This window comes from Podarcis melisellensis (assembly GCF_964234715.1).
Source record: "Podarcis melisellensis genome assembly, chromosome: 2".
NCBI lineage: Eukaryota > Metazoa > Chordata > Lepidosauria > Squamata > Lacertidae > Podarcis > Podarcis melisellensis.
Genome location: NC_138529.1, coordinates 97150303 through 97294481, shown reverse-complemented (window position 1 = coordinate 97294481; position 144179 = coordinate 97150303). Strand labels below are relative to the sequence as shown.

The window sequence follows — 144179 nt, the reverse complement described above, 5'->3', positions numbered from 1 at the left end:
ACAAAAAAACAACAACAAACAAACCCTTTTGTGTGTGTGTATTTTGCACAACTCAAACATTTGCCACATTGTGTTGTTCCTTTATCGTTTTTGCACTTGAAATCCTGAGACTTGACCCATGGGCTTAAAAAATAATAATATTGTGCTTTTTATTTTATTTTAGTTTAGTTTAGTTTAGTTTAGTTTAGTTTAGTTTAGTTGGTTTAGTTTAGTTTAGTTTACACCTCTAACCTATCTTGAGTCTGAGGGATATGGCAAGAACCATGCAACATTGAACAAACAAGGTTCCTTCTTTCCACCCTAGGCCCCAGACAGGCTTTAAGAATGGCCTTCAGAATTTGAATAAACTTCAGTTAAGGAAGTTACAGTTAATCCTTTCCCTCAAATACTTCCTCTAAAGCCTCAAGGGTGCATTTGCACAGGGGCTTATTCTCCACTGGGGCTGCCCACTTGCAACCTTGAACAGGAGCTGGAAATGCATGCAAAATCCATCCATTTCACATTGTATACACTTTCTGAGCCAGTACAGAAAACACAGCTGGCCTTCAAAATTTGTACTTCTAATTTTGTAATGTTGTTCTCCCTACCCCCCCTGCAAAAATGCATACACAGAAGCAAATATTTGAGAACTGTGTGCACAAACATGCATACTAAAAAAATGCTTTATATTATGGAAAATTGCTTGTGAAAATGTTTTGGTAGGAAAAAATACATACTAAAATGAATGTGTAAAAAGAAATTCACAAGCACGTGAATTTTCACGCAGGTTTTTTTAAAATAAAAAACCCCACAACAACCACAAACTGATGAGAAAATGGAGCGAAATGAATCTGAGATTGGAAAAATAAGGAACCAAAACTGATGCATTTATCTATGCCTAAGAGGCACACACCACACTGCAACAATTACGTGGCAGACTCCATTTGTAATGAAACAACAGCATTGGTTGCTTTCAGTTGGCAAGTAATTTTTTTGGGGGGGGCATAGTTCCAATTTTGTGCCTGTCTGATTCACAGTAGCAATTCAGGACTTACTCTGCAATGAAACCTTCAGCTTCCATTTTAAAAATGGAGCTAACATTGCCCCCTCCCCCTTAAGCTATTTTACAGCCACAGTGTTTATATGAGAGTGTGAGGGAGATAAATGACAAAACAGAGATGTGTGTTAAATGTCATTGAGCTGAAGAGCCAAGCATGTCAAGCGAGCCTGCTACGGAACTGCGATACTCAGGACGAAGCAGCACTTAAAGCATAAACTTTGTGGTGCATTCCCTCCCCCCCCAAAAAAACAAAACAAACACTTACAGTAGGGACGGAATCCAAGACTCGTTGGAGTTGATGGGGTCAGACTGTAAAACAAGAATGAGCAAGCAGTGACTCAGGCACAGAAACACATTGACCACCGTGCAGCTGACAGCATTATGGAAACGGAAAGGACATAGCTAAAGGGAAACAAAAGGACGAGCCATAAAATCATCATCAGGAGGAAAATCTCCCTTCTGCTGTTTTGCAAACAGTCTTTTTCTTTTTTTTCCTTTTTTCACTGTGCGCCAAGTTAAAAGTTCGTACAGCGAGTAGCGCTGGCATTAAATCCAGCTAAGCATGGTGACCTTTTTTTGCTATTTGTTTGTTTTAAAAGAAGCAGAAGATTTGGGACAGACCAAAGAAAGTACTTCGTCATGCGGTCCATAGTTAAACTACGGAATTTGCTCCCACAATATGTAGCGATGGTCGCCATCTTGGACGGCTTTAGACAGATTAATGGAGAGTAATTTACTGCTATTGGTGGCTGCTAAACCCTGGTGGGGTTCTACCCTCACTGTTGGAGGCAGTGCGCTTCTGCGAACCAGCTGAAGTGTAAGATGACAAGGATTTTACAACTGCAAGGCCGGCCCTCCTGTTAGGCAAAGTGGAGTGGCTACCTCAGGTAGCTGATTTTGAGCATCATAAAAGGGAAGCAAATGGTTTGTTACTTTTTTTAATAAAAAAAGCATTATATTTTTATAGGAGGGCTGTTGGAGAGGTGCTTTTAGTATCTTCCTCTTTAGGTGTCAACACAACAAGGCTGGCCTTAGCTCCTATTACAGATGGGCGAATTGGTCCATTTTGGCTTCTCATTTTTCCAGTCTAGAGTTCTCTGCATTTCTACACTTTCTTAGAGAGACCCTCACAAGAATGTGACAACATTTTAGTACACATTTCTCCTAATATACACATTTTTGTATGCCATTTCAACTTCATTTCTGCAAACAACTTCCACTAATACAATGTCATTTTACCTGTGTTAAAATGGATTTTTGATGTTTTAATTATTTTATCACTTGTTTGTTTGTTGCCCTGGGCTACTTTGGGAGGAGGGGGAGGGATATGCATTTTAATAATAATGCATATTATTTTCACTGTTATATGCATTTTAATGCACACTTTCTTCTAATATACTGCTTATAGATTTTCAAATGATCAGACGGTATCTAAATGGTTTTAAATAAACAAACAAACAAATTTTTGCCTACATCTGTTGGCTGGAGGACTGCAATAAAAATTCGGAGATGTGGAAATTTTGAAAGACTGCTGCATTTTGGAAAGCTTGAATTAGATAGTTCTGCACAAAAATGTGAACCAAACCAAATTTCTCCAACATCCCTTGTAGCATGTGGAAAGGATGAGCATGCAGGACTGTACTCCATACACTGCTGCTGGCCATGCCACCCTCTGCCATCTCCTGGAAACCACCAGAAAAGTGGAAATGGTCAGGGGTGAAGCTGTTGCAGGGATGAACTGCTGCTACCCAGTTCTTTCTTCCTTCCTTCCTTCCTTCCTTCCTTCCTGCCTGCCTGCCTGCCTGCCTGCCTGCCTGCCCCCAAAGATTCTGGAAACCTCCACCTGTCCTCCTGGCCTGATCTAGTAGACTACTGTAACCTCAAAGTAAAAATTATATGCTGTTGTTGTTTAGTCGTGTCCGACTCTTCGTGACCCCATGGACCAGAGCACGCCAGGCACTCCTGTCTTCCACTGCCTCCCACAGTTTGGTCAAACTCATGCTGGTAGCTTCAAGAACACTGTCCAAGCATCTCGTCCTCTGTCGTTCCCTTCTCCTTGTGCCCTCCATCTTTCCCAACATCAGGGTCTTTTCCAGGGAGTCTTCTCTTCTCCTGAGGTGGCCAAAGTATTGGAGCCTCAGCTTCAGGATCTGTCCTTCCAGTGAGCACTCAGGGCTGGTTTCCTTCAGAATGGATAGCTTTGATCTTCTTGCAGTCCATGGGACTCTCAAGAGTCTCCTCCAGCACCATAATTCAAAAGCACCAATTCTTCGGCGATCAGCCTTCTTTATGGTATATAGTCTGTTGTAATAAATGGCAGGTTGTTTGATTGTCATATATAGAATGGGGCTCTAATACAGAATTCGATGGGTGCTGTCAAATCTGTGCATGTTATCTATCTGCCTGTTTGTAAAAACAGAACGTTTTTACTAGCTGGGCAACCCATCTAAACCAAGTGAAATGTTATGCAAGCACAAAGTTCTTTTGGAATCTGTGGGTATTAAATATGTCTGGCTAGGTATGGGAGTCAGACTATATGGGCCTCAGAAACCAACTAAGTGGCGGCAAAGTGCCCTGTAGCGTTTGGTAGGGGTGGACCTGCAGGATTTTCTGAAATACACACTGTGCCCAGCTAACAGGTCAGCAAAACAGCTTTGATTTTGTTCCTCTTCTGCAAAGCCCTCTGTTGAGAGATGGATAAAGGCTTCTTTTCTTCCCAGTTGCATTACATCTGAAATCCCAATCTGGCCTTTGGTAACAGGATATTAGTAGCTTCGTTGCCTCTGAAATGGAGGAATGCCGCTGCTGTTAATTCCATGTATGGTGATCAGTTGCAGTGCAGGTGTCTGATTTTCATTAAAATTGCAAATTGGACTGAATGCTTGATCTGATAACAAAGACATCATTGAAACCATGTGTCTTCCTTCAGAAACAGCGCAGGGGGGGGGGGGTAAAACAAAGGGCCCTCCAGTGTGCGTCCCCTTGTGCGTGTACACGGTGGAGAACGCGCCTTAATACTTTGGTCATGGGTGAATAAATAGCTTCTAAGGAATGCAAGGCCCAGACAATCTCACTGCTGCTTTGGAAACAGTCTTTTGAGAGGAATAAGAGCTATGCTACATTTCTAGTTACTTGGTCAAGGAAGAGTGGAGCGAAAAGAGGAGCACATTCTCCGGTGAAATCCCATTCAACAAAGGATGCATTCAGCTACATGCTTGTGTTCGCTATGGGCAAAGCAGGACATGACGTGGCAGATGTGTGCGTTAAACAGGATCTTCTACTTTTTCTTTTCTTTCTTTCTTTTACAAAAAAATTGTATTGGGACTACAGTGCCTGCAAAGGGAAAGTTTAACATTTTCCACTTGCAGCGTATTCCTGATTTAACTCACTGCTTTCTGAAACTGCTATTTGTAGGGTGACTAGCAAAACGCTTCTTTAAAAAAAGCAGGTCTGCATCATCCAAAAAGAAAGCAGAAGAGGAGACCAATTTGCATAAAATTTGCATATTTCTAGATGGAAATTTAGAAATAATTAGTATAATTTAAATAGAAATAATAGATCTCACTGTCGTGGAGGAGACACCAAGTCTGCTCGCCAGCTGCTGCTAACTGTTGATAGGCAACTTCAAAGCCCAGCCTTTTCTCCCTCTATCTTTAAACCAGACTTGGACTCTTAACTTCAGGGTTATGGGTTAGAAGCCCACATTGGGCAGAAGATTCCTGCATTGCAGGGGGTTGGACTAGATGCCCTTCTCAGTCCCTTCCAACTCTACAATTCTATGGTTCCATATATTGTTTAGCCCTATGACTCAGTTCTCTAAGCTGCATGGGAGGTCATTTGTTTATATATATACAATAGTATTCAACTATTTCATAATAGGTACCAAAGTGATTAACAACAACCATACATATATACAATAAAAAACATGTCAATATTTAAAATCAGAGGTCACCAACTATTACAGAAAGATGTTTTCTCAACAACCTGCATAAGGTTGGCAACATAGAAAAGTTTCCAGCAGACATTTAAAGGTTAAAACCGGGAGGTGCCTGCTGAATCTCTATTGGCAGAGTATTCCACAGGACTGGACCAATGGTATTACAGACTTGGTTTGTCAGATGAGCCTCACCAATTTGGGGGATCTCAGTGATCAAGCTGATCAGGCAGTCCCTGGGGTACTTAAGCTATTGAGAGCTTTGTAAATTTATACAAAGGCATTGAACCTGTCTCGGTAATAGATGTGGAGCCAGGGGATTCATTCCACACCACTCCACGTTTCTTAGAATTACACAGGTAATGCCAATGGTTGCATCTACATTGCTGATTTCTGTTTCTACATAGTGTCAGACTGGCCTCAGAAGCTGACATATACCCTGATCTTTCCAACCTCCAATATGCAGGGCTCAGAATGGCCCAGGATATGGAATGTTTGGAAGCATTCTGACTCTCTAGCTCCAAACACAGTAATCATGATTAGGCACAGCAACTAGTGAATCCACAAATGTGAGCATATATGTACATTTGGTTTTTATCTTCACATTGAGTACTCCAGTTTCCTGCACCAAAACAGAGGTTGCTGTTTAGAAATATCAACCTGGCTCTAAAAAGTTTAGTAAAATAAAAAAGTAGGTTGGCAGCTGGGAGCTTCTGTAGCGCAAAAAAAGAAGAAGAAAAAAGAGCGAGAGAAAGCCTGAAGGTGAAACCCGAATACAGTGTGGATCTGGCATGTATCACCAGTGGAGACCATGGACATCTTGCGGAAATAATTCACAAAAGATTTCAGTGGAAGTTCCTTCAAAATAAATGTGGCTTAATAGCTTGCATACCATTTGAGAAATAGGAACAACAGATCACCAAACCAAAAACGAGGAGATAGAAGAAATGATGTGTTCCCCAGCTCATCTGGACTTTGGATTGCACTTTGTATGAGTAGTAGGAGTTACATATTCTTTACTTTCTTTCTCACTGAGGGAATTAAATAAGATAATAGGCAACAGTGGTTTTCCAGCTCTGTTTCTGTTGAATACCAATTCAGTAGGGGAATTACTCCACCTTGTCTGGAGGCCTGTGGCGCCTTGCTTTCTGTCTGAATTAAAAGGGTGACTAGATATGGCTGGGTACTGTAACTTGCGTGCCAGCAAAGGTTTTGAAGAGTTGCTATATTTTGACCAGGAAAAAAGGAGCAGATAGCTGTGTTCTATTAATTATGAGTTTGTGCTTAAGAAGGTTGTCCTGAGCAGGACCCGCTAGTTGAGGACATGGGAAGAGGGGAAGGAAAGAGGCGGAAGAAACACGTCAACTGGATGTTATGAATAAAGCTCTTCTTAAGTATTATTAGAACCTATAGACAAAGGGGTAAATATAACAGGTGCAATGCTGAATATGTGTTAACCATGGTTAAGAGACACTGGATGTGGACCTTATTCACTCATCTCTAACAATGATTTAGTGCAGGGACCACCAACCCTTTTGGGGGCCAGTGGGCATATTTGAAATTCTCTGAATGTGCTGTGGGCTCCAGTCACAAAATGGTTTCCCTGAAGGCATGACATAACACAAAATGGCTAAGTGATCTTTATTGAGTTTCTGGACTCCCCCTCCCCTCAAATCGTCCTGGGGAGTTTAAAGATGGGGCTTGAAGCTCCCCCTCCTCTATGTCAAAATATTTCTGTCTCTTGAACCTATAACATAAAGATGTCAGTGGAACCTTTTAAAAAAAAATCATGATATTTAAGAAATCATGCAACGGATGCTTTCTCCATAGGGTTCAAGCACAGAATGTTAAGCATGAATGCTGTTATCTGTGTACAAATGAACTAGTTTTTCATGGTACTTGGGTTCCCCAAGGATGGATCCTAGATATCTCCTCTGGTGGGGAGATAAGCACTTGATTGCCATGCCTGGAAAAACTTCTCTTGAACTTGAAAGTGAATAAATGAGCCAGGAAGAAGTTGGGAGATGCTGGATTCTAAAGGAAGGGTGCACAACAAATGCATATCCTTGAGGGTTGCTTTCACATATTTCAAAAAAAGCTGTATCACCATTGTAATCACACAAAACATTTTAAAACTTGTCTTTTTGACCCATTCTCAGAAGTGGGTCAACTGCTGCTCTCCAGAGCTTTGTGACCCTCCTCCTCCTCCTTTCTACTTGTTCCCCTGCCTGCTCTGAATATGCCAACAATGGCAAAGCAAAGACGGACTCCTCTACTTCCACTGTGTTTCCCCCCTCTTTGGGTGGTTCTGTGGACTAGGCTGAGAGGGCTGGGGAATTAAGTGGACAGTGGGGCCTTGGAGCAGAGGACAGGGGGCAAAGATAGGGGGGAGTTCACAGAAGGCACCTTGCCCAAATGTCCCACTCCAAAACAAACTGGATCCAGCATCTGGACGAGAACATCTGACACCATTGTTAAGGCATCTGCACTGGCTGTTGACTACTTAGCCAGGTTCAAGGCCTGTATACTACTTAGTCCAGGGTACTGCAGGGTTGCCCAAATATCCCAGCTCGATCACCGAGATAATCTGCAGGAGCATCGTTGATCGTCCCTGGAGTTCATAGAATCACAGCATTCTAACAACAAGTAGAAAAAGAGCCTTGGCCCAGTCCTCTGGAATGCCCTGCCAATAGGGCTCCTTCTTTGCCAACTATTAAATGCCTGCTGAGAACTTTTAGGCCTGCCCTACAAATGGTGAAAATTTCCACAAATGTGGGGCGTATGGGAAGGTGTCAGCTTCCTTGCAGGCCTTTTTAAGGTTTTTAAGCCAGAACTTATATTAGACAATCCTTGTTAGCAGGATTGGCTTGGTTCAATTTCCAAAATGCCCACCTTTATTAGAACCAGAGGTCTGAAATAATTCACATGTCTTCCTTTTCATGAGACCCGTTGTGTGATTCCAACCACCTCTTCATTTCACCTGCCCCTGGTGTGGGAGTAAATTGCTGTTGTGACAGAGAAGTGTGTGTGTGTGTGTGTGTGTGTGTGTGTGTAGGGGAAGTTGCAGGTGGGAGGCATGAGGGAAGCAGGTTCTGATCAGCTATTGTGATGGAGTAGCAAAATTTCACGCATGAAAGCCAAAAACACACACAAGATAAACAGGATTTGGTGAGAGATTGCATGTGACACTGGCCATAGTACTGAGGAATATAACTGCATAACACCATGAAGGGCAGTGAGAGAATCTAGCACAGCTGCTCACTGTTAATGGGCAAGCCAATAGGAACAACTTTCTGCTACCAACTAGAAGGAATTTACACTTTTAAGTTCCCTCTTTCCTTCTGAGCAATCAGACAAATGTTCTGTTCCTTCCCAAACATTCTGAACCCTGTTCACCTGCTGAACAACCTCAGAAGCCACTGACAAATAAACACTTTACCATTCCCCCCACCCCTAAGTAATGCCTCCTGATTTATGGCTGGTGTTTATTAAATCTAATCTAAATGAAACCTGCCAGGATCGTTCTATCTGCACTGTGCTTTGCTCCCCTCCCCACCCCTGTGATAAGCGTACGTAGCATGGAAATCTGATTTAGAACAAGATTACAGACGCATAATCTCATTAACAATGACAAGCCCCATTGGCCCTTTCCCCTCCTTCTGTAGCCATCGCTCCTCCAGCTCTTCAGGAGTCGTGGAACTATCACGGCTGTGACGATGAATTGAGAATCGCAGTGAAGCTTCAGCTCTGATGTGACCTTCCACAGGCCTGTTTTGGGGAAGGTATCCGGTGGACTTTGTACAAGTGGAAAAGCTTCAACAGAGTGATTCGAGTTAAGTTGCTCAAAGGGCTCCATTTTGAAAAATGAATGCGGGAAAGGAACCAAGAAAAAATGACCAGTAACACATGTCTCTGAAATACTGGAATGGCCAGGTGCAGATAAGAAGAATACACCTTGCAAAGGGCCTGGATTCTTTCAGAAACCTTTATGCCTCATACTTGTATGCGGTGTTTTTTATTATTAAAAAAAAGTTTAGAGGTACTTTCATATTGACTCAAGAAAATCACCATTTTATAGCTCCAATCGGGAAAAATAAATACAGTAAATGGACAAAAGCACAAAGATTCACAAAATGTTTATGGGTACGCATCCCCCCAGAAAAAAGCACTGCTTGTATGATTAGCTACTCTGGCAGTTTCCATTAAACAAGGAGCTCTATTGGACTATTCAGCTAACCATGCTGATCTGGTAACATGAAGCAGCTCTCTCTGTGTATATACAGTACCTGTAACCCTCCTGATGTTACTGGACTACAACTCTCATCGTTGTTGGCCATTGGCCATGGTGGCTGGGGCTGATGGGAGCTGGAGTCCAATAATACCCTGATGCACAAACTCCTGCTTATCCCACCTTTGCTACAGTAGTGGCCTTACATTAAAATCTAGTCACCCACCTAGCTTTCCCCTCTCAGCTTAGGATACAACCATAGGTGAACTAATTGCTGGCAGTAGGCTTTGGACACTGAAGGTCCATGTGAGCATAGTGTTCAGCCATTGGGTCAGGTTATTTAATCAGTTGTTATTAAATCACCATTGATGAACACGGCACTTTACAAAGAAACAGCTGTGACAGATTTCTACCCTACGGAGGGGTAAATCTGCCCATTTCCTTTTTTACTCATTTTCCCACTCTGGAGTTCAATTCTCCATGTGTTCCATATCAGCTAGCAATTCTTTCAAACAAACGATTCCTTGTGGGAATTGACATTTTAGTGTGAATTCCCTCCATTGCACACATAATTCTATGCAATTTTGCCTAATACAGACACTTTTTCAAAGCAATTTTCTCTTGTGTCATGCATTTTTCCACAATATATGCATTTTCTCTTGTGTCATGCGTTGTCTTCCACAATATATGCATTTTATGCACCCATTATCCTATTATACGCAAAAAAAAATTGCACATTACTTGGTCGGAGAACTGCATTGAAAATTTCAAAGAAGTGCCATTTCGAAGGATGGCTGTGTTTCAGTTCACGTATTGTTTCAGAGAATACTGATTGGGCAGGTTTGGGTGTAATAAATGAGACAGTGAATTGAATCTATCCCACATCCCTACTCTACCCCAAGGAATCAGCGGAGTGGGGTTGGGGAATGGAGTCATGGATAGGCAGAAAAAGAATATGTGGTTATCTTACGTACTTTTGCGTAGTTACAGTAAGTCATAAGGACTAGGGAGATAATCCAAAGGCTCATTGTGTGATATGCTGGGCTCTGATTTAACTGCATCATGTATTGGGATAGTCAGAGGCAATCTTGTTGTGTTCCCATCAGCTGAAGCCCATGGATTCCATCTGCCTTACTTCCTGGGGAAAGTGCCCCCCATACACCGTCCTCAGGAAGCACGTCAAGTGGCAATCTGGACCAAATTGACAACTGGCAGCTATGTGATGACTTCATCAATGCAGAAATCAGAATTGGAAGAATCTTTATTTGCATCAGCCACTACCCATAGCAATAACAGAAAACGAACTGAAGATGGATGTAATAACTTAACTACCCTAAATACATCTTGGAGGTTTACACCAGGAATCAAATAATAGATCTTATTCTAATTGCCTCCGCTATTATTATTTTTTGCAGTTTTTGCTGTCACCTGGTTATCTTGATCTGCTAGAAGAAAGGACACAGTAGCAATGGTTGAGAGACCTGGTATGGATCAAATCTTTATAAAGAGTGCAAGCTAGAAGCACATGAGCCACTGACTCAATACTGCCATCTCCACATGGACACAACCGTTCTTTCCAGCGGAATTTTTTGAAATTGACCCTTAAGTACAGATGAAGGCAGTATATTTAATCTTGCATAAGTGAAAGCACATTTGTAATTTTGAACTGTTAAATTTTGCAAATAGGGTGCCAATGTGTCAAAATGACTAGGTGGAAAAAAATCACACCATGGACAAAATTTCCTTATCGTGGCCAAATTGTTCTGTTACTCGATATCATATAGGTGCTGTCTAATTAAATTACTGTATTTTTCCATGTATAAGATGCCCCCTATTTTTGGGAACTCCAAATAAAAAAAAAACACCCCTCAGCACTACCAGTGTATAAGACGAGCCCCAATTTAAAACCTAATTTTTTGGTTAAAAAAACCCTAGTCTTATACACGGAAAAACATGGTATTTGCTTTACTGAAGTCCAGCATCACTGGAAACTTTCCAATATATGCATTCAGTGTGAAGCCTTGAATGCTCAATGCGTCCCGGAGTTTGATAATCTCATCACAGCAGATTTGGGGGTTATCTGCAACACCGAACACATGCTTGGTTTTGTGGCCACAGATCTTTAAAAGTTGTCTGAAGCCACTTTGAAAGTGTTCCATTTAGAACATGTCAATATGATGCAGATGTACTGGGCACTTTGATCAAAAGAGGGGCCCGTAACCCCTGCAAAAAAATATGCTATAAAGTCCAGGATGAAGTCCAGCTCCCCACAAAGTTTCCTACGGCAGTGTAAGAGCAAGGGTGTCTCGATACGCACGCTGCAGAAGTTTCAGCAAAAATGAGAAAGGCATCAATTTTAAGTTGCATGCTGGTTTATGGATATGCGAATTGCAAACAATACTCCTGGGTAAGTTATCTAAAAGTTAGCTAAACACTCTGGTGCCACCTACTGGACAAAAAGCACAACAATGTTTTCCAGACTTTCCAGCATTTACAGGCATTCATTAGAGCAGGACACATTGCAGATGTGTCTATTAGAGTAATAGACACATTGCAGAATAAGAAAATTGCAGAGCCAATCGGACACTCCCGCTGATGCGTTTGCACCACGCCAACTAACAGTTTCTTTTGTGTGTGTATGTGTGTAAAGCTAGCTCTAAATGTCTTGGTCTTCAGAGGACATCTGAACTCTTCATTCTAAAAGCAGCTCCTTGGCAGGGTGGGTATGAATTGTTCTGGTCATTTGGGTCACTGGGCCCCACACTGAATCTAGATAGGGAATGTTAAGATGTCTGCTGCTTCCTCCTGTTATTTCCCAATCTACGAATGTTCTCAAAGATATCAAACATCTAGAATTGTCCCTTCCAAAGTAATCTGTGTCTGAAAAGATTGTGCTGAGCACCCCCAGCACCTGAGAAAGAGGGAGCAAAACACAACGTACGCAGAGAGACTTGCTTTATCAGTGATTTGATAAGGCTTAGCAAAGAGAAGGAGGCTATTGTGTGTTCTCAAATGCTCGCACATGTTTAATTTTAAGGTTGCACTTCAGTTTTGTCCAAGGTTATCTTGGATAACACAGGTGTAAAGAAGGGCCATTTCAGTCTTTCCTCAGATATGCAGAAAGAGAGAGAAAAAACTCCAGATATGAGATATTTTAACTTAGTTGACAGGTTGATAGAACAGAACTTAAATCTACCAATCTCTTGCAGAATGATGAATCGCCACGCCAAATAATACATGTGATTTGTAAGCACCTACATGGGAGGGGAGGGGAGGGAAGTGTTCTCCCTTGTGCTTCAGGTTTTTGTTTATTTATTTGTTAGTGGGTTAAATTTATGTCCCACCTTCCCACAGCTGGCAGCGAGAATACAAATAAAACACAACAAAAGAGGAATACAAGACAGAGCAAAACAAACACACAGAGAGATGTAAAAACAAGGTAAGGAAAGCATCGATAAAAACCATCAAATTAGCATCAATTATTACAACACCTGTTTGTGATCTTAGGGGCCAAAGGCCTTTCTAAATAAATAATGACATATTTGCCTGTCTGTGGAAGGTTCGTCATAAAGGCCTACATCTGCGGCCAGCTCACAACTCATACTGTCAGTGGCCATCTACCTCTGAATCCCAGTTGTTGAGAATTGTGGGTGGGGGGAGTTGTGCTCAAGCCCTGCTTGCAGGCTTTCCATCAACATCTGATTGGCCACTGTGAGAACACAATGCTACACGGGACTTTGGCTTGATCCCTCAGTAGAGTTCTTCTCCTTCCTTTCTTACTGATTCCACACATAACAGCTCTCAGGGGTTCCTCAGGGAGACAAAATTCTTTGAAAGGCTGGTTATTTACCAGTATGTCCCCAGTGTTGTAACCACAGTATTGTGTGTGCTATCTCAGTTTAATAGGACAATGTTGAGGCAGGACTGATTTGCCCAGGGAGCCCCAGAACGTGTCCCAGCCTCCTCTGTACTGCACAAGCATTATGCACGGGAAAGGCGCAACTCCCTTTGACTAAAAAAAGGAAAAGAATGACTGTTTGGCGAGTGTTGATAACATTGGCTCCTGCTATGAGTTATTTTTTTAAAAAAGAACCACAGCAAATACTCTCGCAGCATCATGACCTTAACCTTGAATCTACCCAAGAACATGATTTTAAACACGGAGAGCCTTGGCTTCTCTCTGCCCCAGAGCTGAATCATGAAATGGCAGTCAACATTTACTCCCTTTCTTGGTTTAAGCAGGAGTGAGGGCATGATGTGTTAAGCTCCTTCTGCAGACAACCATGCTCAATGTGTGGATTTCAGAGGAAGCAGGTGCGATGTTGAGGGGAGGCGAAACTATTGTGCAGCGCCACTTCTGCTTCAACTCAGAAATGGCCTACATGCAAGTAATGCAGAAACAGGACTACTGTTTGTGATTAGGCAAGGGATTACAAAACTGCTACCAAGCATCAGGCTTCCGGCAAGGCTTTCGGTGTAGCCCCACACATATTTCTATGAAAGAATTGGGTGCTATCAGAGACCGCTGTGAGAGGTGTCTTTAACTAGTTATGGAGGAGTCATAGCTTAGGGATCTGAAAATCCATATCTCTATCTGTGATTTTTAAACATTGAGATCTGAGTTGCTCTGTGTCCTTGATTCAATCTGTGTTTCAGTTTCCTAAGTGTTCTGTTTAAAACAAAGCTCTGAGTTCTCATTCACTATACAGTGGTACCTCGGTTTAAGAACAGTCCGGTTTACGAACGTTTTGGTTTACAAACGCCTCAAAACCAGAAGTAGTGTCTTGGTTTGAGAACTTTACCTCGGTCTAATAACGGAATCTGAATGGTGGGAGGACACCGGTGGCGGGAGGCCTCATTAGGGAAAGTGTGCCTCTGTTTAAGAACGGTTTTGGTTTAAGAACGGACTTCTGGAATGGATTAAGTTCATAAACCGAGGTACCACTGTAATGGGGAATCTAAAAAATGGCTATAACTCTCCCTCCTTTTGGCCAAAGTCAATGACATTTTACAGGCACAGGAACTCTTTCAGGCACTTACCCAGGATTCATCTTTCCTTTTGGAATGAGGCACAGCGGAGACTGCTGAGTCTTTATGATATATGGTTTATTTACTCATATAGACAGCCTTAGCCTATGATGGAGGGGTTCACAGCATTAACAACCTAAAGGGGTCTTGCTTCTCCCATATCCGCAGCCTATGGAATCAAAAAGAAATCAAACACTGTGTTCTGACTCTCACTCCAGTTTGCTGCTTTTCCTCTAGGTCACATCACTTCTAACTCTAAACTCTGGCTTTGTCTTTCTAACTATCTGCAAGCTGGGGGAGAGGACCCACACATCTGGCATCTCACACAGAGCTCTTTTCCTTTGTTCCCCTTAATAGCCTATCACTCAGGCTATCACCTCAAGACAGGAAGCTAGCCTGAATTATATTTTAATACTTGCTGGATCCAAGAGTTAGAAGGCTCTCACATATAGCCTACTTCTCCCCACCCCCAACCTCATAACAGTGCATTACGGTTAGGACCCATTGCCTCAAAATGAGGCATGCTTAGTTATGCAGCAATCAATTCTTCTGCCTGCAAATAATCATGTGAATATTCCTTAGATTATCCACATAAAGGGTGAAATGTTCCCCTTTATACAGATCTATCTGGAACAGGAGATTGTCTGAAATTTGATTGATTGATTAATTGATAGATAAGATAGATGATTAGATAGATAGATAAACTATTGTTATGACATTGTATTCACAGAATATTCTGCTCTTTCCTAGCTTCAGATAAAAGACAGATCTGTCAAACAACACTCTTCCAATTAAATAAATGAGTCAGGAAAGTGAATGACTCTTGGGGCACAAGGCAATTGGTGCCAGTTTGGTATGTGCATGCCCAGTTCTGTCTCCATTTGGTGTCTATAACTCCACAGCTGTTTGTACTCTCAGGGCAAAATGACAACCCAAGTCCAGAGGTTGCTGTGGCTTCCAGAAAGATGACAGTTTTAAACAATTTGTTCCTAATTGAAAAAGGTCACATGAGGCAAGCTTTACAGAAGTTTACATAACAAAGCACAATTCTGTTCAATAAAATGATTAATTTCTGTCATTACACATCAAACAAAAAGCACTTACAAAACATTATTGTCTCTGCTCACATTGCGTGGCAAGAGGGCTTCCCGAGTTTCATTTTCAGTCACTGCCTCTTTTGACAGAGACTTAATTCTCTGGCATTAATTCAGGCTCAGGAATTTGTGAATGAGAAGCGAGTAGGCTGGCTTCTAAAGCGCGAGATATGTTGCACAAGCATTGTGGCAGGAAAAAGACAACAGCTCTTTAGAAGGCTCGGAGGGCTTTCGGGAGGACCAAGGCTGCAGAGAGAAAAATGCCCGAGGCGGACAAAGAGGCTATTGTCTGCCCTTTCATGAGATAACAGGCCATTGTGAAAATGATGGATTGCGGTTCTCGGGCCCTGTGGCCATATCCAGAATAGTAGGTTGTGAATGTACTTGCAGGATTGCCCAGGCTGTGGTGGGATAAACCATCTCAGTCTAAAATGTGTCTTGTCTCCACCTGAACAGCATGGCTGTGGCTGGCCCAGTGGCATGGACACACCTTGGCTTCTTGTGCTGCAGGCGAAGAAGCACTTAGTATGGACTACGTATCTGGAAAACCAGATAATGATCTGCTGTCCTGCATAAACCAGGAAGGCATCCCTGCATGCTGATCTTCAGCCATGTGTGCTAGCAGAGTTAGATGTGCTGAATGGCACATCCAGACCTGGCCGAGCCTTCTCGTTGCCAAATGTGGAAAAGCTAAGTTCCTAACTCCATTGAATAGCCCCTTCTTTCTAGAAACTCCTGAATCTTCCCCCTTTCCCCATTGCTTTTCCCCTGGCATGCCTTCTCTTCTGGGGCTAACAGGGCAGGGAAGTTTGCACACAAACCAAGCTATAGAATGGAAGAGTGGCAATAAGTATTTTGAAAAAGTAAATGTGGGATTATAAAAAATAATAATTTAAATTGTCTAGTAGCACCTTAGAGACCAACTAAGTTTGTTCTGGGTATAAGCTTTCGTGTGCATGCACACTTCAGATACACTGAAACAGAAGTCACCAGACCCTTATATATAGTGGGAGGGTGGGGGTGGGGTTTTCCTCAGGAGGGTAGTAGGAGATGGGTGATTGACTCAATGGGTGTGGTAAACCTGTTGACAAATGTTAACGACTGCAATTAGTCCTACAGGAAAAAGCAAAGGATAGTATGCAGATGATTAGCACATGTAATGAGACAGGAATCCAATATCTCTCCAGGTCTCTCCATAGTTTTCAGTTTAGTGATAAGTTGTAATTCAGCAACTTCTCTTTCAAGTCTCTTTCTGAAATTCTTTTGTATTAAGACGGCTGCTTTGAGATCCTGTATTGAATATCCTGGGAGACTGAAGTGTTCTCCTACTGGCTTCTCTGTCTTGTGATTCCTGATGTCAGATTTATATCCATTTATCCTTTGGCATAGGGTTTGGCCTGTTTGTCCAATATAGAGAGCTGAAGGGCCCTGCTGGTATTTGATGGCATACACAATGTTAGAAGATGAGCAATTAAATAGGCCTGAGATGGTATGTTTGATGTTGTTGGGGCCAGTGATGGGTGGATGTGGCAGCAAAGATGGCATGTGGGTTTATTGTAGGCTCTGGTACCAGTGTCACTGGACAATTTTTTTAAATTTTTTTATATATTTCGACTCCTTCAGACCTACCTGAATCTAAATGTGTGATTGTGACTATTTGAACCATACAGTTGGAAGAGAACTCTTCCAACCCTCTGATCAAAGCCACATCCCTGACAGATGGACAACTTGAATACCTCCAGAGAAGGAATGCTGACCACCCCTGAGATAGTCCGATCTGCCTTACTGTTAGGGAGCTTCTCCCGATGCTAATTGAAAAGCTGCTTCCCTGAAATGTCCACCCATTGTTTCTAGTCCTGCCCTCTGGAGCAACAGAGAACAAGCCTGTTCCATCTTCTGCATGATGGCCCTTCAGCTATCTGAAGGGCAGCTCTCATGCCTCCTCTTAATCTTAATGTGACGTTTAAAATGTGACTTCCAAGGTGCAGCCTAAGATTCAAGACAGGTCAGGGTCTCAGCCCTGTGATTTCTCAGCTCATAGATTTCGCAGAATTGTAGAGTAGGAAGGGACCCATCTAGGGGGCATCTAGTCCAACCCCTTCAACGCAGGATCACAGCTCATGTTTCAGTGCACTTTTTCTCTGGCTGCTCTCTTCTCCCTTTCCTCTCCCAACTGTCCCCTTGGCACTTTTCCTTTGGGAATTCTACCTGCAGTTCTCTTCCCTGGACTGTGGCACCTTTGGCTTCAGTGATGGCAGATGGTGCATTTGGATGAAGGTGGCCGATGGTTGATTAGAGCAGTGTTTCCCAAACGTTTTTGGGCAACGGCACACCTGTTTACTGAAAAAAAATCTCGCGGCACACCACCATTAAAGCCCCGCCCCGTGACGTCAGCGCGCAGCGTCACGCCGGGAGGGACGCACAAAAGTGAAAGTTTTTTCCCTCCCCCTTGCTGGGGAACCTCCAAGCTTTGGGGGTGGGAGGAGGCAGCAGAGCGAGGGACTGAGGGACGGCGGCAACTGAGGCGGCGGCGGCTGAGGCAGAGCTGGGAAGGGGGTTTCCAGGGGACACGGCAGCTCCTCGAAAGGCTTCTCTCAGCTGCGCTCAATCCGCCTCGGAGAGGATTTCCCCTCCGGTCCCATGCGTTCGTTTGGGGCATCGCTCCGGCTGCTCCCTCTCCCGCCGCGCAGGAGCGATGCCTCTCTCTGGCTCTCCCTCCGCGCAGGCTGAGGGAGGGAGGGAGGGGCGCGTGTGACCCGTCTCTGCTGGGAGACCAAACCCAGCGAGGCAGAGTCGCGCGGAGGCGCCCAGGCAGCGCTGCCGGCTGCGAGGAGGAGCGCCAGGCAGCAGCAGGAGGCGCGGCCTCTCCTCGCCGCCGCCGCCCCGCCTCTCGCCGCCCGACTCGCCCGCCTCCCTCCAGGCATCTCGCGGCACACGAGGCAACGTCTCACGGCACACTCGTGTGCCGCGGAACACCGGTTGGGAAACACTGGATTAGAGAGCAGAAAGCAGATTGAGGAGCAGGCCTATCACAGGCATCTATCATCTACGTTTCCACCCAGCACAGATGGACAGATAGATCATTTGTGTTGCAGTTATGAAACCCTAAAAACACACCAATGTTCCATTCTGCTCCAGAATCCTCAGGCTGTTTACAGTATCTCTCTTCTTAATGGCTCGGCTGGGAAGCCGTCAAAACAAGTCATTAAACTGTTGGATTTAATGCCATTGCAGGGGTTGTATTTGAAAGCCACATCATGGTTAAAGAGAGGGAGAGAGTGAGATTGTATACAAGTGTATTGTGATAAGAAAAACACTCAACTGTGCCACATTATCAAAATGGGCAACACAATACATTTTGACTCATTAAAATGAAGTAGGTGTGCATTGCCTTTGAAGTTCCTGAAGAGCAACTATTCTCGATAAGAGAGGCTCATTAAACTTTCGGGAAGCTGTTTGCGAACACAGGGTGCTAATCTACAGAAGATAAGGAGTGTAACCTTTCACTAAGGGCCTTTAAAAAAACCACACACAACCCACCTTGTCTCAAGCTTTCTCCTGTATTTCATCAAAGGCTTGATGAGGTGGTGGTGGTGGTGGGGTGCTGTCTAATCTGTTAAAGAGACCAATCTAATCTGTCATTATTAAACACTTTTATGGAGGAAAATGCTTGCAACACTATCCATCTCGCTATCTCAGAACATGGAAGCAGACAGAAAAAAATCTCCCCCGAAATGGCTAACAGTAAGCAATCTGTTTTCCTAACTACACAGTTTAGCTTGTGGTGCAAGAGGACGCAAGTAGAATAAATACAATTAATACCGCTCAGATTTCTTGCTGGAGGTGTGGAAGTTGTCAAGGAAATGTTGACGTGAATATTGTGTGGGGAGAAGGGAGCTGAATGATAATGCGGCCAGCTTCCCTTGCCTTTGTAACTTTCAAAGTCAGTCTTTGGAATGTGGCTGTTCCTCACCAGGTGGAGCAGCTGGAGGTGCATGCTGAACGTGTAGTTGACATTGGGTGCCATGGGAATCCTAGACCGAAGAAGCTCCCCTGGCTCCCAGTTGTGAGCAACTGGGCTTATTTTTTTTTTAGGGGCCCCAGTGCAGCTCCACCAGCTGGAGCAGCTGGCAAAGCTGTGCTTGTGAAAGACTTCCATCTGTCCCTAGGCATGTTTCTAAGGCCATATCTGCCTAATATCAGTTTTATACTGCTTTGCTGTCATGGATTCTTCCCCCAAAGAATCTTGAGAAACTGCAATTTGAAGAGGCACTGTGAGTTCTGTTAAAGATCATTCCTTTCCCTTACCTGCCCAGACAAGGATCCTTACTGGGCTCCCAGGGAAAAAGAGAACGACTATTAGATCATTGTAAGCCTGTAGGGTAGACATCCAACAGGGACATTTCTTCAGCATGAGAAAGGGCAAGTGTTCAGGTTTAGGGACAGAGTCATGTAACAGATGTGTGCTTTATACTGGAGGAGTAGCAATTGGCTGGGGTCCTCCTGTTATTTATGAAGCAGCCTATGGTTGTCATTAGTGTATGCGTACTATACAAATTAATACACGGGACATTCAATAAAGCTGTCCATACATTGCAAGCTAGGGACTGCATAAGCATTCTGCTAAACTCAGAAGGGCAAAAAGGTAGGTCATATGGAATTGAGATAGCGCAGTTTCAGATAATGAAGGTGAAAATAAACACCAGGGATTGTGCTGCACATTACAATGGAATAAAGGTGCCGGAATGCTTATTTATTCATTTCGGGTCGGGGGGAGGAACCCTGTTTAATACCATTCCAAATAACCTTAACCTGAAATGAATTAACATACAGATTGTGGTTAGGTTACATATATATCATGTCCTATCAGCACCCCCAGTGGATGGAAGGACTTTAAGAAAATGAGGCTTAAAGAAAGATTTGTGGGCTCCCCTCTTCCCAAAGCATTCCCACATAAATTCCAAATGAGACCATATTTTCTGAATGCAGTAATTTCACTGCCGTTTCAACCAACCAATTAATTTTAGAAATAGAGGTATTTAGCCTTAGGGAATTCTTATCAGTGCTGCTATATTTATTAACTGTTCAACTGACACCCTGAGGGGATTTGTGGAGTGGGGGAAGCAGCGGTTCTCCTAAGATTATTACAAGGCACTGTTTTTATTTATTTTTTTATTTATTAAAAGCGGAGCGAAAATTGCGCAGGATATGAAAGATTTTACTAATCTGCAGTCAGTCGACTAGCTGCTGTTTATATTCTGGGGAAATCACACCCAGGGCCTTTTTATGCTTGTGTTACCGTGTGTTATCTATGGCAAGGACTCTACATCTTGTTTTTGAAACGGGGAAATATTTGAATTGTATTATCACGCAGAAGAGTCCTTGGGAGGCTGTTACCATGAAAAGTGCAGCAAAGGAACGTAAACCAAAGCAGGAATCATTAGTATTATCACTATTACATCTAAGCCACCCATCATCAGAGCCAGGGCAGGTTACAACAATATAGAAACAGAATCTATCTATCATCTATCTATCCATCCATCTATCTATCTATCTATCTATCTATCTATCTATCTATCTATCTATCATCTATCTATCTATCTATCATCTATCTATCTATCTATCATCTATCTATCTATCTATCATCATCTATCTATCTATCTATCATCTCGGTTAGTTAGAACATGATAACACCAAGGTTGCAGGTTCAATCCCTGTATGAGACAGTTGCTGGGGGTTGGACTAGATCAGGCACCCCCAAACTCAGCCCTCCAGATGATTTGGGACTACAGTTCCCATCACCCCTGACCACTGGTCCTGTTAGCTAGGGATGATGGAAGTTGGAGTCCCAAAACATCTGGAGGGCCAAATTTGGGGGTGCCTGGACTAGATAATCCAGATCCCTTCCAACTCTATGATTCTATTTCTAGGATACACACATACACACACCTATACCTAAGGTAAAACACCAGGGTAAGGAGGTGTGCCTTCAACACACAACAGAAACTGAAAACGCCAGACAGATCTAGGAGTCTTGGTTGACCACAAACTTGACATGAGCCAACAGTGTGACGCAGCAGCTAAAAAAGCCAATGCAATTCTGGGCTGCATCAATAGGAGTATAGCATCTAGATCAAGGGAAGTAATAGTGCCACTGTGTTCTGCTCTGGTCAGACCTCACCTGGAGTACTGTGTCCAGTTCTGGGCACCACAGTTCAAGAAGGACACTGACAAACTGGAACGTGTCCAGAGGAGGGCAACCAAAATGGTCAAAGGCCTGGAAACGATGCCTTATGAGGAACGGCTAAGGGACCTGGGCATGTTTAGCCTGGAGAAGAGGAGGTTAAGGGGTGATATGATAGCCATGTTCAAATATATAAAAGGATGTCACATAGAGGAGGGAGAAAGGTTGTTTTCTGTTGCTCCAGAGAAGCGGACACGGAGCAATGGATCCAAACTACAAGAAAGAAGATTCCACCTAAACATTAGGAAGAACTTCCTGACAGTAAGAGCTGTTCGACAGTGGAATTTGCTGCCAAGGAGTGTGGTGGAGTCTCCTTCTTTGGAGGTCTTTAAGCAGAGGCTTGACAACCATATGTCAGGAGTGCTCTGATGGTGTTTCCTGCTTGGCAGGGGGTTGGACTCGATGGCCCTTGTGGTCTCTTCCAACTCTATGATTCTATGATTCTATGATTCTAAGACTGTGTTCATGGGAAACAATCTTACACAGCCACGAGCGATCACCAAAGAAGAAGAAATATCACTTATGCAGAGGTGTTCTCTCTATTATCTAAGGACAGAACTTCCACCTTCTACTCCAATGCATTATAAACTTTTTCCCTAGAGGCATATAATACACCTGAGGATATCCTGGAAGACATGACTTTGGTGCCACGGGAGACAAAGTTCTGGACCAGGCAGACCTTTGGTCTAATCCGTTATGGTGGTGATTCTTATGCTTCACTCAAACTTGAATGCAGGAACATAGGGAGATGTCAGACCATTGATCCCTCTATTGTCTACACTGACTGGGAGTAGCTGTTTTGCATTTCAAGCAGGGGCCATTCCCAGCGCTACCTGAAGATGCTGTGGATTGAACCCGGTACCCTGTGTGTGCAAAGCAAGTGCTGTATCACTAAACCCTTCCCTTCCTGACCTCCCTTTACTTGCACTTCTCCAAGCACAGGACTCTTATTAACTATATAAAGTACAGTCATACTGTCTGTTTAGAACAGGGGTGGGGGACCATTTTTCAGCCTGAGAGCGAGACAGAGGAGTGGCCCAACCTCCATGGAGTAGTTTTGATAAGCGGGCATTGGATGTGGGGTTGGTGAGCATGGGTGAGCATGGGCTAGCCCTAATCATGCCTGTAGCTAGAGGTTCTCCACCTCTGGTTTAGATCACACTTACATATGCACATGTGTGTGTACATGTGGCACTTACTGATACAGCAACTCGACATTTATAAATATTCCTTTCGTAATGTGAGAGCATTGCCCTCTAGTGTTTAGTTGGAGCTGTAACAGGCCTGTTGAGTTTAAACTCTCCAGAAAAGGTGACTAGGATAATAACTGTCTTTTCCCCTAGTTCCTTTCTAAACTGCCAGCATCACACACAAAGATACACCTTACCAGCTTCCCATGCATTCATATGAACTTAGAGCAATCCCAGCTGCCCTTTCAGGTTCTTCTAGGCTACCACTGCACACAAGCACTTGTGTGTGTTGATGAAACAAAACAAAAAACAATATCAAGGCAATGTTGTGCATTGGTAGTCTGGAGAGAGAGGAGAGAGGAGAGAGAGAAATATGTGACTAGAAGAAAGGTACCGAAAGCTGCAAAACACACACCAATTCCAGAATTAATTTCAGAAACTTCCCACACTGGAGTTGTCCTGATCCATGCTGATATCCACCACCAATGAAAGCAAGGTAGGCCCAGGATTCTGCAGCAGATACAAAGGCCAGGCCCTTGTACAAGAACCAAGATGCTGATTCAGGACCACAGTCAGCAACCAAGTAGGTGAGACAGAAAAGCAAGTTGCCATCTCAAGCGGATCTTGGGAGTAACTTGGAATAAGTTTTATCCGCCAGGCTAGGTGGTCAAAGCAAAAGACCGACCTGCTGAGTGCTGTGCCTGGCTATTTAAAGGGCTGGTGCCCGCCCTGCCCCAGCTGTTGGCTTCTTCTAGCCAGCATAGTTTTAAGTTTCATGGGCTTGTTTGGCAAAAACTCCTCCAGTCTTTTTCTGATCCTCCAAGGTGTGTGTGTGATCTACTTGTTGGAGTCTGGTTGCCGGAACTCTTAGGGGTGCCAGCTGATTCACATGGGATGCATCAAGGAGTAGAGCCATCTCTTCCTTCTCAAACCTACTGTTGTAGAAGGACCCTTTCCAGGTTGGGGCCATGGCAGAAGCCGATCTGCCCACACTAACAAAGCTCACTGGGTGACCTTGGGTCAGCCACTTTCTGTATCTGCTAGCTTAAAATGCTGAGAAGAACTATGGACACTTCTCCAAATTCCTTAGAGGAAGGGCAATATTTATATTTGTGTATGTAATGAAGGGGTGTATGGGCTGTTAGAACCTCTCGTGGGGGACACGTTTTTCTTCTTCTGGGGTAGCTTGCCTGCTTTTGGTCCTTACTCTGCCCTCACCTGTAGCTGCTAGAAGCTGTCAGCATGAGACAGCGGCCACACCCCAGTAAATGCCTTTGATTGGCTAAACCAGGTGAGGGTATCCGATAGGTCTCAATCCCTCAGGACTTCCCCTGCATGTGAAGACAGGCTCTGGAGGATTAAGCAGACGAGACCAATAGTGGGTCCAATGGTCAAGAAGGCAGTTTTTGCACGTGCTGTAGAGGGAAGTGAGGGGCAGGTGGGGCTCCTCAACTTGGGAAGGTAGCTTATCTAGAAGAAGAAAAATTCTGACCCTAAACCTTCTCTGCCTTGCAGGATATCTTTGGGAGAAGAAAAGCCTCACAAATCCAAAGTGGAGTGCCCAAGACAGCTGGATGGCATTTGGTATGTCTCCTTCCGGCAACTCCTGCAGCCAAGCTGGTGCCAAATGTATCGCTTGGTTTTCCTTTGGACCACAACTGTGAAGCCGAGAGGGGCTGTCGGCTGAACAGCCCAGAACCTCCATACACACTGCCCAGGCTTGCATCCCAGAGAGGTCGCTTCAGTGCTGCTAATGCATCAAAACAACAGTTGTTGTTGTTGTTTAGTCATTTAGTCGTGTCCGACTCTTCGTGACCCATGAACCAGAGCATGCCAGGCACTCCTGTCTTCCACTGCCTCCCGCAGTTTGGTCAAACTCATGCTGGTAGCTTCGAGAACACTGTCCAACCATCTCGTCTTCTGTCATCCTCTTCTCCTTGTGCCCTCCATCTTTCCCAGCATCAGGGTCTTTTCCAGGGAGTCTTCTCTTCTCATGAGGTGGCCAAAGTATTGGAGCCTCAGCTTCACGATCTGTCCTTCCAGTGAGCACTCAGGGCTGATTTTCTTAAGAATGGAGAGGTTTGATCTTCTTGCAGTCCATGGGACTCTCAAGAGTCTCCTCCAGCACCATAATTCAAAAGCATCAATTCTTCGGTGATCAGCCTTCTTTATGGTCCAGCTCTCACTTCCATACATCACTACTGGGAAAACCATAGCTTTAACTATACGGACCTTTGTTGGCAAGGTGATGTCTCTGCTTTTTAAGATGCTGTCTAGGTTTGTCATTGCTTTTCTCTCAAGAAGCAGGCGTCTTTTAATTTCGCGACTCTCCAGAGGTTTTGCCTCCCCCTTGGTTGTGCCCTTCACTGTCTCTTGAGACAGGCGGATGCCAACAATATGTAATGAGATAATGGTATGGCATAGTGCCAATGGGGGAGGGAAACTGTTCTTGTGGGAACGAAATAACAAATGAATGATTCGTTCTGCAAGGAAGCCTGGAATCGTATTGTTCCAAGGGAACAACATTTTTCCAGCAGTGTCTTACTTAGTCGTCTTAATGGATGCTGGCATTGTGAGCACCGGAGGCAGGGCCTTGCCGCTGCTATTATCTTAACATCTGGACACTTGATTTGCCCTGCAGTCTAGATTTACAAAGGGCTGCATCCAAATTGGCATCAGGCCCTGATCTGTTTTGTGACTTTCAATTGCCATTGTTCAGGTTGGTTGGGATCTGTGGCCAAAATAAAATGGAATCAAATATCTGCGGCAGCTAATCACATTCAATTCAGTTGTATGACGGCAGCTTAGAAAAGGAATGTGTGCCCGAAGCAATAAGATATTGAAACAGATGAACAAACCTATTGTAGGCAAACCATAAATGGCCTGCAAAATAGTAGCCTGCAATGTTTACCCATTTTCCTCTATTTGATCTTGGCAATTGTGTCTTCTTATTTGCCTGCTTTTCAGGGGCAGGCAGTGTGACTGAACTGAATAAATTTATTGCAAGTGCCAGAATAAAGTTGGGGTTCTGTAAAATAAAGCTTCAACTGCAAAATGGCAATTGCCTCTTAACTGAAGGGTTGGTGTTTCTGGGAAATGGATAACAATGAGGTACAAGGCTGCCAACAAACAACAACGTCAGAACCATCTGCTCCAAGTTTTTGGGCTGTTCAGGTATTTGCTAGTCACCTACAATATTTAGGCCACAAAGTGCCACAAGGGAAACCATGTGTGTGTGTGTAGGACCATAGCTCAGTGGCAGAGCACCTGCCTTGCGCCCAAAAAGTCCCAGGTTCAATCCCTAGTGTCTCCAGGTAGGGCTGGCAAATGCTCCTGCCTAAATTCCTGGAAAACCATGGCTGGGCAGCCTGTAGACAATACTAAGCAGGATGGACCAATCATTTGACTCAGTATTTGACTGTATGTGTGTGCAAGTGTGTGTGCATGTCTGCCTGCATGTGTGCATGCCCAAAATTCTATATTTTGGCATGTGTGCATGCCCAAAATTCTATATTTCCTCTGATGATCAAGAGGAAGAGTATTAACTCTATCTTGGACCCAGTTCCCAGAACTATCCTATTTTGTATTTCATCACACTGTACTCCCCAATATCATTAACCTTTTTACCAACACAAGTTGGCATTTGGTTGTTTGTTTGTTAAATGTGTGCCGCTCCCTCTAGTTGAAAAAACCCAACAAATCTCGAGTGAAAGTACAAACTGGACGTACAACTGTATATTTTTATATTTGAATTCACACAAACCACAGTCCAGGCTGACCTTCTGTATCAAGAGGCTTCTGTAGCCTGGAGCTAGGAGTGAACGTCTGACAGCCAAGGCTGAGCAGATGGAGAATGAGATCAGGCTGAGATCAGGCAAATAGCAGCTCTGAACCAAGGTTTGCCTGTTCTATGACTGGAAGCTCAAACCACGGTGTAGGATGCTTTATTTGGTTAGCACAAACCATGGTTTTGCATTATACCTAAACTGAGCCATTGCTTGACTCTCTGCCTTGGGGGAAAAACCACCCTCTTGTTCTGAAGCACTGGATGTGCTTTGCTTAGACCTGCTCCCTCCCTCCCTCCCTCCCTGAACGATTATCAATTTCTCGCCTCAGTGTAAAGAAGGTCAGGTGTGAGCGAATAATAGTCTTTGAATTCAGCCTTGCTACAGGCACCATGCAGAAATGATTTATTGTCTCCTACGCCCCTTAAAAAGGATGTCTGACAATTGATAATGTAATGGAACAGTAATTAAGCATAAAGGAGGCTACTAAACAATTGATTGCCACTGTCAGGAAAGCATGATTAAATTAGATGCTTGGAGAGCTGAATCTGCCCACCTACAAATTAATGATTAGTAATTAAAGTTACAGGCCATGGCCGGACTCCTGCTGGTACTTCAGTTAGGAAACAAACACAGGGAGTTGCTTAGGCTGATTGTTTTCAATAGCATGTCTGTGCCCAATTTTTGCTGGCCAGTACTGGGGTGACCAAGTGCTTTGAGGATTTGGCTCTGCAAAAACTGTCCTTGCTCCCAGCTCAGCAATTTTTCAGAAAACCGCCATATAAGCAACTCTGAGTAACCTAGGGGAAGGATGCATAGCAGTACAATAAAGTACACTGAGATAATCTTTTGGGGCCCTTCTTCGTGTGCCTCCTCCTCGAGAGGTCTGGAGCGTCGCAACACAAGAACGGGCCTTCTCTGCAGTGGCTCCCCATCTGTGGAATGCTCTCCTCATTGTTCCCTTTTAACCAGGCCTTTGGTTGATTTGATTGACATCCTATCAGGGCCATCTTTAGCATATGCACCACCAGGATGCAAATTTAGTTTAGTCACCCTGGGAGGGGGAAGCCAAACTTTTTTTAGGGAGAGCAAACTCAAAGGTTTTTTTGGGGGGTGGGAATCGCTCACCTGTAACGACAACACAGCAGAAAAAACTGCTTTTGTTTCCTGACTCGTTGGGAATATTTGATGCTACGGAGTTGTTGTTTTCATTTTGATTATGTATTTTGTGGTTTTATAGTCTGGTTTTATTCTGTGAACCACCCTGAGACCTGAGGGGAATAGGGTGGTATATAAATAATAACAGTTCTTTCCCCCCTAAATAAATGTTATGGAGTACTCTCATTTGACTCAAGAAAATCACCATTTTATAGTTCAAACTGGGGAAAATAAATACAGTAAATGGACAAATGGACAAAGATTCACAAAATGTTTAGGGGTATGTGTCCCCCTGCACCCCCCAGAAAAAGGCACTGAATAATAAAAAAATAATAATAGTAAATAGTCATGAATTTGCCATCTTTAAAGAAAGTACGAAGTTGTGAGGGAAGTTGCATATAGACTGTACCAACCCAGGATGACTCTGTGATTTGATTGTGGTTTTTCCTCCACCTGGTTGCATAAGGATGCTGTCAGCAGTGGCCAGTGTTCATTGGCACTGGTAGGGCAGAAGGCCAGGGAGACGGCCAGCAAGCGATGACATTGCCTGTCAGATTCTTCCTCCTTGGAGCCAGTGTTGCCCTTCTAGCACTCAGCAGGGAGGAGGATGGGGACAAAACTTGAATTAGTTGGCTCCAATGGGCATCAGCCATCACAGTTTATTGAGCATTCATTCTGATTTGTTTGTTGGGAAGTTAGGCAATGTTTTATTAAGCACAATTTACAGTGCATTTTCCTTGCCCTTTGCTTATCACAGAAAGTCTCCTTGTGTGTGTTTATTTTTATTGTGTATTTTGTGTTTTCATTTTTTACTTTTATATTGTGAACCGCCTTGTGATCTTCAGATGAAGGGTGGTATACAAATTTAATAAATTAATAAAATATAATAAATTAATTGATTCCGAATAGTTTGAAGGAGTGTGTTCTTTCCCCCCCCTGTCCTGGACCTGTGTGTCCTAGAGGAGTTAAATCATTCAAAGATGACAGAGAGAATCTGTGATTTAAATTCGACCTAAGAAATGTCAGGATTCTAATCATTAATGAGCAAAGGAATGCAATTAAGGGATGAATTATGTACCCAAGTGATATATTAAGTTTGATGACAATCAATTGGGGAGGGTCATATATTGGAATGGCTGAGAATTATGTTAATATTGGATTAAAGATCTAATGAGGAAATTAAAACAAGAATGGCTGTTGAAGAGCAACTATTCCAGATTTGTCTGGTTGAGAAAAATAACAAATTCATGGAAGCCTGACCTAGATTCATAAGATGTTATGTATGGCTGAAATTTCTGTATGGATAGACATGAAAGAGGCAATAAAAATGGACTTGAGGCAGATGAAATGTGTATGTTTTTTAGTTTGGGGCATGTGCTCTCAATTGGTAAAATTAGGTAACAATTTTGGATCAAGTGCAGGCTGATTATATATATTTTCATGGGTTTGCGGGAGGGAAGGATCCCCTAAAATTCCTGGATGCCAGATGTTAGATTTAAAATGCAGGCTAAACCAGGAAATCGCCTGTGGGGGGAGAGGGCCATCAAGGTGTAATTATGGGGCAGTGACCAGCCATTGACCCTCTGCCCCAGCTCTGGTTAAATAGCAGAGCTAGGAGGAGGAAAATTACAGGAGGCATGATTCAGCAACAGGAAAGCGTTCTTTTAAAAGTGAGGCTTGGGATAGTGGGGGATAAGTGGGGGCGAGCAGACAGATGGAGAAGAGTGGCTTGGGTTCTTGAGAAGAAGACAGGAAGTGGGAAGAACACTTGCTAGAGGAGGCTGCACCAATAAGCCAGGGGCTATAACTGGCTTCTGCTTTGGACATGAGCTGGCGAAAGCTGTGAGAGAAGCAACAATGCTCTTGGGATGTAATGTTCTGCATCCCCCTCCACTGAAGCCTTCCAGGTGTAAATATGTGTAAAATAAACCATATTTCTTAGACACTAGTATCCACTGTGCCTAGATAGATAGATCAACAGACAGAGAGACAGAAAGACAGACAGATAGACAGACTGGTACATAAGAGGTATGTGCAATTTTTTTTGACATCTAATGAGATCTGGAAAACAAGGGAAGGCAAGGTTGACTGAGTAGTTCTGATGGATCGGCTCAGTCCATTTGGCTCAGTCATGGCAGTCCTGGATTACTGTTTACCTCATTAAACAAACAGGTGGGCATATTACAGATTACTGAATATGTGCTTTGGAATTGCTATGTGAGAAGGCATGTGGTCCCATGAATAGGATTCCAATATGAGCTCAACTCTCAATGCTCAAGTCTTTTGTACTGGCTGAAGGAGATAAAAGACTGACTGTACAACTGGGTAACACTTAAGTAGTTACGAATTGTGACATAAGTAGCTACCTCGGATATTAGGAGTCGTGCTGTTGCTACAGCAAATGTGAGACTTCACATTTGTCTGCCAAGGAGCTGCCAGACTAAGTTCAAGGTGCTAGCTTTGGTGTATAAAGGCCCTGTGCTTGGTATTAGGATACGTGAAATTTCCTATCCCCCCTTATATACCTATTCGACCACTGTGCTCTATAGGTGAGGGCCTCCTGTGGAAGCCATCTTATCAGAATGTCCTTTCCACACAACGTAAGAATTGGGCCTTTCGTATTGCGGCACCTGCCCTTTGGAATTTCTTTCCCTTTAATATTTAGACAGGTGCCACCTTCATTGTCTTTGGCAAGTACCAAAAACCTTCCTTTTTCAACAAGACTTTAAAGTTACCATCTTTCCCAATCTGCATCAGTACTGGAATTGTTGTTCAGATGTCATTTAGATGTTTTTAAATATGTTTTTATGGCTTCATCACTTTTTTGGCTGCTCTGCCCTCCTTTAGAAGGGCAAGGTATCAAATAAAGTAAGAAAGAAAGCAGGTAAGTAAATCTCCTTTCTCCAGTGGCACCTTAGAGACAATCTTCCCTTTACATTTCATCCATTTCCAATGGGCCATGAATGTGTCGTGAAGAACCAACAGAGAGAACAAGCAGTGATTACTGCTCAATTCCCCACTTTTGTGCATTTCTCTAATGGAAACCCGTGAACACAAGGGCACCATTCTCAACTGATGCCAGGAACATTATTTTGGGAGCCAGTGTGGTGTAGTGGTTAAGAGCGGTAGTCTCCTAATCTGGGGAACCGGGTTCGCGACTCCGCTCCTCCACATGCAGCTGCTGGGTGACCTTGGGCTAGTCACACTTCTTTGAAGTCTCTCAGCCCCACTCACCTCACAGAGTGTTTGTTGTGGGGGAGGAAGGGAAAGGAGAATGTTAGCCGCTTGGAGACTCCTGAAGGGGAGTGAAAGGCGGGATATCAAATCCAAACTCTTCTTCTTCTTCTTCTACTCACAGCATACGATGTCCTGTCAGAAACAACGAATCAAAGAGGCAATGCCTTAATCAGCAGATGGATTTTGAATACACAACAAGAGATGTTTCTGAAGGTTGATATGCACACACCCAATAAGAAAGTGGGTGTGGGTGGGAATGTATTTTATGATGATGCTCCAAGAAATATGAATCGCATCAAAAATGAGAAGCCACAATAGTTGTCTTTTGAGTAGATCCAAAACATGCCGTAGTGATTAAATGGCAGTGTGACTTTTCGGGCCAAATTTATTTAAACCCAGTCAGTGTGGGAAGTCAGCAACAAAACGTAATAGCCATGGATTTATGAAAGATGCTAGATCAATTTAAATCCTCAAAGGCGAGCTGTCTGACAGAATTATTTGCTGTTTTCATTGAAGCAAATGTTTCCCAAATAATCTGGCTGGCAGGGGTTCATGTGAAGATCACCCACTTCCAGCACCCCAACCCGTTTTGCACAGTGAAACTAGTACAGACAGCTCTTCGCTAGCAAACATACAAAGAACGCCTTTCTAAACATGTGGTTGACTCTTAATTTCCCCCAGTCCTCTGGCAGATCAACATGTTCATTGGAAACACTGACACAGCCCTGAGCGTTTAAATGTTTAAAGCTGCCGCAGGATCCTTGGTTGCTTTTTCCTGTGACAGACCAACATGGCTACCCCTTCAGCATTCGCAAGATGGTAAGTGCCGGCGTTGTCGTTTGTCAGGATGTCACAGGAGCCCTCCCCGGCATACGTTCAGAGCAGACAGTGCCGTAATTACCCCCATACTTTCTCTAAACTAGCATCTGGCACAGGCCACTTTCGCTGACAAAATACAGGATTGGACAGGATCACGGAGACATTGGTCTGACCCCTCCAGATCTGGTCAATGTGAGCAGCTGGAACAGAGCAGCCCAACAGCTTTAAGAGAGACCCATGCCAGAGAGAAGCCTACTCAATGTGCTATAAATACATTTGCCATCTCCCAGGAGCTTGACGCGAGCCATTTGTCAGCGGAAAAGTCACATGGGCTTCCTGTTGTCGCACTTCATCCTCCCCCCTTTTGTCAAAGCGATAATTCCTTCTTGTTTGAGACTGCAGCTCGGCATTCGCCAGGTGTAGGGTCTTTCTGCAATAAACATTGGTACTGACAGCTGCTGCGCCAGGTTTCTAATTTCCAGCCAAGCTGGCTTGGGGTATAAGATGCCAGATGAAATTAAGCATCTTTTTCTGATGATGAGGCTCTGCACCACCATCGCAATGCCCCCTCCGCAATGACCTATCTCAGGAAGGGTAATATTGGAGGCTGCTTTCGCTCCAAGGAATTAGCACGAGAAAAGAGCAAGCCAACACATCTATTGACTGGCGAGGACGGGTTGGCTTGATTGGTAGAAGTGCGATGCAACATCGCTGTCAAAAAGCAGCATAGCCTGTGATTAAAGAGTGGCCGCAAGAGGATTAACCATATGTGATTTATTTAATAGAGAAGCCACTCTTGTTTTCTAGGGGACACAGTTAGATCTGTCCCTGACTACTTCTGACATAATTTCAATTTACTACACCCGTCCACTTTCCATCCCTGTTGGAAGGAACAGCAACAATAATAATTACATACAAAATTTGTATTTCATCATTCCTGTGAGGATCTCGGGATGGCGTACATAGGATTGCTCCATTCCACTTTCATGACTATCTTGCCTTGTAGCTTAAAGTTGAGAGGTGGGGCCTGGCTCAAGGTCAGCTAGTGAGCTTCATGCAGAGCAGGGATTCGATCCCTCTTTGATTCACTCTTCACTATACCAGACTGGCTTTCCAGAAGGATCTGTTGGACGTTGTGGGATTAGGTCTGGTAAATCACATGATCTAGATATCTGCTAGCCACATTTTTTTTTTTTTTACTTAACTTATATGGCTGTCCTTACAATAGTTTACTCATACAGTGGTACCTCGGTTTACATACGCTTCAGGTTACATGCGTTTCAGGTTACAGACTCCGCTAACCCAGAAATAGTACCTCGGGTTAAGAACTTTGCTTCAGGATGAGAACGGAAATCGTACTCCGGTGGCATGGCGGCAGCAGGAGACCCCATTAGCTAAAGTGGTGCTTCAGGTTAAGAACAATTTCAGGTTAAGAACAGACCTCCAGAACGAATTAAATACTTAACCCGAGGTACCACTGTACATCCACACAGAAATGCTATGGAGTGCAGTCTAAATCTAAATCTTTTCCTCATATGGGAGTTGCTCCAGCGCCTTGATCATTTTATTTGCCTTTCTCTCCATGGTTTCTAGTTCTACAATATCCTTTTTGAGAGGCATCCACCAGAAATATACACAGTACTCCAAGTATGGCTGCACTATAGATCTGCATGAGGGCACTGCAGTATTATCGGGACATAAAGATGTCTGTCTTGGCTGGATCCTGCAATCACTGTTCACCTTAGACCATTTTCCTCCGAGTATGAGACGACCCAACCCCATTTCCTGCATTGTTCTTCTCTGGAATAGACATCCCCCCCCCCGATCAGCTTTTCTGTCATATTTGGAGCACAAGAGGGCACCCTCTCACCTTCACTATCTTTCTATCATCGAAAACCCAAACACGAGCATTGTTTAAGGAATATTGCTTCCCGTTTTGAACCAAATATCACTGACGTGGATTTTGCATTAGATCATGCTTGAATTTCCAGTGCCTTGGGCTTAAGGTACTGCACATGTGGCCGAGTTATGTGAACATCTGGATATTTATGAGATTGGCAGGCAGTCTATTCTACTATTAACACCTGCATAATATGTTCGGTTCTGGAGCTTTGGTAAAATGTTTATGCTTGACACAATTGCCACTAACCCCTAATGCTTCTGACATTGAAGGCTGCAGATGGTGTCCTCTAACGCATGCCAGGCTGAAACCTGCTCCCTAGAACTCCATTTATCTGCAGAGACAAAACGCTTGCTGTTTGCCCTACATTTTGCTTGATGTCACGTTCCGAATCACTTCGTTTTGTTAGCCTGCATATCATTGTTTGAAAGGAAGCTGGAATAAATCCAAGCAGTTTTTATCCCACCCAATTTCCTGCTCCTGGTATTTTAGCTTTTTTATTATTTTAAAAAAGGGCCATATTCTTATGGTCACAGGACTTAGCAAACAATAGTTTGTGTACAGCCTCTAGTACACAGGCCTTAAAACCTGAGTTGCTAGGCTTCTGGGGATTAAGATACTTGTGTGTGAAGCGTTCATTGGTCAGGGACTGTAGCAACGCAATGTGTTTCAGCTTTGTCCTCGAGTACGTCTGATTGAGTTGGCTTGTACGCTGCAAAGGCACAATTTCAGTTACATAGCTTAACAGCAAACTTTTCCTCTTACCAAGATTGTCCCCTCGAGCTATTGGTTGAGCCGCTCTGACATCATGGAATGTGTGTATGTGCCCTTCTTGGGTCTGACAAGGCTCCATTTCATAACTTTCTTGCATTTTGGCAAGGAAACCAGCAACCTAAGCAGGTTTGCCCCCTTCACAACTGGCTTTAGGGGCATGGATTTTGTACTCGTCTATTTGTGCCCGAGTATCAACAGTATCTCAATATGTTTTGAAAAGGGCCCTGTAGTGGTTTTCTGCAGATTGCAGACCAGATAATTTGGTGCACTGGCAACCAATTCCAATTCCAACCCCACTCCTACCCCCTCCCCAAATCTCTTCTATGGAAGCTTTGGCTTGGAGATAGTTGGGCAAAACAGGTGACTGAAAAACAGTTCCAGGGCATGAGAAAAGCCCTTCCCCAAAGAAATCTCAACAGCTTGAAAATGAGCCTCAGGAACATGGCTTTCATCTGCCAGGCTATTTAAAAAGAGCCAACCTCATACTTCCTTTAACTTTCCTTGTCATTGTCCGGCATAAACTGCAAATCTCTGGATGCAAATCTCCCTGTCAAAGGTTCAGGCAGACACCTGATCAAAGGTCATCCTCTCTTTTGTGTTTCTATTTGATACTGACATTTCTATTTCATTTTTTAAGTGCCATGGTCAGTTAGAGGAACTGCATTTTGATGGAGAATTACTGATGTGCTTCATGTCTTCTCCAGGAAGGTGTGTGTGTGTGTGTGTGTTTCTGCTCATCTTCTCCCATCTCCCTGCCTCTTTTCATATCTTATGGGTGTTTTAAATTGAATGTGTTTTCATTTTTAATGGAGTAGTTAAATTAGCTTTGAAAGTGCAGCAGCTCAGTGCTTCTGAAGATTGCCTGCTTATTAACTGAAGCTCGGTTTACTACGAGACGATACCCTGGGAACTGATAAAATAATTATCATTATTTTATTTGTGGCTTCATTTCATTCTTAACTCTCAGGCAGCTTGCGGGATGTGAAAGGGCCAGAGAGACAGGATATTCAGTAAAACGGGATGGGGGCGTGCAGGGGGAAGGTTGGAATACAATGCGCTGCTAAGTGAAGGTTCTGTCAATGCCAGGGTTTTTTTCTTGCACAATGGAAACTTCCTCTTGCACAAAGAGGAGAGATGAAACATTAAAGCAGGGATGGAGGGCTTTTGGCCCCTGCTGGGGACGATGGGAGTTGTACCTCCAGGTATAGGACGGTATATAAATTCAATTAAAAATAACCACCACCACCTCTGGAGAGCCCAAGACCTCCCACCTAACATTAAATCGTGGGGTGTTATGTTTGACAACCTGAGAGGACACTTTTCATTGTGAGTGATACATACTAGCCCTATTCAGGTTATTGCCAGAGGGAAGAAGCAACACAAGTACAATGAGGTCCTGTGTATATAAAGTCACAGGACATTTGTGTTGAAAATGAAGGGAAGCCTCAGTGGCCTGTGATCAGCTTCATGGATGATTTCAACAAAACTGACCTTCCAATGTGACAGAAAAGCACGTCTGGGAAGAAAAGGATAGAAGAATATTTGTTCCTGCAGCAGCAAAGAGCCTGCATGCTTTGTGATTTTGCTCATCTATCGATCAGCTGGGATTAAATTCACATGTAGGCAGATGGGATTGTAGCATTTGTTAAGATTTACATTAAAAAAAAGATGGGAAGGAAATAGCAGCTTGCAGTAGCCAACACATGGCAGTTCTAAAGCTACCCTGTGGGGAAAACACATCAGGAACATGCTTTCATCTGGTCAGGAAAAAACAGTAAGTGATGCATGCCGGTTTTCATTCATTCTGTGCCTGAGTGTGCCTCTGTTTTGAAGCTGGAGGAGAAGATGGAGAAACACTTTCTCATCCAACTGCCAACACTTTGGGCTCTTTTGAACACAAGCTCCCAGAAGATGGCAGCAGAGCACTTTTCATTCAAACTCACCTTGATGCGTAGGGAATAGGATATTACAAATGCTGGAATGTTTTCCTTCTAAAACCATCAAGGTTTCCCCAAACAACTTCCAACACATCTCTGATTTCTCACTTTAAAAATATAATTATGCAAAGTCATTGTGGCATCTAAAAAAAACGCTGATACTTTTTCTTTTGCAAACTGCCCAGAGAAATAAAATATAAATACAACAAAAGAAACAAACAAATGTGAAAGAAACAAACCTTAAATCTCGAATTATGCCTATTACTGAGATTTAAACAAAATAAACACACTTTCATCATTTTTAATTGATTTGCCTAATTTATTTCAAGTCCAGAAACTTGAGCTTCTTGGCTGAGGAGTCAAGATCTCTCACTGTAGAACTGACCTAGAGATGAGGGAAGATAGCCAATTCAGTTTGCATTTAAAGGAACACCTTCATAATTTGCCCTTTTCAAAAAAACGAGAGAGCTGAAATGCAGCCATCCTTTGACATTCACACATCTCTGAAATTTGCAAAGCAGTTGTCCTGGGCATCAGGGGTGGGGATCCATTAGAACTCCAGGTGTTGCTGAACAACAATTCCCATCAGCCCCAACAAGCATGGCCAATGGCAAGGGATGAAGGGAGTTGCAGTTCAACAACATCTGGAAGGCCAAAGGATCCTCACGCAATGTAGTTAATAGTGTAGATAACACTGAACTAGATGGACCAATGGTCCATCTCAGTATAAGGTAACTTCCTATTTTTCTATGGAATAGACAGTGTGTTTTACTGTTGCCTTCTATGGCTCTCTATCTTCTTTCAAGCATGGGTGTCGTTCTGAGGGAGGAAGGGGCACCCCTCCCCTGCATTTCAAACCACAGTTATTTCATCAGGAGCACATCTATCACTAGTTAGATCATTGGTTCTATAGGCAGAGGGCCACTTTTCATATAACTTTTTTTTTTAGGTGTACACCTGAAACGTTTTATGCACGCAGCTAGAAATCTTAACATGTAAATGTGAAAAACTCGTGAGAACATACAGATTCTACAGGGATGCTGAGCTTGTCAGGCATCCCAAACTGACCAAGCTCTATGTTCAGGTTTGCTGCTGTGTAACGTGTGAAATGGGCCTGAACAGCTATGGACATTGACAGGTAAATTGGCCCAGGTGAACGCACATTCCTTTGCTTTCCTGTGCTTGTCTTCCTGTGCTGATAACGTTGCTGCAGTTACAGTAAGGTGTAAGAAGAAGAAAAATGATCACAATAAACATATGCTCTTAAAATATGCATTCCCACAACACATATTTAAATTTATAGTCAAGTAGCAAGGCTTTGGACCTTGCAAAATGTTACATCCTACCCTCCCAAGGTTTGGACCATATTTTCTGCGTCAGTCACCCCAATCCTATTTTAAGGCTGGTCACCTCTAAGACTAGAGGTGATCTTGCCAATGTTTGTCATACTCAGAAGAGATCCACTGATGTTAATGAACTTCAGTGACTTACCCATTCATTTCAATAGGTCTACTCTGAATATGACTTAAGTTGGCTATCACCTTATATGTCTCTGGCCTGTCTGACACCTTACATACTGTTAGTAGCAAACAATGCTATTGGGGGGGAGGGGAAACAATAATGGCGGTGGTAAAATCTATTGTCTTACTGTTCCAGCAAGGATGGTCTCAAGGGGGAGCAATTTAAAGATAAAATCCAATCCAGGGAATTCCCATAAAGGATATTTAATTTGGCTGGCAATGTTATGAAAGATTGGCAGGCCGGTATGTTATGTGCTGGTGGATAAAATATTGCTCCATTGTATTCCTTTCAAACCAAATCAGCAGGAGAAACTTACCTTCAGTCTCTTGTCAGCAATTCATTGACTGGCTTCTATTACCATTTTGATTCTGCTTTTCATGGCGTTTATGACACTCCCTAAATATTTATTAGCTTTCACACTGATTATAGGAGTCAGTCAATTTTACCTGTTACTTACTGGGCCAGTTCAAAAACCATTAGCATTGGAGGCATGAGCAAAATGCAATAAAGATTCTCATGGTAGATTGCAAAGACAGCCTAACCCTAACACTTAAAAATGCAGTTGAGTACAAAGAGCACCAAATGGGTAATTCTGCACTTTAAATAAATAGGTGTGTGTGTGTGTGTGTGTTTAAGTATAGGCCCCTGCAGGAGCTGGAAGCCTGTGTGATGGGGACCACACCTTGCGTGGAAGCAAAGATGGGTTATTGGTTTGTTTTCGTTCGTGAATTCTGTGTACTCATTTGGGGTTTTTTTGGGTGAACCACCCTGTGAACTCTGGTTGAAGGGTGGTATACAAATTTACAGAAGAAGAAGGAGGAGGAGGAGAAGGAGAAGGAGAAGGAGAAGAAGAAATGCTTACACGCTCCATGCAGAGGCATTGGAAGGCAGGACAATGAAGCTGGGAGCAGACCCAGCAGGTCCTTTCTATACATAGCAGGGGTCATAATAGAAAGGCCCCTGATTTCACAACCTATGGGAAATTAAGAATGGCATGATATAATCTGCGTGTGTGCTTGCTGGGAACCATCAACTTTCCTTTCTCTGCTGGCCACATATCCAGGGTACAGGTTCTGATGACCTGTCTCTATTGTATGTACCAGCAGAGGCACTATTGTGTTGCACAGGTAGTCTGCGTGACTTGTGAAGAGCTGAGTGGACATACCCATTGTGGTGCACATCTAGGGCTAGTCCACATGCCACACATTTCCTATGGGGGTCATTCCATGCCAAATCATCTGGTTTAATACACAACCATGCTCTCATGTCTCAGATTTTCTTCAAAAAAAAAAAATATGTGTGTAGATACTTATGAGATAACCTCAAATTAATTTTTTTTTGGTCCAAAATTGGGTGCAGGAGAATTTTTTTTAAATTTCAATTTTTGCACAATTTAGGCTAATGCAATTTCTGCGTCTGTTTAGAGAAAACCTCCTGTTCTGCTTATTCTTCAACCAATTGGGCTTATTTTGGTATCAAAATAAAGCTAATTTTGGTCTCTTTCAAAATAAGGTATAAAAATGGTATGAAGTGCCACAGAAAAGGGTCACTGACTATTCAAAGTGAATTTTAGTCATGTTCTACCTTGGTATGTTCGATAGGCCATAGCGCGCAAACCACAACTAACACATGTATCATACTTTTTTTTGTAGAATGGGCAAACCATGTACTTGTTATGTTTTAAAAACAAGAAGGGTGGTTTTTGTAGTTATAAAATATTTTTTAAAAATTAAGTTTTGTTAATTATTTAATAAAAACAAAAGAAAGACAAAAGAAATTTTGCAAATTTGCAGTGCAAATTTCTTGCTATAAGGCCTCTGTGAGCAGAGAAAAATCAGAGTACAGCATTAGAAAGTACAAATAAAATACTGGTGTTTCAAGCCATTTGAACATAAAAATGAGTGCTCTTCCCATATGTGAAACTGTACACACCATCTCCTACATGGAAGCAATATCCACATTAGCTATCATCTCTCTCTATTTGATCTCACTGGCCAGCAAAACTGCCCTGTCGCTTATGCACTAACACAGGTCTGCTTCTCACATGACAATTCTGTTGATGATACCAATCCTTACATATGAGTTTGCTGGATATTCTCTGGGCGTGTGAGAATCATTTGTTCCAGAAACAAAGAAGTTTCAAGAAGCAGCAGAAGGGCTGAGATTGTTTTGTCTACGCAAGGACATTTTCTGTGGGAACTGTTCTTTGGACATGTGCAGCATGACAGGAAGTGCTGATAACAATAGTTCTGTGTAAGTTGTTGTGAGTCTCTTGCTTGAGCCATACAGTGAGAGAAGTAGAGAGAGAGTCTTGGACTCTTGTTGGACTCTAAGCAGGCATTGACCATGGCAGTGGTGAATGTCTGTACATATTTGCTACCCATATGCTTTTATGCCTGTCAAGTAAACCTCTACACTTGACTGAATCTTGACAGCATCCATGAGTGTTTCTTGCCTTACACACGGGGTTGTGTGTACCTTCAACCCCGAAGAAGCTTCCAAGGAAGGAGCTGCGCTGAGATGTAACTCTGCTGAGTATGGATACTAGGACACACGTGCAGCAAATGTGATGCAGGACCCAATCCTTTTAAATCACCCATTAGACGTTGATGGATTGATCCAACAGAGTTTAACATGTTATCAGTAATGTACAGACGGACACATGCTACAAGTGCCTGGAAGCCAATCCCAACTGCTGAGAGAAATGATACAAGCCTAGACACACGTGTTGCAAAGCACATGTGCCTCCGTGCATGACTCACAAAATTGTGACATTTGCCACAGTTCCCAGTGGTGGCGGTGGGATGGCATTTTGCCACCGAGTCACATGGAGCAAACAGCCCAGCAAAGCCACTCAAAAAACCAATGAGACTGATTAAACACGTCTTAGCCGACTGGGTTATCTATAAAATTTTCATTAAAATCTCAAGTGTTAAATTTATTTCCTTGCTTTGTCACAGTTTTCTTTAGTCGGTAGCAATAATTACGACATTACGACATTAGAGATTAAATGAACCTCATATGCTACATCTTTGGGGCCTCCTAGGAGACTCGGAAAAGTGATTTAGGGAAAGTGAAGTTGCTGTTGCTCCTAATCGAGTTACAGTAATTGTCACCTATAATTTTGGCTTGGCTGTTGTGTGTTTAATCAGAAGCTTTACCAAGGGATCCTTTGCCACAGCGCTCCCCCTTATCACCACATGCACACACACGCACATTCCCTTTTTCAAGAACGAGCCCCATTCAAAAGAAGCAAATCCTCACTTGCTGTCCTGCCGATAAGCTGGCTTTCCCTCCAATTTAAAGACAGGGAAGTAAGATGTGGGCAGTCCAAAGGCTAAACTCACTTAGTGGTTTCCAGCAGATCATAATCTAGAGCGACAGCGGAGGGTTTTCAGTGCCCAAATATCATCTCAGAATTGACAGGCAAAATGCGGAAGGGCAGCACAGGTTGTTTAAAGAGCCATACAATGAGCGGAACTTTGTGCCCTGCTGGGGTGCTTGTCATGAGACAATCATATTCTGATAACCGCTTTTCTGTGTATGAGAACAACCTGCTTTAATTGCAGAAATGGAGATTTTGTCCTGCTCAGACCAAGAAGCTGATTTAGCTGTGAGGGCTTTTATAAGGCTTGGTGTGTCCTGGTTGGCCTGTGAGGTCAACTGACTGCATTCATGGCAGAAGAATGGTATGGAATGGAATATGTTGCTGAAGCTCCCATCATCCCTGACCAGTGGCCATGCTGGCTGGCGCTGATGCGAGTTGGAGTCCCACAACATCTGGAAGGCCACAGGTTAGGCACCTCTGTGCTAAGGACCAGGCTGGGAGGCTCTGCTCCTTGGTGCCTTATGCAACCCTATAACTGAGCGTGGTGGAGATAGTGAGTCTTGAAGTTGGCATTCGGTTCTATCCCCCATTATCAACTTTTAACGCTCCTCGCTTTCTTCATCTGAAACACAAAGAGCATCTTCAGTGCTGAACTTGTGCTACAACTGTACGAATCAAAGCAAGTGCCAATTAGAGCAGGATTGGAGCTGCTTGTTGGAGGCCAAGTGATCCTAGGTTTACAGGAGTAAAGAGAATTGAAAATCCATGTGGGGGGACCCTTGCATGTCTCTCTCCCCACTTCAGCTCTAACTGGAATCTGTGTATTTGCACCAGGTTTGAAGCTTCAATCATATGCAAAATAACCGAAAAGAAACAATAACCTGCCCTTGAATAATTCATGCTATTTGTGAGACACTTTAAAAGCTTCCCTCTTAAATCGCAGATTAGCATTTTTGTTGCTTTCCTAATCAAAGGGTGTTTTTTAAAACAATTCCCAGTGCTTCTAAGATGTATTTCCACTATTTTGACTCTGGGTTCGGTTTTTGTCTCTTTTTTCTCCCCCTTTGTGGTTTGATTTGGCCTTTGGAAAAAGCCTCATCGCTTGTTCTGAAGCCCACAAAGTTCAAGAGCTTTCTGCTAAATGGTGAGTGCTTAAAAACACACACACACAAAAACACCCACCAAGGAAGATATTCCCCAATTTGTAAAGAGTCCTTTTAAACTATGTGATTGAGTTTCCGTTATAGGATTTAGGCTGCAATCCAAGGCACACTTATTTCGGTGTATGTTTCAGTGAACTCAGCAGGGCCTACTTCTGAGTAGAACATAAGAAGTGGTTCCTGGATCAGGCCAGTGGTCCATCTAGGACAGCATCCGCTTCTCACTGATGCCTATGGGAAGTGCACAAACAGGATCTGAGCAGAAGAGAGCCTCCCTGCCTCCTGTGTGTTCCAGCAACTGCTATCCAGAAGCATTGCTGCCTCCAACTGTGGCAGCAGAGAACAGCCATCATGGCTAGTAGCCATAGATAGCCTTATCCTCCATGAATAAGTCTGATCCTCTTTCAAACCCATCCAAAGGCAGATCTACACTCATGGTTTAGAACGTTAAAAATGTAGTTAAAATGTGACATTAGAGGGCACTGCAGAGCAGCAAGCCACTGGCAAAGGGAAACTGCAGTAAACATTATAGAACATTATATCTAAGTAAAAGGTAAAGGACCCCTGGATGGTTAAGTCCAGTCAAAGGCGACTATGGATTTGTGGCGCTCATCTTGCTTTCAGGCCGAGAGAGCCGGCATTTGTCCACAGACAACTTCCCGGGTCATGTGGCCAGCATGACTAAACCGCTTCTGGCACAACAGAACACCATGATGGAAACCAGACAGAAACACTGTTTACCTTCCCACCACAGTGCTACCTATTTATCTACTTGCCCTGGCGTGCTTTCGAACTGCTAGGTTGGCAGGAGCTGGGGAAGAGCAACGGGAGCTCACCCCATCACAAGAATTCGAACCGCCGACCTTCTGATCGGCAAGCCCAAGAGGCTCAGTGGTTTAGACCACAGTGCCACCTGCTAATAATGTTATCTAAGAACTAATAACGTTTAAAAATCAATGTGGATCCAGCCCAAGTTGGTGGGCATCAATGTCCCTTCTGGAAGCGAATGCCATAGTTTAACTATGCACTGTTTGAAGAAGTACTTTGTCCTGAATCTTCATTGTTCAGCTTCATTGGACGGCCCTAAGTTTTAGTGCTATTAGATGCAGGTGGAGGGCACTTTTCTCAATCCATTATCTTCATACCATGTGTGGGTATATACATCTAGCACTCATTTCGGTGCCAATTGCTTCCAGAAAAAAATCGGTTTGTGACCTTGCTAACCCAGAAAATCGTAAGAGTAAAGTGACCAAATTTGGGGTGGTATACCAGCACACAGTTATTTCCTGCCATTTTCATGGTAGAATCATGGGGGAATAGAAGTACCATTGTCCAATGATGTTCGTTGTTGACATTTGCTATTGTGTCAAACCATGCCCGCCACTGTGAATGAAATTTAGCCTGATGTGCTGGTATCATCAGTCAAAAAGCCACATGGTGCAAGAGGTACTGCAGCGTGAAAGGAATGTTAGACAACAGGGCAGAAGCCCAAGTGTTATCATCAGGGAAATGAATGCAATATTCCCCATGTCTGAATGCACCCTCAGGCACTGAAAAAGTGCACTTTCAGTGACTATATTGCTGCTCATCGTATCTCATAGCAAACACTATACGAAATGTCAGAATAATGTTTTTTCCCCAGTCCAATAGTTTCTTTAGGCCAAAACATCAGACACAGCCAAAGAGCTTTCTAGCTCAGGGCATGATCCGAACAGAGGTTTCGTCTTCTGGGGCATGTGGTGGACAGTGAGCTGAATCTGCAGGTGTTTGGTCAACCAAGTCTGAGCCACTGCTGCATGAAGGCCATGATGCCAACTGAGCCGGGAGATTACAGACAGAATAATTTTTTTACATTACAACCCTATACTAGAAACTTTGAAGCAAGTCCCACTGTTTTCAACTGGGGTTTACTTTGTGAGAAGCATGCTTCTCAGCCTTAAAATCTTAATAGCTGAAAAATTACAAGGTGAAAGATCCTTAACAAAAACCACATTTTTTTTAAGTTGTTCAAGATTTTTGGTTCTCCTTTCTAAAAAAGGAAAACACAGAAAACACAGCCTGTTGGCTGTCAACATTTAGTGGGAGGGATTCAGTTGCATATGATTAAAATGAATTAATATACTCTGTTGCTCTGGCACAACAAATCCTCCCTCCCCTCCAATTACAGTTGTTTTAGGATTACTGGGAACATCCCTTCTACGTAATGCCAATGATTCATTCTACAACTATGTGCCTTTATGACGACACTGAAAAATACATTTAACGTGCTTTAATCCTCCCTTCTTGCTTTTCTACATTCTGTTTCGGGAGTTTTCTGTTCTTCTTTTAAATTCTCTGTCGACTCATTTGAAAAGCAGTAAAAATTATTTGAAAAGAAATTACATTTTGCCAGGCCTCACAATCAAACTCAAGCCGTTTCTTCCAGGGCTACAGAGCCTGGAGCTCTCCACATGTTGCTGGAGAACTTCCATTATTCCTGATCACTGGCCGTCTGGGTTGGGAATGATGGACGGGCTACAGGTTCCTCACCCCTGATATCTACTCTCAGTGGCACTATTTACCACAAAAGATCACGACCTACACAGAGGGCCCTTTTCAGTAATTTCAAGAATGGCAAAAAGGCCAGATGTAATGGACCTGCTTTGTTCTCTTCCCACAGAAAGAGGATTTGATTGAAAATGAAAGTACGGCATGCCTGTCAGTATAATCCTATATAGCAAGCAAGGGTTGTTGACGATAAGAGGGTACCAACACCAGTGCCATGAACAACATGACAGCATCACATTAAGGATGGGGGAATCTGTCATTAGGGAGGGGGAAGGGCCAGGGCCATAGCTCAGCGGTAGAGCATCTGCCTTGCAAGCAGGAGGTCCCAGGTTCCCAGGTTCAATCCCCAGCATCTCCAGTAGGGTTGGGAGAAACTCCTGCCTGAAATCCTGCAGAGCTGCTGCCAATCAGAGTAGACAATACTGAGCTAGATGGACCGGAGGTCTGACTCAGTATAAAGTAGCTTCCTACGTTGCTATGGGATGCAGGTGGCGCTGTGGGTTAAACCACAGAGGCTAGGACTTGCCAATCAGAAGGTCGGCGGTTCGAATCCCTGCAACGGGGTGAGCTCCCATTGCTCGGTCCCTGCTCCTGCCAACCTAGCAGTTCGAAAGCACGTCAACGTGCAAGCAGATAAATAGGTACCGTTCCGGCAGGAAGGTAAATGGCATTTCCGTGTGCTGTTCTGGTTTGCCAGAAGTGGCTTAGACATGCTGGCCACATGACCCGGAAGCTGTACGCCGGCTCCCTCGGCCAATAAAGCGAGATGAGCGCCGCAACCCCAGAGTCGGCCACGACTGGACCTAATGGTCAGGGGTCCCTTTACCTTTATGTTGCTATATTGATTTCAGTTTCTCTCAGTTTTGAGTTTTTATAATCTGAAATTCAGTTTTCCACATCCCATTTTATGCTTTATTTATTTTCAAAGTCCGCATGAAAGTTCATCCGCATTTTTGCATGAATTTCTCCCAATACACACATTTTTGCAAAGCAATTTCCCGTAAGGCAATGCATTTTTAAACATGATTCTCATGAATATATGCACACACTGCCCTAGCATATGCATTTTTGTACACATTACTTGACTGGAGAGCTACACTGCAACATTCAGAGAATTGCCCAGAATGCACTGTTTCAGAAATTGCAAATTAGGTAGGTTTGTCTTTAGATGCAAACTGAGCTGTATTTGTCCCCCACCTCTGTGTCACATACAACTCAGCTATTATCTCTTTATCTCTTTAGGCTATAAAATAAAGGTCAGACGGAAAGGGTTGAGTGCCGAGCAGTCTGTGTAGTCCTCTGTCCTGCTCCATCTCTCTGCTAAGGCTGTGGAAAAACCTTCCCCTTTGGCTCTTCCCCCAAAAGATGAAAACCCAGCTGTGAGTAGTTGTTCTTGCTGAAACAAGCATTCTTATCAAGGATGACTAGCCTGTGATCTTCCATTAACTCAAGGAGGGCAAATTCTACTGACCTCATTAGGAAGGACACAACCCAACCTTGTTGCATTAGGGATTTCTCCTGCATGAGAAGACAGGCCCTGGCAGACTGAGCAGACGAGACCAACAGTGGGTCCAATGGTCAAGAAGGTGGTTTCTGCATGTGCTGCAGAGGGAAGTGAGGGGCAGATGGGGTTTGTCAGCCTGGGAAGGTAGCCCATCTACCATCTAGGAGAAGGAAAACTCTGGTCCAAAACTCTGCTGCCTTGCATGTTATCTTCGGGAGAAGAAAAGGCTAAAGAGTAAACCTCACACAAATCCAGAGTGGAGTCTCAAAGAGAGTTGGATGGCGCCTTGTACGCCTCCCTCTGACAACCCCTGCAACCAAGCTGATGCCAAACAGCTGTCCTTTGCTGTCCTTTGCTGTTCTGCTGTCCTTTGGACCACATCACCGAGGCTGTCTGGGAAGCCCAGGACCTCCACACACACTGCCCAGGCTTGCACTTCGGTGCTGCTAAGGCAGCCATTTGACTTCACTGCCAGAGGCTGACTTCATTGTCTCTTGAGACAGACAGATGCCAACAACATTGGAAGGACCGTAGCTCAGTGCAGGAGCACACAGAAGATGCCTGGTCCAACTCCATAGGTAGTGCTGGGAAAGACTCTTGCTTGAAATGCTGGACAGCTGCTGCCAGTCAGGGCAGACTAGATGGGCCAGTGGAGGCTGGTTCTTGAGGGTACAGTTGGTGCTGCCCCACCACCCTCTGTCTGCCCTTAGCCAGCCCCCATCCGCCTGCCTTCTTACAACCCGTCAGCAAGAAGCTCTGCCTACCTTTGACTCTCCACCTACTGCTGGCCTCCTTGCCTTCTGCCCTACCAGTCTCAATAGGCACCAGCCTCCACTGAGCGTAAGGCAGCTTACCCAGCAGGGTGGGGGAATTACTGACTGGCAATTCCAGCCAGCGACAGCATTGTTCAAAACTCTTCTGTTAGAACTGCAGCTCATTCTGCCTTCGCAGCTCGCCCAATGACAATCTGCTGCTCACACACTGACAGGCTGCTGAAATGACAGCTCAGGATTTCACACGCGGGTGCACCGTAGTCACAGGGGAGTTCCTTTTTTTTATTCCCGTTCCACTATTAGGTTTCAAACTTCCCCACTGAGTGGATATCCTCAAGCCATGCTAGGTATGCTTAGTTATGCATTGAACTTACAGAGTGGAACTAATCCAGCAATTCGGCTTCAGATACAGAACAAAGGGAAATAAGCCCAGAATCAGGTGAATGTTCAAGGCTTTGCAAAGCAAAGGCGAAACAGAGTTCTAACCACACACACTTTGCCTATCTGCAAGCAGCTCAGCTAACAGGGTAGGTGATGGTGATCAGGACTGTGCCACAACGGTCCTATGTTCAATTTGGTGCCCTTTCTAAATGTTAGGAACCTTTCCCTCTGTAGCTACTATATATTTTGGAAATAGGTTTGTCTGTCTGTCAGTCTGTTCTTGTCCACCTCTTGAGATATTGTCATCTAGCTTAGCAAAACACCTCCCAAGGTCGCAGCAGCAGATGTTGACGTTTGGATGCCGGGCACCATTTTGAATCAATATGGTGGACCAAAACATGACTTTGGTTTGACATTGCCTTGCTTTTGGCGTGATAGGTCCAAACTGGTACATCACACTGGTCCAAACTGGTACACAATATTTTATGGTTTCTGCAAATGCCCAGGCAGAGCTGCGGACTCCCTGCTGATTTAATAATACAACAGAATTGCCTAAAAGATGAGATGGAAACCTTCTCCAGGCATTATCAATACAGGGAAAGAAACACATGTGGGGGGCAGCAGCAAGGGTGACTGTGGTAACTCTACCTCATGCCTTTTTATTATTATTTACTGAAATTATTTATATGCCGCCTAACTACAATAGCCTCTGAGCAGTCTATTGAGATATGAGACAAAAAATAAAAAAATAAGTTAAAACTTTAAAATCGAACTCCCTGGAATAATAATTTTATGTCTTTCGTAGGCACCAGAAGTGCAACCAGAAGGGGGCCTGTCTGAGCTCAGCTAGAAGGGAGATCCCTTAAATTGAGCCCCCAAACCTAAACACATGGCTCCTGGTGGATCCAAACCATCAATCCCAACCATGACTGCCTTGAAGACTTCAGTGATTGGGCAGGGATATTTCTGTTTGTTAGGGGCTCCCCGTGTGGTTTGGAACCCTGCTAAGAAAGACTGCCTGCTTCACCCAAACACCTGGCCTAAGTTGGAAGGCAATGGAAGCACCTCCCTCTCACTCCAGCTCACATGTTGCCTTCCTCACACCTTGAACAGAGTATGCTTGTTGTGGAGGATGAATCTGCACATGTATATAAAAGTGTTAAGGTCTGTTTATTTATATGCCACTTTTGCACAGCGAACTCTGCCCAAAGCAGGTCACATCAGGAGAACAGGAAGATACCTTACAGCGATGTCCAGGGGTCCCTCCCATCTATTCCCAATCCATATCTCTTTCCTTACCCGTAAATCCTTTTCCCCCTGTTTCCCCATTAATCTGCATGAAAATTGCACACAATAGTCCATATTTAATACAAATTTAAAACATGCTTTTCTAAGTGTCCTCACTCTCTCATTATTATTATTATTATTTTACACATTGTATTTTTTTGTGGGTGGCTGAAAAATCCACTTGAACATCTGGGAAGTGTGACAGTCCTGGAAAATTAGACATTAATCTGGGAGGTGCGGATCAGATCAGCTGGAATTCGCCAAGATAAAGTTCTTCTAACATCAAGGTGCTGGTGTCTTTGGAGGAGAGCTGTGCTACTTTTTCCCTGTCCAGGAGTACCCCGTGGAAAGTTCCATAATACAAGCATAAATCCTTGCACTGACAGGATGCATTATTTTGATAATGCCCTGAGTTTCTATTCCCCATAGCTTCAGTGGGAGAGAAAAAAATACTTTAAACCTTAAAATATATGCAGCTTTTAGAGAACCTGCGCTTGTAGCATCCCTGCCCATTCCCCCTAATTAAAGATAAATATACAATTGTTTTCTCATTGTACAATCTGCAGTGCCTTTGAAGCAGCAGAACCAGTCTGACCGCACACACAAGTCAAGGAGGCTGTCTACAGAAGAAAGCACACCCATATTTAGTCTCCTTTCAAATCAAGTCTGAAATCCATTTTGAAGATAATCCTTTCCAGATTGTACAAAACCTGGGTTTTATTCTTAGCGCTAAAATAGCACGGTTTCGGAGGTCGCATTTGCTCATTTGGGTGGCTCCTTCTTTAAACTAGTGGTGGAAATGCATAAAACCAATGAAAGTGCACATAAAGGAAATGTAGACCCTATAAAATAAACAATGCCTCTTCTTCTTCATCACCACAGCATCATCTGAAGGATATGGGCACCGTGTTAAAAAATTGCCTGCTGAATGCAATCCCTATGACATAATCAATAATCACATAAAATGTCTTGGCAAAAGCTATTTCAATAACTTCATCAGCTGGCTTTTTGATGCCCTACTGATCCAAATTCAACCCCTGTGGGAAACCCTAGGAGTTGAGCCAGACATGGATTTGGCTAGAGGCACTGGAATAAAATGGAATGAGGAAATAAAGTAATTTAATTGCTTTGGCTTTCCAGCTCAGGAGATCTGTATTTAAGCCATAACCAAGGCACTCATTTTCCCCCTCTGTGGATTCCCCACTGCAAATGCAGAGCAAATATCTTGTCAGTCTGTACTGCAGTCTATGGTGCTGCTATTTTTAGAAAATGTTGCTTGGCTTGACTTATGGCTAGTAGTGACTGGTGTGTAAAATTGGCTCTTTCAGATCAGCTTGCCCCAGCATGTCACTGGATTCTAGGGCTTGTCCAAATGACCTGTTTATTGAGCATTCATCCTGATTTGCTTGCACAAAGCTTACACGGATGTTAGATGATATCCAGTTTTTTTATTGAGCGTTCATTCTAATTTGTTTGTGGGAGTTATATAGCCATGAGCATTGATCTTGATCTGTTTGCAGGGTGTTTATGCATCTTCCCATAAAATATTCATTCATCCCACACTCTTCAGTGCCTTTCCTAACTGCAAAAAGTTCTTTTAAAAAGTGGATTTGTTCTAGGATGACAGAGCACTTTAATCCACTTTAATTGTGCAATGCTAAATTTCCAGCATGCCCTTGAATATCCTCCTGAAAATAGTGGCAGCCTGGAAACACACCTAATTTTCTAGAATTGGAAAGTCATTTTTTCACAGGTTCATTTTGGACCACAGATCTGCGCCAGAGAATATGCACCTCTGATGCAATTCAACAAAACCTAGAAACATCTCCCTGTAAAGCTAGCTTATTTCCAGATGCTTCAATTTTCCCTAGGATATGTTGGCATGGGTTGGTTTTCGTCATTTTCACAGGTCTGCCAAAAAACACACCAAACAAAGAAACAAAAACAAATGTGTGTGAGAAAATGATGGCAAAAACAATTTTGCTGAATTCTAACAACTCCTGCAGATAAATCAGTGAGAATTACACTGCAATCCTGGGCACATTCACTTGGTAGTAGAGCCCACTGTTGTTCAGTGTTAAGTATGCACTGTTCATGTTCTTCCTTTCCTCTGTCTTCTGAATGGTCTTCCACTCATGTGTCTCAAAAGCTTCTACTTTGGAATCAGTGACTTCATTTTGCATTTAAGTCTCAAGTGGCAGATTTGTGAAGGCGCTCAGTTGTGTGAAGCATCAGAAAGAGGTGGTGATACAATGAAAGCTGCTTATCTTCTCCTTTGATCCAAGGGAAAGGGGGGGAAACGACAGAGATGGGAGCAGGCCAGGCCATTCAACTAAAGGCTACAATTACTATAGCAACCTATGATGGGTGATGAGGGGCTGTGGTAGTGGAATGTAGGGTCGTCTTGTTAGAGGCGTGGGGTGGGAAGGATATCTGCCAAATAAGAAATGAATTTTTGATTCCAGCACAACGCAACTACTGAGAATTTCTAACCATGCTTGATCAGCCACCACCCACACTGACAGCAAAGTGCATCAGCAAATGGAAATGAAATTCCTTGATTCAGCATCTGACCTCTTAGCACCCACGTGCCACTTTAAAAATTCATCAATGCACTCCTTGGAGATTCTTCTTGAAAGGAAGATTGCCAAACATGAGATTTGCACTTCTTCACACTTGTCAGATCCACCTTGCTGGGTCATTGGCTGTGAGCTTATATGTCAGACTTGTCCATTTGCCCTCTTTTTAAAAAATTAATATCAGTGGAAATGGTAAGTCTCTGATCTCTTGGGCAGACCTTGTCATGTGAAGCTAGCAAGGCAGGAGTGCTGTTGTGCCCTTCACTTTCTTAGCAGTCATACCTAGCTAGGATGTGTCCGTAATGCAGCATTAATGCGCATGTGGGTCCCACAGATTCCATTTTTTTCTGTGTGCGCTTTTGTCCATGTAAAAGCACTTTTCATTCTATACTTCCGAAATCTATTTCACTGCTTCCCATCCACTAGTGGGCAGTGCTTGACGGGATGGATGGATCTGTGCAGCACAGTCTTATCCCCTTCCCTCTGTGATTCCTTCCTTGCCTTTCAATCAATGTCAACCAGACAATGATGATCACCGGAAACCAAAATAGTTAAGAGTGATCAATTAAACAAGGCAGGGTTGGTGGTAGGTAGCGCAAGCATCCTGGCATTGGCAAGATGACACATGTAAGAGAATACGATTAAAAGTGAAAATTTTATTTAAGCCACAATTGTCCGATAAATTGAAATTCAAGGAGAAACTCCAGCAGGAAGTGAACGAATTACCATTTATGGGGCAATTAAGTAAAGTTACCTGCAGGTTGAATCGAGATTACAGTTTTAACAAAATAAAAATAAAAAATAGCACATGTTAATTAGTGTATCAGTTCCAGGATTTGTCATCACCAATGCTGTGGCCCTTGCTAACTGATCACTGTAATTATTTAGCATCGCTGCCTGTTTTTTTGCACTTCATTTCCTTCTGAACTTGCTCCTCTGTGTTCCCACCCACCAGAACACCATATGTGTGTCTTCTTGCACATTCAGGATTACTTCATGTGCTGGATGAAATGGACTGTGGTTCATGAAAGCTTATGCCATAATAAATCTGCTTGTCTTGAGGGTGCCACATGAATATTTGTTTTTGCTGCAACAGACTAACATGGCTAACCTTTTGGAAACTGTTCTTTTTAAACAAGCGTTTGATGTTTAATTGATTCTCTGTGTGGGCTGGTTGATGGTTCTTAGATGTAGCCAGCTTATTACGAATGTTACATCATTTTTTAAAAGTCCATCTATTTGATGCACTTACGGCTTTTATTAAGTTACTTTTTATGACTGCAAGCAGCTTTGAAGACAGGGGGACAGAAAAGTTGTCATATACACAGCCAAATCCAAATATATTTCCAAGTCAGGCTGCTTCTATGGGAAATGAGTAGAGCTGTAAAAAAAGCAAACCACGGCCACGTCCATGTCAGCAGTGTTATACCACTTTAAACAGCCACGGCTTCCTCCAAAGAAATCTGGGAGCTGTAGTGTGTTAAGGATGCTGAGATTTGTTAGGTGATCCCTATTCCCAGCACAGAACTACACAGGGCTAGCCCACCCATGAGGTTTAACAATCATGCTCTCTTCCTAAGGAACTCTGGGAACTGTAGCTCCGTGGGAACAACTCTCAGCACCCCTAAGAAACTATACTTCCCAGGATCCTTTGGGACTGTCTACTGCCTTAAATGTATGGTGTGGGTATGGCCCATCACTAATAATAATAATAATAATAATAATAATAATTTTTTTATTTATACCCCGCCCTCCCCAGCCAAGGCCAGGCTCAGAGCGGCTTACAAGCAATAATAAAAACAAGATGAATGATTACAACTTAAGGAGTGGCGCAACGACATTTCCCTCCCTAGTGCCACCCTCTGTCCCCGACCAGAGATAAAAGAGCACAACCAGTTACGGGCTATGCCCTGTATCCCCACGTCTGCGAGGCGGTGGTCCAGAAGATCATGATCGACCATGTCAAAGGCTGCTGAAAAATCTAAAAGGATCAACAGTCCTGACCCGCCTCGATCCAGTTGTCTACGGAGATCATCTGTTAGGGCAACCAGAGCCGTCTCCGTCCCAAAACCAGGACGGAAACCGGACTGAAATGGATCTAATGCCGATGTTTCCTCCAGAAACCTACCAAGCTGCTCAGCAACCGCTCTCTTAATTACCTTACTCAGGTAAGGAAGATTTGAAAATGGGCGGTAATTGGATAGGTCTAAGGGATCTAATGAAGTTTTCTTTAAGAGTGGACACACCACTGCTTCCTTCAGTTCCCCCTGGGAATGTCCCTGTGTCAAGGGACAAATTGATAATTTCAACCAGGGGGGTCCGCACAACATCTGGACACTCCCTAATCAGCCAAAACGGGCACGGATCAAGGAGGCAGGAGGCCAACTTGGAGGAATCTATCCACAACAGTAGGGAGTATCCGATCGAAATGGTCCAACACTGGACCTGAAGTCAGTTGAGGGGCCTCCAGTTCAGTCACTGTATCTAAATTGGCAGGGAGGTCATGGCGGAGCAACAGGACTTTTCTCCTGCCTTATGGGGCAGGGATGCAGCCAAATCAGTTCTGTTGCATTGAACATTACATTACACATTGCAGTACATTACATTAGACAAAAGGGTATGTCTCACCTAATTCAATACAAGGATCCAACCATGAGTCTGGAATCAGATTATAAAAACATAAGAGGATTCCTGCTGCATCAGACCAAAGGCTCCAAGGATTTCTGCACCCTGTTCTTATGGAAGCTCGTGGGAAGACTGAAAGGAGGATATAATGGAATGCCAAATGGCATATTTTAACCTGTTTGGAATTCAGTGGGAATGTGAACTTGCCGAAGCAGGAGATTCCAGCAACAAAGATTAAGGCCACCAAGGTTTATTATCATTAAGAAGCTTGTCCTTCTATTTGATGGTATTTTCTGAATGTTTTTCGCCTGCATCTGTGCTGAAAACTGGAGTATGTATATAAAATTTGGATCATGTTTTTCTTTTCTTTTCAAAAAGCACGACATTGGCCTCTTAATATTTAAAAAGGACATGCAAAATATGATCCAGATGTCACTGGCTTATGGCCATTTTATCCTGCCATTTTAGATTTGGAAAACTTTATTTGACTAGGAACAAAAGCTAAATCCCACTGCTCATTTCCATAAAACGCCTGAGCTTAGAGGATATGAAAGGATTCCACCCAAAAGGATTTGAAAGAATTCTGCCCAAAGAGGAGTTCAAGAGCCTTGGTATAAAGAACTACTCACAGGGTTTAAGGTAAAGGGATGTGCCAGGATTTTGATAAGAGGGGAATCATATGAAGTGAGATGATTTTTCAAATTGCTAATTACCATCTATGTGGAGGACTGCGGCCCTGGATAAAGGCATAGTATTTGGAACATGATGTGTCTAGGGTCACAAAATGCTGCTTTTTATTTTTATTTTGGTGGGGGGTGGAATGGCACTGAAGGGTTGGAAAACAACCCTGCTGTGCAGGAATAGTTTCAAATAATCACCAAATTATTCTTTCACAGTAGAATCATAGAATTGCAGAGTTGGGAGGGACCCCAAGGGTCATCTAGTCCAACTCCTGCAATGCAGGAATCAAAAGCATCCATGACAGATGGCCATGGAAACTCTGATAAAACCTCCAATGGAGAGTCTACTACCTCCCAAGGGAGTCCATTCCACTGCTGAACAGCTCTCCACTGTCTGAAAGTTCTTCCTGATGTTTAGTCAGAACCTCCTTTCTTGTGACTGAAGCCACTGGTTTGAATCCTACCCTCCGGAGCAGGAGGAAACAAGCTTGTTCCATTTTCCATGTGACAGCCCTTTGGATATTTGAAAATGGCTATCATATCTCCTCTCAGTTTGACTCTTTTCCAGGCTAGACATACCCAGCTCTCTTGACTGCAAATGGTATTAGTTATGAGGATGTGGTGGTGTGGTCTTAGAGAACAAAATTTACACATCTTGAGGTCACGCACATGTGTGCGAGTGTGAGTTGGAACATGTGGTTGGGGGTGGGCTGTCTTCCCAAAACAACAAATGGTTCCAATAAAAAATGCCCCTCCTGTTAAGGACGGGGCTTCTTTTCCTTGACATTAGCAGCACTGTTGCCCATCAGGGGTTCTTGTTTCCAACAGCTTGCCTCAGCGAGATCAAATCCAGTGGGCAGCATGTGGTAATCAGAAATGGCAACCTGGCTATCTGCCCCATTAATTACCCCCTGCCATTCTTTGGTCGATTCTGATGTGACATGCTTTGCGCTCAGTGTGAAAAGATTAATTTGCTTTCAAGGGCAACTGCCCCCCAGTGATCTCTCTTCTTTGCTTTTCCCTGATCAAGTTAACAGCCAATAATGAACAGCATCAACTCAAGGATTCTTCAAGAAACACACACACATAAAACACCCTCACCAAAGTGTTGTACAGAGCGAGTCCTTAAATATGAAGCTGGCTAATTAAATCTATGTATCAGTGTATTTAATTACTGTAGTGCTGCTTAATGGACACATCTCCTAAAGATAGCGTTGCTGCAGTAAATGACACACTTCATCTGCTTTTGAAAGATTGAACAATGGCAAATTATTCAAGGCTTCTTTCTGCTGTTCTTCTTCTCGACAGCGTAAAGGGTGAGGCATATCAGGCTTTGGGGCTGGCTGAGATCTGTCAAATATTGCTATTGAGGTTGCAGTTCAGCCACATTCACTATTAGAATGAGCAGTGATGTGGTGTCCTATACTGGCTGGGAGGATGGTGTTCTGTGTGGAGGTGATGTTGTGAGGACTCCCATGTTATAGAACACCTCCTGGTGAAAGCAGCTGTCACTGTGATGATTAGACCCTGCAGAGCTGGTGAGCCAGTTACGACAGTCTGCCTTAAAGATCCACAAATAAATGTGGATCGTGCAAATAAATAATATTTGATGTACACTTCTGTTAAGGCCACCATTCTGTGCGCTAGAGCAGGATTGGAGCCGTTCTCTGTCAAATGTATACTGTCACTTACAATGTATTTTATTTAGGCTTATGTTTTTAAATATGCTGCAAGTCACTTGGAGACCTGTATGGAACAAGCAACTAACAAGCCTAAATAACAACAGGAATAATAATAATGAAATAAACTTCTTGAAACCAAGTTCTTCCACCTGTTGATATCTGAGAGGCTCAATGAATGCGGGAGTGAATTATGTGCTTTGTGCTGACTTCCCTTGACTGGCCTCAGGGCATGGTCTTGGAAAGATTCCAATTCAATTTTAGCTTGTCCTGGATCCTTACAGTGCCAGAAAGGTAAGGTGCTAGTAAATATTAGCATCTAGCACATCATGGCTATGTTTCCTGAGGCAGCAGCTGAGGACCCCTGAAAGAACCCCCTTGGCAGAAATAGTTCTCTGCTTCTGCCAGCAGTAAAGATATCCCAAGCTCAGCAAACCAACAAACAAAGAATTTGACCATATCATCATGATTGTTGGCTTGAGACCGTAACAGTAAGTCTTGGGTATCAAAGCAGTGCCAAGGTTAGTTTTGTTTGACAATCTAAAAAAGATCCAACCTCCTCCTAGGATAGAGATGAAATAGAGACACTTGTCTAAGGTAAGGTTACCAGATGTTTTTCAAAAAATCTAGGGACACTTTTTTTAAGAGAGACAAAAAAGTTATTTGAAAAAGTTATTTTTTAAAAAAATAAGAAATAATCTCTTCTGTGATCTCCTCTGTCATGTGGCCTTCCTCTGGGCCCCAGCCTGCTCTCATTCCCTACTAATAAATCTACAGCACTTAAAATATCAATCTGGGGACATTCCAGGGACAGATTTGTAAATCCGGGGACTTTCCCTGGGAAACGGGGACGTCTGGTAACCATAGTCTAAGGCAGTGTTTCCCAACCGGTGTTCCGCGGCACACTAGTGTGCCGCGAGATGTTGCCTGGTGTGCCGCGAGCGAGTCCAAAAAAGGTTGGGAAACACTGGTTTCTCTTTCAAAAAGGAAACGTGGGTTAAAGCGGCGACGCCGCCTCCCACTCACTTTCCTGCTCTGGCTTCCCTAACAGTTTTCCGAGTTGCGTCACTGGATCCAGCCCCCTTTTCCACATGTGACACGGGGCTGGAGGGAGGGAAAGAGGGCTTTACGTCGCGCACAAAGGCAGCCTCCTAGAAGCGCTCTGGGCCGGCGCCGTTTCACCGAAGGCGCCGGAGGACCCCCACCCTCAGCTCCTTCAGAAAGGAAGCCCCGCCCCTCGGCTCCCTACGCCGCCAGGCAGCTCAGCTGACTGACGAGGACGTTCTGCGGCGGCGGCCGCTGCACAACCACCGCAGTTGCTGGCAGCGTCCGCAGCGCAATAAGTAACAGCGCCTGGTGCTGCCAACTCTTTCTCTCTCTCTCCCGCCCCGCCCCCAAGCTCTCGCGCGCCCCGCGTCAACATCGCCGCGCGCAGCTTCCCGAGCTTGAGGCCAGCCGCTGCACGCACGCGCCGGCTCGTAATCGGCTCCGGTTGTTGCCTTTCTCCGCCGAGGTCGGTGGACCCCGAGCCTAGGCTTCCTTCCCGCACCCCGCTTTCCGAAGACCGCACACCAGTTGGGCCAGTACATATTCCCCTCCTGTGACTGGAGCGGAATAGCCCTTTCTCTTCTTCCCCAACCCTTGTCGTTGGAGGAGTCCCTCAGTCCCTCGCTTTGCTGCCTCCTCCCCCCCCCACCCCCAAAGCTTGGAGGTTCCCCGGCAAGGGGGAGGGAAAAAAATTGAAAGTTACACTTTCGTGCGTCCCTCCCGGCGTGACGCTGCGCGCTGACGTCACGGGGCTGTAATGGTGGTGTGCCTCGAGATTTTTTTCATCAAACAAGTGTGCCTTTGCCCAAAAAAGGTTGGGAAACACTGGTCTAAGGGAACTGTTAGTTGCAAAGTGAAACAAACGGATGCCATTATTTAAATCATGTAGGCAATATTAGGGTGGAGCGCCTCCCAGACTTATAAGCTAGCTGCCATCCTGCCAACATTATTTATTTTGTACATGTTTGTTTATTACTAGATTCCTTACCAGCACTGCATCATGAGGTCCCAGGGCGGGTTACATGATGTCATAGGAAGCTCGGTACAGCATGGTGGCAGAGACAATCTTGCTCTCCTGCTGCCATTGGCTGCCTTGAGCCTCCCTCTCCCCATCTCAGAAAGCAGCAGTAACCACAGTGTTGGGAAGCCGAGAGGCCAACCGAGCCCCACTTGCACTGCCCCACTGCCCTCTACTGCCTCTATTTTAAGGACATTCTGGTCCAAGCCCAGTTTAAGGTGTGATAGGAATTTTATGGTCTTATATGGCAATGTTCATAACCGCACGTACAGAGATTGGCACAGGAAGGCCAACCTGGAACCATTTTGATTCCTAAACTGAGCAAATGTTTTCTCTGCAAGGTCAAACTGGAAAAGCCTCCCCATTGTCTTTTCTTTCACAGGTCCTGTCTTGGGGGTATGTCTGTGTTTGAATAAGTATTTATCACTACAAAAGACTGGCCAGGCTACCAATATTCTCTGGTTGGCCTCTGTTGTTTTCTCCTACCATATACTCTATATGGGCTCTTGGATACCCCATAAGGGAAAAGGGCATATTTTTATTTACAACAAAGGATAAGGAAGTTAAGAAAGGAGTGTCAAGCCTTTGAAGCTGCTTATCAAAAATTTGCATTAGGACAGCAGCCTCAACAAGCACACAGGTCATCTGGCCAGTCTTCCCCACTATGATAAGCTGCATTTTATTTATGTTTATAGTATTTATTTCTTAATTTGCATCCTTCCTCTAAATTAGCACATGGATTTTCAATGCAAGTCTCTGCCCTTCTTTGTCCACTTTTATTTTGCAGCCGTATAAAGAGGCCACCCTAGCCATTGATGATAGATGGCCCTACAGAGTGAGGTGGAGATAAAAAATCTAGTTGGTGGTTATAATTCCCCGCCCCATCCCCTTGCATCCAAGTCAGAAGCGTTACAAAGGAAATCTACCGTGAGAAGAAAAGTTTCCTTTCTGAAAGACAAGATTAAATTATCCATATCTGTATTAGACAACACTCACCATTTCATTGCTTCATTTTGCACACTAATCCAGCCAGCCTCTGCAGCAGGAGATAGGAAACAGTGAGGGCTTCAGGGAAGCAGGACCCGCCGGCTGAGAAGGACAAATATCCAAAAATGTCATTTGCTACAAGGTAGGAGTTGTAGGTATTCTTCCTCCACTTTCATTTTTATACAGCGCTGGTCAATTTCACAGCCCATAGCAATGCTGAATGGGGAAATTGGAAACCAGCAGAATCGATTTGCAGAAGTGAGGTTCTATTTTCTTTTACAGCTCTCTCATCAGAGTTGCTATCATTCCCGTGTTATGTGGTATTATTATCGAAAAGAAGCCTGGGCATTGCTGATAATTGCTAAGAGAGGCTGAAGCCGTCCTCTTAAAGTAAAAATGGGACCACATTGCCACACTCCCCAAAGGTGCTGGTTCTGAATGTTTCTTTAGGTTGTCAATAATACATTGGAAGGGTCAGTGCTTAAGGTTCTCACATCAGGAGCCTGTCTGATACTGGCACGCACCTGGAAGCCTCTCCTGCTAAAAATGGAGGTGTGCTAATAATGGAGTTACCCAAGAACTAGGGCAAGGCACTCTACAGATGTGGAAGGGCGTCCCATCTTTGGCATTCTTTCATGTGCTAGATTTAAGCATTTATTTTTAAAAATGTGTTAGTGATATTTCTGTTGGACATGAACTGAAGGCAATGTACAATTAACAGCAAGTTTTTTAAAAATAGTTTTGAATAAATAAAACAAAAGAGAAACAAAAATATAGCTAAATGAGCATAGAAAGCATGCTGCTTTCTCACCAAATGCTTCTGGGAAGCCCATCATCAAGAGCATGAATGCGCCAGACATCTCTCCCACCCCCATGTTGCCGGCTAGCAACCAATCCTCCTTGCGGGGTCAGCAAATCTCCCCCCACCTGCCCCAGTCAAAGTACAGAATACCAGATGAGTTATTCTAGTGTTTTTACATGAGTAGAATGTGTGCTTTTATTTAAAATGCATCTCTGGGTTATTTGTGGGGCATAGGAATTTGTTCATTTTTTTCTTCAAAATATAGTCTGGCCCCCCCCACAAGGTTAAAGGGACAGTGGACCGGCCCCCTGCTGAAAAAGTCTGCTGATCCCTATCCTAAGATGTCGACCCAATGTTAACACAGTAGGGTGCTGGCTCAAAAAGAGGCATTTTCTACTGTTGTTTCTGTACCTACCTCTGCCATATGTGAAGTAGCAAACACCAATCACTTCAGATGTCTTGTGAAGATATACCTTTTTGCCCAGACTTTTCTTAACCCATAAGACTGTACCCTGCTTTATGTGTTTACATCTTCTGATTCTGTGTTTTATTTGTATTTATTTGCTGTGGGTTAAACCACAGAGCCTAGGGCTTGCCGATCAGAAGGTCGGCGGTTCAAATCCCCGCGACGGGGTGAGCTCCCGTTGCTCGGTCCCTGCTCCTGCCCACCTAGCAGTTCGAAAGCATGTCAAAGTGCAAGTAAATAGGTACCACTCCAGCGGGAAGGTAAACGGCATTTCCGTGCACTGCTCTGGTGCGCCAGGAGCGGCTTAATCATGCTGGCCACATGACCCGGAAGCTGTACGCCGGCTCCCTCGGCCAATAAAGCGAGATGAGCGCCGCAACCCCAGAGTCGTCCGCGACTGGACCTAATGGTCAGGGGTCCCTTTACCTTTTTATATGGCTATTTTAATGGGTTTTGGTTGTGTTTTTGTTCTTTTAATACTGTGATGATATATTGTTTGTTTTTTAGACTGTACTCCACTTAGAGATTTTGGAAACGTTAAGCAGTTTATAAATGCTTTAAAATAACTAAACTTATTTACAGCTGCTATACACAACAAAAGCAGGATGAAAAGAAAAAAAGAAGACCTCGAACATTTGTGGTATGAAAAGCTATAGGATTTCAGCAGGAAGTTACAGGACATGCACCAATTGGAAATGAAATGATCCTGAAGCTTTTGCAGAGCACAAATCATCATGGAAGAACAGTAAAAATTATGCCTGAAGGGGCCCTGAGACACACTGTTTATTGTTGAAATAAAATTATATTTTATTTATATCTGAAAGTTTCAAAGCACAGTCGATCATCACAGCATCCCTGATCTTGTGAAACTGAAATACAGTGGCTATCTCAAGGCCACATGCAGCTGAAACCTATGCATGCTTATCTGGAAGAAAATTCTACTGTGTTGTGTTGAATAGGGCTTATTCTCAGGTAAGCATGCAGGTCAGTCCTAATAATTTTCATGCGTGAGCTGAGATCTAGAAAAGGGAGCCTTTTGGACTCAGTTTTATTTTTATGTATTTATTTTACAAAATGTATATTTAACTTGACTGGTTCGTTGTTGTTTTTTAAGAAAGCCTCAAAGCCGTTTACAAAAAGAACAGAACATCTTAAAAAAAAAAGTTAAAAACGGATATTTAAACACACACAAAACTAATTAAAATCAACGGATATGCTAAAAACCAGTTTAAAATGCAGGTCAACATCACATATGTCTGGATTGGCTTGCCTAAACCAAAGTGTTTTTAGGATCACAGAATTGTAGAGTTGGAAGGTACCCTGAGGATCATCCAGTCCAACCCGCTGCAATGCAGGAATGTGCCACTGTCCCATGGGGGATTGAACCTGCAACCTTGGCATTACCAGCACTACGCTCTGACTGAAGTGCTGAAAGCATGCAGCGAAGGTGCCTGCCTGATGTCAAACAGAACCAAATCCTCAAAGGACGAGTAGGATGCAGCACCTGCAGCAGTTACGTAAAACGTTGTGACAGCTATTACGCTAAAGGAAAAAGAGCACTGCATTGAAAACAATCCCTGTTTTCTTCTAGGACTCTTGCTGCACTCAACTCACAAGCAGAAATTATTAATTAATCAATTAATTAATTATATCCCACCCATCTGGCTGGGTTTCCCCAGCCACTCTGGCCGGCTTCCAACAAAATATTAAAAACAGAATAAAACACCACACATTAAAAACTTCCCTAAACAGGGCTGCCTTCAGATGTCTTCTGAACGTCAGATAGTTGTTTATTTCTTTGACATCTGATGGGTGGGTGTTCCACAGGGCGGGTGTCACTACTGAGAAGGCCTTCTGCCTGGTTCCCTGTAACTTTGCTTCTTGCAGTGAGGGAACTGCCAAAAGGCCCTTGGAGCTGGATCTCAGTGTCTGGGCTGAGAGATGGGGGTGGAGAAAACCTTCATTGTTGTTGTTGTTGTTTAGTCGTGTCCGACTCTTCGTGACCTCATGGACCAGAGCATGCCAGGCACTCCTGTCTTCCACTGCCTCCCGCAGTTTGGTCAAACTCATGCTGGTAGCTTCAAGAACATTGTCCAACCATCTCGTCCTCTGTCGTCCCCTTCTCCTTGTGCCCTCCATCTTTCCCAAAATCAGGGTCTTTTCCAGGGAGTCTTCTCTTCTCATGAGGTGGCCAAAGTATTGGAGCCTCAGCTTCAGGATCTGTCCTTCCAGTGAGCACTCAGGGCTGATTTCCTTAAGAATGGATAGGTTTGATCTTCTTGCAGTCCATGGGACTCTCAAGAGTCTCCTCCAGCACCATAGCAAAAGCCGCTGACTTACATTTTACTTACGTTTCCACATGCAGAAGAATATATTATCTCATTAAAACTATGTAAACTTGTGGACTTGACAAATATATTGTGTGTGTGTGTGTATATATATATATATATATATATTCAGACATACATATAATATATGTCATATTTATGTATACATAAATTAATAATGCTGTGAACTGCCCTGAGATCCTGGGATGAAAAGCGGTGTATACAAATTTAACCAATAAAATAAAATTAATACGAACGGCAGCAATAATAAACCACCGCACCCTTTGACCTAAAGCACCAGCCCTGGCTGAAGCACATATACCGGTCCACACTCAAGTCATCCACCGCGACCTCCGCGGATGATCTCCTCAGAGCAGCGAGCCACGCGCTTGGCGAAGAGCCGCGCGTTCACTTCAGAACTACGATTCCCGAGGTGCACTGCGCGGGAGTCCCGCGGCTGCGACTGGGAAGCACACCCAACCCCGCAGAACGCAGACGACACGCACGCGCGCGCGCACATATTAAAACTACAACTCCCAGCGGCGACCGAGCACTCGCCGGCCAATCCGCGCTCGCGAGCGTGCGGCGCGTCTGTGAAGTAGGGCGGGCGGGGGAGCCCGTCCTTTGGCGGAGCCGACTGGAGGCCGCGCTGGCGGCGGCGTGATCCGCTCTCGACGGGAGGGTAGCTGAGGAAGGCAATAAAGGGTGTGTGTGTGAGAGAGAGAAGCTTCGGAGCCCCCCCTTCTTCTTCTTCCTCCTCCCCCCCCAGCCTCGTGGTGGGCCCACCCACTCACCCTTCCCCTCGCCCGCCCCGCAGTATGGCTGCCGTGGGAGGTGGGCGCAGCTGGGCCGGGGCCTGAAGGCGGTTGGCGTGGGGCGGGGCAGGTGGGCGCGCGAGGTAGTCCGCGAGGGGCTTTCGAGGCCTGGCTGCTGGGAGGGGCAGTTCCATTGCAAGGGTATTGCGGGGGGTGGGGGGTGGATGCACCAAAGTGGGGGGGGGCGTTTCTGATTATATGGGGGGGGCGTCTTTGTGAGATTGTTGTTGGGTATTATTATTACTATTATTATTACTATTATTTGCGAAGTCCAAATGTGCTGGGAAGGGTTGTCAACTTAATCAAGACGCATCAGCGCCCATGGCACTTCCTTGTGCTGTGTGTGTGTTCTGAGCTGGGTATAGACAAGTGTGGGAGGTGTCCGTCAAGAAGCCTTACACACGTCCCCCCTACTCAGAAATAGACCCCACTGTTCTCACTAGGGCTTTCTGGCAGGTAAGTGTTTGTGTGTGTGTGTAGGTTAGCAGCCCCAGTTGGTTAGGCAGGTTTTTAATTCATTTAAGCATTTGTGTGGGTAGGACGGCGGCAGTTTTGAATCAGATAAGTGGCCCTTGGGTTTTGGGGTGGGCGTGGGTGGGGTCTGACTCGCCACAGGTGCCATCTTGGAAGAGGCGTCGCTTCCCGTTGTGTAGGAAGGAGGGCTGGGGGTGCTGGGGTGAGGTAAAAGGATAATAATTAGAAGGAGCCTCTCCAAACATCTCTTATCTCTGGCGCGCACATGCCAATGTCTGTGAGCAACAGGGTCTGGATTTGGAGGTTGTATAGCTGAAATGCATAGGACTTTGTCAATATGCAGCATTTCTGTGTCATGAATGTACAGTGGTACCTTGGGTTACATACGCTTCAGGTTACATGTGCTTCAGGTTACAGACTCCGCTAACCCAGAAAGAGGGCTTCAGGTTAAGAACTTTGCTTCAGGGTGAGAACAGAAATTGTGCTATGGCGGCATGGCGGCAGCGGGAGGCCCCATTAGCTAAAGTGGTACCTCAGGTTAAGAACAGTTTCAGGTTAAGAACGGACCTCTGGAACGAATTAAGTACTTAATCTGAGGTACCACTGTACATGTAAATTAAGTGGCTTGAAGATATGTTCCCTCGGTAGGGTCCTGGGGTATGTGGAAACAGGGAGGACCTGGATGAGGCAATTGGTGAGTGCACTAGGTATCATTAAACGACTAGACACTTATCTGAGGCAGTAGATGAATTCACTATCAAATGCAAAATTCTTCAGTTATTGTCAAGAATCTACAAAATGCAGTTGCCATAGTTGCTTGGCAAGCATTATCAACCCCAACCCCCAACTATATCATGAAGATTGGCTGTGATTTCAAGCTGCACTTTCTGGACACGTAGAACACCTTCCAAACTGTCTCCATTGTAGGATAGCTTTCCAAGAACAGGCAATTGTGGACTCATGTTAAAGTTCTGTCCCACTTTTTGAAGAAAAAGGCTCCCAAAAGGTCAACAACAACAACGCTATTACTTGTACCACGCCCATCTGGCTGAATTTCCTCAGCCACATGTGGTATTCAAGCAATACAATATAGCATACAAACTGACACCAGCCATCTCCTTAAAAATATTGAATGAAAAATCTGCAAGGCAGAGAGATCTTCCCAAAAACCAGCCCTGACCCACAAATGCTGGAAGAGATAAGGAATAAACTCTTCAGAGGCGCCTTGTAGGGGTGGATAGGGCAAAACTTCAAAGACTGAAAGTTTGTGTGAGTGGTTGTCTCAGCAGACATAAAACTTGGGCAGGATAAGTCAGTTACTGTGCAAGAGATAGGTGAAGTATCATGTAAGAATTCCCAGACTTGATAGTGGAAGCAGAAGTATCCAGATTAAGAGTGTTTTGATAGTAGAATGGGATTTGTAATATGTTTAAATACCCAATCTTCCCCTCTGGGAATTCTGCTTGCTTTGTTGCTTTAACAAAAGGTTGCTTAATTGTTACTTTTCTTGGCACTCCTTGCAAGATTTTTATGCTTGGTCGTCTTTTTTCATTATGTACTAATGGTTGTGGCATAGATTTTAAAGATAATTAGATTAAATGCAATTTATGTCAGTTTTTTTAGATCTTATCACAGAGGTAAAATGCATAATAGGTCTTCAGGGCTTTTATTTTATTTTTGTCAGTTGGTTACAAACATTAGCCTATTTCCAATCCATATGAAGTTTTGCTCTAGCCAGCATTGAGTGGTGATAAATCATAAGCAGGTTTTCTCATAGTACAGAAGTAGCATATGATTAAAGCTTTAATTATGAACCAAAACTGCAAATCACTTATTACAGCGGTACCTCAGGTTACGAACTTAATTCGTTCCGGGGGTCCGTTCTTAACCCGAAACTGTTCTTAAACTGAGGTGTGTTTTCGCTAATGGGGCCTCCCGCTACTGCCGTCGCACGATTTCCGTTCTCATCCTGGGGCAAAGTTTGTAACCCGAGGTACTACTTCCGGGTTAGCAGAGTTTGTAACCCAAGGTGTTTGTAACCTGAGGTACCGCTGTAATACATACGCTTCAGGTTACAGACTCCGCTAACCCAGAAGTATTACCTTGGGTTAAGAGCTTTGCTTCAGGATGAGAACAGAAATCATGCTCCGGCGGCAGCAGAAGGCCCCATTAGCTAAAGTGGTGCTTCAGGTTAAGAACAGTTTCAGGTTAAGAACGGACCTCCGGAATTAAGTACCTAACCCGAGGTACCACTGTACTCTTAATGGGTTGGATACTTGTATCTCAGCATTTGGAAACTCTACCAATACACAGAGAGCTCTGACTTGGAGCTAAAGATGAAAGAGGAGTAAGGTAAGCAAACCCAACTCTTGCTTCCAACCTTATAATCAGGCTATCTGTTTTCAATAAATATGAGGAAGACAAGCAAACATAATGCCTGGGGAGGCCTTATTATGGCCTGTTGGGGTTTAAAAAATGTATTACTTCTGCTGCACTTAATACAAATTCCTGATTTTGGGGATTACAAACTGATACCATTACATCAGTCCCCTTGCCCTAGTATTAGTTGCCTCAGTACTAACATCTTATCCCTGTCCCCAACCCTCCTTTAAAAAAAATTAGCAGTGCAGCAGCTAGGAACATGGTGTCTTGGGCTTTGACAGAAATGCTTAGTTTGCCATGATGAAGGAATTAGTAGTTCTTTTAAGTTTAAGAAAAGTCAAGGCCAAGGTTCTTGTTTCAGCGTTCTACTTTTAACAGTGGCTGTTCAGATACTACTGGGAAGTCCAGGGACAGAGTATGAGTACAACAGAGTGCAAGGTTTATGGAGATTAAGCAACTGGCCGCATCCCCCATGAAAATTGATTATTTTCGAGAAAAGGCCCCTAAGCATCGGTTGAGTTCCAGCTGCTGCCAATCAGTAGACAATACTAAGCTAGGTGGACCATTGTTTTGACTTTGTATAAGGCATCTTCCTGTGTTTATCAGTCAGGTGTTTAATTCTGCTGATCTACTTTGTTAGTTACAATTTCTAATTCTGCTGATCTACTTTGTTAGTTACAATTTCTAAGTTCTTCCGCTTATGAAGATTTTTTTTTTTAATGAAAATAGGAAAACATATTCATGACTTGGGCATTGTAAACAGCAAATGAATGAATGGTAGGGCACAGGCAAATAATGCAGTCATAGTGAAGTGAATACATCCAGTAGATCTACATTGTTGTGGAGTCTCATAATGTTCTCATTCCCAAGTATATATTGTACAAGCTTCATTTTAGCTGAAGGCATGAGAGGGGTTGAGATTCTTGTTTGACTGCTTTGTGTAAAGTGATTAATAATTATGGAGTGATTTTTAAAAATTGTTTAGAGCTGTAGTACTCAACCTTTTCAGACCTGGGACCCACCTTTAGCACAGACATGCATTTGGGGACCTTTTCTATATTAAATTTGTACTGTGGTAGCTCTCATTTTGCACCCACTTTAGGTCAGATGAATGTTAGTGGATCCTGTTTCACCAGTAGGGCTGGGTGATATCTTGTTTTCAACATCACAATATATCACCAGCTAAATTTCATGATACCTCCTGCCAACCTAACAGTTCGGAAGCACGCCAGTGCAAGTAGATAAATAGGAACCACTGTGGTGGGAAGGTAAATGGCATTTCCGTGCGTTCTGGTTTCCATCACGGTGTCCCCTTGCACCAGAAGCGGTTTAGTCATGCTGGCCACACGACCCGGAAAGATGTCTGTGGACAAATGCCAGGTCCCTCTGCCTGAAAGCGAGATGAGCCCCGCACCCCATAGTCGCCTTTGACTGGACTTAACTATCCAGGCGTCCTTAACCTTTTCACCTATATCACGATATATGCAGTGGTGGAGGGTCTTCTCACGCCTCCCTGCAGTGGCAGAGGGTCTCGCCATACCTCCCTGCATCTGCGGAGGGTGTGCCCTGCTTACCCGCAGCAGCAGTGGGCTTTGCTGTGCCTCCCCGTGGCAGCAGAGGGTCCCGCTGTACCTCCTCGCAGAGGGTGCGCCGCACTTCCCTGCCACAGCAGAGGGCCTTCACGAGGCTCCCTGGATGGTGGAGGGCCTTAAAATGTAAGGACGTAGTAGATTTAATAAAAATATTAAATAAACTTCTATATATTATATTTTCAACTAATTTATGAGTAGTTTAAGTGATTTACTAGTCAAGTTGCATCTGTTTCCTCACTCAGAGGTCTAAGTGGAATCTGCATGCATGTCTCACTGAGTTCAACTAAACTTACTTTTACTTTCCTGGGAGTAAGCCCCATTGAATTCAGTAGGGCTTGCTTGTGAGTAGACACACATTCGCTTTCACTGCTTACTGAAAAATACCCTCCTCATCATTCTCACACAGTACCCAACCTCCCATTTCATCCTAAGACAGCCCACTAAATCTTCTTCCCTCCATTCCTCCCCAGAAGGCTCCCCAAAAGCCCCCATCCCACCAAAAATCAAAGGGAGAGGGGGAGGGCAAGCAAGCAAAAACACAGTCTCCTTTACATTCCAAAAAGCACCCTTCTTAATATGGAGGAAAGCTATATAGGGGGAACCAACAACATAAACACCTCCAGAAAATAAAAATAAAACCTCTTCCTCTTTTTTTCACTGGTGAGGAAAGAAAGAAGTGCTTTCCAGTTCTTTGGTTACTTTGCCTCTTTGATTGTCTAGCTGTGGAATTGTTTGCAGGCTCTGCATGATTAGCTCAGCTCTAAGTGGAAAGATACTGGTGAAGCTGAAAGAGTTTGCTGGTTTGTGTGAGGGCTTATTGTCATTTTTTATTGGTTAGGAGGGTGGAGGGAGAGAACAAAAAAATGCTGGAGACAGTGCCTGCAAATTATCTGCAAGGTATGGTTCAGCTGAGCTACCCCGTGAGAAGCTGTTAACTCTTCAGCTTTTGTTCAATGGTATATTGCCTTGTTGAAACACTTACCACGATGTTATTTCAATACAATTCAACATATTGTGATTTATTGCATAGTCCTGTTTACCAGCTGAAGATTACGGGTTCATAGTATCTGAATATATGGGAAGAATGGACCCTGGTTTCATTCAATCTAAATCTGAACCCTAAGAACTCTGGTGTTCTGTGGGGATAGGATGAAAAGATGTTTGAAGCGTTCCTCTGAAATTTTTGTGGATGGTTAAAATTGTAGCTTTCAAAACAAAAATGAGATTGCATTATTATAGAGCACCTTTAATTTTTTAATTTTTTTGCATGGCGTAGTATGTTCTTAACGCCTGTTTTGTGGTCGTTCTGTAATAATGGAAGCTTAGCCCTCTTAATTCTATTGTTAGATGCTGATGTGAGGCAACTCTGGCATGTCTTTAAAAAGTTGTAGAAAATTCATCCAGCCTATTCTTCTCTGTTGAGAAAGTGTCACTATGTCCAATATATAAAACAGCTTTCAATTCCAGTTGGTGTGGTTATTGGAAGTCTGTGAGTGTTTCAGTTATAGATACACTGTGATAAGTACAAAAACAATTGAGCCCTTTTAAGTTCATCAGGACCAACTGTTGGGTTGCTGCTGGACCTGAGGTGGGTTGCAAAAGTAGCACTGCTACCATGCAAATATTTTAAAAAATTAAGAAAGGGGTGCCCAAATTTAAGAAGAAATGAAAGTCCACAATGGTTTCAGTTCTTTCAGTACAGGAATTTAATTTTAGAAAATTCACAAAATAGTACTTTGAACAAACCATTTGCCAACCTTTGAGTTGCTGCTAAATCAGTGAAGTGCTGATGAGTTAAGAAGCTGGTGTGTTATTAAATTTACCAGAGTTCGCTTTAAAACAAGATCTGTGGTTCGAATGTGGCACTAAGCTGGGATCACTGAAAAATGAAACACTTCCAAAAGTTGCAGTTCTTGTTGTATCAGGGATGTGAGTGTGTGGGAGTGTGCAAGGCTGATGCTTTGCTTGGGCTTGTTCATGCTCATCCATGTGATGGTAAACCATGGTTTAATGTGTACTGAATCTCTTGCCTAAGAGATGTATGGAATTGTACCACAAGGTGGCTGATGAAAAACGAAATCTGTAAGGCCTAGTATGTGTTGTAGCTTGTGTGAAGTCTTGGGAAGACATCTTAATAATCTGCTCCTGTCTCCTTCAGGGTGTAAGAACTAGTGTTCACAACATATAAAATACGACTCGTTTCTTGATCCATGAAAACATGCAAGAAGATTGTGAGTCTTCTCTTTTTACTCTGTGCTAAATTTTATTTGTTTCAATGTTTTACCAGAACCGAGCAAGTTTTCACAAATATTGAATGGAACTCCTGTTTCAAGCACAGCCAGCGTTGGGATGGATCCCTCCCATGCTTGTAGCATTCTCCAGCAGCTCAAAGCAATGTATGATGAAAGACAGCTGACAGATATTGTGGTGGAAGTAGATCATGGGAAAACTTTTTCTTGTCATCGGAATGTTCTTGCTGCAATCAGTCCTTACTTCAGGTACATTTTGAGAGCAATGCATTGTGCTAAGTGTTCCATGCATTATATTTTAGCTGTTGCATTCAATATTAATGTGCAGACATTCATTTAAGGTTTAGGAATAATGGCAGTAGAAGTTTGTGCATTACAGACTTCTGGATTGATTAATCACGTTTCCATATCAATATGAAATGTGATGTATTCATTTTCACCAAACTTATTCTCCAGGCAGATGTTCTGCTAACCAGTTGAATAAATGAGGTAGACTGTGGTATTATAAATGTATGAAGTATTGCTAATTTGCAAGAGTGCTTTACAGCCTTGGACATTCGGCCTTGTATTATGCTCAGAGTGAGGCCGTTATTATTATTATTATTATTAATAATAATTGAATTTATATGCTGCCCTATATCCGGAGGTCTAGTTTTGCCACTAGGGAACTGTACAGTGATCACAACTTAAATGTTAAATCTGACAGGTATGGAACTGGCAAAAAAGAGGTGGTATTCAGTACTTGTGTTGGGTTATTTAGTGTTGACTATGTAATGAATACATTGAAAAGAAAAATGAGTTTTTCAGGCAATTATAATTGGTTGCTGGTGTAATGTGATTTCAGATAGGTTGCAACAGTGAACATAGCCTTTTTATTTATTTATTTTGATTTTATATCTTGCCCTTCTCCCCAAAGGCGAACAAATACACTATTTTAAAAGATATTGCACATGCTTAGAAGAATGGAACTATATTTGCTTGCATTCCAGCAAACTTTGCATGCCACTGTGTTATGCTGAGGAATGGAAAGACAGTTGCCTGGTTGACAGAAATCATGCCCAGCACGTGAAAAAATAAGGCTTCTGGCTGAACAGCAACAAACATAAACCAAGAAAAATATGCCAAGGGCTGCTTTCCGCTGGGGAAAATAGGGTCTCTTCCTTTGACCACCAAACTGTTCTACCACTCTAAAAGTCTGGAGAAGGCATATCCATGTAAAAAAAACTAAAACAGACCTAAGATCTCTGGCCAGTTTCAGGTTCTGCACCAGTGCTACCACATTTCTCTCTATCCCTTCATGGGTTTGTCACTGAGTGAAACTGCAGACAAACAGGAATGCATTATTCCTGTCCAGTCTGAAATTGCTGATGAAGGAGAAGAGATGAAATGAGGCAACTGAGTAAATGGGGACCATGTAAGTAAAGTACAAACTTAGAGCTCTCCCACTGCACCCTAGCTCCTATTTGGAATTGGCTCTTTGTGCCTGGGAAAGTTTGTCTACCCTTAAGTTTACTATACCAATTTTGATTTGAGAGCTTCCCTTTCCCCCCTTCTTTTTGATCCCTAATAAAGAGGTATGTAGCTGGAAGCCTCTTTTGTGTTTCTTCCCCCTTTTGCCCATTATGTTGAAACAGACTCAAGTAAACAGTTTCAAAATAAGATGACTTTAGGCAATTTCAACAAAGCTGAATTATTCCTGTTAGCTCCTCCTACAAGAATATTTGTTACACAGAAAATCAGTTCAGTCCATTTTTACCTCCTTACACTTCCTAGCTCAAGGAAGTTGTGGGTATCCTCAGTGGAAGAAAAATGGCAAAACTGGTTGCTTTCAAGCCCCGTGAGTATTTTATACTGCATCAAAACTAATCCAACTTGGAACAGTAGAAACTGCTTGTACGCTTAAGAACTTTATTAACTTAATTGTTTAAATCAGAGGTGGGAGGCTCTTTTTCTGTAGGGTAATTCACTGTGCTGAACCTAGGCTTGGCAGTGTGGGTGTGGCTGCTTGTCTATGATAGGCAGTTACTCTGGTCATGTATGTAGTTGTGGTCTGCTAATGCAGCTTCGCAATATGCAACTATAGCAGAACGTTTAATTCATTACCACAGGAGTCAGACTATTTAGCATGAACTGCTGGGAACAGCAACGTAGGTGGTATATAATATATAGCTATTCACTGCAGTGGTTGCAAAAGAAACCTTGCTTGCCTTGTGTTGCAATCCCTGCCCTGAGCAATAGCATGCGTATTTGTATACCATCAGTGGATGGTGGCTCAATAAAAGAAGTCTGTTCAGAAGTCTGTTCAGTTGTCTGAGTATATAAGATTAGAAATGTGACTGGTATTCTACAAAAACCAAACTGATTAGGTAATTGTTAATACAAAGATTAGCTTACTGTTGGCATGTTAACAGTAGTTCCTTACAAATAACTCTGCATATTTTTGTTTTGTAGATCAATGTTCACTAGTGGCCTTACTGAGAGTACCCAGAAAGAAGTTCGGATTGTTGGTGTTGAAGCAGAGTCCATGCATTTAGTACTGAACTATGCATATACCTCCAGAGTAACACTGACAGAGGCCAATGTCCAAGCTTTGTTCACTGCAGCTAGTATCTTCCAGATCCCTTCTATCCAGGACCAGTGTGCTAAATACATGATCAGTCATTTGGATCCTCAGAACTCCATTGGAGTGTTTATCTTTGCTGATCATTATGGGCATCAGGAACTGAAAGTGAGCTCACAAGATTACATTCGTAAAAAGTTCCTGAGTGTCACCAAAGAACAAGAGTTTCTCCAACTGAGGAAGGACCAACTCATAAGCATCCTGGACAGCAATGATTTAAACGTTGACAAGGAAGAGCATGTCTATGAAAGCATTATAAGATGGTTTGAACATGAACCCAACAAAAGAGAAGTCCACTTGCCGGAAATTTTTGCCAAATGCATCCGCATGCCCCTGTTGGATGAAGCATTCGTAGAGAAAATTCCTCCCATGTTTGCACAGGCTATAGCCCAAAACTGTGTACAGAAAGGAGAAAGTAGTGCCAATGGCTATACCCAACGGCTTGGAATGACCGCTTCAGAAATGATCATCTGCTTTGATGCTGCCCACAAACACTCAGGAAAGAAGCAAACAGTGCCTTGTTTAGATTCTGTCACAGGGAGAGTGTTCAAACTATGCAAACCACCCAATGATTTGCGGGAAGTGGGGATTCTTGTGTCTCCCGACAATGACATTTACATTGCTGGAGGGTACAGACCAAGCAGCAGTGAGGTCTCCATAGACCACAGGGCAGAAAGTGACTTCTGGATGTATGATCATTCAGGCAATAGATGGATCCCTAAGACTCCACTGCTTCGGGCCAGAATAGGCTGCAAACTGGTTCATTGCTGTGGTAAATTGTATGCAATAGGTGGTCGGGTGTATGAAGGAGATGGGCGCAACTCCCTGAAATCTGTGGAGTGTTATGATGGCCGAGAGAACTGCTGGACAGCTGTCTGTCCAATGCCTGTAGCAATGGAGTTTCATAACGCTGTGGAATATAAAGACAATATCTATGTTTTACAGGGTAAGATGCTTTGTGTCCCTGTGGTATATGTGTGGGAGCGTCTACAAGTGGAACGTTTCACAGAAAAATTCTCATTCAGGCCTTCTGAATAACTTGATTGAGGGTTATAGCTTGTATAAAGGAAAGTTTCTACTTATGTCCACCTAAACTGTAGGCAAAGGGAAGTTAATTACTCGGTGACCTATGTATTGCCTGCTTTTTTATCTTGGTAATACTAGGTAATACTAGTTTGTATCCATGGCTTAGCATTGGTTTGACACATACTGCCAGTAGTTATTACTTGATGGAGGAGAAATATGGTATTGTGTGTAGTTGATGTTACAACATATCCCACTACTTAAGAGTCATGGTAGAATGTACTGGGATTGCTGTCCACAACACAAAGTGAATGATTTCAGGAAACATGAGCAGCATTATTGACTGGGCCATAGCTCAGGGGCTGAGTACATGGCTTGCATGTGGAAAGTCCTATATTTAGTTCCTAACAATACTAGTGAAAAGGACTTTGGGTAGCAAGGCTGGCAAAGACCTGTCACTGTGAGGACCTGGGAAATTACTGTCATTCAGAAAAGACTAGTCAGATTAGGTATAAGCAGTGACGTGGGGTGGAACATTTGCCAAAATGGACAATTTGTCAGAATTCTCTAGTGCTTAATTTTTCCTTGGAAAATATTCCATTTTATGAGTTCATTAGTAACAGTGATTGGATGCCAGTTGCAAATAAAATACAGTCATACCTTGGCTCCCGAACACCTTGGGAGTTGAACGTTCCAATCAAAAACCATAAGTGAGTGTTCCGGTTTTCGAATGTTCTTTCGGAAGCTGAACGTCCAATGGGGCTTTCTGCAGCCAATCAGAAGCTGCGCTTTGGAAGTTGAACGGACTTCCGGAACAGATTCTGTTTGACTTCTGATGTACAACTGTATTATACAAGTGTGGGAGTACAAAGTTGTTGGGTTCCTTTGTTAAATGCAAGTAAAGCACACTAAATTAGATCACTCTCTAGGGCCTTAGGAAATTATCAGTGCATATTATCTTATGCAATTTAGCCTAATTTGCATTGAGATTTTTTCCCCCAGAAACCTTGCATCACTGGGTATAAGGAAATTCTGGATCTTCTATACAGTACTTGACTCGGAATATGATTCTGTGATTTCTGCTCCCACTCACCCCAAGTATTCTTTCTAATCTGCCATTTTTCTAAGTTCATATGCACATTCATAAATAAGGGGAGCCAGCAATAATTAGTTATGGATGGGAAGGAATAAACTAGTCATCCTCTTTGCTTGCCAATCTTCCATCCATCCAATCCTTCTTTTGCATCTATACCCCAGTGCTGCCCCTACCAACAGAGCAGCCTTCCTCAAGTCACCAAACCCTTGGGTTAAATAGAATTGCTCTGTTTCAAATCACTTGGTAGGCTGCCTCTATAGAAATGGCTTTTAGAGTAGCCTTGTGATTGATATTGAAGCAAACCTAGTTAATCCAGGAAATCCCTGGATTTGGTAGGAGTGTTCTGGAGATTCATGGTGACCTATAATATAACAAGATGAGTGTGTGTGTGGAAATGGGATGGTGAAAATGGCTGAAATTAATAGTAGGATAACATGCATCTGACATTTTTATGGGATTTGATGCTCCTTTCTAAATGGATCCACACTTGGCATCAGCAGTGTCCCCCCTTTTCCCCCTAGCTTTATTGTGCTGCTTCAAAGAGAGACAGTAGCAGGGCAGGCAAAAAAAGGTCAGGTAGATGTATTGTAGCTTCCTTTCTGTCTTGGAGGATTCGTAGCACATAACATTTTAAGTCCCTATTACTGATAAAATCTGGTTCAGTCCCACCTCTTCTGTAGTCTAACATTATGCAAAGTGATTGAAGTGAGGTGGTTCCTGTAGTGAGGTGGAAAGGGTTGAAAAAGAAGCAGAATACCTGGAAATTGTGTTTTCCTATTACAATGGGGCTGCTGCCTGGGACTAGGCAAAAGACATTTAGACTAATACTTCTCATTTTTCCTTGCCCTGAATAATAATAATAATAATAATAATAATAATAATAATAATAATAATAATTTATTTCTACCCTGCCCATCCAGCTGGGTTTCCCCAGCCACTCGGCTCCCAACAGATTAAAACAGAATAAAACATCAAATATTAAAAACTTCCCTAAACAAGGCTGCCTTCATACTTAGTCAGGGGTGGGGCACCAGTGGCCCTCTGGATGTTGGTTTAGCACTCCCATTATATCTGTCCATGGGCCATGATGAAAGTTAAGAGTGCAGACAACCTCCAGCGGAAGGTTTCCCATCTTTCATTTTTTTAAACTGGTTTTTAATTTCAAATAATAAAACATATCCGTACAAGGAAAACAGAGCTTAGCGGTTGTACAGAAATGAAAGAAAAATACCAGCTGATGGTTGCAGTTTTAGACGTTCCAAGAAAGGCAATAATATGAAAGTGTCTATATGAGGTTCCATGAGTAGATGGAGGGTGAAAACCAGGTTCAATTGTCTTAACAAAGTTAACAAAAGGCTACCATGTTGTGTGGAAGGTGTGAGTCCCAGATCAATATTCCTTTTGTGAAATGGTTAATTTATCCATAAGCATGATGCCCCATACTTGTGAAATCGAGGCTTCAGAAAGATTTGCATTTAAAGTAATTAGCTGCATTTAATAAATGGAGGATGAGGTCTTTATTGGTTCTTAATGTTCTTAATCTAGGGGGTAAAATAAGAAAGTAGGGGTAATTTTGGGTCTGGTTGCAGTGTTTGTCTCAACATCTGATTAATTGTTTGAATAACTTTTTTCCAAAAGGGAATAATTTTGGGGCAAAACCACCACATGTACTGGAGAGCAAGGTAAATTGCATTCTTGCCAGCAAAGGTTGGATGTGTTAAGAGTTTGTTGTTGTTTAGTCGTTTAGTCGTGTCCGACTCTTAGTGACCACATGGCCCAGAGCATGCCAGGCACTCCTGTCTTCCACTGCCTACCGCAGTTTGGTCAAACTCATGTTGGTAGCTTCAAGAACACTATCCAACCATCTTGTCCTCTGTCGTCCCCTTCTCCTTATGCCCTCAATCTTTCCCAACATCAGGGTCCTTTCCAGGCAGTTTTCTCTTCTTATTAGGTGGCCAAAGTATTGGAGTTAAGATTAAATCCATATAATTTGTCTGGGCACATGTACCAGTGATGTGCTTTTCTCGAGTTCTAATTGAGATGGAGCCAAATGGTAGCTTATTCCAAATTTGTTCCCAGAGTTTTTACTCTAAGTCTCAAAAATCTCTTTCCCATTTTAGTCTTCATGAAGTAAGAAGAAGGGTAGTCAATTGTGTGAGGATTTTATATAGTTGGAAGTTGATTCCCCTTCCCAGAGGGTTGGTTGAGTTGAGTAGTTGCTCAAAACTACTTAAGCCGTGTAATGCTTGAATCCTTATATTTGGCTGATTTAGAAAATTTATAATGTGTATCTCCAACCAGCCACCTGGTATATCTCCCAATATAAAATTTATTTCTGGAGCTGTAAAGGGCTTTTGATAAACGTAAAAGATTCTGAGTTTATATAATCCCACTGTCTCCCACTTTTCAAATGAGCCTGATTTGGCTGCTGTGCACAAGGAAGAATGTTGAGTTCTTGGGACTAAAGGAAATCAAAAGGTAAATGTTTCAGTCTCCCATATAGTCAAATCTGATTTTAGAAATGGGTTAACAATGTCTTCTGATGTCTTCTTGTTCATTTTCTGATAAGGGAGTGAATGCATAAAGTCTTGACGTATCATCCTCCTTTTTAAACCATGGGACCTGGTCTGAGCCTTGTAAAATCAAAAGAATATTGTGTAAGTAAGGAAGCAAAGTCCTTACCTTTTTAGGTTAAGTATTGCTATACCTCCTCCTTTCTTGACTATAAAGGGTTTTATGAGGTCGTTGAGGTCTGTGGTTTGCATGAATAAAATTTAGTATTTTGGGCCAATTAATTAATGTGAGAAATGAATTGCTAAGCTCTGAATAAAGAAGGATTGTGCAGTAAGAGCATCATTTTTGCTAAAGAAACTGCCCGGCCACAAGAATGTAAACTATGATGATTTTTTGAGCATTGTGAATTCTTTTATCAAGGCAGTAAAGTTCAATTTTTCTAGTTTTGATAGATTCTTAGGTATATTCACTTCCAGGTATTTAAAGTAGATATTACAGAGATGCAGGCCAGTTGTTTGTACCAGTGCATTTGTAGGTTTGTTGGGGTGCACATATACATAAACTCAGATTTGGTGAAGTTAACAGTGAATCCAGATATCTTGCCATATATAACAAGTTGGTGCATAGCAGAAGGTAAAGAGGCTTCATAATCAGAAAGAAATAATACTTTGGCATTTTTTCCTATATTGAGCAAATTTCACTTCGAACTCCCCCTCTCTACTGCAAAAAAGGGAGTCAATGGAGTTTATACCAGAGGACAAGCTTTGCTAGAACCCTCAAACTGTTTTTAAACTTAAACCATTTAAAAACTTGATGAGAACTATTTTATAGGAGGGTGTTGCATTTAAATGTCCTTCCTGTTCAAAATACTAAATGTTTTATTGCTGCAGCTCTGCCTGAGAACATGTCAAGTAATGGTTTAGACTCTAGAGGGCCTCTGAGCCTAAGAAAAGTGTCCTTCCTGCGGAATATTCACACTTATGCAAAAAGGGTGCAGAAAATAAAACCTCTAATCAGACTCTTGAAAACCTACAAGTGAAGAAGAAGAAGAAGAAGAGTTTGGATTTGATATCCCGCCTTTCACTCCCTTTAAGGAGTCTCAAAGCGGCTAACATTCTCCTTTCCCTTCCTCCCCCACAACAAACACTCTGTGAGGTGAGTGGGGCTGAGAGACTTCAGAGAAGTGTGACTGGCCCAAGGTCACCCAGCAGCTGCATGTGGAGGAGCGGAGACGCGAACCCGGTTCCCCAGATTAGAGACTACGGCTCTTAACCACTACACCACACTGGAAATAATAATACTAATCAGTCTCTTTTCTCTGCCTGTGCTCTACTTAAATGGCACACAACTTATCCCCATTAGTAGCAGGGCTTTGCCAATGGGGGAACCTCAGGTTACCAGGAGTCAAGAAATTAAATGAGATAAAGGGCGCACTTCAATAGGGAAACATTCAAAGGACATCTACCAGTGGTAGGAAACACTTGGAAATGTGGTTTATAAAACAAATTGGAAAGTTTCTGACAAAAAAAGTACAGCTAGATCAGGCATAGACAAACTCCAGATGTTTGGGATTACAATTCCCATCATCCCTGACCACTGGTCCTATTAGCTAGGGGTGATGGGAATTGTAGTCCCAAACATCTGGAGGGCCGGAGTTTGCCCATGTCTGAGCTAGATAATCTACATGTGTACTGAAAGCTAATTTGCCTAATTTTGATATAAAGAGGTTAGACCTTGCTGGAGAGGTGCTCCAAAATAGGGACTCTGGGTTAGCACCTGTTAGCCTGCAGTATTTTGAACTTTCCCAGGGAAGTGGGAAAGTAGCTATTATCAGTCTCTGCTAAATCTGCAGTGAAACAGCACAAAGAGACTTATTTCGACACTGATGTTCAAAAGTAGATGTAGAATAGAATAAAAAGTAAAAAGGTTGATGTGAGTGCAAAAGGTTGATGTAAATGCTTTAGAAACCATGGTTTATCTTGTCAAATGTATTACCTTTACCCAAACTGTTATTGCACTGGTATTATTGATTGAAATTGTTTTAAACTGTTTTCAATACTGTACTTGTTGCAATCTGTCCTGGGACTTTAAGGTAAAAGGCATGATTATGATGATCATGGAATCATAGAACTGTAGAGTTGGAAGGGACCACGAGGGTCATCTAGTCCAACCTCCTGCAATGCAGGAATCTTTTGCCAACGTGGGGCTTGAACCCATGACCCTGAGATTAAGAGTCTTATGCTCTACCGACTAAGCTATCCCAAATGATGGTGGTGGTGGTGATATTCCTGTGAGTTTCAGCAAAATGTATGCTGTTCCAGGAGTCACATGTCTGAAAGTGAATTAATGTGGGAAATCATAACTGTTTTCTACCTTATTAAGTTCTGCATGGTGAAGTATGGCAGTGCACACCACTCAGATAGGTTTGCTATGGACAGCTCTCTCTAGTGGACAAAGCTGATAACTGGTTTTAATGAACAGCAGTGTTCATGGAATTCAGTGGTATTTAGGTAGCCCATTTAAGATTGTCACCTAAGTTAATGCAACTCACCTCCTAAATTGGGATAAATGAGTTTTCACCAGCATGTTATAAGGAAAGCATAACAATTACTATTTTAGTTTAAATTTAACCATTTAACTATTTAAATTCAGGTTCATTCAATGTCCTAGATGGTCAGAAAAGCCTATCTAGGAAATTGAATGGGCTGGTTTTGTTTTTGTTTTATCACTGTATGAAGCAATACTGTGGAACCTGTAGCCCTCCAAATGTGGTTAGATTCCAAACTCTTAACAGGCCTTGGCAGCATGGCAGATAGTTGGGCATGTTGAAGGTTGTGGCCCTCTGTTGTTGGGTTGCATTAGGTATATATTTGGATATCTAACATAAAAGCAGCATTTCTTGTGGCGTAACCATACACAAGTCCTAGAATAATTGTATTTTAAAAATGCATTAAAAGTTTGAGACTCTTAAGCTAGGGTGACATTGTGATGAGATGTCCTTTGGAAAGCCAGAAAGGGAAATCTCGTATTCTGGACTTTGCCCACTGTCGTCTTAGAGCAAACTGTAAGTTCTTATGCTTTGGTCTCTCTTCCTTTCTCTCCCTAGGAGAATTTTTTCTCTGCTATGATCCTCGAAAAGATTACTGGGGTTTCCTAACTCCTATGACTGTGCCTAGGATCCAGGGTTTGGCAGCTGTCTACAACAACTCCATCTACTATATTGCTGGAACCTGTGGAAACCATCAGCGTATGTTTACCGTAGAGGCCTATGACATTGAGTTGAACAAGTGGACTCGAAAGAGGGATTTCCCGTGTGACCAGTCCATCAATCCATACATTAAACTCGTCGTCCTCAAAAATAAACTTCATTTGTTTGTCCGAGCTACTCAAGTCACTGTTGAAGAACACGTCTTCAGAACCAGCAGGAAGAATTCTCTTTATCAGTACGACGAAGTTACTGACCAGTGGCAGAAGGTGTATGAAACCCCAGATAAGCTTTGGGATCTTGGACGTCATTTTGAATGTGCTGTTGCTAAATTGTATCCACAGTGTCTTCAGAAAGTTATTTGACATCTTTTGTCCCCAACCCCCTCCTCCTTTCATTGGTAAAAGGCCTTAGTACTTTGGTATTTAATGGTAGCAGAAAAATCTGTTTTTAAAGAAAAAAACCAATTCAATTCTGTCAGTATTTAATGTGAGCTGAAATGGTTGGTGGTTTGTTTTTTTGGTTTTTTACATGGGGATGGGTGCTCTTTAAAGGTTGCAGTGGGGAGAAGGGAATTAGTAGTTTAGTTTCCTAATGGATGTTTTCCTGCGGTGAAAGGTGTGGGTTACGAAGTGCAATTATCAGCATTTTCTTTGCTAGAGTCATTTGATCATGTTGTTTCAGAGTGACAGTTTGACTAAAAGCAAGAGTAGGTGGATTGGGGTAACGCAGAGAGCAAAATCTAACATGAATAGCTGAAGTGAAGAGAGCAAGTTTGAAGTGACTTATTTAAAATACGGGTAAAATCTGAGGCAATATCACTAGTTTGCTGTTTTAGATTCAGTGACACTAAATAGACAAGTTCCTGGTCCTTTTACCTCTTCCATATGTATAAAGGTACTGAAATATTTATGTTTATAAATTATGGTAGTTGCTGCAGAAATATCAAAATTTGCAGCAGAACATGAGCTACCACCTTGAAAAACGCCTCCATTAGGTGGCTGCATCACTCCTTTTCTGTGAGTTTTAGTGTGTGTGATTGTCTACTCTTGAACTTCCAGTGGCATCAGAAGAACCATTTTCTGCCAATTAAATGTATAGCTTCAAAAGCAGTTGAACACATTGGTCACTCCATAAAGGGCTTAAACCCAATGGTGCTAGCACATTTTTAATACTTGTAAGTTTGAAATGGGTCAAATGGGACTGCTACTTTACAGCACTCCATTAGTATTAATGTCTCTAGTCTTAAGCATGTATCTTAGTGCTTTGTATATGAGCCTCTATTTTATTTTGACTTTTTCTTGTGAAATTTGTTCTTGCATAGAATAAGGATAGACAAAGTATTAATGTCTGTTAGTTTGGGGAGAGTTGTTCCAGCTTTTAGAAGGTTAAGCGCTGAATGCACTTTTTTGTCCATCCTCCAGTAAGACTTAACAGTGTAGTTTGTGACATCTCTTGTCATCCATAATAAGTTGAGTTAGGCTGCACTTATTTTCCCACTTACCTGGGAGGTAAACTCCATTGAACATGGAATAACTTTATTCCACGTAAACATACATAAGATTGTATTGTGTGAGAGCTGGCTGTTGGGAAAATAATACTGAGCCATCCTTCAAAAATATGGCATCTTAACTCATCACCTTATGTTTCCTTCTGTTGCCGTTTTGGCATGTGCTTGTCTTTGCAGCTGACAAATTCTCATGAAACAATGGTTTTCCCCAGTCAGCTTAATGTAGAAGCAGTTCTGGCTTTTGCCAGTACCGTTGGATCCTTCTAACTGTTGCCTGATTTTAAGCACTCCAGTTACTTGTGGAATAATGTGAAAGTTTGCACTACTGAGCTTTCTTTGTGCTCCAAGGGTAGCCACTTTAGGAAGTCCAGACATAAAAGCTTTTGGAACAGAGTAAGAATCCAGTACATTGGGACAAAGCCTGGTGTTTTAAACCGTGGTTAAAAATAAACTCTGGCTTAATCGGAATGAGCATTGTGCCATTTCACTTGGTGAGCTCCTGCGGTGCTACTGGGAGGCAAGTTTGTCATGATGTTTAAACCCGGGCTGGTGGTCGGTTTCTCTCTAAACAAACAATAATTGGAAGCCAACGTTTTGTTACTGGCTTGCTACTCCTGCTTTATTTTGGAGGAAAGAAAACAAGGAGCCTGTGTTCAGTTGTTGCAATAACTCTTTCTTGCTTACCAGCAGCACCGTGGAAATGGGGGGAGAATAAAAGAAGCACTGCATTAGTTCCATGTACAAGCATGCTGCTCATTTATGTTAAGCCATAGTCGATATTTTTCTTTTACTGGCTTAGTGTCAAGTACAGACCCAGGTCTAAGAAGACTTTCTAGCTTTTCATTTGGAGTGACTAAGGATTTGTTAACATCTCTTTAGGATCTAAGCATTAATAGTAGGCCTCTTACTGGCGATACCTTGCCAGGGAGAACAGGTTGAGGAGCATGGTTGCTCAAGAATGAAACATGCCCTGCTTTCATCTTGATTCAATTTAAGTTCCACTTTGAAAGATGGTGACCGGCCTTATACCCAAGGATGATAACTATTTCTGACTTTATAGATACGCATGTCAGTGAAACTGTGGTTTAAAGAGATTACGTTTAGAATATTCAGTAAGTATCAACTTGTAATCCCCAACTCATTTGTGCTAACATGATCCCACTTGAGTTTGTATGTTTTAAATCTTGCACAATACATTGAACACAACTGTGAAACTGAAAGGACAATAAAGCCTCGTTCTGTTACATACCTCATCTTCCAGAGATTCAGCAAGAAGCCTTTTGTTTTTGGGTTTCTTTATGTACCGTGCTGAAGGTACGGTGACCTGAACATAAGAGACAAAATGTGCGCATCTGTCATGATGTGTTTATATTTTTTTCCCTCATTGTTGTCTCTCTTAACAGCATTGAGATGTCAGGCTAGTAAACGATATAGGCTGGGTAACTAAAAAACTAATGCTTTTCTTCACTTTTCTTTGCAAAAGTTCATAACTCTACATTGCCACAATGATGCTTAATCCGTGGAGTAGCAGTGCTGCAGAATTGCATGCAAAATAGTCTGTATGCCTACAGCATCTAATCTGCACCTTAGTCTCTGTGTAGCCAACTGGAGATGTGAATTGGTGCTGCAGTGTGTCTGAATGGCTCAGCAGTTTCCATTCAGCATGACAAGGCTGTCTTGTGTGCCCAGCCTATTAAGAAATAGCGATGGAAAAAGAATGAAGGACAGTGAAATGTTCCCTTGATAGTTGAACATGAACCCAATGCTTCAAATGGTAAGGTGCAGTCAGTCTAATGCCTTAGATGCGAGTTCAAGTGCTTCTCTAAAAGGCTAAGGCTTCGATGTCTAAAGCATAGTTGCTGTGACTAAATTCTGAAATAAGTTAATGGTGGGGATACTGTTCACACATATCCAGTTGCTTTCACATATTTAACTTTTCTTAATCCTTAGTTGGCTATATTTGCGCTGTTGTAAGCTCTTAGCTGCAAACTTTCTGAAGCACCCTCCCATAAAAGTTGTTAGTATTTTATTTTTTACAAAGAAGGTGTTATGTGTCTTTAAAAAAAAAAGTTCTGTTGAAAATCTTTACAAGACTTGTTGCTGCTTTTTGACAATCTCCTGTATTTATTTAGTAGAAATGTCAATCTGACTTGAAATTTAAAAAAAATAGTTTAAGTTAGCAAATGACCCTGTCATGTGATGTATAGAATATGCTGTGGTTAATTCTACAGTAGGTTTGTTCTTAATTTTCATTTTTATCTGCACTAAATACAAAGATCTTTTTTGTCTAACCATTCACACTGGGGGGTTGGGGGGTTGGTCGTAGCGTGCTTGAAAGCTAACTCTTGAATTTTTTGCCATGGGGGTGAAATACACTGAGTCTTATGCATGAATAATTTAAGCAGTTAATATTAACCAAGACATTTTAGTTGTTTACATGCTTCTAAACTATCTAGTGAAAATTGCCAGTATAAAACTTGCTTTTTAAAAAACTGATTTTAAAACGAACCCTGCACAGCATGAGAACAGACGGCAAAACTGTAATTGTGCTAAACTCCGCAGGGCTATGTTTGATCTATCTGCCCTTTTTATTGTTCTTCTAGCTTAGCTTCTTGAGACATTACTTTTCCATTTTAAATGCTTTTTTTTTTTTTGGAAAACAGGCTGGAAAAACTATCCAAGTTTTATTCCAAAACTTTTTGATTTGAAGAAACACTCCGCCAAGTGCATTCTCCACTGCTTTGCCTCACAGAAATAAAAGCAGTGCTGTGTGGTGGTAGTGCCTGATGGGCTGCCCCTCTACCCAACTACAGCTGGCTTTGTTGTGTGTGCAGTGCATGTAGTTTGCATAATATCAAAACTCCTTGTGTTCCAAAACCTGTTTAGAATTGACATCAGAAGTTCAGTGCTCAGGTATGTTAGTAAGAAGTACTGTAGTCCTCTGAGGGCAAATGTGTGGATTTTTTAAACATTTTGCCATAATTGCACAATTTTTGCATTTTTACTTAATGTCATGTTAATTTTTCTTATAATAAACCTGTTCAAATATGACCGGTTCCGGTGTTTTGTTTTTTTATTGTTTTGCATGAGTATTGTCTTAAGTTCATAGCACATTTCTGGAAGGCTGTGGTCTGGTATTAAAACTGAGCATTCACATGTGGGTGGTACTCAACAAAGTTCTTTTAGCACAGGTATGTCCAAAGTCCGTTTCGGGGGGCCTAATCTGGCCCACTGGTTGATTTAATTTGCCCCCCGTGGCAGTATATGTCCTGGGGTAAAATCCTTTAAAAAGCTCAGTTTGGTTGGCCCTCACACACGTTCACTTCATCAAATCTGGACCTCTTTGAAAAAAGTTTGGGCACCCCTGTGTTAGCACAATGACTGTGCAACACAGATTCCCTTTGCCCCCTAAATTTGTTCTGGGGTTTCCCCAACACTCTGGAGCCAAGGGTGGAGGGCAAGGAGAGGTACCTAATTCCATTTTGCAGCCAGGTATCCTAGCACCAATGTAACTGCTTTGTGGCATCCCATAGTTTGGTTCCTGCAAGCTGCATTGTGCCCTTCCCCACCCTCTTTCCATTCTAATGTTTGAAATCATCTTCACAAGCCTAATAATGACAGCACCCCTAAGTTATATTAGTTATATAAAGGATTGCCACTGCTGCACTAAGCAGAAAAATTTAGATAACTTGCTTGATGCCAGCACAGTTCTGCTCAGGAGTAATCACTCGTGAACCAGCCTGTGTACTTCAGGGTCAAACTGTTTGGTTTTCTGTAATCTCTTCCCCACCCCACCCCATCCCACTCCATCCTCCTAGGTTCAGAAAGCTTTATTTGCTCCAGGCTGCTGATACCAGCTTCAATAGGTAAAATATACCATACAGAATTCGCCCCTGAAAAAACAGCCCTGAGCTCCACGTTAAAGCTTCCCATAGCTTCTTTCTTATAAATAACATATCCATCTGACTTTGGATCATATGCAGTTTGATTCTAAATATTTGCCCAAACAGGAACATTCTGCATTGCTTTTAGGAATTCAAATCCTTCTCATTCTCAAGCAGCAATGTTCTATATACTCATGATATGTCTTTACAAGCCTTAGCGCCCTGAGCCCCAGTTTGGGAAAAGTCAGGGTCTAATAAGTATAATAATAATAATAATAATAATAATAATAATAATAATAATAATAGCATAAGCAGCATCGGGAGATTGTTAGCACTAGACTGATGGAAGAAAGGATAAGGGTTGGTATCTGCATGTTATTGTTGAAAAGAGCTCTGCATGTCCCAGCCTCTGAATAGTATTAAAGATAACACTAGGGTAAAGGTAAATGAACCCCTGACCGTTAAGTCCAGTCGTGGACGACTGGGGTTGCGGCACTCATCTCGCTTTACTGACCAAGGGAGCCGACATTGGTCTGCAGACAGCTTCAGGGTCATGTGGCCAGCATGACTAAGCCGCTTATGGCGAGCCAAAGCATCACACACAAACGCCGTTTACCTTCCCGCCGGAGTGGTACCTATTTATCTACTTGCACTTTGATGTGCTTTCAAACTGCTGGCCACTGAGAACAGGATGCTGGAGTAGACGGGCCACTGGCCTCAGTAGCAGCCGGGTGGAGGCGGGGCACCATTGCTCTCAAGCGTCCAGACACAGTGTGTCATTGGCGCTTACTGGAGGAAGAGGGGAAAACTGTGGGGTGCATGGCTCTGTGCACAATGCCAAGTTCTCCATGCCTTGCCCCCCTCCTTGCAGTAAGTACCAGCAAGAAACTGTGTATGGAAGCTGGGAGAGCAGCAGTGTCCCATCTCTGCTGCCCCACCAGCCGCTTCTGATTAGCTTGATTGATAACAGCAGGCTGATCTTATGTTCACCTTGGGCAGGTTTGGGGATGTGGCGCCCATCTGCTGATTGTCATTTACCAGGCTCAATGATGATGTATTCAGCATGTTTATGAGGTGCACACCTGTGCTTTACTCCATAGTTTTCAAAATCCGCAAAAAAGCCCCCTCCCTTCTTAACATTTCAGATGCTTGCTCAAGCTTTCCTCAATTGATCTTATACCAACTTACCATAAGAAGAAGAAGAATTTGGACTTGATATTCCACCTTTCTCTCCCTTTAAGGAGTCTCAAAGTGGCTAACATTCTCCCCCTTCCTCCCCCACAACAAACACTCTGTGAGTTGAGTGAGGCTGAGAGACTTCAGAGAAGTGTGACTGGCCCAAGGTCACCCAGCAGCTGCATGTGGAGGAGCAGGGAATTGAACCTGGTTCACCAGATTACAAGACTACTGCTCTTAACCACTACACCACACTGGCTCCTGTAGGCTCCACAAGCAGGCTCCTGTAGATTTACTCAGCTGTGCTACTTGTTTCCAGAACAATAAGTACCCCCTGCAGACGCTGCATTGAAAACCGTGGAGGGAAATCTTTTAAATCCCTCTTGATAGCTTTCAATCCAAATGTGCGTCGTATGGAAATGGCCCTATTAAGCTAAATTTTGGGGAAGGTGTATTTAACATAAACAGATCCATTACCCAATATTATTCACAAAATAGTCAACGTTGGTTTGTGATTTAATCCAGGATAAAACCTCTCTTCTTGCTGGCTTCAAAATAAAAAGGGACAACTTATTTGTGTTTTCTGACTGCTCCCACTGAGCATAAGGATGAGGCAGAGGTTCCAGAGAGCGAGACAAGAGTTTGGGTTTAATGAAGAATGGCAAGCCCACTTATTTTGAGTTGAGCTTTCTTGGTTCATACCAGGGGTGGGGAATCTTTTGCCTCCACATTCCCTTCTTGGCAACCTTTTCAGAGCTGTAACGTCACTGTGGCAAAAGCAGGCACAGCAATCACTGCTGCCGTTACCTTTGTTCTATACGGCTAAGGGAGCTGGGCATGTTTAGCCTGGAGAAGAGGAGGTTAAGGGGTGATATGATAGCCATGTTCAAATATATAAAAGGATGTCACATAGAGGAGGGAGAAAGGTTGTTTTCTGCTGCTCCAGAGAAGCGGACACGGAGCAATGGATCCAAACTACACGAAAGAAGATTCCACCTAAACATTAGGAAGAACTTCCTGACAGTAAGAGCTGTTCGACAGTGGAATTTGCTGCCAAGGAGTGTGGTGGAGTCTCCTTCTTTGGAGGTCTTTAAGCAGAGGCTTGACAACCATATGTCAGGAGTGCTCTGATGGTGTTTCCTGCTTGGCAGGGGGTTGGACTCGATGGCCCTTGTGGTCTCTTCCAACTCTATGATTCTATGATTCTATAGGCTAGTTTCTACGTATCCTCATACGGTCTTCTCTATTCTCCATTAAAGCAAGCAAGAAGCTTAATCAGAATCCAAGGACACATTCCAGCCAGACAAAAATACACAAGGAAGGTTCAGAGTGGGGCCAGCCGCCTATGGAGAGTCCCGGGGGCCAGATAGCATTTGGCCCCAGGCTTGAGGTTCCCTACCCCTGTTTACATGGCCAAACAGTATGCATTTGCCTCTTCTGACTCCAGCAAAATGGTCCTTTGGTGGATCTCATATTGTCAGTGGGCCCCGGAAACATACTTAGTTGTATTATTATTTACTCACTCCTCTCTCCAAGGTACCAGGGCGGGTTACAACAAATAAAACACAGCATTAAGTTTAAAGCAACATACAAACACAGAAATACATTTTTATTTATGTCTGCTCAGAAGTAAACCCACTGAGTTTAATGGGGCTTACTCCCACTAAGAGTTGATAGCATTACAACATCAGTTGGGTTGAATGTTTGGGAAACAATGATATGGTTGTTAGGCTTGCATATGTTTTATAGCTGTATAATTCTGCTAGGTGACTGAACTAGCAGCAGTAAAATCTAATTTCGGTTTAACAGTGCAGTTAGGTCTAAAGTAACTGTGCATTTTTATGAGAGGGTCAGACAGAAAGAGTGTGAATATAATTACTGTGGGAAAACTCCTATTCACTTGTTTGCCTTTTTTTTAATAGAAAAAGATAGAAGGTAACTTAAAAGTACAAAACCCAAGATTTTGCAGCACTACAAACTCAATGGATTTGATTTTACCTATTATGCTGTTTTTCTAAACCGATACTGTTTTTAAAGAAATGTTTTTTATATATGCTATTGTCAGAGCTGCCCAAGGTCCCAGCTCACAGAGGACCAACGCCAGTTCTTGTTATATACAAAAGTCTTTATTAAAGTTCAGTTTCGATTCCAAAGCCGCGGCGCGCAGCTCTACGTCTCAACCCTAGACCGCTGAAGTTCCGTCTGAATCTCCTCCCCCCAGACACCAGTTCAAGACCCTAGCCTTGCTCCACCTCCTCCTTTGCTCCTTTCTCCTCTGGGTCCGCCTGCCCGCCGGGGTGTTGCCCTTTCTGGACTCTTCTGATGCTGAAGAGTCCCCGGATTCTTCCCCCTGCCTCCGGCGTGCTTTAGGACCTGGCTCCCAATCCGCGCTCCTGGCTGTCCCGCGCGCCTGTGCATTTGAAGTTGGCGCGCGCGCCCAGCCGGCAACCTTCCTCCTGACCGTTACACTGTTCCTGCCACTGCTTCCCCCTTCGGGGGGGCTAGCTGGATCTGACTTCCCCTCTGTTCCCTCACTCAGTGATAGGGGCGTGGTCAGCCCTGACTCACCTCCTCTTTCCCCTGGAGGGGAAGCCGGTCCTGACACATGGGACTCTTCCCCCCCGCTACACTCTGGTGGGGAAACTGGTCCCGATCTCCAGCTGCTGCTTTGGGAGTCACCGCTGGTCCCTTGCTTCTGGTGCGTCCCTCCCGGGACCCCCCTTGCTCTGGCTATCGGTGCCCCCTTCTGGGAATCTTCCGAATCACTGGACAGGCTCATGGAATCTCTTGCCCCACTGTCATCCTCACCTACGCTGCCCTCGGATTGTTCCCCTTTGCTCTCCGCTTCCTCTTTCCCCTGTGCCTCTGCTCCTGAACCCCTGACAGCTATTGTTTTAACTGTTCTTATATAATTGTTTAATATATGCTTCTGTGACAGAGTGTTGATTTAAATCAAGGTCTCATCAGCCCTAGTGTGAAACTCTAACTCAGAGCTTTCTCAAATTTCATGTTGGTGACACACTTTTTCGACATGCATCATTTCCGTGACACAGTCATTCAATTTTACTATCAAACCAGAGATTAAACTAACCCCTTTCCAGCCTCGGAAGGAGCACTGCACTAGGAGTTCTCACGCAACACACCTGCACACTGCAGCCAACACATTAGCGTGTTGTGACACAGTTTGGAAAGCTCTGCTCTAACCAGTGTACCATGAAGGCTCTCCAATAGGATTTTTTTTAGGGTTCAGGGTCTAAGCCAAGTCTGGTCCCATATTAGGATTATGAATCAGGAACATAGGAACTTGCCTTGTACTGAATCGGGCCCTAGGCCCATCTAGCTCAATATTGATCAGCAGTAGAGTTCTCTAGGGGTTCTTTATTTATTGCTTCATTTCTTGACTGCCCAGTAACTAAAATTATCTGTGTGATTTGCCATTGTTCATCCTAGAACTTTGGTTTCCAGAACCCTCATCATCTTGTATGTGCTCCTCCGGACACACTCCAGTGAATTTGCCAGTGCCATTCTTACAATGCAAAATCCAAAATTGGACCCAGTACAGTGGTACCTCGGGTTAAATCGGAACTTAATTCATTCCGGAGGTCCGTTCTTAACCTGAAACTGTTCTTAACCTGAAGCACCACTTTAGCTAATGGGGCCTTCCGCTGCCGCCACACTGCCACTGTGCGATTTCTGTTCTCATCCTGAGGTAAAGTTCTTAACCCAAGGTACTATTTCTGGGTTAGTGGGGTCTGTAACCTGAAGCGTATGTAACCTGAAGCGTATGTAACCCGAGGTACCACTGTGGACTCACAAAGCTTGTTGCATGGAAACAATTCAAGGAAAGGAGGAGCCAAATGGAGTGGTTAGGTCAGGAGAGCCCATGTAGTGGGCCTCTCTTTTTATGTCATCCTTTGCTACAGACAGGTGGCATGGTGAATTATTGGATAGCCAGCTTTTCACAAATTTTGTTCTAGTAGACCTGTGATCTAAAACCCATTTTATGCAGGAACAACGATTCACACTATTCCTGTTCACTTTCATTCCTGAGAGTAACGTAGTTTGTGCTTTTCCAGCACATGAGCGGCGGATGAATGAAGTAAGGATTGCTATACAAGGAATTGCTATGTGAGCTCCTTTACTCCACTATTCTCCTTTGCAAACTCTTGATTACCAACGTCAAAGATTTAATCTTAGCAAGCCAAAGTTCATGTAAATAGTGCATTCCTAGGTGTTAGAAAGCATATATAAATATACTCTTGCGGCTGAGAGAGACACTTTACAGTCTTTTATAACACATTTTAAGTTATTGTTTTATGCTAGTATATTGACCTGTCTTACGAGTCAGTTTACACCCATTGTGGTGTTCGATTGGCCTTGGACCTAAATGTTTATATACTACAACAGTATGGAATACAAACCCACCCATAATGTCTCACATCACACAAGCTTGCCAGTCTCTCCCCTTGCCTAAATTCTCCCTTTCCAAATTTCAGCTATAACTTGATGAGTTGACTGCTCTGTTATCCTTGTCTAAATATTTTCCCTTCATCCTGTACCTTCCAGATTCTGGATGCCACCTCTCCTCCTGCGAATATATCTTTTCTCCGCTATTTAATCATTCCCTTTCTCTCCAGTAATGTGGGTTTTCTGGAAATTTTGAACAATTTGTGTCATGTAGTTTAGATCGGAAAGTTTTCTGATACCCAAAAAGAGTGGTCAAATTTATCATGCTTACTTTACTTGTGTTTAGTAAATAGAGCCAAAAAATGTGGGCAGTATCCAATGAAGCAGTTTTGTAAGCGCAAGGCCTCCTGGCTGAGCAATGGAACTTCCCCTGCCTCTCTTGTATCCCCCACATTCCCAATCTATTCTGGGTCCCCCCCAACCCTCTGGATCAAATTTGGGAAGGGCTCAGGGTATGCATGGGGAAGAGAGATTGGCTGGAACTACTTCGTAAACAGAACTATTTAAGCACACCACTGGTTCTCAACAAAATAATCCCTCAACCTACCACCCAATTTCCCCTCGGGAATTTTCCCTTCTGTTATTGTCAACTCAAACCACAAAACCATGGTTTGTTTTAGCATCTGGACTGTGTACAACCTGTAGTATTTAAGGGCCTGACAAACCAGGATCTGAAGCTACAATTGGTGGTTTGCTCTTTTGTCTGAATTTGAAGACAATTTACAAACCACAATTGGGGCCATTTCTCATCTCAGAAGGCTGTTGTTGTTGTTTAGTCGTTTAGTCATGTCCGAGTCTTCGTGACCCCATGGACCAGAGCACGCCAGGCACTTCTGTCTTCCACTGCCTCCCGCAGTTCGGTCAAACGCATGTTGGTAGCTTCGAGAACACTGTCCAACCATCTCATCCTCTGTCGTCCCCTTCTCCTTGTGCCCTCCATCTTTCCCAACATCAGGGTCTTTTCCAGGGAGTCTTCTCTTCTCATGAGGTGGCCAAAATATTGGAGCCTCAGCTTCAGAATCTGTCATTCCAGTGAGCACTCAGGGCTGATTTCCTTCAGAATGGAAAGGTTTGATCTTCTTGCAGTCCATGGGACTCTCAAGAGTCTCCTCCAGCACCATAATTCAAATGCATCCATTCTTCGGTGATCAGCCTTCTTTATGGTCCAGCTCTCACTTCCATACATCACTACTGGGAAGGCTGTTGGATCATGGATAAAGGAAGAAACTTGAACTCCTGAGTCCTGAGCAGATAGGAGATGAAAGCAGATAAACATCCCTTAACACTGGAAGGGAAGCTTCCCAAAATAATGCTATGTGCTGGAGGGGATAGACCCAGCCCCCTTGTCATTGTATTTTTGTAAGCTGCCTTGTGGGGTGGAGGTGGGGGCTAGTGTATCAAAAGGTGGGGAGAAATCAATCCCAAAAACACACAAACACCTCTCCTAGCACCACATTTTGTAGTTAGATATGCCAGGTATAATATTTTCAAAGGCAGGTTCATAAATTAAACAGCAAAACTCCTCCTTCTGCACACCCGTATTCTGGGGAACAGCTTACCTGTGTCAGGTTGCTGCTGAAAACACAGAACTGGACTAGTGGATGTTGGTTTCTGCTTTCTTCTCTGTGCAGCGAAGTGCTTGTCACAAGACAATGTTTACATTCCACAGTAAATGCACTGTTGGGTTTCTCACGGGAAAGGAGACTGGATGTGACGTACACTGGTTTCCTGTTTTTCACTGTTCTTTTTGCAGTTTCAGTTTGTGATTCTCTCCGTGCTTTAGAGGAGAGATGACGCTTTCTCTGCTCCGGCAGAGGGAAGATGTTTTTCTGTAACTTACCAGCTTTGAAATGTAAATAAAGCAATATAGAGTATGTTGGCACGTACTTTTCATCATTCCGCTGTGCACTGGACACTGCTTATCTCCAACATTTGGTTATGGGCCCAGAAGAATGCAGTGTTTTGAGGATGGACTTCAGAAGTCGGGCTCCTGGCAGAGGAACAAAGGAGCAAGGAGACAAAGTGCCGGCAAAGCATCGGAAAGCAGCAGAGAGACGGAACGCACGGTATCTGCTCTGCGCGTCAAGATGATTGATGAAGGTATGTGCTACTGCTCCGGGCAGCCTGCCAGCTTCTAATTAATGGCTTTAAGGCTGGACTTTGAACTTTTAAAGCCGTTTTCCACGGCACAAGCGTAGTGGCTTGGATGGCTGGGAAAGTGAAAGTAACTTTTACAAATGCTGCAGTTTCAAAGCAGCTGCAGACATGACGCAGCAAAAATTAAAGGGCAACATTGAGAAAGCACTTGGGGACTTTCACTTTTGAGCTTGCTTTTTGGAATGCAGTTTGAAGCAGCTGCAGATAAGCAAAGCAAATAAACAGAAGAGCGGCACAGGCTCATAGGCAGAGGCTGTTTTGAAATTGCCTTTGGATTATACAGCAGCTTGATTTAAAGCAGCAGTGATGGCTAGCTGCAGAAGGCTGGATGAAGCAAGTGGGGAATTTGATACCACTGATCAGCCAAATGCTCAACTCACAGTAGCTTGTGATACTGCCATGATTCAGAATGAAGCAGATCGGCGGGGTGATAGCTGCATGGGAAATGGGGAGGCTTCACAGACGTCATCCCATAGTGCAGTGGAACCACCAGATGGCGCCAAAGCTTTGAAGGCAGTGAAATGCTACTCGTGTGGACGTCTAGGCCATATGAAGAGGGAATGCAAATATCCCAGGGCCAAGACAGAGCAGCGCAGCGGAAGCTCATCGCGTGGAAAAGGCCAGAGCAAAGGCAAAGGTCCGGTGTCCAGGACAACGCAGCACAAGGCAATGGTCTCATGCTACGCTCCAAAGTTTGCAGAGGTTGCAGAGGTTGCAGAGGTCCAGAAGAAGTCTAGATCTTTCTTCGTTGTTGATTCGGCTGCAACGCATCACATGTGCAACGATAAGCGACTGTTCGTGTCTTTTACACCGCAGGAAGGTGCGATTCACCAGGCGGATGACCACACCATTCCCAGTAAAGGCTACGGAACTGTTGTTCTTCACAGTTTGGACTTATCGATACAGGACGTGCTTTATGTGCCGGACGCGAAACATAATCTGCTTAGCGTTGGACAGCTGATGGAGCGGAAAATAGACGTTTCCTTTACGAACAATAAGTGCATCATCACCAAGAGAAATGATTATCAATTGTACGCTGAATTTGTTGATCGTTTGTTTGTTTTGTATTATGATGATGTTGTGCAGGATGACACTTGTTGCATTGCAGGTTCTAACAAAAGTTTGCATGCAGATTGTATTCATGCTTTTCACAGAAAATTTGGACATTTGCATTTTGAGGCAGTATCTAAAATGCCTACCTTGGTTGAAGGTATGACTATTAAACCCTGCAGGTACCACATGAAGTGCAAGGCATGCGCAGCAAACAAGGTGAAAATGGCTGCGAAAGGTAAGGTGTCTAGTAGGCAAGCTACAGAACCATACCAGGTTGTTCATGCTGATTTGGTTGGACCACTAGCGCCCTCTTTGGGTGGGAATAGGTACTTCATGGTTCTTATTGATGCATTTTCCAGGTATATTTTTGTGTATAATCTCAAGCAGAAATCAGAGGCTTTTCCTAGGTTCAAGGAATTCTGTGCTTGGTTGGGAAATGTGCATGGTAAGAAGATTAAGATTCTTTTCACCGACCGGGGGGGAGAGTTCACTTCTCAGCAGTTTGAAGCTTTTCTGGCTGAGAAAGGAATTCAACACGATTTGTCTAGTCCTCGCTCGCCATGGCAGAATGGACTTGCAGAACGAGCAAATCAAACATTGCTTCAAGGGTTAAAAACCTTGCTGCATGATGCAAATCTTCCAGAGAGTTATTGGGCCGAAGCTCTCTCATGTTTCACTTACAGTTATAATCGCAGGTTATCTTCAGCGATTGGTTGTACCCCCTATGAGAAGATGTTTGGCAAGAAGCCATACATCAAACACATGAAAATTTTTGGTTCGGACATGTGGGTTCACTCACCACAACACTCCAAGTTAGACAAGCGTGGTTTGCATGGTATCTTTCTAGGTTATCAGAAAGGGTCTTACAGAATAATGATGAGTGACTCTAAGGAAATTAAGCTCACAAGAAGTGTTGAGTACAATGCCAAGTGGGGGGAGAATGTGGGAATTTTCCAATGTTATCCTGATGACAGTGATGAGACTGAGGATAGTCAAAAGCAACCACAACAACCCACACCCACTGATGAAGGTTCTGATTCTGAGTCTGAAACTGAATCAGATGATTCAGAGGATTTCAAGAGTGCGAAAGCCTCTATGCGACCCTCTGAAAGCTCTGATCAAGAATTGGAGGAACCATTGTTTACAATAGGTCACTTTTCTCCTAAGAAGGAAGAGGAGAGTGTTGAAGACTTAAGGCTAATTCGCAGGTCACAGAGAGCCACAAAAGGCAGACCTCCAAAGAGATTTGCTGATGAATTTGCTAAAATAGCGGTGACAGCTGTTAAAAGCTCCAAGAAGGTATTTGAACCTTCAAGTTTCCAAGAAATCCAGGATTTGGATTCAAAGGAAGCTGAGCCATGGTTAAATGCCATGAAGGCTGAGCTTGATTCCTTGGAAAAGAACAAAACATGGGAACTTGTTCCAGTAGTTCCAGGAATGAAATTGCTTGGAAGCAAATGGGTCTTCAAAGCGAAGACTGATCAAAATGGCAAGATAGTCAGACACAAAGCCAGATTGGTAGCCAGAGGATTTGCACAGGTACCAGGTGAAGACTATCACGAGACCTACTCACCCACAGTGAGGTATGAGAGCATTAGGCTTATGCTCAAGCTAGCTGCAGAGGAGAATCTACACATTAGTCACCATGATGTAAATACAGCTTTTCTGTACGGATCTCTAAATGAATCACTTTATATGCTTCCACCTGATGGCGTACAGGTAAAACAGGGATTTGTTTGTGCTCTGAAAAAGTCCCTTTATGGTCTCAAACAAAGTGCACGGTGTTGGCACACAAAACTCACTGAAGTATTGTTTTCTCTAGGTTTTCAGCAAGGGAAATCTGATCCATGTGTATTTGTCAAAGAGGAGGGGCAAAAGAAACTGTATTGTTTGTTTTATGTTGATGATCTTTTATTCTTTTGGAAAGATGTCACAATGTACAATAACGCCCTAGCTCAACTGAAAGAGCATTTTGACATGAAAGATCTTGGTGAGGTAAACAACTACCTATCTCTGGAAATAGAGAGAGATCAAGATGGTAACATTCTAGTACACCAGTCACGGAAAATTGCTGATGTGTTAAGCAAACTAAACCTGATGGATGCTAACCCTGTGGACACACCGATGATAACAGGTTATCAGGTAGATGACACTGAAGAAGCATTTTCTGACACTACACTGTACAGAAGTGTGCTAGGCAAGCTAAACTTCATTGCCAGATGTTCAAGACCAGACATTGCTGTTAGCTGTAATTTGCTAAGCAGACAAGTCAACAATCCTACTGTTAAGGATTGGAAAGCTCTGAAACGCATAGCGCGGTATTTGAAAGGCACTATGCATTACAGACTGAGATTTAACAATCAGAAGTCTGGTGGTCTTGAGATATTTGCAGATGCAAGTTTTGGAAGTGACACTACAGACAGGAAAAGTACATCTGGAGTATGCTATAAGTACAATCAGGGTCTATTTGATTGGTCATGCAAGAAGCAAACAACAGTTAGCTTAAGTACTTGTGAAGCTGAACTGAATGCACTGTCTTATTCACTTAAAGATTGTGAATGGTTGTTACAATTGTGCAAAGACATGAAAATTCCTGTCAAATGTCCAATCCAGGTTTACCAGGACAACAAAGCATGTTTGGCTTTGCTGAATTCTGAAGGTTGTAAGCAAAGCACGAAGCACTTGCAATTGAAGTTGCAACATGCTAGGGAACGTATTCAGAAGGGACTCGTAACGGTGTCCTATATGCCAGGTAATGAAATTCCTGCTGATGTATTGTCCAAGATTGTATCAAGGGATCAACACTGTACCTATGTGCAGAAGTTGGGTTTGTACTGATATTGTACGAACACGCTGCCCAGTGATGTTCACAGAAAGGGGGAGGATGTTGGTTTCTGCTTTCTTCTCTGTGCAGCGAAGTGCTTGTCACAAGACAATGTTTACATTCCACAGGATGTACTGTTGGAGGTTTTCCCACGGGAACGGGAGACTGGATGTGACGTACACTGGTTTCCTGTTTTTCACTGTTCTTTTTGCAGTTTCAGTTTGTGATTCTCTCCGTGCTTTAGAGGAGAGATGACGCTTTCTCTGCTCCGGCAGAGGGAAGATGTTTTTCTGTAACTTACCAGCTTTGAAATGTAAATAAAGCAATATAGAGTATGTTGGCACGTACTTTTCATCATTCCGCTGTGCACTGGACACTGCTTATCTCCAACAGTGAAAAGGCCAACAAATGCTGTGTATATACCACATAGTTAAAGCACATGACTTCTCACAAGAATCATTGCAGCTGTAGTTTGCTAAGGGAACTAGGAATTGTAACTCCATCATGGGTAAACTTCATGCGCACACAGCCAAAGGTATGAGCCAAAATCTTGGCTCTTCCCTGTTCCTTCCCTACCTTCTCCACTGCACCATCTTTCCCCTGCCCACTATGCGGTGAGGGCTTGCTTAAAGGGTTCTGCACAGGTGTTTGAACATCCTTTGCCCATGTCATGGTATCTTTGTGTAGTTATGCAGTGAAACAGTGTTCTTTTACAGTGTGCGAATTGCTAGTCACTCTTAGCTTGCTTCTCTCCTCCCGGCAACCCCCTCCTTTGGAAACAGACTTTGCCATGAATTTGATTTTTCATCTTGAGAGAGGAGGGACTTGGCCTTGCTCCTAAGAAGGTAATTTTTTATTGGCCCGTGTTCTTGCCTTTAACGTTTCAAGAAAATTGTAAGAATGCTAGTGATGCAATAGCCCCTGCTGCTTCTGGATCAAATATGAGGACCTGGTACAAGGATGCACAGACTGCTTCCAAACCTTAGAGGAACTCTTGAATTAGTTTCTCATAAACGTTTTGGGGGCTTTGAGCTGGTTGTTTCTGGAATCCTCCACTTTCCTTTGCTGTAAAATTTTAATAGCCCACACTTCTGAGATCAAGACGCTGAACAAGAAGTCACCTGCTGCTTTCGCAATGGGCTTATGCTTGTAAGCAGGGATCATATGGGAACCAGAGATTTGTTCAGTTTTTAACCAGCCTTTCAGGAAATAGCATGATGACGAAGCATTAGTCCTAAAAAGGGGGTCAGGTTTAATCTCTCTTAAGGACAAAGAAACAGCCATCACCAGGACAACTGTTTGGAACAGGATTCGAAGGTAAGAGAAAGTTGTTGAAGTTTGTGTAAGAACAACGAGATGCGATTCCATATGCTTATCACTTGGGCTCTGAGCTCCATAACCTTCAAGCCATTAAATCCCAAGGAGCCCCTCTTTTCTAGCCTGAAAAAGGGGGAGCGTGCCGCTGCTACAAGAAGGTAGGTACTATTTCTTTTTAATATGTAGCACGGAAGTAGTTTAGAATTCTTAAAGTTCTGTAGTGAGTTTGTCTGAGTCTCTCTCTCTCTCTCACCCCCCCATGTGTTTTAGGGCATTGGTACAGGAAGCTAGTGCAGTATGGCAGTAGATTACTGTTCTTTGTCTTGAGAGATCACTCAGCCATGGAGATCATTGGGTGATCTTCAGCCAGTTGTTCTGTCTAAGCCTAACCTGCCAAGGTTGATTGAGGGTAGAGTGGGAGAACCCTCACCTGCTTGTGCCACAAGATATTGAGATATGAATGTGAATGCTAGTACCACCACCATCACTAATAACAATTGCATTCTTTTTGGTTAGGGCCCATAGGTTAGACTACCCTAGTAGTGGTTAATTAATGAGTCAAAAACGGGAAGGTGAAAAACCCACAGAGAGAGAAAGGAGGAGGGCTGGATGAGAGGAGGGCAGAGTTGTTTACTCTGAATCACAGTGCAGAAAAAGAAATTTCAGCCGGTTCACCCCTGCATGACAAATCGTAGCTGCCAAAATTCCCTCCTTCGTATCTCTGGGTTGTAGCCCATGTTAGTTCTCCCTAGAGTAGGCCCATTGAAGTTAATGGGCATGGCTACCTCAGGTCTACTTTGGTCTACTTTGAGTAGGACTAACATTGGATACAACCCTATATCTATATCTAGTAATATCTGGTAATAAATATATCTATATCTGGTATATTTAACAACGAACAGAGGGGTTGATGTTGTAGCTTTGGGTTGAAATTGGGTTCTAGGTCAGAGGAAGTTGAACACTGTTCTGTTAGTTCATGCACAGCAACTATGAGTTGCAGAGATTACCAGTGTCTGACAGTACTGGCCTTTTCATTGGCCAGAGTCAGGTGGCCACCTAAAGCAGCTAGTTTGGAGTGTCATGAAAGGGCAGCATGTTGTTTTGCTTTTTTCACAAATGCTCCTAAATACAGTCCCCTGTCAATGACAGTACCCAGTTATCCTATGGAAAACAAGAACTCATGGAATCATAGAACTGTAGAGTTCAAAGGTACCTTCAAGGGTCATCTAATCCAATCCCTTGCAATGCAGGAATCTAAATGTAACTAAATGCACACACAAAAATATATACACTAAATATACGAATGCTGTTTTAATGCATTCTGGTCTTCCAAGTGGTTGCAGCTCTCTGAGAGATGTCTTTGTGTGAAAGACACACAATGGAGTCAAAATGTACTTTTGTTGTTGAAATTTCATTTCTGTGCTGTCCTATATATATATGACCATCTGTCATGGGTGCTTTAGTTGAGATTCCCACAATTTGAGGATTCTATGGTCTGTATTTTGCCTCTATTCAGAGAGTCAGTCTTTAGTTGGGTGTAATTCCCTCCCCATTAAATATCAGACAGGTACTATCTTTAATGACTTTTTGGTGCTCACTGAAGATCTTCCTACTGTGTGCAAAATACCAATTTTATATAACATGAACTGTATAAAAGTAAGTGCCCTGAGAGTGCTGCACCTATTTGGGTTTTCAATTTATTTTTATTTATTCCTCTTTAGGTCACCCTTGTTGCATCTGATTGTGAAATTCAGCCATGTCTCCCCCTCTTAACACAAACTTGGGCTACACCCCTCCTGACGGGGGATGGGGATGGGTAGTTGTCTTTGGAGCATCTATATCTGTTGGATTTGCGTACTCCTTCCCTAAGGCCTTCACAATCTACTACAAAGAACTCCAGGCTATTTATAATATCTCCTATGGCCAGATTGCATGGGTGTCTTCAATTATGTGTGCCACAACCTATGGAGGAGGTAAGTGAATTGAAAATGTTTCTTTCGCCCTATAAAGTGGAAAAGAAGAATCCTCCATACCTCAAAACCTTATTGTAGAAGGTTCTTGAGCACATTAAGCCAAGCTGTACATATCATCCAGCTAAACAGAATCCAGCAAATTGGACAGGCTTTCTTGGAAATATAAACTTTATCTTTGCAGAATTTTATATTTCATGCAATCTCTCGCTGAAGTTTCAACCAATGATGCCAACTTGAATAAAATATATTGGGGGGGGCAGATAAACCCCACCTTGCATAATGAATCTCAAGACATGGCACATGCACACCATTTGAATGGCAATGCCCATTAACCTGGTGGAGCAGCTCCCTCAAATATTTTACTGGGGGGACCAAAGGAACCTTGACCCCTAGGAGTTGGCTCCTCTGGTCTCAACTGTTGTTAAAGATGGTGGAACTGCCACCATTTTGTGGACTGGAAACATTCTGTTGAGGAACTGAGTTGGGTTATTTTTAATGAATTGTATTAATTTTATTTTTCAGTCTTTATAGATCATTTTGTAAAGATTTTTTATTTCTGTGCAACTTATCAATAAGACAGACTTTAAATTGCTTTGGGTAGGATTCATGGGGGTTTTTTTGGCAAGTGCTTCTGCATGTGCAATGGGACTTTCTCTCTCTTCTCCCCCTGCGTCCCCCAAAAGTTTGGTTCAGGAGAACCCCCAGAAGAGTATGTGGGGAGAGCGGGGATTCATCTGTCTGGCAAGCTCATAGGTTTGAGCACATGAAACATTCGTATTAGTGCAACATTTAATTCCACTCTTTTGATCTCATTCTATTATCCCACATCAATACAGTGGTACCTCTAGTTGCGTGCACCTCTGGATATGCATCCTTCGAGATATGCACACGCCAAACCCGGAAGTATTTTTCTGGGTTTCACTGTGCGCACATGTGTAGAAGCAGTCTACTGCACCGTGCGCATGTGCAGAAGCACTCTACCATGCCGCACACATGCGCAGAGCAGGAACCTCCAGTTACAAAAACCTTGGGATCCGACTGGAGCTCCGGAATGGATCCTGTCCACAACTGGAGGTACCACTGTATAGGCCCTTCACATAGATGAAGGCGTTGTTGGAGGGTGATGCTTCTCCTTACTAACATGTGACATTTTAGTGTATTTTTCATTTCTGTTGGAAGCCGCCCAGAGTGGCCGGGGAAACCCAGCCAGATGGGCGGGGTACAAATAATAAATTATTATTATTATTATTATTATCATTATTATTATTATTATTATTATTATTATTATTATTTTGTTAATGAAAGATAAAAACAGAAACGAAACCTTGTCAAACAGATCCTTCTTCACCATTGTGGTCATCACACAGGGTCCCCAGACGTTTAACGGTCTATTGATCCCTGTGCCACCACTGTGCTCGCTTCCCTGCTGCCACCAACCCGTTACTCTCGGGTAAAACACTGAGTCCAGACAGTTGTTAAAATTGAACCAAATAAACAAGTTTATTTTATAAGCATTAACAACTTTATGCTTTCTCAGATAATATTCTTGTCAGTTTCTTAACTTCCTATTACCTTCTGACTGATTATCTTAACTGTTTGACTGACTCCTCTTAACAGATTATCTCACTCTCTCACATCAGACTAGCCCAACCCACAGACTTATCCTCTCTCTCTTCTCTAACTCCAGACTAACTTCTCAACCCCCCCAACTCTAACTCCTCCCCTTAGGCTCCCATTGGTTAGTCATTTTACAATTAGTTAACCCTTTCCTTATGAACCCAGTATGATGTCACACTCCTAGGAGGGCAAACGCCACAACCATACACCCCCAATTACCTGTTGATGTTGGGTGAGACGCTTTGGCAGAGCTATGTCCCATATATTGTTGAACCAACCCTTGCATGATGGCCTAACAGAGGACATTGGTTATTTTACCGCTGCCACTGGCCCATAAATGTTGGCTGATCTGACTACTATTTCAAATTCTTACTTAAATTCCATCAACAAATGATTATTTATTACACTTATTTATCAATTTTGTGTCGGCAATGATTGCAGGAGAGGAAAAACGAAACACAAAGTCAAGCTGTGGGCTTTGGCCTGAAAATGATGGAAATGACAATTTCAGACAAGAAGGTCCCTAATAAAAAAAAAGAGCCTTGGGTCAAAATAAATGTGCTGGTTATTTCAATGTAGCCATGGAGGGCTCGGGTATGATTGGTGCAGCAGTACCGAGAGAAAGGGAATGCTCAGTTCCAACCCACACTGCTGTTCTACCATTGGGCTAAAAATGCTGGCACCCAGCCTGAGGTGCATGTGATTCAGATAAAAATTGTAGCCCCTTTGCAGCTGCTTTTAAAAATACAGACAGAGAGGGGCCCTATTCTGTGTGTGTAGGGGGCGGTGGTTATTGTTTTTGTTTCTTACTATGTTATATCTTTTTGTAAACTGCCCTGTGAACCCTGGAGAAAGAGAGGTATAAAATAATAATAATAATAATAATAATAATAATAATAATAATAATAATATACCGGCAATGAGCAAGCAAGTTACCAGAATTAGAAACAAAACCTAAGGGTTACATGTCAAGTGTAAATGCAACAATATAGTGACACTAAATAAGCAACAGTTAGTGGGGTGCAGCCTCCAAAAACATGCACCTGGGCTTAAACTAAGCTTGTTCTTAAAGTGTGAATTATTATATCAGTCTCAGCACGTTATTTATTTTCCCTATTGTATCAGTGTCTATGCTCAGTAATGGACGGGAACTACGGTAATGGCCAAGTTGGATAAGATTGAGACAATGTTTCCGAGTGGTTCCCCTGTCTGCATGAATGGAATGTACTTGTTATGAGAAGGGTTATAATCTGCTTGTAGGAACAGCTGTGTGGTGTAGTGGTGAAAAGTGGTAGTCTCGTAATCTGGTGAACCGGGTTCGCGTCTCCACTCCTCCACATGCAGCTGCTGGGTGACCTTGGGCCAGTCACACTTCTCTGAAGTCTCTCAGCCCCACTCATCTCACAGAGTGTTGGTTGTGGGGGGAGGAAGGGAAAAGAGAATGTTAGCCGCTTTGAGACTCCTTAGGGTAGTGATAAAGTGGGGTATCAAATCCAAACTCCTCTTCTTCTTCTTCCTGAGGATACTTTTGAATCCAATATCGTGTCTTCTACCAGCTTCAGCTGGTAACCCATGTCTGATCTTATATGGACAGGGATAGTCTGGCTTCCACTGTCTGTTCTGATAACCCCCAGGTTAGAACACAATGCATTTTATATGAGGCCATCTTTGAATATGGTTCAGAAACTGCAGTTAGCACAGACAGCACTTGGCTTGATGAGAGTTGAAACATTATGAATGGGGATGGACCAGGTTGACGAAGGCTGATTTCGGGTAGCATGAGTGCTTTGACAGTCATTGCTTATCAGTGAAGAAGACAATCCTAGACTCTTAGAATTGTAGAGTTGGATGGAACCCAGAGGGTCATCTGTTCCAACTTCTTGTAACATGGGGAATCTGGCCACGCAACCTCTGTCTAAAAACCCCCAAGGAAGGAGAGTCCATCACCTTTCAAGGGAGTCCGTTCCACGGTTGAACAGCTCTTACCATCAGAAAGTTCTTCCTGATATTTAGGCAGAATATTTCTTCTTGTAATATGGATATAGAAGGATTTCTAGAAGAAGAGCACTGGTTAAAAATGTGACACTGTAACAACTTCATGGTGAGTACCGGCACCTTGATTAGACTTTTTGGACCCCATCATCTCTGGCTCCATGAAATTACTTCATTATAACTTAAAACAATGAGCTCACCACCACCAAGAAAACGAGGTCATACCAACTTAATTACATGACACGGTGCACAATAATGAATTTCCTGTAGCAATCACCTTACTGGGACATTTTCAATATGGGCAGTGCAGTTCGGGGTGAATATACACAATCTTCAGGAATGCCACAAAAAGGCAAGGAAGAAAAATGGCCATTTTAATCTGCTCTGATGTGAATTTTACAGATTTTGACATTTTTTGAGAGTTATTCTTTAATATCTTAGGCATAAGCCCCCCTCTCTCGGCCTTAGACCCTTCCCCCACCCCACCTGAAATTTGGGGACAACTATAGTGATCTGTTTTAATTTAATAAATTTGTCAGCTGTGTGGTTATTTTAAAAAATGATATATTTTAAATAAAAATGAGGCATGCAATATCTGATTAAAAAATCAGTTGAAAGCATATACAGTATTACAATAAAGCATCAAACCATAATAGACAGGAACAATAACACCGCAACATGCATTTTAGCGAGTTACTCAGCAGAGACTAAAACAGGTAACGGAGGGTAAAAAGCAGCAATCAAAAGCAATCTGATTGGGCAGTCATTGTTGAAATTACTCAGTTAATGCATGCTAAAAAAACCCACTTTGCACTCTTGAAATGTGCTATTTAAATGTTAACCATTGTTATTAATTCTGAAAACCATTCCTATAAATAATAATACTGTACTTTAAAGTTTTTATGATGTTTTCAAGTGTTCAAAGCACTTTACGTGATCTAGCTATAACCTTTACAAAATTCTTGTGAAGAAATACTAGCCTGACAACTTGTTCTTGGACGCCTTACAGCCCTCTGAAGGAACAGGTACTTCTGGATTTCCATGGAGTCCCGAGTGGCCTCTGTGGCAAGCAGTACTTGTGCTTGGCTTAGATGGGTTCACAGGCTATGGCAATTCCCTTGACCTGGGTAGCCTGACCTCTGCAGCACAAGCCCTAGAGACTTCCCACCTGGACTACTGCAATGTGCTCCATGTGGGGCTGCCCTTGAAGATGGTCTGGGAGCAAGGGTGAGACAGAAATTTAATAAATAAACACCCCTGTAAGGTAAGTCAGTATTATCATGCCACATGGGGTGGGGGTTGTAGCGAGAGAGAGAGAGAGAGAGAATCCATGGGGAACTGTCTCACACTGAGTTAGGGCATTGAGCAGGAGTAGCCAACATGGTGCCCTCCAGAGATTGCTGGATGCCAACTCCCATCATTTCTAACCAGCAGGTCAAATGGTCAGGAGTGATGGGAGTTATAGCCCAATCACATCTGGGCAGGGGGACGACACACCACATTGACTACCCCTGGTTTACACTGACTGGCAGCAGCTCTCCAGGGTCTCAGGCAGAAGACTTTCTCAGCCACAGGTAGAGATGCCAGGGAATGAACCTGGGACCTTCTGCATGCCTTTGGGACAGAGAGCCAGTGTAGTGTAAAATGGCTGGGGTATTGGTCTATGACCTGGGAGACCAGGCTTCAAATCCTCAACTCAGCCATGAAGCTGGCCGGATGAGCTTGGGCCAGTCACCATTGCTCAGACCCAGCCTACCTCACAAGGTTGTTATTAGGATGAAATGGGGAGGAGAACCACCTTGAGCTCCCTGGAAGAACAGGCAGCATATAAATGTAATAAATAAAATTAGATAGAAATGTGACGATGATGGGTGGCATTTTACTAAGCTTACCTCATCATCACCATCATCATCATCATTAATTGAATTTATATACCGCCCTATACCCAGGGGTCTCAGGGCCATAGCTTTTCCCTTTTCTTGCGAGGAATCCTATTCGGAATAAGGGAATTTCCCTTAGAAAAAGGGAAACATTGACAGCTATGCTCAGGGCGGTTCACAGAATGAAATCAAGATTTAAAACCACAAAATACATAATAAAAATAAAAACAACCCAATAGCCCCCCTCCCCCAATAGGGAGGCCAGATTCAAGGGAGGACAGGGCTCCTGCACCTTTAGTTAGAACCTGCCAACGCCTCACAATATAGTGCGGGTTAACTATCAGGGATCATTTCTAGGGAATGCCTGCGCGGGAGAAGCTGCCACGGTTTGAAAGCTATACCACGAAGCGCCTCCCTTTCTGTACTTTTCCTCTCGAGGCCAAAGGGCAGCGCTGGAAGCCACGGCGAGCCACTTCCACAGGCAGGTTCGGGATCCCCGCTCAGGTTTATGCTCTGACAGGAATCCCGCCCGAGCGAGCGAGGAAAAGGGGCCGAGGCTGCGCGCGACCCCGAAGCCAGGCTTTCGCTCCGAGGCGCCATTCCGGGGAAGACCCGCTCCCCCCCCCCCCCAAACACGGGCACCACGCCTCCCCGTGGCTTCCCGCCCTGGCTCCTCCTCGCTTCCCTCCCGCCAGGCTGCTCCGAGGCGCCGCGTGTACTCGGGCGCTGACACCAGGCGACCCGGAGGGAGCAGAAGGTAAGAAGAGCAGCGCCGCCCCAGGCGAAGGCGCTGAGCCCCGGACGGAGAAAGCGCGCCAAACTTCTTCGGGAGTTTGGGTAGCAAAGAGGGCAACTTCGAGGCGTGCGTCGTGGACGGTGCTGCGCGCGCGCCGTATGCCAGCGTGTCTGCTTTCGTGAGCCTGGTGGGGAGGGCGTCGCGCGCGCGCTATTTATCCTCCTCGGATATCGGGGAAGCTTGAGAAATTATTATTTTTGCATTTATACGTAGCAGCTGTTGCTGGCCCGGTGCGTGTAGAAGCAGGAATCCTGCGCAGACGCGTACAAGGCCCCCCTCAGCCCCCCAGCGTGAATTTGAAAATTCAGTTGCCCCTTTGATGGCCAGCGGTGTGACTCATTTACTGCCCAGCATTCCTGCAAGATATAGATAACTTTGAGCTTAAATTGACAGTATGCACACTTCATGTTAAGGGCAGTCACATGTTAAAGGAGGCCACTGGCTTCCCCTGCCTGAATTGTGTATATCCTCTCTTTGTGTATATTCTACATCAACACCACAAAAGGACATATTAGGCCATTTGGGGCAGTTTTTCTGAGGTATGAAAGCACAGTGATGTGCAGCTTGCCTATTCTGTGAGATGCAGCACGGTAATATGTGTGTGCTTTAACTGTGCAATCTGCACGCTGCCTCACACAAGTCTAAAATACAGAGAAATCGCACACATGCATTTTGTACATATTAATTCACATGTGAAGGGACCACGTCCTACGTAAATGTGCTGTGCAAGGTATTTTCTGTATGCATCTGCATTCCTTGCGGAGAAGATTTGTGTATTGGTCTCCTTCCCAAACAATGGCAGCTCAGGACACAGGGCCAGAAATAACATGGTTGGCTTAATGTATTTAGTAGAATAAAATCATATGAGGCCTTCCTTTGGTTGACATATGCCATGAGTGTGTGAGAAAACAAAAAACAGTGGAAGCAACACTTGGGAAAAGTTGAATAAATTGTATCAGATTCCTGCCTCAGTTTACAGCTTTAGTCAGCTACCTTTGTTCAAGAAGAGTTCCTAGAGACAAAGAACTGGTTTTAACATGGCTTCTGGTCTTAAGTAATAACCGCCTCTGAAGTTAATTACTGTAAAGGGATTTTTAAAAAAACAACAACAATCTTGATGCTCATATAGAAAAGGCAAGAAGCCAGCTAGTAAGTTGCCTGCAGGAATCTAGAATTAACTTCTATGGGCTTTATGGGTACAAACAAAAGAAAAGAAATCCGAAGGCACTCAAATCAACTACGATTTTGCCATTAGCTTAAGTTCAAAGTAGAGCTTGAAATTTGCTTTAAATATTTATATCTTGCCTACCAACAGTAGGTAGCTTGCTACTGTTTCTTTGCTACAGTTCTTGCTACTGAGGTGGCTTGCTACTGTTTCTTTTAAAATCAATAACGGTATACAAAAACCAGTTCTAAATCATCCAATACAATAGTCTTCAGCAGATTAAAAAGAAGAGGAAACTTCATTTTAGAAAACACAATTAAAGCCCTAGGTATATAACATTTTCTTTAAAAAAAACAACACCTGGTACCAAGTAAATTTTACAAAGATGGATTTCCACAGATGAGGTGCCATCATAGAAAAGGTGCCTCTCTCCATTAGCTACCCAGTTGGAAGCACCCAGAACCCAATGAGGTCCTTAATGGTTGGACAGCCTCAAAGTAGGGTAGGCAGTCCTTAAGATACTCAGCCCATTTAGGGCTCAGGGTGGATCACAGCATAAAAGTACAAAACAGAACACCAAATACATAATAAGAACAAGAGCGGGAGTTCTGTTTTGCACTATATATAAATTAGGCCTTTAGTGTTGAGGCATCTACTCTTTGGGATTCCTTCCCATTAAATATTAGACATGCACCATCTAAGTCCCGCCCCCCCAGCATGTATTGAAGACCTTCTTCTTCCTACAAGCTTTTAAAATACAGCCATACCTTGGTTCCCTAACAGAATGCGTTCTGGGTGTCTGTTCAGCTCCCGGAACCATTTAAAACCAAAGTGCAGGCCGGAAGCCAATTGGAAGCCATGCCGGACATTTGGCTTCTGAAAATATTCATCAGAATATTCACTTCTGGGATTTGATCGTACAGGAGCTGATTTGTTCGGGAGCCAAGGTGTTTGAGATCTGAGGTACAACTGTAGAAGCTTCTTTCCCAGTCTGTAACTATTGCAGATTTTAATTTTTTTTATTGTTTGTGTTTGCCACCCAGGGCTCCTTTGGGAGTAAATAACATTAAAAAAGCAATAACATTACCAAGATTGTAACACATCAACCCACATATAAATAATTCATTTTCTTAGAAAACATAATCATCAGTTTGATTATGTGGGTGTTGGCTGTATCGTGGAAAGAGGTAACAGTGAGATCCCATCCCATCCATATTTGACAACAAACTCCAGTGAAAGAAGCCTGACAAGCATAGGCAGGTAAACGTTTCCTAAGATAAGATTTCCAGAAATACCTGTTGCGCCTCTTGAAGGAGCTACAGGATTTATTTAATAATAATAATAATAATAATAATAATAATAATAATAATAATAATAATAATACCAAGATGAATGAGGAAGGGAGAATGGGTAATAATGCGTGTGAGAGTTGAGTTAACTATATGTGGGAATCTGATAAAAGACTGTGAGTGTGCACTTTGTTTTTCAGGGCTTCCAGAAAAAAAGGGAATTACAGGGAATTAACCTAACCTTGACATGCCACTTCCAGCAGACACAAGCCAAGCCTATACCCCTCCAGATGGAGGATGGGGATGGGCAGTGGTCTTTGGAGCATTCATATCCATTGGATTTTCATATGCTTTCCCCAAAGGCATAGCAATCTTCTTCAAAGAAATCCAAGATTTCTTTGGCACATCATACAGTGAGATTGCATGGGTGTCTTCAATTATGTTGGCTGCTACCTACGGCGGAGGTGAGTAAAACCAGAACAAAATGCTTTGATTTGACTTGGGAATGGAAGGTTGATCAACTCCACATTAACCTGAGAACAAGGAGCTGTTGGAATTACTTCAGGGGGGGAAATGCTCGTAATTGGTGTGTGAATATGCTAGTACTCATGATCAACCTGTGTTACTCTTCACATTGGGACATATTTTGAGAAACATAGAAAACAACCACATAATCATAGTCAAATTATTCAGAGCTGTCCTTAAATAATCAGATGGGATTCTGTGTTGGTAGGGGTGATAAGTTTTTGAACTTTACTGAAGGCCATGCAGTAATAAAAACCGGGGAAATTAAGTTGTTGAGCAATATAACACAATAGGTACTGAAGAGCAGTTTCATAGAAATGCAAGAAGAGGAATTGTTTGCAAGGCACTACTGAGGTCAAATGTGCTTTGTATTAATTATTTCATTTTATTTTTAAATACGTACTGATTCTCATTGCAGCAATAACAAAGTGATTCACAATATGAAATAACGCAGAAATTCAGTGAAGTTAAAATTATCTGTTAAAAAGGGGGGGGGAGGAGCAATTATTATTATTATATATATATATTTATTTATACCTCGCTTTTTTCCCTGATGGGACTCAAGGTGGCTAACAGATAAAAAAGAACACAGCTAAAAACACAGGCAAATCAATAATTTTAAAACAAGTAAACATTGATAGAATTGAAACTATCTACGTATATAAAATCTGTTTAAAACATACAAATAATTACAATAAAAACAGCATGGCATCACCCCTTTAACTAAAAGCAGCCAATCTCCCTGCTGGAACAAGATAGTCTTCACTTGCTGGTGGATGGAGAACAAGGAGGGAGCCAGTCTGGCTTCTCTAGGGAGGGTGTTGCAAAGTCCGAAGGCCCTTTCTGACATCCCTACCAAGCTTGACTGTGAGGGTGGTGGGACCAAGAGAAGGGCGTCTCCTGAAGACCTCAAAACCTGGGCAGGTTCAAATAAGAGAGTGCAGTCTTTCAGATGGCATGGACCTTAACTGTGTAGGGCTTTATAGGTCAAAGTTCCAGGCACTTTGAATTGTGCCTGGAAACAGACCAGTAGCCTGTTCTAATGAGGGAGTCATGTGCTCCCTATAACCAGCCCTGGTCAGCAATCTGGCTGCTGCTCTTTGAGCCAGCTGAAGTTTCTGAATGCTTTTCAAAGTGTAGAGCCCGTTACATTAATAGGGGAATGGAACAAATGCGCATGTCACTGTGGCCAAATCAGACATCTCCAAGAATGCAGCTAGCTGTGCAAATGCACTCCTGGCCATTGCAGAGACCTGGCCATCCATCCATGCTCAGGGCTGAGTTCAGGAGCATGCCCAAACTGCAAACCTGTGTATACAGGGGGAGTGTTACCCTATCCAGCCCAGGCTGAATCCCCATTCTTCATTCTGAGCAATAACCAAGGATGTCCGGGACTGGTACCTAATTGAGTTCCTTTTCAATAGTGCTCTCAAAAGAATCACTGTAGTTTTGGGCATAGATTTTGCACTTGTGCAAAACTGCAAAATTCTCAATTTGCAATAATTAATTAGTTGATGTCATTGATATGTGTCAAGGGCCAGGGTGTGGTCTCAATGTACCCAAGATACATTTCAGCCTCTGTTCTTCATCTGAAAAATGGGACTGATACTATGCCACTTCATAGAAACACAGTGAGAAGGCTTTGTAAAAAACATTTTGTAACACTAAAATCTTACACGAATTAACTACTATGTCATCTTGCCTACCTTTGAAAATATTGAAAGGGTTAGGTATTCTTTTGAAAAGTATTATTTTTGGCTAATAAAGCTCTGAATTTATTTCAAGAATCGCAATACCTGCAGCCATTTTCTCGGTTGCGCAAGGTGGTTTTCAGCATGTTTAGAAAAATCCAGATTTCAAATTTTACTTTTCTTCTTTAGGCCTTTGGAAAACCTAAAGAAAATGGGATTGTTCATTTGCCATGTGGCTCTTACCACAAAATGATATTACCTTGGAGCGCAGGGTGTGTTTATGATTGTATTTAATTGCTTGCACCAGCAAGAATGAGTTTTCTCCAAATACCTGTGTTATGTTTTTCTATAGCGCTGTGTGTGCTGGTATGTCATTGCAAGACTGTGTCTACAAAGCTCATTTCATCTTGTTCAAAGTGTGTTTTCTTCAGGGTTGCAACAAATTCAGTTCACTTTCTTGTGACTTTTCCCCTTTTAATATTTTTATTGCAACATGCATTATTTCTGCCACCCTTTCGGGCCTCTTAAAGGTGCTACCTAGTATCCAACAATAAACTGCAAGATAAACAGAAATTGTTATAGTTCTGTTTAAGGACAATATGACATGAAGCACAGGGAACCTAAAAACAGCTGTTTTAAGAATTATTTTTTTTAATATAGATTTAAGAGACCTTGGTAATGCAACAGGGCACCGTGGAGTTAATGTTTGATTAAAGAGATTGTTCCAATTCTATGCAGCAATCTGTGCTGAAGCCAGAAATCCAGGATGATGCAGTTATATCCACAGAGGGTTATTGCGTGTGTAGAACATATAAAGTGGGGATGGATTATTTGTGTTTCCTCTTACCCTGGATACATTGACCCTGAACCCGTGACCAGAATCTGCACTTGAAAATAGGCTTCCCTGTGCAGGTATGCTGCTGTAGCAAGAGTGCAAAGAGCAGCTGGGCCAGGGGCACCAACATTTCTATGTGTGTGACTCTCTTTGTCAGTCCTTCCCCCACCCACAATCCTGCCCCTGTTGCCTAGGTCTGATCACATTTTAAGCAGGAAAGGGCAGGGCAGGCAGAGGGAATCAGTGAGTGCACTGGTAGAGGCTTCTTGGTGTGTGTAAAGGTTTCTGGAATTTGATTGATGATGTTGAATAGAGTAGCTGGAGTCACAACTCGCTTCCTCCAGAGCACCGTGCTTCTTCTTCTTCTTCTTTGGCAATCACTGAATAAGATTGTCTTCCATAAACACGGTTTTAACAGTGAGTCCGTAAGTGACTGTGGAGGCCAATTCTGGATCCACACGTCCTTCCACAGTGGGGACATTGGTTTCCGGGCGGGAGTTGATCACGGTGTGGATTTGCCAAGCGTCTTAGCACGTTTCTCCCTTGTGCCCTGAGTTCGAGTGTCTTCAGAGCCCATGACACCTTTGGTAAAGGCTGTTCTCCAACTGGAGCACTCGCAGGCCAGCGTTTCCCAGTTGTCAGTGTTTATGCTAGTGTGCTATGGAATCAAGATCACGTGGGCCCTTGCTTACATCTCTTTAGGCTCCAACATTTTGCACAACATTTAGTCAGTGACTTCCCCCCAAAATGACCACAAGGAAGCTTTTTCAAAGACCAGTTGTCATGTGGGGGAGGTTTTTGATGGGGTGGTAGCTGCGATCTCAAAAGAAATTGCCCTGCCCCTGCATGACAATTAGGATTAGGGGACGAAAGCTGTTGCTGGCATTTTCTAAGTGTGTTTGCCATTTGGGGCCAATGAGGTGAAACACCTGGGGAGGGGACAAGAAAAAAAAGGGGGGAGAGAGCACACAAACAAACAAAGAAGGAGGAAAATTGTCATTACCCCACACACTGTTCATTTGTTTTTCTCTAAGAGAAAAGGTGAACAGGCGATGAATGGGTAATAGGATGTTCCCATACGCTTTATCGAAACAACTGGGCCCATTCTCCCTTACTTTGGGATGCACTTCTGAATGCTCAGCCCATTGAAAGTAATGCAATGTGGAGCAATGGTGTCCCCATTCAGGATACATTTCCTGAAGAAGGGACAGCAAAGAAGTGAAGCAATGTCTGCAAGTAGGCATATGGCCATTGTTGAGATGCCTGAAATGACAACCTTCACAACAAAAATTCAACACAGCACTTCACTGTAGAGAAAGAGCTTTCACAAATTCTAGACACTTCTTATAGCAACACTGTATTTCGGGCGGTGCGGGCGGTTTCCCTCCACAGGGTGCTGAGCCGAGTGGCCCAAAATTGAGAAGATCCGTTTGGGGGAACCAAATTTTGGCTTTGCACAGTGCACCGTATTATGAAATATTACAGAAGTCTGCCCCTACTTATAGCATGGAAATATTGAAGCCATTGAGTAATAACCAGTCACAGTGCAGGGGTTTCAAGGCCTAATTCACTAATCTAGGTATGATAACCAAATACAGGTCCCAAAACAACCAAGAGTCTAATGACTATTTTTGAAAATTAAACATTTGATTCGATATTTCATTCAGAGCAAATGGAGAACTGCTGTTTGCCTCTCCTTGGCTCCCTGAAATACACATGAAATGTTCAACAGTTTCTGCCTGACTTCTGGCTTTTGGCATTGTGTTTCCCCCTCCCTCAACATCATATAATGTGGCATTATATATCTACCTGCAAACAAATGAATATGCACAGCTATGGTATATTTTCTCAGCAAGGCTCCTCATTTTTTTTTAAAAAAGAATTTGTATGTATTGTTGTAAGATAATACAGGAGAAAAACAACTATGGTGAATAAGTGCCATAACGCGAGTGATGCAATTTTGCCCTGATTTATGCCAGCTGATGCTGGTTTGTCTTTGAGTGCTGTGCTGGGTGGAGGAGAAACTGATTTTCGGTCTGATAATAATAGCTTTCATTTGCAGATAGCATAGATGTGCTTGCCTTCATTTCTTCTTCATGATCCTCATTACAGAGGCACTCTGCCATTGGACGTCACTGTTTGCATGGCGTGCTATCTGCTCCGCCTTTGTTTTCGAACAAGGCAGAACAAATCTATTTGCCTGAAGCTATTTTCACAAGCAGCATTTGAAGTGATGTGCAAATCATTAGGGGACCTAATGTTAACCATTGCGAGCTTTGTTGAGGATATATAGTCCTAAGCCGTGGCTACATTTGATGAAAGCTGAGAAATTTGTATCCGCTTGGGGAGGAGGAAGCCTGGCTCCCAGTTTGTAAGCCGGAGTCTGCAATGTTAACATCTTCATTGGGCTCACCTATAAGATCAGGGAGGAATTTAAGGGCACTGGAGCTTTTAAAAAAAGCATGGTGTTCTGTATGCCGCCTGGAATCTTCACTCTGATGAAAAGCCATTTTGAAGTCTGTTTGGGCTCCACACAATGGTTGTGATGCTGTGTGGGGAACTGGAGAGGAGTCGGCAACCTCCCCAGGTGCAAGCAGCAGTGCTTTCCATTTGCACGTGGGGCACTTTATATCGAAGCCATTCACTATAATTAACATTGTTAAACAATATCAAGTCTTGTGTTGAACCTCTGAAAGTTTCAGGAAGTTCCCAGATACATTTAACTTTCATCACATGAACAATTCTATTGAAATCATGGGACTAATCACAAGTTGAGCATTAAAAACAAACAAACAAAGTCTGTTCACCACTGTTCCACTCTAGGGGTTTTTCTTCAGCTTGTCTCTTCCCCCTTTTAAATGCTATGTTCCTAGCCTTCGTGGTCTCAGAGAACAATTTGCAAACATGCGACATTGTTGGCTAAAGCGGTGGCATGTTAAAGGGGACCAGTGTTACCTTCCAACTGCCAGAAAGTGAAATTTACGGAACTAGTGGTTTTCAGTTTCTTTTCATACCGATCTATCCCAGTTCATGGGGTCTGAACTGGCAGGGACTGATGAGGAACAAGACCTTGGGGTCATAGTGGATGGTTTGATGAGGAAGATGTCAACCCAGCATGTGGCAGATCCTGTACTAGGGATCATTAGGAAAGCAGTTGAAAATTTAAAAAAATGTTACTATCATAAATTTTAGAACTCTATGGTGCAACCACATTTGGAATAGCGTCTCCTGTCTGAGTCATTTCACCTCAAAAAGGAGATGGTGGCGTTGGGAAAATTCAGAAAAGAGAGAGCAGAATGATCAAGGGAATGGGGCAACTCCCCTATGAGAAAGTTTGGGACTTTTTAGTATAGTTAAAAGGTGGCATGATAGAAGTTTATAAAATTATAAATGGTGTAGAGAAAGTGTATAGAGAAAAGTTTTTCTCTGTATCACATGACAGTATAATTCGTGGACATCTAATGAAGCTAAATGTTGAAAGGTTCAAGAAACGTACAAAAATACTTCTTCATGCTGTGCATAAGCTACAGAATTTGCTCCCACAGGATGACTATGAACTTGATAGATCTAGAAGAGCATTGGAGACATTCATAAGGCTACCAGTGCCTACTGATGGCTATACTTTGCCTCCATTGTTCTAGTCAGTAACCTTCTGAATACTAATTTCTGGAAACCATAGAGAGGTAGAGTGCTGTTGTGCTTGGCTCCTGCATGTGAGAACAGGATGCTGGACTAGATGGGTCTCTAGCCTGATCTAGCAGGCTCTCCTTAAGTCTGTATCAAATCTCTATGGTAAAAAAGGAATTCTTCTTCCAGATTCACAAAGATTCTCCTGCAGGCTTAATAAAGGTCAGTCACAGGGCTGCTGTGTTTCTTGTAACATGTACTTCTGCCCTAACAAAGGAACGTCTTTGCGAACAATGTTCTGTAAAGGAAAAACAACTAGCTTCTGCAATCCTGTACATACTTACCTGGACCAGATGAACCTTATGGTCCCTTCCAACTTCACCGTTAATGCAATTCTGGTTCCAAACACAGCATAAGGGGTCTCTGTGGTATAGTGTATTTTAAAATGGGGTTTTAGAGTTTTAGGGGTTTTTGAATGTTTTATGTAGTTTTTATGTAGTTTTATGTAGTTTTAAGTAGTTTTAATGTAGTTTTATGTAGTTTTTCAATTTCATTGTTCCGCAAGGGACAATGACAATAAAGATATTGTATCGTATCGTATCGTACCGTACCATTCTATGATTGTATGAACTAAATCAGGTTTACTTTTGAGCAGACATTTTCAGGATTGCACTGTCAACCAAGCAAACTTAATTTTGGAGTTTTTCAGTCTCAAGCAAGGAACATATTCTCAGACATTGGGCTGTAGGTCACTCTGCTCCACCTAGGAAGCTGGAAGCTGACAGCTGACCTTGAGCATTTTCATCCAAAACTTCATAACTATGCTTTATTATTCAGCTGCTACTATAAATTACAGTGGCAGGTACAGAAAGCCCATTCTAACCGGGGCATAAATAAAGCATTAAAATAATGCACCTCATTCTTTAGCCCACTGAAAGATGTGTCTGAGGATTCAGCTTAGCATTCAGAGATCTGCTTCAAGTTCCACTGACATTAAAGGCAAAACAGTGAATATTTGCAGATCAAAATGACACATTTGTTTTATTTAATGCATATTTGGAATTTTGCTACTCCAGGTATACATTTCTGCTGCCTGTACTAAAAAAAATATTATATGGGCATTCCTAATTCCCTTATAATTGATATGTACATTTATTTGTATTTGAAAGCTGAAAACATATTTTTAAAACACACAGACAAACACACATTAAGTACACAATTCAATCCCATGTCAAATACTTGGACAGTCTAGGGATTTGAACAGGAAATTTCAACAGGAAGTTCTGTAAGCAAAAGTTGGATTGCACCCTTAATTTTAAAAGACAAATGTTTAAACATAATAGTTTTTTCGTTTTTGCTTTATTATAATACTGCATTTCCTTTGCTTTTGTATGCAAATCCAAGTTTTGGTTTGCAACAGTAGTGTCTGGAATCTGATTTTTTTTTAAAAAAAAAAATTATGTCATTTAGGTAAGTTTCTTACCTAACACAGTTATGATTAACAATAACAATAGCACTCACTATCAATTCAGGTGAAATGTTCCTGTGTTTTGACGCTGTACTACAAACCATAATTTTGCCTTTCATTGTGGCTATCGAGGTTGCTGGACAGGAATATAACAGAGCTGTGATAGACTTAAAATATAATATGAACTAGCAGTGGAGAGGAAGGTTAACTCTTTGCAATCATGCAGGGCTGTAGCTAGGGGGTGTTTCTCACTCTCTCTTTAAGAAGCCCAGTGAGAAAAGCTCCAAATTGTATCTGTTAATTATTAAGGAGCATAGCAAAAAACAGGAACTGGCCCAAGCAAGTGGAGTCTGACTCTGTTCATATCCTTTTTTCCTTCTTCCCACAGTTGTGCACCTTCTTCCTCTAAACCTTTCCTTCCTCCAGTGGCGTAGCGTGGGGGGTGCAGGGGGGGCTGGCCGCACCGGGCGCAACATCTGGGGGTTAGGGGTAGGGGGCGCAAATCCACGGGTTTGGGGGCGCAAATTATTTGCCTTGCCCCGGGTGCTGACAACCCACGCTACGCCACTGCCTTCCTCTCAGGCTTCTTGCTCCCCACACATGAGCCGCTCATAGACCAGATCAAACAACTGTCTTCTAAGTAGGGTTGGCACTAGGGACGGTGTTCACTGCTGTGTCTCTGCTTGTTTAGTGCCCGTGGTTCTCATCATGCTGGTTTGCTTTGTGCTAATACTTGGTCTTCTTTAGTAGTATGGGCTTGGCCCATAGCAGGTATATAGACCATGGACTTGACTGCTGTTGAGCTTCAGCCTGTTGAGGCCTAGCACAAAAATATTGTGACTGATTTTGACTCCACTGGAAATCATCTGGCCCCAGGACACACAACACTGACGTAGGAGAATGGTGTATTTTTAAAACTTCTTTTTATATTGTATATTCTGTATTCCGTAGTAAGATATGCAGCTGCTTTGAGGCTGTTAATTCCGCCTCCACAAAAAAATAGCACTTGATATTCTACATTATTATTTAAACCCCGCCTCCAGTCCCCTGCACCTGAACCAGCTCACCTCCCCATGGGATCTTTTTGTTGCCTTGAGGCAGTGGGTTAAGCAGAGCTTCTGAGGTTAAGCTGGGAGAATGAGAACAGTGGTGACAATTTTGGAGTTAAGAATTTATTGAAGACTGCTCATGTGCTCTTGCATTTGAAGCAGGAGATCAGTTTGTGCACAAATGTGCAAGCTCCATCAGAGCTTGCACTTCTCACTATTAATTAACTTTATCCCTGGTCAGCGCTGCCACTAATTTTTACCTAGCATGCTGTTACTGGATTCAGCGGAGACCCTGATTTCTTTAAGGCAAAGACACATCTATTCAGTTAAAGGTTGGAGACTGACAGAAACAATCTGGAGGCATGAGCGTAGCCAGGATTTTTTTTAGGGGGCAGAACCTCAGATTTGTATTGATATGCCTTCCCCTTGGCTACACTCATGTCTGGAGGTGGACCGCTTTTAACATCATGGGCACTATTTAAAACAAGTGGTGTAAAAATGCAGGAACCTGAGTGATCTCATAGAAGTGCTATAATGAGATTGCACCTTCCAGACCTTATTCTAGTTGTTCAAGCCATTCATGCCTGTGTTTTATCATTCTATGATGTTTTTATTGTATTTCTGGTGTACGCTGCCACAATATTTTCATTATGAGTTGGTGGTTTATAAACACCCTTATAAACAAATGTTAGCGGGAGTGTATATTTTGCATGCAGAAGAACTCAAGTCCGATCTTTGGCAGTTTAAAGGGCCCAGTTTGCAAGTGGTGGTGAGCAGACAGCAGGCTGCTTGACATTTTGGAGAGCTGCCGTCAGCTAGGCAGACAATTAGTCTGACATGATCTAAGGCCGCTTCATATGTTCCAGAACAAATTCTGGACATTGAAAGACAAGCTCATATTTTCCGGTTGATAACAACCCAGGTTGTTCACCTGCTTAATGGCAGGCTGGAGTTGGCATTATAGTAAGTAAAAGAACCTTTAGTCATCTCAGTCACCCATCCAGAGAAACTTGCACCCCAAACTAGTTGCTAAACTCAAAACATGGAACATTTCCTCCCCCACCCCGAGCTTTTATTTCTGGCACAGTTATTAGTTAACTCTATGTCAGTGACAAAGAAATGGCAGTATCTCATTAACTTGTCAATGCTGGTGCTATTCATTCATCTGAAAATACACTAAAAATAATTGTGGTGACTTACTGCAAAAGGTGTGCAGATGATCTGCGGGCTGCCTTGACCACAGAATCATAGGTTTTGCATAACACACAATGCACTGGGCGATGCCCTACTTCTTAGCCTCTGCTCATTATCTGTTAGATGGGAATAATAATCACCTACCTTAGCAATTTTTAAAAAACCTACTATTCTGAATCAGCAACGTTTGTCAATAGAAACAAGCCTTTCCAACCACTCATGAGTTGTTCATAGGTCAGTTGCCTTTGCAGGCAAATCTGCACTCTTTCTGCCTCTTGTCTATCAGAAATGACACACTGGTATTATTTATAATATAATCACTCATCCTGGGGTCCAGGAGAGTTGAGCCAAGAGCATTTGGAAGGGATCTTGAAAAGGATTCTCTTTCTGCTAAGACATTAACTCACCCTTCAATGTGTAAACAAATGAGAGGTCATGTCGAATTAAGAGGTTGCTACTCCCGTATGTCTGATCCTGCAAAGAAGCCTTAACAAGACTCTTCCAACGATGAATAATGGAGTATTGCACCAAAAAAGCACTTTGCTAGGTTCCAATGCTAAATGAATGTCCATTAATGATGCAGCGGTTGAAGCAGGAAGGCTATAGCTGCAATTCCCCAATCGGTAAACAGGGTTATACTGGTTTAAGTCCAGGCTCTTCATGCTCACTTGTTTGCAGAATACAGCTGTAAACCTTTCTCAGTAGGTCAAATCAGCACTAATTCCACTGAGCTGTAGCTTGCATCCATAGTAGGGCTCTTTTAGTACAGAGGCATTTTTTCCCCACCATGAAGTGGAACACAGGGAAATGCCCATCACCAGGGACAAAATAATCTATCATATCTGTACATAGTTATCTATATAAAAATCATCCTATAAATCATCCTTAAAAAAATCCTTTAATAATCTAGCAACGATCTACAACCAGGAACCTTCTTCAGCACCTACTCAGCAGTAAATCTCATTTGACAATGACCCCTCACAATGTATTCTTAGTGATTTCTGGCAATATTAACTCAGTTTTCATCATGGCTGATGCGTTACTGACAAATTGATCTCACCATTGCCCCTTAATTATTTTATTTATTTTCTTTCATAAAAGTTATATACAGTGATACCTTGGGTTAAGAACTTGATTTGTTCGGGAGGTCTGTTCTTAACCTGAAACTGTTCTTAATCTGAGGTACCACTTTAGCTAATGGGGCCTCCCGCTGCCGCCACGCCACCAGAGCACAATTTCTGTTCTCATCTTGAAGCAAAGTTCTTAACCCAAGGTACTATTTCTGGGTTAGCAAAGTCTGTAACCGGAAGTGTGTGTAACCCGAGGTACCCCTGTACCAGTTGATTATACAAAAACAACAACCACAACCCTCAAAGTGGTTTTAATAAGTAATTTAGTAATTAGCATGTTTCTGTGTCCCATGGTAGAAGTCACAAGAAGGAAGCTTTTAATAATAGGTAGAATAGATTCCTCCCAAAGCCTCAGTAGCACTTTGCCTATATACCCTGGACAGGTTGGTGCTGCTGTTGCATTTTCAGCAGGGGAAACTGCATAGATTCAGATGAGTGAACAAAGGATCACAATACAGGACTGAACAGCTGACATTATTGCACCTGAGCAAGGAATAGTTTCTGTGCCAAGCATATACAGTACCTGCCTGGAAGCCATACACCCATGCTAAGAAATGCTAATCTCAAGTGTTGGAAGATGGATTGTGTTTACTCAGTGGCGTGGGAAATGTATTCTTGTGCACAGAATGACTTTCCATTATTATTGCTTCACATGCTATCAACGTATGAAGCTGTCTTTTCCCAAATCACATCATCGGTTATTTTAGCACAGTGCTTTTTACACCAACAAGCATCAGTCCTCCCTCCTCCCTTCCAGGCTCCTGACAGGAGTATTTCCCTGGCCCTCTCCTTGGATATGCTAAGGACTAAATCTGGGACCTTTTGCATACAGATCATGTGCTTTGCAATTGAGCTATGGCTCTTCCAGGTAATCCCTGGCTCAAACTGAGTCCTGCATTTAATTCCAGCACTAGAAGAAGAAGAGGGGAAAAAACATGCCAGGGTTTTTGTTTGCTTGCTTCCTTGCCTCCCTTCACTTTTTCATTCCTTTTCTCCTGTGACAGATGATTAATAGAATACATAGAATTCAAAAGGTCATTGAGAGGAAGGAGTGTAGTAGTCGGTTGTCTCGCTGACTTAGTCTGGGACCTGAAAAGAAGGCCAGTGCATTTGGTTATTTCTGTCTGCAGAATTTGTTGTTGTTGTTGTTTAGTCGTTTAGTCGTGTCCGACTCTTCGTGACCCCATGGACCAGAGCACGCCAGGCACTCCTGTCTTCCACTGCCTCCCACAGTTTGGCCAGTTTGGTAGCTTCGAGAACACTGTCCAACCATCTCGTCCTCTGTCCCCTTCTCCTTGTGTCCTCCATCTTTCCCAACATCAGGATCTTTTCCAGGGAGTCTTCTCTTCTCATGAGGTGGCCAAAGTATTGGAGCCTCAGCTTCAGGATCTGTCCTTCCAGTGAGCACTCAGGGCTGATTTCCTTAAGAATGGATAGGTCTGATCTTCTTGCAGTCCATAGGACTCTCAAGAGTCTCCTCCAGCACCATAATTCAAAAGCATCAATTCTTAGGCGATCTTCTTGCAGTCCCACACCCAGTTCTTGAAGGCATGCAAACAAGTGTTTTTAGTGGATTTGGGGTGTGATGAGGAGCCAGAGTATTCCCTTTGCCCCCCCATTAGAAAGAACCAGACAGCAGGCTGCTTGATGCCACTGATTGTTCTCAGATGGCATTTCTCCCTCTGCCCCCCCCCGCCCAGTTTTTGAAAGCTGTAGGCCGTATTGATAAAACCTTCAGCAGCTGTTGACTAGACCTCAGAGGCTACTTCCTCAGCTCTAAAACTTTTCAGGGGAATCTGTCAACGCTTCTGCCACTTCTGCGGCAAGGTCAAGACAAGCACATGGCAGCTTTATGAGTGTGCCAGATCCTTGCCAGCTGTTTCTCCCAGCTTCATTTTCACCTAACTCTCCTAATTAAGAAACAGAAATATATGAATCCCCCCCTTTCCGTTTAACAGTAAGAAAAAAAGACACTTAGCATGAAGGACGACCGCCGCCCATTTTTTATTTTTTATTTATTAAGGAGTATGGAATCAGGGCCTAAACCTGCACACAGCTATGATGATATGAACCACTCTTTTGATCTCTCTCTCCCTGCTATCTAAAGTGGCAGTTAGGCGTCATAAACAGCAAAGAGTCCTGTGACACTTTTCGAGATTAATAGATGCACTTGTGGAATAATCTTCCAGCAGCTTGAGCCATGCTTCATCAAATGAATGAAATGCGCTATTTCAGTTGGCAGATTATGTGAAATGACATTTCTGTTCAAAGCTGAAATGTATACAGTGTAAGCTGAGTAAGCGTTTGCAACTTCTGCAATTGGTGATATTCCTAGCTGTGCCAATTATTGCTGTTGTGCATGGCCACCGTATCTCACTAACTTACACTTGAACCTTGCATGGAAATGTCACAGACCTATGGGACCTCCTGCGTTCCATGGCCCTTTGGCTTCCCTCTTTCTATTTTCCCTCTTTCTCCATAGCTATAGCTAATATGGATAATCTGCCAACTGCGATAATAGGCTGTGAGCATTTGGTGAAGTAGGTTCTGATCTCATGCCAGACTCCTTTCGTTAGACCTTGTAAGTTCCACAAGGATCGTCCCTGTTTTTCGTTGCGGCAGGTTAACACAGCCGCTCCTCCCGTGTTCGAAATCACGTTTTCATTTTCACAAAACAACTTTGCTTTCCTATTTCGTTGCGGTAGCTCTAATGTCACTTTGCTACAGTTGTTGCGACACCGAGATCATGTTCACTGAAGGATGCTTTTTTAAAAAATGCCTTGCATTAAATTCCCGGGTGATATGGTGTTACCCAAAAATTGGGGGGGGGGGACATCGTGCTTTCTGCCAGGAACCTATGGAAGAACCTGGGCATGACTATAGAGTTTTTTCATGTATGGTTTGTTCTTCATGGAGGGGGCAACAACGAAAGGGCTAGGATATATGAGTGCAACATGACATGGAAGAACCTTGCACTGATAGCATATTTTCACCCACATAGATTGTCCTTCTGGTTTGCAGATGGGAGGAGACCACGAGGCATCTGATGTATAGCGGTTGAATGTCATGAATGATCATACTATGCCCCTGCAAAAAGCACCATGCAGCAGCCATGCTCTTGCTAATAACCTGAGCATTATTGAATACTTTGAACGACTTTAACCAGTTTACCTTTGAAAGTATATTTCCCCCCATAAATGTTTGATTTGGGGATTCATTTTCCTACTTTGATTTTATTTATTTTTTAGGTCCCATCAGCAGCATTTTGGTGAACCGCTACGGTAGCCGACCGGTGGTCATATTGGGAGGCTTGCTATGTAGCATAGGGATGGTTTCTGCATCCTTCTGCACAAGCATTTTTCAACTGTACTTATGTGCTGGGCTTATCACAGGTAATAATGAAACCTTTCTTTACTTTCCTTATAATAATGGACACTGCAGATGTCTAATGAGGATATTTAATCCTCACCAATGTGGTGCACTCTGAGAGCCAGTGGGGTGTAGTGGTTAAGAGGGGTAGACTCGTAATCTGGTGAACCGGGTTTGCGTCCCCGCTTCTCCACATGCAGCTGCTGGGTGAGAAGTCACACTTCTCTGAAGTCTCTCAGCCCCACTCACCTCACAGAGTGTTTGTTGTGGGGGAGGAAGGGAAAGGAGATTGTTAGCTGCTTTGAGACTCCTTTGGGTAGTGATAAAGCGGGATATCAAATCCAAACTCCTCCTCTTCCTTCTCTGGACATTTTGGGACTACAGCTCCTGCCACCCCCAGCCAGCATAGCCATGCTGGAATGGGCTAATGGGAATTGTACTCCAAATAAACAAATGTGAGCGTGGTGGGACCGAGAGAAGAGCCTCTCCTGTGGATCTCAGAACCTGGGCAGATTTGTATGAGGGAATATGGTCTTTTCGATACCTTGGGCCTTATAGGGCTTTATAGGTCATCACCAGCAATTCAAATAGACTGGTAGCCAATGGAACTGCTGTAACATATGCTCGCTATAGCCAGCCCTAGTTGGCAACCTGGCTGCAGCTCTTTGAACCAGTTGCAGTTTCTGAGCACTTTTCAAAGGCAGCCCCACCTAGAGCACGTTACAGCAATCCAAATGGGATGTAATTAAGGTGTGTGCCACTGTTGCTAAATCGGACATCTGAAGGAATGGGTGCAGCTGGCACACTGGTTTTAACCCTGAAAATGCACTTCTGGCTGCTGCAGACATCCATGCTTGGGGCTGAGTTCAGGAGCACAGCCAAACTGCTAGTGCGTGTCTTCAGGGATAGTGCTACCCTATTCAGCACAGGCTGAATCCCTATTCCTTGTTCTGCCTTCTGACTGACCAAGAGCAAAATAATCTGTTTAGAGGAGGAGGAGGAGGAAGAGGAGTCTGGATTTGATGCCCCGCTTTATCACTACCCTAAGGAGTCTCAAAGCAGCTAACAATCTCCTTTCCCTTCCTCCCCCACAACAAACACTCTGTGAGGTGAGTGAGGCCGAGAGACTTCAGAGAATTGTGACTAGGCCCAAGGTCACCCAGCAGCTGCATGTGGAGGAGTGGAGACGTGAACCCGGTTCACCAGATTACGAGTCCACTGTTCTTAACCACTACACCACACTGGCTCTTTAGAGTTTAAACATAACACATTACATTACTTGGTATACTAAATTCTTTTACTGCATCTGAATTTTGAGGGTCTTTTTTCTTTCCTATACTCAACTTATCAGCCTGGCTTTAATTTTAAAATAAAAAAAAATTATGGGCAGGTTGAAGGAAACAAAGATGGCTGTTGATCCCCTTCAACTCACACATGAGTCATAGTTTCTAACAGCGCGAGGAAATACTTTGTGTGTGTACTTATAAAACACAAACATTCCACTGTAAAATTACCATCTGCATATATGGCATATGTGGTATCTTTTGCTGCTGCCATGATTGCAAAATTCCGAGTTTTCTTAAAGAGATTTTCCTTCAACATTATTCTGTGCATAGGCTTGCTCTGAATCTAGTTTGTGGATGGAATCTTGAGAGTAGTTGGAGAATTCATTGGCATACAGGAAATCTTTTTACTCCTACCAAGCTTTTTTAAAAAACAAAGAAAAAGCTTAGAATCCAGATTTCAGATCTCATGCTGAGTGGACAATTGTTTGTTTTGTTTCAGCATGCACAGCGAACTACCATTTCCAGGATTCTTTGGGGGATGGCAAGAGAGTTCAACTTATATAAAACTAAGAAAGATACACAATCTTGTGCAACTTTTTCAGCCTTGGGTCCACAGATGTGGTTGGACTACAACTCTCATCAGCCCTAGCTAGCAGAACCAGTGGTCAGGGATGATGGGAGTTGTAGTCCAACAACATCTGAGGACCCAAGGCTGAGAACGGCTGGTCTAGTGACCACAGTCTCTTCAGGAGCTGAAATTTTAAAGGTTTCCTAGCTTTTCTTTCTCATTTCACTTCATCTTTTGATGAAGAAGACGGTTGTCTGCAAAAGCTCATATCACCTAAGCTCTTCTTCTGCAACCAAGGAATTAAAAAGCTAGATCCCAGCACAGGACTGCTGGATTAGAACATATCCAGAAGTACGATTTCCTATCCTATTACAGATGTTAATTAACATGGCTGCTCTAGCTTGATTGTATTATCAGTAATTACTGCTGGTGTGAATGATCATTTGTGCTTATTCTGCATACATTTAAGCTTTAATCGAATTGTCACAGACAGCTCTTTTTGCATTTCATTGCCATTTGACCCCAGAGTTTATCATTTCCCTCTCTAGCTTGTGTGTGTAGGTATACACTTCCCCACTGAGAACAATACCTCATTCATCATGCTACAATAAATCTAGTCGCAAGGGGGCATGAGGCTCCTTTGTTGTCTTTGATGCTGAAAGGACAACATGGCTACCCCTCTGGGGCACATGGTCAGTCCCTGCTGTGCTGGAGCACATTTTGCCTTCTGAATTAATTCTGTCTCTGTCTCTGTTACAGGACTGGGCCTTGCCCTCAACCTCCAGCCTTCCGTGATCATCATTGGAAAGTACTTCCTGAAGAGACGTCCAATAGCCAACGGCCTCGCCATGGCAGGAAGCCCTGTCATGCTTTGTACGCTTGCTCCCTTGAACCAGCTCCTTTTCGACAACTTTGGGTGGAGGGGGAGCTTTTTCATTCTTGGGGCGATACTACTGAACTGCTGTGTGGCTGGAGCCCTCTTCAGGCCCATTGGCGCACCAGCTGGCCCCTCTGAGAGGCAAACAAATAAACAAGCAAAAGAGACTTTAGCTAAAGAACAGCTTGATATGGGCATAGCTGAAATGGCTGACCCTGGAGATGAAGAGAAGGAGGAGAAAGACTGTTGCGAAAACTTTAACAAATTCCTTGATTTATCTCTTTTCAAGCACAGGGGCTTCCTGATCTATTTGGTAGGGAATGTGCTGATGTTTCTGGGCTTTTTTGCCCCTATTGTTTTTTTGGCTCCTTACGCAAAGCACCTTGGGATTGATGAATATTCAGCAGCTTTCCTCCTTTCAATTCTGGCAATAGTTGATATGATAGCTAGGCCAGCTACGGGGCTCATTGCCAACAGCAAGTGGGTCAGGCCAAAGATTCAGTATTTCTTCAGCTTCTCCATTGCTTTTAATGGCACATGCCATCTGCTGTGCCCATTAGCAACAGGCTATACAGGTCTGGTAGTGTATTCCATCTTCTACGGGCTGGCCTTCGGTATGGTTTGTGCAATGCTGTTTGAAACTCTCATGGACCTGGTTGGCGCCAGCCGATTCACAAGTGCTGTTGGACTCGTCACTATAGTGGAATGCTGCACCATCTTACTTGGGCCACCTATTGGGGGTAAGGATATTTCTATACTTCTGCTCATTCTTCTGTTTGCAGTTGGGAACAGATCTGTGAATTCTTTGACTTTGAGTAGGGGAAATCAGGTTTTAAGGTGCGCTCCACCACTTCAAATGTTGACCCACCATTTCTTCCTTTTGCTGGACCAAACCCTCCTTCCTTGAGTTTTCCTGCAATGCAGTTTCAATGGGACATGCTCCCAGGTAAGATTGCAGCTTGAATGGCAACAGATATAAGATGGCTGGCCACCATGAGCTCTGTTCCCTGGTTGAAAACGCAGCACAGCTAGAAAGTTCAGTTCCCCTGCAAACTATTTGAAATGGGTCTTGCGGAGCTGAAGTGCCAAATCAAAGTTTCTTCTTCAAACAAATTCAGATGAACATAGTGAAATCTCTGCTGCTTAAATGTAAGGTATTTGCAAGCTAAGATGTAACTCCACTGCTGAGATGTAGCCTTGCAAGACCTTAGGTTCCTCTGCTGGCAAACTGAGTAGATAATAGATTAGAATTTGAAGAGTGACACATTGTTGTTATCTTTATATGTTTGCTTTTAGGAATTAAGACCTTTTAAATTTAGTAACACTTATTTCTGAGCGGACATGTGAATTCTAGCCACGTTTCTCTCCCTCTGTCATACCAAGAATTCAGGTTGGGCAACAGGGGTTTATATGGTCAATTACACAGGAAGCTACACAGGCCTCTCTTCAGTAAACAGTTCTAAACAAATACGAAACCTTCCAGAGCTGGGGGTGGGTGGGTGGAGGAGCTGGTTGCAAGTGCTGGAATCCACACATGTTTTTATTGTATAATCCCTGCTTTTTGTTCTTCAGAGGTATAACTGTTCAATCAAAAGCTTATTAACTTCAAACAACAACAGAAACCCTCTGATAGCAAAATCTGCTCTCTACAAGAAATCTCTGCAGGAGTTGTGTCAATATGACAAAACTTTTGAAAGGGGGAAATTAGATGCAATATTCATGTAACTTTCAGAATAAAATCCCTTTAACCATCCACAGATTCAGTGACAGTGGGTTTCAGTTTTATTACAATGCAAGCATCATTTCATTAGTAGGTGCCATTCCTGTTAACACTTGTTGTGTTCTGCAACTATCGTATGAGGCCATGTTCCCAGATAATTGCTAGAGCTATAATTCCAAAATGGTGGTACCCCTAGGGAACAGCCTTGTGGATAAGCTTTTGGTGGTGACTTGTGATATTAACTTGGCACGTGCACACCAAGTACGTGGTATTTGCTGGCATTTTAACTGCAGCGCATTGATTAGTGCTAAGATTTATTTATCTGCCTCATAGGAATGCATCTAGGCGGCATTCAGCTCTACTGTTTAATTACACCCTGACATAAATGGTGCCGCTTCTCATGAATGAAATTTGAGTTGTTGCAACAGCCAGCTCTCCTGCTTGGTTCCATTGCTGTAAGATGCAAAGTCAGCCCATAATAAATCCATTCTAATCAATGAAGGGGCTGGTCTGGTATGCATTGCCAAGGCCTGGCAAGAGGGAGGGGCTGATCCAACCCAGCACTTTCCCACTGGGTACTTACTGCAGCACCAGTGCAAGTTGCGCTAAGATGAAAAGAGAAACGAATTGAACTAAGAGGGAAGAGAAATGGATGTGATGTACCAGGGTGGTAGTAAATTGCAAGTGGTTGATCTTAGTAAATGTTTTGGGGAACTGTTACAGTATTCTACACACTTATGAGAGCAGCAGTCTTTTGCAGACCTTGGGATAATTTAGCTAGATATAAATCTTTGCATAGTTATAGGATAAAAGTTGCCTCTAAACTTTTTTTTTTGTCTCAGTGCTGGACTAAAGAGAGTATTTCAACAAGGACATAAATGACCAAATATGGTAGGCTCAGTAATATATAGGATCAGTGCCATCCTCTCACTGCACAGGGTTTGTGTTGGATTCTGTGGTTTGCATTCACAAATTAACAGAACAGCTCCACTTGCATTTAAATTTACTTTATCCCTATGGATTACAGTGGGACTGAAATGGCTTTGGACCATTTCCTACCTAGATAGATGGTGGGTTAGAAGATATAACCATTAAAATGCAACTGCTTAGTGGGTAATATTGTAACTTATGCTACCCCAAAAGCATTGCCAGGCAAATGGACCTCCGATAGTGTAATTCAAAAGATTTACAAAAATGCAGGCCCCTTTTTTGTTTTGTTTTATTACCTCGATGAGCAATTCACTTCTTCCCTTTTTGTCCTTTGCATGGAAGAACACCTGCACATTACCTTCCTTTTGAGGGGAAACTTTATTCCATTCAGGATAACTTGGATTTCGTTTTAAAGCAGCCATTTCCCAAGTTATATACAATTTTATGAAGCAGATTAAGCTAATTGCTAAAGCTTGGTAATGAGGCCAGAAACTGCTGTGTAATAGTTTGCAATATGAGTTTTGCAGCATTGTTTCCTCCATTTTAATAAGCAGCGCATTGATTGGTTCTTTGGCATTTAATAACCTACCACTGCGTTTTGCTTTAATGAACTAAGTAAATTGTTCCTGGTGTGCTTTATGACATTGCCTTACTCTCAAAGGGGGGAACAGGGTGAGACTCTTCTACTGCTGAATTCTCCAGTACTCTCCTCATTAAAGCGCTTGGTGAAATGTATTTAGCAGACCTCTAGGTCATTCTGATTAGCAGAAAGTGAGAATTACTGCAATTAGCCTCCGGCTAGGTGGGGGGCAGACAGCAAACAAGAGGGGACATGATAGAAGTATATAAAATTATGCAAGTTGTGGAGAAAGTGGATAGAGAGACATTTTCCTCACTCTCTCGTAATACTGAAACCCATGGTCATCCAGTGAAGCCGGAATGGAAAATTTAGGACAGGCAAAAGAAAGTATTGTTACACACTACCCTGATCTTCAAGAGGCGCAAAATTCCAGGGGTTGCAGGTGCGCTTTAACCCAGGGCCTGTGTTTCCTTTTAGACCAGCGGTTGTCAAGCTGGTCCCTACTGCCCATAGTGGGCGTTTCAGGATTCTAGGTGGGCGGTAGCACTGGCGGAGGAAGAGGAGTGCAGGGGGAGCGCACCGCTCCCAGCAGTGCAGTCCCGGTGGGGTGCCATCATGGCTTACCCCCTGCCCGTGCTGGGCGCCATGCCCCCAGGACACGCATCAGCCCTGCCCCCGCCTGCTCTCCACCCCCCCGGTGCTGGAGCATGAAGCTCCGCTACTGGGCGGTCGGGGGTTCTACAGCACAAGCTGAATCCTCCTCAAGCACTGGTGGGCGGTAAGGAAATTTTACCATCAAGAAAGATGCATTGGTGGGCCGCAGGTATAAGAAGGTTGACTGTTTTAGACAATGAAGCACAGAGGAGGCTGTGATGTCTTTATGATATATTTACACATAAACACAACCTGAATCTAATGAAGGGATCTCCAGCATTGCATTACAAGTAGTTCTGGTTTCTACTGTAGCCACAACATTGGATTCAAAACAGACATTGGCATCCTGCTTTTTGACTCTTTCTCCAACCCACTGCTAAGTAACTCTGTTCCTTAACTCCTGCCATACTAAACTCTAACCTCCCTTAAAACTCTGGCACTGCCTTTTAACTAAACCCTTAGTTGAGGGAGGGAGGAAACCCACACACTTGCACATGGGGGCCACTGCAGAAAAGCCCTGTTCTCGTGTTGCCGCCCTCCGTACCTCTAATGGAGGAGGCACACGATGAAGGACCTCAGAGGATGATCTCAGGGGCCAGTTTGGTTCTGAGACTTTGGCAATTTGGGTTCAGAGCCCTGTTGGGTCATAGAAACATCGTTGTGTAGTACGTACAAGGCTTAGTGCTCCCCTCTGTGAAACTGTACAGTTAGTCAACCTTTGATTTGTTTGTTTTTTTGGGCCGGAGGTACTACTTAATACACGTTTGATTGATTATTTATCCAGCTGAATAGGCTGAAAAGTAATGATTAATCCTGTTAAGGTTCCTTTTTGGTTGATTGACAGCCCTTTTTCTTTCTCCCTTCGCAGGAACTCTCATCGACATGTTTGGGGACTACAAATACATGTTCATCAAGTGTGGGGCAGTGATGGTGCTGGCTGGGCTATTCCTCTTCATTATGAATTACTACAACTACAGAATGCTTGCAAAAGAGGAGAAAGCAAGGAAAAAGATTGAAGGGCAAAAGAAGGACGATGGACCCGTAAGGACAGTAACTGCAGAAGGAAACGCCACGGGAGCAGAAGAGATGAATGGTGGCCCCGAAGCAGTCCCTCTGGGAATTGAAGAGGAAGCACTAAAGAATGGGGCAAACATCACAAGTGAAGCCTAAATCTGCATCACCTGATTTTCTGAATGGGAAATAGCTCTTTCCTATTTCTTAAAGTGACTTCAGATGTACAGCCTTCACACACTATTGCCTCCCTGCCCCCCGCTGACTCCCAAAGCCTAGAAGCAAATAACAAGCCCAGTTTCCTACGAGCACACAGCAAATGCTACGTAGTGCTCGTTATTACACTATTTCAAATCTGTATAAGCTTAGAGCCTTCCCAGCCACTTAGGCAGCAAATACTTTCCTCCTTGTTTAGTCCCAGATAACTGCCTACGTCGTAGCTTCGTCCCTGTGCCCCTCACTCAAAATGGCCCCCAAATGGAAGAACCAGGGAACATTTTGAGGGAAAAGTTGCATGGCATTGGGGAAATTGCTCACCCACAGTGGATCCTCTACGTTGGAGAGTCAGCATTCCTTCTCCATGGCCTCTAAAAGAGAAGAGCCACAGATCAGCAGTAAAGCACATGCTTTGTGTGCAGAATATCCCAAGCATCTCTAGAAAAAAAGGTACTGAGTACCAGGCCTGAGAAAGAACATAAGAAGAGCCTGCTGGATCAGGCCAGCTCATCATCAGTTGCAATATGGGAAAGCCCAAAGGCAACAGAATTGTCCCCTCTTGCCGTTTCCAACAACTGGTGTTCAAAATACTGCCTCTGACTGTGGAGGTAGAAAATACCCACCAGGGTAGCCTTGTCCTCCATGAATTTGTCTAATCCTCTTTTAAAAGGGCCTCTTCCTAAGAGCTACTGCTAGCCAGAGTGGACAGTGCTCTCTTAGAAGGATCCACGGTTTGACTTGGTATAAGGGATGCTCGTATTTTCATTACTCTTTCATAGCTTATAATTCACAGTGCCTGCTGTATAGTTGGGGTGTACACAGCTGGCCTCCTCTGGTGGCGATCTGGTGCACAGAACAAAAGAAGTGAAGAGAGAGACCAAGAGAGCTAAGTGTTGCCACTGACTACTCTTGTTGAGAAACACCCATTTGACATTCGGACCCAGTCATGTGATGGTTGCTCATCACTTTTTCCAACAGGAGAGTTTTCTGGATCTAGGCCTGTGAGGTCTTAACATTATGAACGTGCATAAGAACAACATACAGTTCAAATGACTAGGTTGCACTACACAGTTCAGTTTCATGTCTACTAACATAAACAGTAATTCACTGCTAATATAAAGCTTACCAAAGTTTTGTTGTTGTTGTCTGGCCTGTAAATTCTGGTTAGATTTAGACAACTTCCAGCTAGACTGTACAAACCCCAATCATGCATTGTCCCAGAATGCCTCCACAAAAACCTGTCCTAAGACTTTTGCACAAGACATAGTCCTAACCTGATCATTCAGCAACCATTTCCTCTGTTGTCATTTTATGACTGACACAAACTGCACACAGAGCTCCACACCAGATATTTCCCCAGAAACACAGATTCAATTCCTCTCTTTTTTTAAACAACCTGGCCATTCATTATCAGGAAGGCTTCCAAGTAATGTCAAAAATCATGAGCTTGGCTTGTTACAAATAAAGGCATTATTTTACTGCCACTGAATTTTATTATTATAAAGGTTTCCAGCGAAGCTGAGCCCAAGAAGACATTTTTCTGATAAAATTGTCTGAGTTTTTTCTTTTTCTCACCTAACCCCAGGGGGAAATAAAGAGACCACTTTGCAGAATTGGGTACTGAAACTTATACATCAATGTAATATGTGTACATTTATTTGCTGCCACAGCCAAAATTAAAGGGCATCTCACCCCCCAAAATGCTTGTGGAGATTGATGAGGACAGCAAGCTGATAGTTCGGCTTCCCTGACATATAACATGTGAGTTAGACCCTAAGTCAGGCTCAAATCTACGAGAGCGAAACAAGGGACATTAGGGATTCAGTCAAGGGAATTTTGGGGTAGAGAACGTGGATGGTCCTTTGCAGAGAATTAAAATCCAGGAGCTCCAAACCTCAGGCAAAATTTACTTTGCTTGCAGCTGATGGATACCAGATGAACATTGCCAAGATGAACATTTGCTGCTTTATCTGGCAGAACTACCTGAACATTTTAAAGAAAGAAAGTGAACCTGTTTTGACACAGTGTGCTTCCTTCTCTGAGAAACACTCGCAGAGGAATCCTTTGAAGAATGTTAACATCAAAATGCAAACTCCACATGATCCCAAAATCCACAGGAACCAGCAGGAGTTTCTTCCCCAGAAGGGGGCTTTTTAAAAAAGTGAAGACATAGTCTACACATTAATTAGCAAAAACTATGGTTATTTTAATCAAATTTCAATAACATCAGAGTAAAAAAAGGACCTTTAAGTAACTTCATTAGTACTGTGAGAGAATCAGACACATTAAAAGGCATTTTGACACTGATTTCTAAACTGAACCTTCAGTTTTTATTGCCTGAGGTTCTTCTTGGAAGGACAATAGTTGCGTGCCAAGGCACCTAAGCAACAAAATTCCCAGGAGAACAATAAAGCACACGGACATGTCGTATTTTAGTTTATGGGTTCAAATAGGCTTTATTGGATACAGATGTGAGTGGTTTGGCTTAGGCATCGGGGTGAAGCCAGGCTATATCTTGACTCCTGCCCGTCTGCAGAGAGTCCACTTAAGGGTAAACCGCCAATGGGGGCGCCCTATGACTTACATCAAATAGAGACACCCCGAGGGGTCACCGTAGCCCACGTTCAGACTTCAGACAGGATTCACACCCTGGATCTCCTAACACCGCCCACCGGCAAAAGATGAACAGACTTATCAAACCTGAAAGGCAATCATTTGCTAGCTTTGCATGCAACCACTGACATTTATTCTTACCATTTGATGAGGGAAAAAGTAAAGGGTATAAAGTTTTGTGTCAGTGCCTGCGCCTGTATTTGGAACAGAAGCTCAGTCTGCTGATGTTAGGATGTGTTAATGTTTATCCCAATGCTGCAAGAAGCTTCACCTGCCAATTAGCAGAGATTAAAACTGCACAGAAGATGGCCAGGTAGCCCCTCACTCTACAACTGGCAACATAAGCTAATAAAGGACCAAATATATTTATGTAACCTATACAGTACAATTCTTGAAGACCCCTCAGTGCTGGCTGACAAACTGTTGTCATCTCCCTTTATTAATTGGGATATACGTTTTAGCCTGGTGAAAGCTTTAAGCTGCGATCCTGTTTATTAATTAAGATTTATATGTCACTTTTTACTTTTTTTAAAATCACTTCCTAAGTGGTTTTCATAAAATGGCATAAAATATTATTTAAAAATAACCATAGACTTTGAAAAGAGACATCATGACATTATCAACATATTTAAAAGCCCAACAGATTGAAAACAAAACAAGAAAAACAAGTGCACACAATGAAGTACATGCATTGGGTATGCTTACATAAAAAAGAGAAAAGTTCTTAGCATCCATCACATACCAGGAAGTCAGTCCCATTGAGTTAAATGGGACTCCCTTCCTAGCACATGTTGTACATTATGGTGGGATTTCACATTTTATGCAAGATGTATTTTCCAGCTAACCAGAACAACAGATCTCAGTCACCAATCCATGCTGTTATTTGTGTAAATGCTGCAGTTAACTGACCCCAAACATACTGGCATCTACTCTTTTCTTGAGCAGCTTCTGAAGAAGCAGCACCTAAATCTTCAGATCCACACATTTCCCTGCCCCCTCCTATACCCATGTGCTGCAGCACTAGGACAAACTTGACTGAAATGCTAGCTACGCTTATGAGGACAGCTGATAACTTAAGGAACAGGATATTTAAACAAAGCCTTCCTGTTGAGATAATGTAGGCAGCCACCATATCTAGTTTTCAAAACAACAGAGGTTCCTCTTTTCAACTGGGTGCATTCCTGTGGCTGGATGGAGACCAAAAAAACTGATTAGCAAGCAAACAAAAGCACACACCAGTACAGTCTTACTCTTCTTTCAACATAAGCCTCTTTTTGGCGGGCCAGATCCTTTTGCCCGGAACATCCCAAACAGCATTAGAAGCAAATTGGGAAGCGAAATAAAACTTTGTGACCTGGATTGCAGCTGGAACCTCATACAAGCTCCCTCTCGGTCGAACTGCAGTCCTCTGGACTGCCGAACAGTCTGATTCCAAATATTGAGGGATACGGGAACAATTGCCCATAGCAGAGTATATGACAGAATGGAAAGCCAGAGGAACATATACAAATGTTTATGCAAATAATTGCAGATGTGGGAAGGAACGCGGATTTTTCTCATCTGACTATTCTACCTGCAGGTATGGTCTGGAACAGGGTGGATAGTCTCTCAGCCTCGGGGGCCACATGTGGTCTGTTAGACTTCTTTCTCTGGCCCTGAAGGCTACGCCCCCAGCCACACTGACTTTCCCCAGTTCACACCTTTCCCCAGCCTTGCTGCACACTCTCCCTGAGTATGTTTGTCTTTCTGAAAGGTGCTGTTGAACTTTGTGCTTCTTGCTTGTCTGGACAGATGATAGAGAAGTGTGTGTGTGTGTGTGTGTGTGTTAGAAAGTAGCCTTCTGTATAAAAACAAAATTTACATCTGTTGCTCCACCCACTTTCTCTCCAGCCCTGCCCACCATTGGCATGTGGCCCAGAGAAGGTTATCTGAAAAACTGAAAACGGTTTTGCAGGCACTAATAATAATAATAATAATAATAATAATAATAATAATAATAATTTATTTATATCCCGCCCTCCCCAGCCGAACCTGGGCTCAGAGCAGCTAACAACAATAAAAGTAACACAACGGTCTAAAATCAATTCATTTTAAAATCAATTCAAAATCAAATTAATGGCAACCATTGGGCTAGAGTTCTGTGAAGATTGCCAAAGGAGGGGGTCAGACTGTGCCTTGGCCAAAGGCCTGGTGGAACAGCTCTGTTTGTTAAGTTTCCCGCAGAATCCAAAAGATGGGAAAGAGCCTTCCTCCACTCACAGCTCATTCTTTACCCTCTGCTTTCTTTCCATTGAACATCTATAACTCTCTAAACCAGGGGTCAGCAAACTTTTTCAGTAGGGGGCTGGTCCACTGTCCCTCAGACCTTGTGGGGGGCCGGACTATATTTTGAAAAAATAATAATGAACGAATTCCTATGCCCTAGGCAGTCCCCACAAGTAACCCAGAGATGCATTTTAAATAAAAAGACACATTCTACTCATGTAAAAACATGCTGATTCCCAGACCATCCATGGGCCTGATTTAGAAGGTGATTGGGCCGCATCCAGCCCCCAGGCCTTAGTTTGCCTACCCATGCTCTAAACCATACAGTGGGGTTGCCATATTTCAAAAAGTGAAAACCAGGACACCTTGAAAGTTGTTGAGCAAACCCTAAAGTTGTTGAGGTTTTTTGTTTGTTTGTTTTTGTTTACAAAAACGCCAAAAAAACCTCACAATCTTTTGAATGAGTTGTCTAAGATCCAGGACAAAGCACCACCTTTTGGAAATTCCCCCCGGACATTAATTCCGCCTTGGAAATCCCGGTAATGTCTGGACGTATGGCAGCGCTACCATAGAGTGAAATGGAAAAATTGAACAAAGATAAGTAGAAGCTTATTTGGGGCAATTGATTTGGTTCAAAACCAAAAAGCTTTTGTTTCCCAACTACAATATATAATGAAGCAAGCTTGCAGACTTCGATGCAGCATATGACAGTGACATTCTGTTTTCGACTTCTCAGGTTACTTCTTCTTCTTACTATTTTCATTCTTGATAATAAGAAACATGGGCATTCAAAGTTCTCCCCCATTCTTCAAAACAGAGTGTCAAAATGGGATGTGCCATCATTTCTAACAACGATTAGAATGCCAATAATGTTGTCCTGGGTTGTACTTCAGCATGTATTAAGGTTTGTTAAGGGATTAAGCCTTTTTTCTTCTGCTGCTGAGAGCACTATGCAGAGAGCTTTGAACTAAGGCCACAGGGTAACAGTTTGCACTGGGGTCCGAAATATGCTTTGCTCAAAGCTACTCAGGCCTGCTTGCCCGCTGCAAGAATAATGATGTGTAAAGTATATTCAGCACCACAATCCAGCATCATTAATACAGGGCTGAGGTAAGAGAAATTCTCACACGGAGTGTCATAAAAGCAGAGCGTACAAAGTTGAACTCATCTTCACACTAACAGCCTCTTAAATCCTTACCTCTCTGGCATGAGGAATGAAAAAGTGGACAATTCTAGCAAGTGCCAAAATGTCTCCTAAGTGGCAAATAAGCACAAACAAAATGCAGCCCAAGGCCTGATGCGATGCATGTTCAGTGCCACCTAGGTAAAGGTAAAGGGAACCCTGACCATTAGGTCCAGTCGTGGCCGACTCTGGGGTTGCGGCGCTCATCTCGCTTTATTGGCTGAGGGAGCTGGCGTACAGCTTCTGGGTCATGTGGCCAGCATGATTAAGCCACTTCTGGCAAACCAGAGCAGCACACGGAAACGCCATTTACCTTCCCGCCAGAGCAGTACCTATTTATCTACTTGCACTTTGATGTGCTTTCGAACTGCTAGGTTGGCAGGAGCAGGGACCGAGCAACAGGAGCTCACCCCGTCGCGGGGATTCGAACCGCCAACCCTCTGATCGGCAAGTCCTAGGCTCTGTGGTTTAACCCACAGCACCACCCACGTCCCTCAGTGCCGCCTACTCTCATGCAAACACAAGTACTGTACTAGTGGTCTTTTCATAGAAGTTTCTTTTTCTTTTGTCTTATAGTCTATGTACGTGACCCACACATGCATTTCCAGGTTTCCCCCAGAACTGTCCCCATTCATTTATTTTATTTGCAAACACCTTTTTGACGTATAAGATTGCGGGTTTACACACAGGATGATTCCATACGGACATGTATCTTTTAGGAGAAATTTGTACTAAAATGCTGACAAATTTTCACAGGGACTTTTTTTAAAAAAGTAACAAACTGATATGAAAATGTGGAGAGTTGAACTTAAAATTGTTTTTTTTATATAAAAAAGAGAAACTGAGAGAAACTATAATTGATAGATTCACCCATCTCTACCTAAGCCATTTACATTTGTGGGCCCCACCCCCCAAACAGATGCAATTCCTTCATCAGTCAGCTGATCTTTTATTTTTATTACAATGGCTCCATGCCTCATTGCCAAATGTTATACATGGATCATGGGCACACATTTTTCTTCCTCTCTCCCGACAGGAAGAGCCTTTTTGTCCCTCCCTTAGCACCTTCTCCATCCCAGTAAAATTGAGGATGTGTATATTTATGCAGTCTGGCTTACGAGCAAATATATTCCTTCTTGACAGGTTGTGTTCTTTATAATGTCTGTCATTATTCTATCTGACAAAGGAGCCAGCAAGTTGATACACTTAAGATGAATGAGCCTTTGCAACTCACCCAAGAAGCTAATAAAGATGATACATTTTCACTTAATGACTTGGGCCTGATAAATTAATTCCAGCGTGAGCCCCCACTTCCCCTCCCCAGCTGCATTGGGTTGAAAGGATTGCCCTCAGAGGAAGGTACACTTTTCAAAATTTATCTTATTATCCAAAAACTAGGAGAGGTGACCAGCCCAGGGATCTTTACAACTCTGAAATGTTTGCTACACTGAAATTGCTTTCCCTTGAGTTGCAGCTTTTTGTAACTACAGATTCACACATACACAGCCTTCTGTGTTGCTTTTCTCAGTTCTCCTAGAGGGACCAACAAGCAATGGAATTAGTTGAAGGAACAGCAGCTGCCAATTGCCTGCCTTCCCTCTCTGGGAAGTAGTGGGATAGGGACCAGAGGCCAAGGAAGAACAAGTAGGCCACGGATGAAAGGAGGAAAGTGTATTCTGAAAGCATCTTCTCCAAGTCCCTTTCCCCCAATATGGAGCTGTCACTGCTCTGGATGACCTTCCTGTCTATTGTGTCCATGGTAATCTGAGGTGGGGAGGAAGGGACATAGGAAAACGGCCTAATATCTAGAAGGAAGCACACCAAGAACTCAGGCCAATGTAAGTTTCAATAGTGGGAGTGGTCCCTACTCGCAAATCAATAGTCAATAGTAACAAAAACTAATCCATTCAAAACAAAAAAAAATCCTTCCAGTAGCACCTTAAAGACCAACTAAGTCAGTTCTTGGTATGAGCTTTCGTGTGCATGCACACTTCTTCAGTTCAGTGTATCTTGTTCAGTGTATCTGAAGAAGTGTGCATGCACACGAAAGCTCATACCAAGAACTGACTTAGTTGGTCTTTAAGGTGCTACTGGAAGGAATTTTTTTTGTTTTGACTATGGCAGACCAACACGGCTACCTATCTGTAACTTAATCCATTCAAAAGTACAGTGGTGCCTCGCAAGATGAAATTAATCTGTTCCGCGAGTCTCTTCGTCTTGCGTTTTTTTTGTCTTGCGAAGCACGGCTATTAGCGGCTTAGCGGCTATTGACGGCTTAGCGGCTTTAAGAAAAAGGAAACAAACTCGCAAGAACTTGCAAGATGTTTTGTCTTGCGAAGCAAGCCCATAAGGAAATTCGTCTTGCGGAACGACCCAAAAAACGGAAAACTCTTTCGTCTTGCGCGTTTTTCGTCTTGCGAGGCATTCGTCTTGCGAGGTACCACTGTATGTATTCTGACAAGGATTACAAACTCAAATAGAGATTACAAACTCAAACTCATAAAAATATGTATAACACAATAATTCATTACAGAATTAGAGATGAGAGTTTATGAGTAGAGATAAGTTCATGTTAGTCCAGATTCGTCGTGGAGGTCTTAGTTTCAATCATTGATTGAAACAATGAATGAAACTAAGACCTCCACGATGAGTTTGTAATCTCTATTTGAGTTTCTAATCCTTGTCAGAATACGTACTTTTGAATGGATTAGTTTTTGTTACTATTGACTATGATATGCGAGTAGGGACCACTCCCATTATTGAAACTTACATTGGCCTGAGTTCTTGGTGTGCTTATTTCTTGGTATATTTAATACCTAGAAGGGCCACTGGTCCACCCAACACAGTATTTTCAAGTAGCTGTGGCTCTCCAGGACTTCAGACAGGAGTCATTTCTTAACCCTACCTGGAAATGAAGGGGATGCGATGTGGCAAATGCTGTACCCCCTTAGCTACAGCACAAACACCATCACCATGATGTGTTTTGTCAATGCAGATGCCCAAATGAGAGCGGTCCATGAGTGGAATCTGGGTTCAGTATGGTCCAGCACACTGATATATTACCAAGCAAATGATTTATTGCCAAATTCATCAAGGCCAGTCACCTGGCAAAGCAGAGAAGGGATAGAAAGAAGTCTGTAAACCTACAGCCCATTTCTATGCATACTTACTTGGAATAAATCCTATGATGACCAACAGGTCCACAGTTAATTGTGCATAGGCTCACAGCCTTAGCTCAGGTGCCTTCTCTCTCCTCCAACAGATGATCAGTTCTGTCACCATTGACAATACAGATCATATATTTGGTGAGTAGGAGAGGATGTTCCAAGGCTGCAACAGACACCTATAGGCTTCAGCTGCAATAAAAACCTGTGAATTGGACTAATAACGTTCAAGGACGCAAAACATGCTTTTAATGCAATTTGATGCATGGGGAAAATATTGTTTTTGAGTACATGGAAACAATAAGAAAATTCAAGATTACCTGAACAGAATGGAGACTATGCTTTCTAAGGGCATGCACTTTTAACTTCTCTCTCTCTCTGGAAAAAAAAAATATTTCCAAGGGTTTCAAGTCTCCCCTTTTATGTTGGAGCTCTTATTTTGCAGACACCCTTTGCCACGTTTTTAATGTATCTCTTTGATGTGCTACTGCTAACCACTTCAGTGCATTTTACCTGGAGACTGACAATAGCTTTATTTCTTCCCAAGCAACTGAAATGGATTCTAAATAACATCTTTTGTTTTGCAAAGGTGCCCAAAGCTGTGTGCAGTGTTTAAATATAACCACTAGAGTTCAATCTTGAGCTGCACAAGGTGCTTTTTCTTGATGTAGGAACTCTTATTTCAAATTCACAGCATGACCTTTGGCTTTTAACGTCTAATTTACTTAATTTACCAGTTCTTTCCAATGTAGTTAAGGCTGCTAGAATGATAATCATATCAATTATTGCATCTGAATGGTGTGACTGCCATCAGCCTTGTTACAGGTGATTTATAGGCACGGGAAGAAGTATATAACTTTTAAATAGATGCTGTGCTGCGCTGTCCTGTTAGATGCACTTACTGCAACTGCTGCTGCTGCTGGAATCAACTAGTAACCGTTTGCTGTAGATGTAGTGACTAATTATTATTATGCATGGGACGGGTGCATGATGCACATTGTCCCAATGCCAGTGTCTCTGGCTTCCAGGAAAACATCGTCATCACCTACCACTTTGCTTCCTGTTTCCAACATTCCCATTACCAGTGCAGCATTGGACATGATCAAGATGGTGCTACAGGTGGCAAGCCTAATAAAGACTTATGTCTTCACACCGTCAGAGTTAACCCTGGACATCCAGCCATGTCTCATACCAATGCACACATATGCACAGGATTGGTAGTGCTATTTTCTGTGTTGTGCCCCTTTCATATGGCCAGCATTGCCATGCTTAGAATCACTTTCACAGAATTACGATTCCAATCAATGCCCTCGGCGGTGTTGGATGGACACTATGGCAAAGTACATTATGAAGAGAGACTTTGACTGTGTGGGCAACACCATGTGGAGGACCTGTGCCACTATTTATTGCAGTGCCCGTTATATATAGACCCAAGAGACCGATTAATAAAATCCCTGTTTCCAAATGGAACTCGCTTGAATAGGGTGGAAATGGCTGCTGAGCGATCCTGGTGACTTGTAACTTATAAAGTAGCACTCGGTGCGTTGGCAGCTAAGAAGATCAGGAGGAAAGAACTAGATAAAATAGCGGTCAACTGCAAAGGGGATTCGGATATTTAATTTGGCACATTTTACTAGAGAATCTTCTGCTATTCTATTTTATGCAACAAACAATCTTAGTAGTTGTGACCGTGGTTTATATTGTATGTATAGTGCCTGATGATTTTTATGGTTATTGCTGTTTTTCCTTTTGTTATTTTTCTGAATGATGCCATGGCCTATGGTTAGCACAATAAAAGTCTATGATGATGATATGGCCAGCAGAAGCAGTGATCATCCAATTGCAGCTTGCCCCAGATGGGTTTGCACATCACATCATAGTGTGGTTGCTCAAAGTCTCAGCCACGTGTTGATTTGGGGGTACTTTCTATCACTTCAGCTGTCGTGAGGGACCACGCTTGGGATTGGCTCATCGCACATAAATTACTTTCCCTAGGCCGTTCTGAATCCACTTCCCTTTGTGACAGGTTTTAGCAATGATTGAATCAGTCTATATATCTGGTCCGTGTTACTTTTG

The 144179-nt window shown here is 43.0% G+C and overlaps 2 protein-coding genes and 1 long non-coding RNA gene across 3 annotated transcripts; 2 read left to right on the top strand and 1 right to left on the bottom strand.

Moving 5' to 3' along the window:
- Positions 1 to 38738: 38738 nt before the first annotated feature.
- On the bottom strand, positions 38739 to 63500 carry LOC309365313. The gene is made up of 5 exons (XR_014165997.1): positions 63360 to 63500; positions 59493 to 59585; positions 48617 to 48719; positions 39054 to 39166; positions 38739 to 38861 (listed from the first exon to the last, which is right to left on the bottom strand). It is a non-coding gene; the product is annotated as an uncharacterized lncRNA (long non-coding RNA).
- Positions 63501 to 63655: 155 nt separating this feature from the next.
- KBTBD8 (kelch repeat and BTB domain containing 8) lies at positions 63656 to 85609 on the top strand. The gene is made up of 4 exons (XM_081902409.1): positions 63656 to 63783; positions 70629 to 70839; positions 73042 to 74156; positions 80950 to 85609. The coding sequence occupies exons 2-4, from the start codon at positions 70691 to 70693 to the stop codon at positions 81411 to 81413; spliced, it is 1728 nt and encodes a 575-aa protein (XP_081758535.1). The 5' UTR covers positions 63656 to 63783; positions 70629 to 70690; the 3' UTR covers positions 81414 to 85609.
- Positions 85610 to 107557: 21948 nt separating this feature from the next.
- On the top strand, positions 107558 to 134362 carry LOC309364781 (monocarboxylate transporter 2-like). Its single transcript, XM_081902684.1, has 5 exons — positions 107558 to 107655; positions 110349 to 110612; positions 124916 to 125059; positions 127650 to 128507; positions 132520 to 134362. Exons 2-5 carry the CDS (start codon positions 110396 to 110398, stop codon positions 132819 to 132821), a joined length of 1521 nt encoding a protein of 506 aa, XP_081758810.1. The 5' UTR covers positions 107558 to 107655; positions 110349 to 110395; the 3' UTR covers positions 132822 to 134362.
- The last annotated feature ends 9817 nt before the right edge of the window (positions 134363 to 144179 follow it).

Bases quoted from the DNA above. Each gene is read 5' to 3' on its own strand.
- LOC309364781 (XM_081902684.1), top strand. From the start codon at position 110,396: ATGCCACTTCCAGCAGACACAAGCCAAGCCTATACCCCTCCAGATGGA. The intron at 110,613-124,915 runs GTGAGTAAAACC...TTTATTTTTTAG, and splicing joins GGCTGCTACCTACGGCGGAG to GTCCCATCAGCAGCATTTTG. The intron at 128,508-132,519 runs GTAAGGATATTT...CTCCCTTCGCAG, and splicing joins ACTTGGGCCACCTATTGGGG to GAACTCTCATCGACATGTTT.
- KBTBD8 (XM_081902409.1), top strand. From the start codon at position 70,691: ATGGATCCCTCCCATGCTTGTAGCATTCTCCAGCAGCTCAAAGCAATG. The intron at 70,840-73,041 runs GTACATTTTGAG...TTTGTTTTGTAG, and splicing joins GCAATCAGTCCTTACTTCAG to ATCAATGTTCACTAGTGGCC. The intron at 74,157-80,949 runs GTAAGATGCTTT...TTCTCTCCCTAG, and splicing joins CAATATCTATGTTTTACAGG to GAGAATTTTTTCTCTGCTAT.